This window comes from Chiroxiphia lanceolata, chromosome 5, assembly GCF_009829145.1.
Source record: "Chiroxiphia lanceolata isolate bChiLan1 chromosome 5, bChiLan1.pri, whole genome shotgun sequence".
Classification (NCBI taxonomy): domain Eukaryota; kingdom Metazoa; phylum Chordata; class Aves; order Passeriformes; family Pipridae; genus Chiroxiphia; species Chiroxiphia lanceolata.
Window position 1 is genome coordinate 73,767,923 of NC_045641.1, and position 141,535 is coordinate 73,909,457.

The 141,535-nt window shown below is 43.3% G+C and overlaps 4 protein-coding genes across 13 annotated transcripts; all 4 read left to right on the forward strand.

The window, feature by feature from the left end:
• The first annotated feature begins 7,676 nt into the window (after positions 1–7,676).
• Positions 7,677–23,448, forward strand: LOC116787466 (1-acylglycerol-3-phosphate O-acyltransferase Pnpla3-like). Its single transcript, XM_032689089.1, has 9 exons — positions 7,677–7,910; positions 13,485–13,717; positions 14,457–14,522; positions 16,810–17,019; positions 17,627–17,687; positions 19,675–19,890; positions 20,201–20,333; positions 21,123–21,239; positions 21,646–23,448. The coding sequence occupies exons 1-9, from the start codon at positions 7,724–7,726 to the stop codon at positions 21,935–21,937; spliced, it is 1,515 nt and encodes a 504-aa protein (XP_032544980.1). The 5' UTR covers positions 7,677–7,723; the 3' UTR covers positions 21,938–23,448.
• Positions 23,449–26,190: 2,742 nt separating this feature from the next.
• SAMM50 (SAMM50 sorting and assembly machinery component) lies at positions 26,191–40,463 on the forward strand. Its single transcript, XM_032688300.1, has 15 exons — positions 26,191–26,280; positions 28,016–28,126; positions 29,226–29,327; positions 30,215–30,302; positions 30,820–30,926; positions 32,591–32,721; positions 32,936–33,023; positions 33,542–33,670; positions 34,221–34,292; positions 34,969–35,055; positions 36,444–36,514; positions 36,890–36,957; positions 37,640–37,786; positions 38,967–39,108; positions 39,902–40,463. Exons 1-15 carry the CDS (start codon positions 26,260–26,262, stop codon positions 39,945–39,947), a joined length of 1,410 nt encoding a protein of 469 aa, XP_032544191.1. The 5' UTR covers positions 26,191–26,259; the 3' UTR covers positions 39,948–40,463.
• An 8,311-nt stretch (positions 40,464–48,774) lies between these two features.
• On the forward strand, positions 48,775–99,442 carry PARVB (parvin beta). Of its 4 annotated transcripts, none has more exons than XM_032688915.1 (13): positions 48,775–48,966; positions 68,108–68,197; positions 70,351–70,421; positions 77,466–77,568; positions 79,143–79,283; positions 79,932–80,047; positions 85,029–85,087; positions 86,821–86,840; positions 88,116–88,177; positions 89,410–89,478; positions 91,025–91,126; positions 93,052–93,124; positions 96,477–99,442. In XM_032688915.1, the coding sequence occupies exons 1-13, from the start codon at positions 48,852–48,854 to the stop codon at positions 96,551–96,553; spliced, it is 1,098 nt and encodes a 365-aa protein (XP_032544806.1). In that variant the 5' UTR covers positions 48,775–48,851; the 3' UTR covers positions 96,554–99,442. The 4 variants fall into 4 exon arrangements, with proteins under 4 accessions (XP_032544806.1, XP_032544809.1, XP_032544808.1 ...); XM_032688918.1 differs by lacking the exon at positions 48,775–48,966 and adding an exon at positions 52,038–52,110; XM_032688917.1 differs by lacking the exon at positions 48,775–48,966 and adding an exon at positions 61,001–61,080.
• A 1,852-nt stretch (positions 99,443–101,294) lies between these two features.
• PARVG (parvin gamma) lies at positions 101,295–119,761 on the forward strand. 7 transcript variants are annotated; one of them, XM_032689455.1, is made up of 14 exons: positions 101,295–101,431; positions 101,709–101,800; positions 103,894–103,995; positions 104,475–104,539; positions 107,164–107,266; positions 108,260–108,400; positions 108,800–108,915; positions 109,617–109,672; positions 110,539–110,561; positions 112,448–112,506; positions 112,630–112,698; positions 113,135–113,236; positions 116,446–116,518; positions 118,574–119,761. In XM_032689455.1, exons 3-14 carry the CDS (start codon positions 103,917–103,919, stop codon positions 118,708–118,710), a joined length of 1,023 nt encoding a protein of 340 aa, XP_032545346.1. In that variant the 5' UTR covers positions 101,295–101,431; positions 101,709–101,800; positions 103,894–103,916; the 3' UTR covers positions 118,711–119,761. The 7 variants fall into 7 exon arrangements, with proteins under 7 accessions (XP_032545346.1, XP_032545347.1, XP_032545348.1 ...); XM_032689456.1 differs by having other exon boundaries at positions 103,902–103,995; XM_032689457.1 differs by lacking the exon at positions 101,709–101,800 and having other exon boundaries at positions 118,449–119,761.
• Positions 119,762–141,535: the final 21,774 nt, after the last annotated feature.

Consider the following 141,535-nt stretch of genomic DNA (forward strand, 5'->3'; position numbering starts at 1 on the left):
TTTCTGCCTTGCAAGATGAACTGCACGAGCTCCCCTGTGTGTGTGAAGTCCCTGTTCCTTCTGTGCTGGCACTGTGTGGTTCTGTCACCCAGCCCGTGCCTTGGTTTACCCATCTGCAAGGTGTAACTCCTTGGGATCATTTTCTTCCCTTCTCCAACTGGAAGGGGGGAAAAAAAAATCCAAGACTTTCAAATCCCTGGTATTTAAAGAATCAAGGGAACCAGGACTACTCTAACAAAGGCCTATATTTATGCAACAGTGTGTGTTTACATCCCACCCACACACTCTGCTGACAACATCTTCACCTATGTTCAGCTCCATAATCTCCTCTCTAGAATTTCTTAGGCATTTTCAGATGTTAAGAAGGGGCTAAGGCATGCTAAGCAGCTTACTGCTCTCTGTTTACACAAACAGTCATTTCCTTTTATTACAAATGTTGGTTTCACACTGTTCTCACCAGTTTTTGCCTCTCGGGGGTGCTGGGTGAAGGAGCAGCTTTTCCTGTGTCCCCAGTTTCTCTGCAGAATGGGAACCTCTGTAAATAGGTGGATATAAAGGGATCTTCCTGGCATTTCCTGGCTGATGGATCACTGTGTGCAAGGCAAGGGGCAAAATGCATCATAACTCTTGGGAGATGTTCTGCCAGAGAAAGCGTTCACTATGTACATATCTATCTCTAGAATAATTCCCTAAATACTACTGGTCTTAGAGTTGGAAAGACAAATAGCTTGTCTTTAGAACTGTTAAAGGTTTCAAGCCTTTTCTTAGGTTAAGACCAAGGTTTGCTGAGAATCTGCCTCAGCAACTGTTAAAAGGTGCTGATTATTAGGCCTTTTATGACAAGGTATTAGGTCTTAAGGATGCAGCATTGTTTGCCACCTGGCAGTTACTAGACATAACATCCATAACTGTAATTAAAACTAATAATATAGTTAATGTAGAAGTGACACAGCTTAAGAGAGAAAACAGTAGCCCTGTTACAACAGAAAAGGAATTTGTGCTCTGCAAGGCAAGATTTGAAAAGTCTAACTCTGGAGACTATCTGAATTTTCCCCACAGCTTGTTAGCCATACTCTTTTTCCCTTAGTTTTCTATCATAAACAAAAACATATCCTTCAAAACTAACTATTAAAAAAAATGGAGGTTGCAGGTTAGCACTTGGCTTGGTCATTGCTGTATCTCATTAATAGGACAAATAAAGCTGCATGGGATCTTTTGCAATAAGCTGTTGCCACATACGTACCAGGCTACAAAGTTATGAAACAACAACAAAATGAAGATATATTAAAAAAAAAAAATTGGACCATGTTCATGTGTAATAGTATTAGGCTACTTGTTCCATGCAATACTTTTGAAATTATGAAGAGTAAAGGCAATGGCTGTGCTGCCAGACCTGAGAAGCAAATTGTAACTCTCAGGATTTTTTTCTCTTTGACTTTGAGAAGGAAAAACACAGATCACACCAAGAAGTTCAAGATATGAAAATTCTTTACTTCTCCTACTGGAACCAGTCATCTGGTTTCCAGGCACCTTCTGATATGAAAATATGCTGAGTGCTGGAGGGTTATTCCAATAAATTAACAAAGCAAGCCTTGGTCACAGCACTTGGTCATTGTTCTCAGTGCTTTAGCATGAAGTGATTATTGATTATTGGTGAGTGGATGATGTGCCCTGTGGATTAAGCAGGCCCTGGTGAGCAGCACAGTGATGCCACATGTGCCCTTTCCATGGTGCTCTCCTCTCCCTGCTGTCATTTGAAACACTGTCTGCTCTTGAGAGAGACCCCTTTGCAAACAAACTGGCTGAAGGCAAACGTGTCAGTATGTTTTGTTATTTAGCATGTGCTTTGTATTACCTCTAAATTCCTGTTACCACATTTCTCCCTCCCACATCACCCAGAGCCAGTGAGGGCTGGCAGCAGAATTAGCATTTCAACAGCCAGAATTTTTTGAGGACGTGGGATGCACCTGGATCTGAGAGCCTCCTGCACACTTTGAGAATCAGCAGTAGTCACAAAATGGTTTGCACAAGGAGACTGCAAACCAAATGGTAGTACACAAAGTATACAGAGAAAATACTGCTGATACAGCTTCCAAAATGAAGTTCCCAGTTTTCTAAGAGCACACAGCTTGAAACAGGGCCTGTAAAGGTTTGTGGGTTTTTTTTTTTCCCAAAGCCAGACTTACAACCCTCATACTTCAGCCATGTCACACAGAACATAGGGCTCTGCCTCTGCTTAGTGTTGGATCCTAGCAAAAGGTGTGGGAAATGGATGCTTGACTTTTATTTTCTTTTCCTTTGGAAAAAATTATGGCAGAAGCCTATGGAAAACACCAGAGTTTGCTTTGTTTATCTAGTTTTAAGTTTTCTATTGCCCTTTTCATACAGATCTTCATAGCTGGTTTCCCTTTGCCAGAACTGGGGTCTGTTAGTCCACAGTCACAGCTAAAATCAGAGAACAGACTTCTCAGCTTAGTCCAAAGTGATCATTGGGATTATGCCAAGAGGCTTGGAAGCTGTACTAAAATTGCTCAAGCTGCCATCACCTACTGTATCAGATGGGTAGAAACCACCTTTTCAGATCATACCGCCAAATTTCTACAGCTTTAGGAATGCAATCACCAGATGCTTAACCCAAGCCCCAAAATCCTTGCTCAAATGTTAGAATCAGGCCCAAGGGAAAAGCTTTCACTAACATGACCCACTTTCCACCTCTTGCCAAAGAAACCTGAGAGGAGTTTAACTTGAGACCTTTGCAAGCTTAATGGGCCACGAGGTGACACACAAAGAGAAAAAAATCCCCACCAAGTGCCTGTGTGGATATCACTGTTTTGAAGCCAACAATGGGACAGGAATGATGCTCGTGCCAAGTGTAGCTTCTCTGGGAGGTTTAAAATAGAGTGTAGCGAAGGTGTTTCAGTTGATGTTGCAAACAGACTAAAACCAACTAGAATTTATTTTGGCAGGAAAATTTCAATATCCTTTCTTTGTCCCTGCTGCCCAGTGTAGAGCCCTGAGGTGGAAGTCAGTGATGCATGTGGGGCCTTGGCACGAGGAATGTAAAGGATTCCTTGCCCAGGTTATGGTCTTTGTCCTCAGCTCACCTCTCTCTGCAACCCCAACACTTCTCCATTCCTGCCTTGTGGTTCCTCATGCATTTTAAACACTAAAAAGCTACTTAACACTCTTCTGGCCACTGTTCCAGTAGGATTTCCCTTATCCAGCCCAGGTAGGGTGATCATACAAAAGGAGCGGAATTAATACTTGATTATAATTTCTATGACAAATCAGCATCTTCAGAGGAACATAAACAGGAATTAACCTGAATAACAAAGACAGTAGAGCTCATATTCCTTCTCCCCTGCATGCACTGAAAAAAGAGGAGTGAACTTGCAGCATCCCATGTAAGAGATCTCCAAAGGGAGTGTAAGCAATGCCTTGGTTTTGCTCTTGGGATCCTTTTAGGGAGAGGAGAGCATGGCTTTCTATCATGAGACGAGATTATTTTTCATTATTATGCATTATTCACAAAAGGCACCTAAAATTTGCCAACAAATGATCTGTGTTTCTTCAGAAAATTTTCCCAGTAGAGCATTCCCAGAGGGGTGTTAGGCAGAGGTGAGGCTTTGATATTTTTAGATTAGGTGGATGATCACTCGATAAGGTCACTTGATAGGGCCACACAGACGGTACTGGCAACTTTCCTGGGCTCCAGAAATCGCAGCAGGTACTTTGTTACCCTTCTGGAGAAGTTCTAGGCCATTGATCTGGCTTAGCATTCAGTAAATCTGACTTTCCCTCCAACTTGGAAAACAGCCTTGCTGGGAGATACTGGACCAGCTTCACTGCTCGTGTCCCTTCCCACCTCCCCCATGAAAATGGGTATCGTGAGACATCAAACTCTTTTCAAAGGCTTTATGCAAAATGAGAGATTAATGATTACTAGTGAATCCCTGACCATAGAAAACATTTGCTGTTTCCAAGCAGGGCTTGGTAATCACCTCTTGGAGCTCTTTCTGATGACAGAGACTGCTGTGGGATTTTCACAGCTGGCCAAGATGACTTGTCACCTGCCCAGTACAGGTGACAGTACTCCTTCCCTCCTGCTGGTGCTCCGTCCTATGTGGTTCCTTTTCCTATCAATTATATACCTTCAGCTGGCCCAGTATTTAATTTTACCTTTCTTCTAATGAGTTAAAGGCACTTTACGAGTGCACCATCAGTTGCTCTCTTCTTTTATGACAGTTTGATTTAATCCATGTCTTAAGAAAATGGCATGCCTACAACATAATTATCATGTTTGCTAACTGGAAAGGATTAAGGGTGGTTAAATGATGGCCTGTTGAGTTCATGTGCCACACACTGGGTTGGGCTGGTGTCTGCTTACAGAAGTTTCCAAGTTTCCTGGTAGGTTGTACCCCCATCAAACTATATTTGATTTTCATCGTGTGGCCTTTCAGACCCTACCTCATATTCCTGGAATTGTGGGGAAATTATTATGGACTTGAGTCAGTAAAAGATTTTAAGATGTGTCTGCAACACAGGTTACAGCATATAGTACATGTAGTGATATTTGATATAAACAAGATAATCTTGAAATTGCATCCTGTCCAACCACAGTGGGGTTGGTTGGTAGTGCTTGTCATGGGGTTGCATCAGATTTCTCAGATGTTCCCAATTTTAGAGCTACCTACAGGATCTTTATCCTAAACAGCTATGTGCAGCTAAACCTGTAATGGGAGTTAAATGAATACACTGAAAAATGTGAAGAAATGGAAAAAAAAAAAAGGAAAGAAAAAGAAGGGATTAAAATGGGTTTGGGGTAAAAGAACAATCATCTTTGTAGGCCTGGAGATAAGAGAGATGAGATTGAAATGAGATGAGATAGCCAGTGATTTGCAAAGGTTTAGTGTGTCAAACTAATCTACCTTTTTGATGAGAGAGCTGATTTTCTTGGAAAGGGAAACGGGATCCATCCTGTCTATATGCACCTCGCCTTAATTGTTCTGGGTTTTTTTGTTTTGGTTTGGGGTTTTTTGTTTGGGGTTTTTGTTTTGTTTGTTTGTTGTTCTCACGATTAATTATTTGCTAATCTAGAGATGATGTAGGGAAGAAATTGCAAGATCTGTTATGAAGCAACCCAAGGAGATACAAATAGGCCCTGAAAAAGAGGAGGCACGTGCAGGAAAGGGGAGTCCAGTGTTGGGAACAAATTTGGTGCTGTGTACTGAGGAACTGCAACACATTTAAAAAAACAAGGGCCTGGATTTACCAGCTCTTCATAATACAAACAATCAGAATTAGTGATTCAGCTTCCTCAACAAGGACTGTGTTGGGGAGCATTTGTTCCTCATCAGAGGCATCTGGAGAAGCTGAGAATCAAAGAATGGGGAATACAGGGAATAAAGCTTGGCACTCTCAACATTGTAAGTGATATGTGGGAGATACCAGTGTAAAAGGACAAAGTAGAGGATGGTTATGAACTGGCCGTGTATCATTCTAGAGTAGAAATGAGATTCTTCCTGACTGTTCAAGAAATGTGGTCAAGGAGCAGCCTTCTAGTGACAGTTTAGGGATAAAAAACATTTTTAATCAGAGTTGATGTCTACCAGCAAATTTGAGATTAGCGCTGACAGAACCATTGATGGGATAATGTTCTGGAAATCCCCTGCTTGCCTGCCATTTCACTGGCTCTCCCTGTCACATTTCTGTGCATGGCCAGAAATGTCCCTCTCTGAACACCTCAGTGTCTCTTCTCCAAAACATGGAGTAAGAAACGATACTCTCCCACACTTAAACTGAGTAAACAGCATGAGAGCACCTGTGGAGAGAATACAAAACTCAGCAGAGCCGGCCCTTTCCTTTAGAAGAGCATGGAGAAAATACAGGAATCACATTTTTAATGAAAATAACTCTTCCTGGGAAGAGTGAGCTGTGGTTTCATCTCCCTTTTCAGCTTCCTCCTCCCTGAAACGGGTTCAATCTCGCACCTTCCTTTTCCCTCAGACCCTTCTGAGATGTGTCACAACACCACGGTGCATGCAAGGAGATGAAGAGGTTTTCTGCAGCCCTGAGTGAGGCAATTAAATCCTAGAGGATTTCAGACTGTGCTGTTCTCTGGGTTTATTTTCACAGCCAGGCCCTGGGGAGCTCCCTGCTGGGCAAGGTAATTGCTGTGAATTCCCTCTGAGCTGCTCAATGTCCACCAGCATTACGGAGGGAGCCTAATGGAAACTCTGGGATTTGTAGTGACAGGAGTCACGCACAAATGCCAATTCCTCTCAAGTTTTAGAGGAAAGCTGCCCCCTTTTACAGGGAGCCAAACCCTGCCTGGATGTGTTCAGATGCCTTTAAGACTTCCAGAGGATTTGAGCAGAGCAACATGTAGGGCACGACTCTGGTCTGCAACATAGCACTACACAGAAATACCTGAATTAGGGAGGAAAATCAGCCTGCAGAGCTCCAAGTGTGAGGCCTTGAGGCGCTTAAAGATGCCTTTATGAGACATCTGGAAGTCCACCAGTACCTGACACTAGGTATTGATGCATCAGTCAGCTGGGTACTACTGAAACTCTGTTAGATGATGCTGTTCTAGACTTCAGATGGCATTTTGCTATTTTGCTTGAACTTCTGTCTGTGAAATGCTGGTAGAACACTAACAAAGAATTGCTTGCAGAATGAAATTGCAAACTGAAAGCAGATTATTCTTTAATCTTCCTCTTATAAACCCGGTGTTATTATCCTCAGGAATTTTCTCCTCTTGAAATTTCAGGATTATTGAGCAGTGCTCGCTCTTACAGCAGATCACGAAACACCCATGGTTGTACACGCTGCCACGGTGGATTCCTTTGAGCCTTGGATAATCAGGGTAATTGCTAAGCCCGCACCTCCCACGGGCTGCAGGGAGCGGAGCCGATCCCAGATCCTTTCCGATCGAAGGGCGTGTTCCCCCCACCCACCCCGGCTTGCCGGTACCGCATCCCACCGCTCCTCATCCCACCAATGCCTGGACCCTCTGCTCCCCATCCTACCGACCCCAGGGACCCCCGGGCCCCCCTGCTCCCCATCCCAGTGACGCCCGGACCCCCTGCTCCCCATCCCACCGACCCTCCGGAGCACACTGCTCCCCATTACACTGATCCACACGGACCCCACCGCTCTCCATCCCACCGCCCCCCGGATCCTGCTGCTCTCCTCGACCCCCAGACCCCACTGCTTCCCATCCCACCGCCCCTCGAACCGCCCTGCTGCCCATCGCCCGGACCCCACCGCTCCAGCCGTGCCGGGGGGTGGGCGGGACGAGCCCCGCGGGACCGCTTCGCTGGAGGCCGTGAGCATCCGGGCGGCCCCGCAGGGTGGGAATGCGGGGACAGGCGGGGCTGGGGGACCGAGGGGCCCGCGGGGTCCCAGAGCTCCGAGGATCGCGGGGTGCTGGGTGCGGGTCCCCCCGCGCTGCGGGCCGCGGGAGCGCGCCCTGCGCTCCACCGGGCGGGGGCGCGGCCTCATTTGCATGCTGCCCTCGGGTTGGCTGGGGCGCCTTGGGCCACCGGGAGGCGGCTCGTGATTGGCTGCGGCGCGGGCCGGGGGCGGGGGCGCGGCCGCGGGTAACGCGCGGGGCGGCGGCGGGAGCGCACACAGTCGCCGGGCAGCGGCCGCCGCGCCCTGTCCCCGTGTCTGTCCCCGTCCCCGCGCCCGTCGGTGTCCCCGCGCCCCGCCGGCCACCATGCTGGACCGCGAGGGCGGCTGGAGCGTGTCCTTCGCCGGCTGCGGCTTCCTGGGCGTCTACCACATCGGCGCGGCCACCTGCCTGCAGGAGCGCGCCCCGCACGTCATCCGCGACGCGCGGCACATCTACGGCGCCTCCGCGGGCGCGCTCGCCGGGGCCGTGCTCGTCGGGGGCGGCTCGCTGGGTGAGGAGGGGGCTGTGCGGGGCCGGGCAAGGGGCAGGGGCGGTGGGAGCGGCCCCGGGGAGCGCCCGGCGGTCGGCGGGGCTGAGCCGGGCTTAGCTAGGCTGGGCTTGGCCGCGCCGGGTCGGGCTGCGCTGCCCCTCCGCTCCGTGCGGGGCTGGCTCCGAGCCTCCCGCTTCTCGTGTTCTGCCCCTAAAAAGGAGCGAGACCCCCTTCGGTGGAATTAAATCCAGACGCGGTACACGGCGCAAGGAATGGTCTTGGCGATGCTTGATCCTATTCCCAAGGCTTGCGTAGTGGAGCGGTCAGAATTCCCCCTTGCCAGGTGTAGGACAGGGATGTGTGTGTGTGTGTGTCCCTTATCCCCAGGTATGTGTGTCCCTTATCCCCAGGTATGTGTTCCTGTGCCCCTCCACCCCCAGGTGTAGGGCAGGGGGTTGTCTGTATGTTCCCTGGACCCCCAGGTGTCGGGCAGGGGGGTGTTTGTGTGCCCCTGGACCCCGAGGTGTGTGTTCGTGTGTCCCTCACCCAGGGGTAGGACAGAGGGGTGTGTCTGTCGCTGGACCCCCAGGTGTAGGGCAGGGGTTGTCTGTGTGTTCCCTGGACCCCCAGGTGTAGGGCAGGGGGTTGTCTGTGTGTTCCCTGGACCCCCAGGGATAGGGCAGGTGGGTGTTTCCATCCCCGCCCCCCCAGGTGTGTGTTTCTGTGCCCCCCGAGGGGCTCCCGCGCCCCCCGGGGCGGTCACAGCCGCTCTTCCCACCCCCGTGCAAAGTACGGGAATGAAAAGCCGGGCTAGCGGGAGGCAGCTGAGCCCGACACCCGTCCTAAGCAAGCCGGCCCAGCCTGTCCCCGGCTGTAAACAGCGTGTTTGCGCTGTTGGGAAATCGAGCATCTCTGCGCGGTTACCTTTGCACGTGGAGGGTCAGGTGGCTTTATCTCGCTTCCTGCAAAGCTTCTCCTTTCTTGGGGTAAGGCTCAGAGAGTTAAGGTCAGGGCTTAGGTTAGCTTTAACACGCTTTTCCTCTCTAATCTGGGCCCAGTGTATGTTGCAAAGGTCGCTCAGGTGTGCGATTAGGAACGGTGGATTGATTAAAATCACTGATTTTAATTGTCATTTAAAGAAGAGAGTTAATCTTGTTTTGTGTTTATGCTGGATGCAAGATGCTAGTTTGCAACTAAATATAATCTGTCCTGTTGAAATAAGTGCCTGTTTTCCAGCAGTAGGAAAAGTATACCTTTTATCATTTATTTATTGTATATATTTATATACATATCCTTCTTTACTACGTATTTATTATATGTATTCATACTATTATATGTTTGTTCTATATATTTATATAATATATACTATAAATTATTATATAGTTACCGTTTTAATACCTCTACCTATCTAGGGCTTATGAGAACCCAAACATACATTTATCCAGTGAATTAGACATTACAGCCAGCTTGATACCAGCTGTGCAAACATCAAGGTGTTTATTGTAGTAGCTGGACTGCAGTTTAAAAATTCGTATGAAATGCCTGGAAATGGTTTTCTTTTTAAACTCAAGAAATCCACCGAGTAAAAGCTTGTCTAGTTCATGGCTCAGCACTGATTGTTTCTGCTGGTGGTGCCTTCGACTGGTTTAGAGCTAGGAGGTTTTATAAATTCAGATTTCTTCTTACTTAGAGGATGAGGAGAACAGTAAGTACTTATTTTGAATTTGGCGAGGTTTGTGGCTTTTGCTTTTAAATTTCTGAGGGAACAATTCCCTGACTAAAACAGACAGAAGTTCTCCGTGTGTGCAAGAGGGTAATGCTGTGAAATGCCTGTCCCTGCTGCTTAACCACTGAGCTCTAGCACACAGGCTTAATTTCTTCAAAGCTTTAGCAGGAAACTTGCGCTACTTAAATTCCTTAATTTAATTTTGCTGTATTTTCCTGACACAGCACACTTATTATGAGGCCAGTATCGTATTTTCCCCCAATAGCTGTTTATTTTTAGAACATATCCAGTTCTAAGTCTTGTCACTGTAAATGATTTAAGAAGGAAGCTGCTTTAAATATTCGAAGCGCTCTTAAGCACAGAAAATGTATATTGTTTACCTGACAGTATGAGTTAGTAACAGCTTTTGAATCTCCTGATATTTTAATCATTGAGACTTGCAGACTTCAAGTAATTGCTTTGTCTCTCCCTTCTCATACACCAGTGGAGATTTTTGCTTTCCTCTAACCAGTAGAATATCTCGTATGTGTGTGATCACTGTCCAAGGTAGAGGATTTCATGGGCAAGTACATTTCTTCTGGAAATTTAAAAAAGCAAAAAAAAAAAAAAAAAAGGCATTACTTGGGAATGTTGGAAGACTAATTCAAAGCCAGCCCCATCCTAAAATCTGTTAATCATTGTAAATTGATAAGAGTAGGAAGGTATTCCCATGTTAATTTTTAGCTGTAATTTTTGTGAGCTTGTGTGAAAGCAGAGGATTGTAAATAAGCTCTAAAGAAGCAGTATGTGCTACAATAATATGATGTGTTTCATGAGTTTTTATTGTACACCTCCCTTACTCTGATACACTTTGATGTGCAGTATTTGTTGTCCCTGCACTTGTAGGTATAAGTAAGTCCCCTTTGTTTTCACAGTTGCACTTTACTGTGGGAAGAGAGAGCCAAAATCCCCTCAGAGATGAGCAGTAGAGGGATGAGAGGCAGCAGACGTGAGCTGGAACGTGGTGAATTCAGAGGAGGTGTAAGGAAAAGACAATTACCATGAGGGTTGTAAAATAATGGAAGTTGTGGGACCTCCATCCTTGGACCCAGCCCTGAATTAGTCCATTTGTGGACTAATGTCACATGAAGTAACTGTATTTATGAACAGAGGTTGTGGCTAAAATTGAAGAACATATTTTAAATAAAGGGTTTTCTTTTTGCTTGACGTTACCTGTTGGATAGGCAGAAACAGTCTGTAGACTTTCAAATTGCAGTCAAAGTAATCATTAGCCACTGAATGGAGAAAACAAAGTGTACTTTTCCAGACTGACACAGAGCTTTCCTGCATTGTATTTGGGGGAGGTTGGGAAGCTTAGAGGTGACTGCTTTTGAGGATGAAGTACATTCCAGACTGTTCCAAACTGGAATGGTTAAGGGGCACTCCTCATGTTCGACATCCCCCGTGGATGTCCTGGAGAATCTGGTGTTTTGAAGGTGCTGGGATCATCCATTCTAGTGGCACACTAAAGAAAACAGGTTTACTGGAGCCTGCAAATACAATGTCAGGTTTTACCCTGTGGAATAAACTCAGGTTTTACTCTATGAGAAACAGATTAATAGTTACATAACAATTAAAAGTAGGAATATAGAAATATAACTAGAAACAGTTCACATTTAATAGGAACATTAATTTCTTTAGCTCTCCTGTGTTTCAAAAGTAAAACAGATGTACCAAGGTCTGACTTGAGCTCAAGCCCTTGGTCCTTTTTGGAGAAGGTCCTATTTTGGAATACACCAATGTGTATTCCTGTATTAATTCATTGTGTTCTATTGTAGTGTTGCTGTAATTTTAGTCCTGTTGAGGAAAGAAGGCAGAAGGACAAGAAGCTGGAGTACTTTGAAGTCTGTTGAATTACTGACAAACAGCTTTTTAAATTTTTGCTACTTTAATATCACATACTCTCGGGTAGACACAATTTTATTTTTTTCTTGCTTTGGAGCTCTTCTTGTTTTTAAAATAGGTTCCAGTAATCAAAATATATAATTTTCTTCCTTTAGTTTTTCTCTCTATAGACTCCCCTAAGAGTTGAAATTCTCGTACATGGAGGAGATGGGTAAAATGCTAAATCAAATTGCATTTTGATGGGTAGTTGTTTTCTGAGAGGAAGCTGAAATGAGAGGAATTCAAACCAAAATTGTTAGAGGTCGCCAGTTTTGCTGCCCTTTAAGGGGTATTCATAATGTGAGCCGATACATTTCTTTACAATGAGAGATAAACAATGGCAATACAAGGTTAATACAATACAAGGCACTGGTTTATTTATTTTTTCTGCAGAAATAGGCCTGCAGTGCAAATAGGTCAAGATGTTCTTATGTTTCAAACTTAAATAATACCTTGAGCTTCAGTTTGACAGGATGCTGTCTAGAAAAACAGGGTCAGGACCTGGCAGAGAAGTGACAACATGTATATTTATTTGTTTGCTCTTGGTCTGTATTTTAGAACAAACAATTCACCAAAGTTTTTAAAAAAGGTCATTATTTTGCAAGAGGCAATTACTGCATGTGCTCCAAGGCTGCTCTTCCTGGCCAGAGTTCTGGTGGTTCAGTATCTCCTGTAAAATGCCTCATTCCTTTCTTTAGGAAGTTCTGGAAGGTTGAACATTGCTAAATAAAAATAATAATAAAAAAAAAGAGGTGGTAACTTATATCTGAATGCAAGAAAATTAGAACTGTCCAAATCCTGCTTTTGGAGGCAACTTCACTTGTCAGGCTGGGACTTGTGCAATTATTTGTGAGCAAAAATAAACACATGTATGGCCATGAACAGTGAGCTGTGTCTAAACTGTTTGCTGTCTCCTGGGATGGGGCCAGTGGGTTTGTGGCCCAAGGCTTTGCGCTGGGTGAGTGGAATGAACAAAGTCCTAGTGCTAAAAATGGAGTATTGTCTGATACCTCAGATTTTTTCAGAGATACTCTGTTGAATGTAGACTTCTGGTTAAGGATGATCAATGTTTAGATGTTGCTATTTGAGAGGGAAAAAAATAACGTTGTAGGAAGATAATATTTTTGGAAATCAATCAGAGGCTTAAGCAGAGTTGTCTCCAGTGCAGTGCTCACGTTTAACCTGATAAATTGAATCCAGTCTATTACAATAAAGCATGTAGGTTCTGAAAATATTTTCAGATGACCTTGTAGCCTATCACTCAGGGTGATAACCTGCTACTTTGACCTTCTTCCCCACCCCTTTTCTTCTCCCAAGTTGACAAACTCATTGGGCAATTTCCTCAAAGTGTGCCCTGGAGAAATGTGGTGTTAGAAGTTCAGACAGAACACTGCAGGTGGATGAGCTGCTGCTCCTCCTGTGACTCAGTGTCAGGGTGCTTTTAGTGTTCTTCAGGAACAGTCATGTCTCCTGGGAATTGGATTTTGGGGCTCTCAAACCATGACAAGTGGTTTGATCTGCTTCCTCACCAGCCATCCTGTGGAGATTAAATCTGTGCATCAGATACTGGGGGGTTTTATGGACGTTGCATGTGGAATATGACCATTCACATGTGCTTATCCTTGTTTTTTTCTTAAAGAATGTGCTTCTGGAGTGAGTAATTCCTAGTGGAAGCTTCTTATATGGGTGTTTTACACTTAGAATCTACATCTAGATAACTTAGTCTTCACCGAGAGTTCTTCCTGAAAGCCTGAAGTGATTTTTTTTTTCCTCTCAGAAGACTCCTAAACTCCCTTAGTTATTTTATCCATTAAAAAGGTCCTGAATTTTCATTCTAGCAGTCAGAGAGATAAGTTGGAGCTCTAGACCTGCTTTATTAGTCCCAAGTGCGGGTTTCATTTTTTGGCATATCTTCAGTTCTTAAAATAAATGCGTTTTCTTTTCAGCTCAAGCCTGTGCAGATGTTCTGGCGTTGGCCAAAGAAGCCAGAAAGCGAAATCTTGGTCCTCTCCATCCCTCCTTTAATGTGATAAAGATAATTAGAGATGGACTGATGAGGAATCTCCCAGAGAACACTCACCAGTTGTCATCGGGCAGACTCTGCATCTCACTAACCAGAGTATCAGATGGCAAAAATGCACTGATCTCTAATTTTAACTCTAAAGAAGAAGTTATCCAGGTACGTTTCTTTTTGGCAACTTGTAGAAGTTTCTGTAATCTTAATTTAACGTCATCTGTTGGATTTCCACTTGAAACATTTTAGGATGTTTTGTGACTTGGACAGTATTTTGAAGAGGAATTCAAGCTCTCTTACACTAAATTCACATATTAGTTTCCCCAGTCCACGTGAACTGTTTTACTGAAAAAGGTGTGAGGGATCAGTCATAAAAAGGGTAAATACCTTTAAAGTGCATTGCATCTAATGAAACTATATCCTGAGTGAATAAGAATTTTTTGAGGTGATTCTTATAAAAGCAACGATCAAAAAACAGTCAAAAATTGCTTTTAAAAATTCTTACTATCATGTTACAAATATGATCTCTATACCTATAGATACATCTATTAATATGATCCCAGGATGTTGATATTTATGTGCCCAGTTATTACTTTGATTACTCAGGTAATGTATAACTTGAGTGAATGATCATATACTTTTCCTTGCTTATTACCACTTCCAGAAATGGTCTTTTAGTAAGTCTTACCTTTTTTTAAGATGGAATATGGTTACATTCTAAAAAAGATGTTTAAAATAATACTTAACTTAATATCCTGGTTTTTTCCCCCAGTTTTTATTCAGGTGTTCTTGCTGGAGATTTTTTTGGTTGCTTGCTTGTTTTTGCTAATATCTAAAAAAAAAAATATTAATGTCAGCAGTTGAACAGTTAACATTTAATTTATATGGTCTTATTTTCTTACAGGCTTTAATCTGTAGTTCATTTGTCCCTATTTATTGTGGCCTAATTCCACCGTCGTTTAGAGGTGTGGTAAGTCTCTGTTTTTAACATCTAAAAGTAGTTCTGAATATTCTGAAAATATTCAGACTGTGTTGTTTTGGTTATCCTATTGTAAAATAAATACCTTCATCATAGATTTTAATCCTGGAGTTGTAACAACTTCCCCAAAAAAGAAAGAAATGAATTTGTGGAATATCTGTAACATTCATTTCAACACACATATGCTGCCTCTCTCTCCCCCACCAAAGATGCATTAATTAAAAGATAATTATTATAAGATAACAAGTATTTAGCTTCTGGATAAATATTTATTGAAAAAAGTGCTTCTCTTTCACCTACAAAATTTCTATGAAAGCACGTATTTTGTTTGAAAAACAAAATCCTGTAAGATAGTTTATTGTGTATCTGTGTGTTCTGGCTGTGGGTAGATCTGCCTCACAACTGGATTAAACTTCTGTGTTCACTTAGGTGTAAACAAAGCTTTTTAATGTCTTCTGGCATTTGTATTCAGTGTCAGGAAGTTTGCTTTTCAGGGGTAAAATGTCAGTATATTGGTATATTCTGTTACTTCTCAGGATCTGCTGGTTACAAAACCTCTAAATGCTTCATGGCCATACTGGGCTTTCTGAAATCCCCTGTTAAAGAGACCAAAACTGCAGAAGAGTCACCATGGTTTGGTGTAGGTGTTTTAATTACAGTCTGAAAGCAGAGGTGGATTGCAAATAAATCAAGGCAGTGACATTCATTTGCTTTCCCTCCACCTTTGGTCTCCTTACCCAAGGAGAAGGGAAGAAAGAAGGAAAACTTTAAACATCTTTAATGGTGGTTGGTTACAGACTGTTCTCAAGGCAGCTTGGAAGTACTAAAAGGTCAAGAACGGGCATGAAATGTATTTTCTTCCTCATGCTGAAATTTAAGCAAAAGTGATTAGAATTTTATAGGGATTTTTTTTATCTGTACTTCTAAACTCTTCCAGATTAAAGGTGTTATAAAAACAGGAAGTTGGACTGAATCCAAGGTTTAGGTGGTTCCAGGCTAATCTGGCTGTTTTAGTTCTGGTCACCAGACGACAATGTTATTTTAAAAGGCATGGTTCAGAGTACAAAAACATACAATAATGCTTTATTTGGTCTTATTTTGAGGAAAGGAAGGAAGCACCGCATCCTTTTAATCTTTTTTGATGTGATTTTAGTGCTTAGGAGGTGTTTTTTGATGTAGCTTGGTAAGAATACCACAGTTGCTTATGCTTGGCATGACTCTTACAGGCTTAAGGACAGTAGAATGTCAAGGATGGAAACTTTGTAGTGTCTTCTTGTTTACTGGCTTGGCATTCCTGTGTGTATAGTTTAAAACAAAGACTTAGGGATAATGTTCAATAGGTGTATCTGATTCCTAATTGTGAAGCTTTTGTATGTGGTGGGTTTTGGTTGGGTTTTTTCTTACTCCTTTCAAAGGCAGCAAGATTTAAAAATCACTAGGGGGAGTGACCAGGCAGAAACTGCAAGTAATTAAAATCATTTACCTCTGTAGAACAGTGATTCAGGTGTGTACTCCCACCTTTTATTAATTCCATGAGAAGGCTGCATGCTGTGGTTCCTCCTCTGCCAGACCTGTTGTGTTGTACTTGATACTTCCACAAAGTTAGGAAGGAGGAGAAATCAGCCACTAAACTCCTTTTGTCCCTGCTCCCAGCTGGCCCCCAGTGGAAAACTGGAGCTGTTGAGCGAGTGGAGGGGTTGTCTTTAGCCACTGCAGCTGCTGCACTGTGCATTAGTTACCCCAAAACAGAACTCTCTGCTTCTTGGATCTTAAAATGTCTCAGGAGGCGATGCACTAAAAACTACAGCAGTGGGCAATTCAGTGCAAAGGAGGCAAAAGCATAATCTGACATTTGCACTCACAGCAGAACAGAGACCCACAACTGCTGGCGAGGTTGAGAGCGTCCATTTTACTTGCAATTTCTTAATATCCAAATGTTTTTGATGCTTTTGTATCAAATTCTGAGAGTAACTTTAGGGTCCTCATTCTAACTGAATGGTTGCTATGTTGGAATTGAGCTTTGAAGTGCAGAGCTGCTGTTTTACTGGTGTTCTTTCCAGAGATGTGCCCTGGGAGCTCTTCGGTTGAGGAAGAGAAGAACAGCTGTGCTGCTTCTCCTCTGCGTGTTGTGCAGCATTATGATCTTTAAAATGCACTTTCATAACCATACAGACAATCCCAAAGAGAATACTCTTGGGCTATCTGTGGAACTGTAGGTAGGAATGTTTTTTAGAACTTGTCAGCCTCTGAGGCTTGTTGTGTCTGTTGATTTTTGCAGCGCTATGTGGACGGAGGGATCAGTGACAACTTACCCCACTATGAGTGCAAGAACACCATCACTGTGTCCCCTTTTGCTGGGGAGTGTGACATCTGCCCCAAGGGGAAGTCTGCCAACTTCCACGAGATGAATGTGACCAACACCAGCATCCAGTTCAGTCTGGGGAACTTTTATCGTTTGACACAAGCCCTGTTTCCACCAGAGCCCAAGGTAAGTCACTGCCTTCATGTAGTTCATCAAGGTACAGTAACCTTAGCATTTCATCTGCTCATGTAAACTCCTCTGGTGACATTTCTCTTCTTGTTTCTATTTTTATTCGTGTTTTGCCTTCATTTCTCCTTGGTTTTAGTCTCTCAGACTCAAAATGCATGTCCTGTGGTTGGCTTTCAGTATTTATTTGGGAATTACCACAGGGTTCTGCCATGAAATGAACACTGGTGAATTAACAGCTGTCAGTTGGTATTCCTTTCATGTTTACCTGCTAACTGGGTGCTTCAGAACTTTGAAGAAGTTCTAAAAGTTCATGGTTTTGTGAAGTTCTCAATTAATACTCGATGCAGGCAAGTTGCCTTTAAACTTTAAGTGCTGTGAGTTGCAGATCTGATGAGGGAGATGCTCTTCAGTGGCTGTTGTGCAAGCTGAAAAAATGAAAACAAACCTTCCAAGTGGCTTGGGATATACTGCAGCAGAGAAGTAATTTTTCTGACTGCTTTTCTTACAAAAGACTGAAAAGCCACTTCCACTTGCCATTCTTGAAACTGTTGATCTCAGGTTGAAACTCCTTTTATTTGCCTGACTCATTTTACTCTGTTTGCAGGTGCTTGGAGAGATCTGTGAGCAAGGATATTTGGATGCTCTTAAATTCTTGAAAGAGAATGGTATGTTAAACTTGTAGATAATTATTCATGATAGTCTTAACCTGAGTTTAAAAAAACCCCAAACCAAACAAAAGCAACAACAACAAAAACCCCAAACAAAAATCCACCAAACAAACAAAAAATGTTGAGGGGTTTGTGTGTGGCTGAGAAGGGACTGGGCCTTTGAGGCTGTTTAAGGGGTCATGGTAAGTTTATTTCTTGTAGAAATCACAGCTGTGGCAACTGCTCCCCTAAGGTAAGTTGTGTTGCCACACAGAAATTGAACTTTTGGGGCTTTGTCAAATTTTGTGAAGCGAATGTTAAGTGAAATTATCAAAGCGTTCTAGGCAAATCATATTATTAGATTCCTTTGTGTTAATTGTGAAGGATGGGAATAGGCTACTGTTTCCCACTTGTGTGAAATCTGCTGTTATCCAAGTGAATTCCTGCTAGTCCAGACCTGGGAGCTGTCTAATAACAATATAAACTCAGTCACAGGAAAATCCTTACTCTGTATCATGAAAGACTTTAGAAGAAGACCACATGTAATGAAGCAGTTTTGGAGACCCAGATAAGTTTAGGAAGAAGAACTGGAAGTTGTTCTACTCCTAGAATTTTAGTAACATGTTTTATATTAATAATATAAATTAACATATTTATTATATTAATATATTTAACTTATATCAATAATAAGCTTTGCATGCTTTGAGACAAACAAGTTAAAAACAGTAACCATGTGTTAAATATGATTAGTCCCTCTAGTCTTTGGGTGCCGAAGCAAATTGGTACTGGGTCAGATTAGAGGAATAATGGGGATGGAAATGGGATATTTGCACTACTACAGTAATATTATTTAATATTTAATGAGAGTCCTGCTTTCTGCCTTTTACCAGGTGATTAAAAGCACAAGGTCCACAAAGAGTCTGTGCCTCGTGGTTGCCTGTGCTGAGATGGTTCTGTTGCTGTCCTGCACCCACAAGTTTCCTGTGGGCATGTTTCCACCTGTATCTGACACTAATATCTGAGATTCCTTGCTGTTTTCCCTTGCTCTCTTTGCCCCGCTGCTGTCCTCCTTTTCACACTCCTAATCCTCTGATCAACTTTGTTTTTGTTCTGTCACAGCTTTGTTTTGCATCGAGCTTAATCAGTGATAATTATAACCTTTCCAAGGTCATTCATTATGCTTCCCCTTTCTTGTCATATCAACTGTAGGAGTTCATTTTTCCCCCCCGTCTGTGACACTTCAAATAATTATTTTTTTGCTAAATTCACTGTATATTCTTTTGACATGTCTTTTAGTAGTACTTTTAAGCAGGATACAGGTTCTGTTGCATGTAGGTATGGATCCTACTCAAATTTGGTGGTCTTTTTACATAGGTAATTTTATAATGCTTTTCTGGAAACAGAGTATAAATACCCTTCTTGTATTTTCCACTTAGTGCTCATTATCTGGTGCTTATTTCTGACGTAATTATCAGTGCTATTTCTTAATTGGCACCAGTTTTGCAATGCAACCAGTGTTGATTTAGATCTGTACTTTGGATATACCTGGAAAAAAATACTGTAACCTACTTGGCTTTCCTTTTCAGCCCTGTTGCAGCAGTGCCTCAAAGTACCCACGTGATACCTGCCCTGTCCAATTTCCCAAATATCTGATGTGGTTTTGGTATTTTCTTTCAAACACATATCAAATCAGTTCTCCTTTTCTCTTTTAAATATTTTTCTTTCTTGCAGGAGAACAACTTTGGTGAACAACTGTATGTTTTCAGTGCAGTTTCACTTAGTTGTTGACTCTTCCCTTTTCTTTAGAACCTGTTTTAAAGTAAGACCTAAACCTTGGAAAGAATTTTAATCACACATCAGAGCGATTTAAACACTTGTGGGATGTATTTGACGTTGGGTGGACAATGTTCCCTCAGAACAGGTCTTTGTGCAGACACAAAGGTGCTGCACAGGAGCTCTGGAGACCAGTGGATCAATCCTAAGTGGAAGCTCTTGGCTCTTTCAGGTATTTTGAATGACTCCATTTATATCCACTTGTCCTTCACGAAAAGAAATCCTCACGAGGCTGCACAGCACAGTGACCTTGTGAAGAAAAGAAAACTGGCAGAAAACAACAGAGTAGAAACTTTGAAAATGGAAGTGCTTAATGAGCAGCTAAAGCCAAACCCGTGGCCTTTGGAGAAGAGCATATTTGAGAGCCTGCCTCCCAGACTGCGGAAAGGTCTGTGCTTCAGGCTGTTCCCTGTAACTTTGAGTGGCAAACGTTGGTTTTTATTATTTTAAAATTAATTCTTAGACTTACTGCTTAAAAGTCCTGGGTGTAATCCCTTTTCTCCCTGTGTTTCCCATTTTTTAAAGTAGCATAGAGGAGGTTTATGGTAACAATGCCCTGAGTTAATTATTGTGGTTTTTACCTGAGCCTTGTTCAGTAACACTCGATAACATTAACTGAAGATTGCAAAACCTTGAGAAAATTGCTTAAACTGCTGTCAAAAGGTCTTAACACCTTTCCCAAACTCATTATTCTTAAGCACTGCAGGAAGCTTGTAAGGAACAGAATGGATTCTACGCTCAGTTCTCCAAACTCTTCCCAATGAGGGTGATATCCTACCTGCTGCTGCCATACACACTCCCAGTGGAGTCTGCTTACTCCGTTGCTTTACGGTAAGGAACTCTCAGGAACCCCATCCAGGTAGTTTGGGTCCTTCTTTGTGAAGTCAGGACTGAAATCCAGTGTTTACTCACCGTATAAATTCTCTTGCCAGTTTTGTGTAGGTTCACACTGGAAGTTGTGCTCTTGAAACAGGGCTTAATTGGGTCAGTTTTTCAGTTCTGGTAAAGGAGAAATGCTAAATGAATGCACCATGAACCCTGAGCTTAAGAGAATTGCAGTCCTTTAGCAGCAGATGTCATCTTTATTTTAGAAAATAATTGAAAAATCAGATGTTCTATAAATGAAACCACACACAACTCCGGTGTTTTGCTTCTGTGCCACTTGATTTGGCACTTTTGTGCCATTTTTGGTAGATGGGGAAGCCAGTTTCCACAGATTTTTGGGGGGTTTTCCTCCTTGTCCCCCTCTGATGGCATTAAGAAAAAAAATACATTTGTGAGACCGTTCTGCTTTTGCCCTCTCTTTATTCTTCCCTTGTGCTTTGCTTTTTTATTTCCTTCCTCTTCCACTGATCAGAAAGTTCCTTCCACACAGAAAGAGCACTTGGAGACAGGAATATTTGTCAGGCACTCAGAGATGCAGTGAAGGGAAAGACATGAGTGGGCTAGATGGGAATTCAGGGAGCTTGGGAAGAAATGGGTGCATTGGTGGGGGAGTTAACTCGGGGAGAATGGGAGCTGTGTTGGATGTGGGACACGGTACGTAAAAATAAAACACAGATCAGATCTACTGCTTGCAAAAAGTGTATTTTGATTTGGATTTTTTGGCTGGTTTTGCAGGTTAGTGAACTGGTTTCCTGACATGCCTGCTGATGTTCGATGGATGCAGGAGCAGCTCTTTCGGCTCGCTGGGACAGTTTATTCCCAGGCTAAAAGCAAACTGTTCTGGGCATCCAGGTAAAGTGCCCAGTTTCTTTCTTACAAGGAGATGTCACGATTTTTCTCAAGGGTGACACAAAAGAGCTCTCACCGCTTCAAATCTATTTCCTGGTGCTTCTTGGGAGTCTGGACAGGAAACACTGTAAGAGTTAAAAAGTAGATGAATAAGGAGGACAGTCTTGTTGGATGGTTGGGAAGAAATAAAATAAGACACATGATGGAAAACTTTTAGGAGCCTCTATTTCTGTGGAAGGGAAACCTCAACTTCATTATCTTCTCTTACCCAGCTGGGGCGAGATTTGGCCTTTCAGACTTTTAATTTCTGTTTAACTTTGCAGCACTGGGGGGGGAAGGAATGGGTGACACCTCACTGTGAATCTGAGAATCCCGTCACTGTTTCACTCCTTTCTTTCTCTTCGCCCAGGAAAGACGATTATCCATCACTGAAGGAATGTCCAACTGTCCCATCCACTGTGGAATTTCATTCCTCATACTGCCACCTCAAAATGCCTCACTCTACCTCACACATTGAGAGCTGGCTCTGGGAATCTTCCTGCTTCCTTCAGTCAGCTATGAAAAATCCCTCTGCTGAAATACAGGAGCATCCAGACCTAAAGTCCTATCCCAGTTTCCTCCCAAATCCTGAGGAGTCTGCGTTGGACATGGATGTTGACTCTTCCTCGGAGACGAGTTTCCAAACTGCTCCAGAGTATTGATTTGGAAGCAGATTCCACACTTTCCCAAATTCCAAATTTGGCAGGGAAACTTCAAACCCTAAAGGGGACTAAAGGCCGCTTTGTTTATTGCCAATGAGTCTTGGAAAATTACTTGTTTACAGCTTCCTGACAAATCTGCCTTGGGAATTTTACTGTTTTAAGGATTATAAAAGCAGTGGCTGCTATACTAAGTGACAGATTATAATTCTGTTGAAGCACCAGCTCAATCAACTGTAGTAAGACTTGTAGTTAAACAGTGTCTCTCTGGAAATAAATTTATTAAAAATTTACCTGCAGCATAAAAATGTAAATTCTGTCAACAGGTTGTTAAACAACCATCGACAACAGAACCTTTTTCAAGTTATAATCCTTTATTATGTGTTAGGATTACTTTTATAGCACTTAAATGAAACTGGGACTTCTACTTCATAAAGGGAAAACCACCAATTTTTAGTGGCCTCCAGTGCCCGTTTGCCTTATGTTTAAAGATCCTGTTGTGTTTATGGAAAGTTGTCTGCACGAGATACTGTAGGAAGAGCGTTACTCTGAGTTGTGGTGTGTGTGTTTCACAGTTCTTTTCCTCTGTGTTTCTTTCCCTCTTCAAATAATTCAAGGGAAAAAGACACAAGAAATGGGGCACGTTCCCCTGAAGTGTAAACAGGTACAGTTTGTGATATCAGAGGACTTTTTTTGAACTTCATAGAAAGGTTTACTATTTGACTAAGTATTGCAAAGTAGGTAAAGTAGTGGCTGTGATGAGTAGCAAACAGTAAGTCAAGGTGTTAAACTTTACAGAAGATGTTAACAAAAATCAGTGTCTAGCAAGTGGTGAGTGATGTTTAGGTTGTCTCTAATTATTCTTGATATTTTTTCCCCTCCAACTTGATTTTTCTTCTCCTTCTTTTCGCTTTCCTCTTGCCAAAGGAGGGAAGAAAAAGGGTGTCCCCCCCTCTCCCGGTGAGGTGCATCCCAAAGGAAGTTTTCCAGGACTGTTGGAAGCAGCAAGTTTGTAAGACTTAGTGGAGATATCAATATCCAGGGAGCTGTGCAAAGGTTCCAAAGTCTCAGCTCTGATTTCCCTGAGCTCGAAGTGCTACATTTTACAGAATCAAGATGGATTTGGGGCTGGTGAGGAGCAGGGGAGGAGGTGCTGAGTTGTCCATTTCCATATTCCAGGAGTCTGGTGCTATTTTAACTTCAACTCTTCTGTTCATTTCTTGTGTGGTCGTGTCTTCAAACTTGCACGAGAAGTTGGGAATGTTCCTCTAACTACAATTAAAATGAGCAAGATCTGTTTTATATCGTCTCCATTTGTAATTTTAAACTTTGTAAAACAAAATTCTAGAATGTTCTGCAAAACATAGTTTACCAGAATGTGTAAGAATTTAATGGTCTGTGTGTTGGAATAGTTCTATTAACTCTGTTTAAATGAACCTTAACCACTTTTTCTGTTGGGCACAGCTCCAGTTTTGTCTCCTTTTTCTAAAATAAAACCACAATCTCTTCTGTTACCTTGTTTTCTGAGCTTTCTTGAGTATAATTCAGAATTATACTGAATAATCTGAAGTTAAATCAGAATGTGTTTGTGTCACTGAATGTTGAAGTGATTTGATGTTTCTGAGGGGTCTTATTTTTAAGAGAACTACTCTGGAGTTTGAGAGGTGCTTGTTCATTCTACAACTGGACCAACATCACCTTAAAGTTTTTCTTTGTTTGTTTTGCAATCCACTGGTTTACAAATAGCTTGTTGCATTTAAAGAAAAACAATTAAAAACCAGAGAAAGTTGTGTCTGGAGAAAGAAGACAAATGGTGTCTTGCTTCTGAGTTAAAACTCTGATATTTAGCAGGCAACTAAATATTATAAATAACATAAATACAATCATATATTGTTAGATAATATCTGCGTAATAAAATAATTTTGATATATTTAATATAAACATTAAAATTTATTATATAAAATATAAATAACAATATAAGCAGATGACAAAATATAAGTAACAAAAATACAATAATAAATAACGTATAATATAAAAGTAACATGAAGGTGTTGATTTAATTGATATATTTAATATGAATATAAAAATTTATATATAAATTCTGTAAAATAGAAAGTATAAGCTGATAACAAAATATAAAATACAAATACAATAATATTATATAATATAAAATAACATGAAGGTATTGATTTATTATGTTTAATTGATATATTTAATATAAAACCCATTTATTATATAAAATAGAAATAACAAAATATAAGCAGATTACAAGAAAAGTAATAATAACATAAAATAAACTATTAGCAATTTGCAATTTGATATATTTAATATAAATATAAACATTCATATATAGATTACATAAAATAGCAATAACAGAGAATATAAGCAGATAACCAAATATAAATAATTATAGTATTAAATAAAAAAAATATTACTACAGTAATTTATTAATTTATGTTCAGGTGTGTACATCTTTGTTTTCCAGAAACAAAATTTTTAAAAATAATATAAATATTAAATATAAATATTAAAATTTATCTATAGGTGATTATAAAATATAAAACCCAAAATATACTATTTATATATTATTCAAACAAAACATGCTGTTTCATACTGTTTGTTATACATAAATATACAATATATATATTATATACATTTATATACAATTATATATAAAAATACAATATAGAATATTATTATAGCAAATAACATCAAAATAATGTATAATGTAAATCTATATATATATAAAAGTGGCATTGTGATAATATGAAGTAACAATGTGAATAATGAAATAAAAATATGAAGTTAACATTATGAATGAAGTAGTAAAAATATGAAGTAACAATGTGAATAATGAAATAAAAATATGAAGTTAACATTATGAAGTAGTAAAAATATAAAGTAACAATGTGAATAACGAAGTAAAAATATGAAGTAACAATGTGAATAATGAAGTAAAAATATGAAGTTAATATAAGGAAGTAAAAATACGAAGTTAATGATGTGCATAATGACGTAAAAATACGAAGCAGCAGTGTGAATAGTGAAGTAAAAATATGAAGTTTATGATGTGCATAATGACGTAAAAATACGAGGCAGCAGTGTGAATAGTGAAGTAAAAATACGAAGTAATAATACTAACGATAATGATGACACTGCTAACATCTATTACCGTTACAGTTATTCATTGTCCCTGTTAAGCCCTGTCCCACACGTCTCAGTTCGGGGTGCCCCGTGGGATCCCGTGGGATGCGGGGAACCGCCGCCTGCCTCCATCCCGCCCTTGTCCCCCCTCCATCCGGGCCCGCGCCAGAGGCGCTTTATTCCCTTTATCCCCGTCATTCCCGGGGCCGGGCGGTGATTCCCGGCGTCGCTCCCGTTATTCCCCGTTCCAGGCGCGGTGCCGTGCGGGTGTTCCCGGCGTCACTCCCGTTATTCCCTTCATTTCCCGTTCCAGGCGCGGTGCCGTGCGGATGTTCCCGGGGTCGCTCCCTTTCTCCCCGTCATTCCCGGTGCCGGGCGGGTGTTCCCGGCGCACTATTCCCTTCATCCCCGTCATTCCCGGGGCCGGGCGGGTGTTCCCGGCGCATTATTCCCTTTCTCCCCGTCATTCCCGGGGCCGGGCGGGTGTTCCCGGCGCACTGTTCCCTTTCTCGCCGTCATTCCCGGGGCCGGGCGGGTGTTCCCGGCGCACTATTCCCTTTCTCCCCGTCATTCCCGGTGCCGGGCGGGTGTTCCCGGCGCACTATTCCCTTTCTCCCCGTCATTCCCGGTGCCGTGCGGATGTTCCCGGCGCATTATTCCCTTTCTCGCCGTCATTCCCGGGGCCGGGCGGGTGTTCCCGGCGCACTATTCCCTTCATCCCCGTCATTCCCGGTGCCGTGCGGATGTTCCCGGCGCATTATTCCCTTTCTCGCCGTCATTCCCGGTGCCGCGCGGGTGTTCCCGGCGCATTATTCCCTTTCTCGCCGTCATTCCCGGGGCCGGGCGGGTGTTCCCGGCGCATTATTCCCTTTCTCGCCGTCATTCCCGGTGCCGCGCGGGTGTTCCCGGCGCATTATTCCCTTTCTCGCCGTCATTCCCGGTGCCGGGCGGGTGTTCCCGGCGCATTATTCCCTTTCTCGCCGTCATTCCCGGTGCCGGGTGGGTGTTCCCGGCGCCGCTCCCGCCCCTTCCCTCTGCCCCGGAAGGTCCCTCCCGCTCCCCGGCCGTGCCCAATGCGCTCCGGGGCGGTGCCGCCCGCCATGGCCGCCCCCGCGCCGCGGCCCTGACCGACCCTGCACCGCCACAGCCCGGCCCCGGCCCCGCCCGGCCCCGCCGCCGACATGGGCACCGTGCACGCCCGGGTAAGGGACGGGACCGAGCCGGGGCCGGGGCACGCCCGGGTGGGCCCCGCCGGGGCCGGGAGCGCGGCCGCCGCTGCTCCGCCCGAAGGTCGTCCTGGGGCGGCCGCGCAGGGACAGGGCCGGGAGCCCGTCGCGGGCCGGGAGCGCCCCCCGCTTTTTCGCCCTCCGTGTCTTTTCGTAAGGCTCACGGAACGCTGAGGGACTGGAACGGAGCTGGAAGATCGTCTCGCTCCGCCACCCCCTCCATGGGGACGCCTTCCACTAGCCCGGGTTGCTCCAAGGGCCGTCCAGAAGTCCTTTGGGCACTTCCAGGGATGGGGCAGCCGCAGCTCCTCCGGGCACCCAGTGCCAGGGCCTCACCGCCCTCCCAGCCACGAATTCTTTACTAAGTAAAGGATCCCTTCCGAAGCAAACCGTTTCTTCGGAAGTAAACCATTTCTTCCTAAAGAAGACCCGGATCTTTCCCGGAGTTGACCTTCCCGCGGGAGGCGGGGGCTGGTGAAGGGGAGAGACCGTGGAAATGAAAACGGGGGGGGGGAAATAAAAAAAAAAAACTAAGGAAAGAAAAAGGCGGAAAAACCCTTAACCCCAAACCACGAGGCAAGGAGAAGCTGCGGCTGGCGGGGTGAGAATCAGGGTCTGTGGGGCTGCAGTGCTCGGGGAGGGCTGTGCTGCCTCACCCAGCACTTGGAGATGGTCGTGAACAGATGGATAAATCTCCAAATCCATCTACAAGTGCTCAAACAAGGGCCATGAAGGTTTAAGTGTTCGGTTTAACGCTGAAGAACAGCTGCAGGGTCTGGCTCCAGAGCATCTGATTTAATTTCTTTATCAAGTTCTTTTTCTGGCGTTCTCTGGTTTGTGTTCGTGTGTAGTATGAAGTGATACACAGTGTTGCATGGATACAGAATGTTTGATGCTTGCCTGAAAATTTTTGGCAGTGAGAGAAGCTTCTATCTTCTTTTTAACTTGATTTTGATATGTAGCAGCAATTTACTCTTCCAGCAAAACAGCTGGAACTGTTAAACAGTTAAATAATGCAGCAAGTACTGTGTTAGTGACTTAAGACTAAAAGTAAGTTTACTGAGTTATCCAATCCTGACCTCTGCTTTTCTCAGGGAAACCCTTTATTCACTCATGCTTGACTCTGTTATCTCCTGCTAAGTCTTATTTTAACTCTCTCAGGTATAGTAAGTAAAGCCAGGCCCTACTGGAAAACATTTTGATTAAAATGTTCCCCTCTGAGGTTCTTGAGGCTTATTTGAAAGGCTACTTCTAAAAGAAATTTGACATATAAGAGCATATAAATATATGAAAAGCAAAGTAACGTGCTGAGAACACCCTTCTTATTTTATTGTTCTACATTCATACTCCTCTGCCTCCCGAAAACCCGAACTGGAGAAGTGACAGCCTGATTTTTTTAGAGATACTTTTAAGAGGGTAGAGTTCTTATTTTATCGTGCCTTTAAAGTTAAGTCTATTTTTTGGAAGAGTGCAGAGTATTTTTGAGAAATCATTCAAAATGGAAGCTATTTAGCTTTCATGAAGAATTTCAGCAAACAGGTAAGTGTTTACTGTGCTGGTAATTCCCCTCATTTTAGTTCTTCTCTTTGCTCTTTTCCCTTGGGATTTGATGATCACACTGCCAAGTGCCATGGTTTTTTTTCCTTTGCAAAAGACATAAATCACTAATCAATATTCCCTATTAAAGGCAGTTTTCTTTTCATGCTTTCAGAGTTTGGAGCCTCTTCCCATGACTGGGCCAGACTTTGGTGCCTTGGGAGAGGAGGCTGAACTGGTTGAAGTTGAACCTGAGACCAAGCAGGAGATTCTGGAAAACAAAGATGTGAGTGGCTGAACAACATCCTCATTTATTATTTTTATTTTTTTTATTTTTTTTTTTTGTAGAGAGAAATGCTTTGGCACCCTTTCTTCCTTGTTTTTCCTAAGGCAACTTCCTAAGCTATGGATTGAAATGTGAAAGAATTACATTTAGTACTGTGAGTTTGATGTTATCTGGTTCCTGTTCTTTTATTCTGCTGTTTATTAGATGTAATCCTTAGAGTCATACAGATACATATGACACAGGTGGTATAATCTGAATTGTCTCTTTTATGAACTCTAGTACAGAGTCATGGAATTGTTTAGATTGGAAAAAACCACTAGGATTACTGAGTCCAGCTGTTAGCCCAGCACTGCCAAGGCCACCACAAAACCATGTCCCCAAGTGCCACATTTACAAGTCTTTTAAAGGCTGGTGACTCCAATCCTTGACAGTCCTTTGAAGCATTTGCAGATTTATATTTCTTTTTGACATTTACCCCTAAAATTTCCTGAAAAGGTTGGAAAAATGAGGGAAATGCAATCCCTGTAGTCCATTTGTACCAGCTGGCCCTGGAGTGTGTTGTGATTTTTGCAATAAAAGTGTCTCAGATGATTACATATCAAGAGGGAACTTTTTAAGAAAATAGAAAACCTCATAATGTGAGTGATCTTCCCTTGCATTTTAAACTGCACTACTCTGGTGGTAGTGATAATATCAATAGAGTTTAAATATTTGTGACTTGTAAGTTTGTTTGTTTTCTTTTAACTCTTTGCTTATGTGTAGCATATAAAAGTAGCAAACAACTACATGTCCTGTCTTGTGTGATTTCTGTAGTTATTTACTTGTCCATACAACACAACTAAAATCCCAGCAGCTGCCCTCTATCAGTGTTTCTTTTGCCACAAACAGTAGTAACTTTGGTACTAGAGTTGTCTTGTCTTTAATTTTTGTGTGAAGGGAACAGTTTCCCAGATTCATAGACAGCACTGATTTCTGACAGTGGAGGTTAGCAGTAATTAGTTTTTCACGTGGACAGCAGTAATTTTTGTGCACTGGTGATTTTGAGACTCATTATTAGATGCCAATTCAGTATTTGTGTGTAAACCTCTGTTCTGTTCAGGTGGTGGTTCAACATGTGCACTTCGAGGGACTTGGAAGGACCAAAGATGACATTATCATGTATGAAATAGCTGATGTTTTCAAGGCTAAAAATCTCATTGATGTAAGTACTGGGGTGAATATCAGACCTGCTGCTTGGAAATTCAGGTTAATTAATTACAATTTTTCTCTTTTTCCTGCTTTGTGCTACTCCCTTATCTCATGGGGCAACTTTGTCGTGTTTTGTGATGATTCTGATCTTGTGATACAGAAGCCAAACTTTAATATGAAATACTGGCAGATGCTGCATTTTCTGATGTGTTCAACTCAGAGATGTTGTGAGGTGGCAAACAGATGGTTTTTTTCAGCTTCATTCTTCCCATTTGAGAATTTCTAACTGTGTAGGTGACACTTCCAGTTAATTTGCTGAAGATAAATTACTGGGACTCAGCACAGTGGAACAAAGTGCTGGAGTTAGGCTGGATCTCCCTGCACTTTTAGGTGGTGATCCCTTCTGGAACGTGGCTGGCAATTAGACCTCTAAATTGGTCTGAATTTAAACAGATTAGAGTGTTTGGTGTTTGCCAAAAACAGAGGCTCCCTGTATAAGTGTAACTACTTACAGGTGTTTAAGTTGAATATTATTTGAATATTTGAACAACAGGTTCAAGTATAACAACAATTAAAAAGCAAACTAACAAAAGGTAGGAATTGAGCCATATGCTCTGGGTTGGTTTATTTCTTTACAGATGCAAGTCTTAAAACATTTTAACAGGTGAATTAACTTTCATGTTGTGAATGTCGTTTCTGAAGTTGCATGTATGCGCCCTTGTATACAAAATCCATGAATATTTTACAACTTTAGCTACATTTTAACTATTTTTTTTATTTTTTTTATTTTTTTTTTTTTGGTAATCTGAAAGACTCAAATGGACTGGATCATCTTGAAGGTCCCTTCCAACCCAAACTGTTCTGTGATTCTGTGGCTGAGCTGCTTTTCTCATCCTCTAGGTCATGAGAAAATCACATGAAGCTCGTGAAAAGCTGCTTCGTTTAGGAATCTTCAGACAGGTGGATGTTCTGATTGACACCTGTCAAGGTGGGTATCCCCTCATTAATCCTCACCTTCTTCCTCATACACACACTCTTTAGTGTATAACTTGCTCTCTTCTGTACCTTTATATATTTTAAATGAACACATGGGTGTGCTATATATACAAATATGTGTCCACATCCATTACCCTTAGGAAGAAGATGTATTTTCATGGTTCTGTCAATATGTGTATTTGAGTATTGTATACATGCAAAAAGGAGTGAATTTCCAGCACTTAAATAATTACAGTAAACATCCCTTAATCCACGGTTTCAAGGAACATGTGAGGGAAAGCTTGAAGATGTGCCCTGTATTTCTGTGTATCGCACATCACATAACTGGCATTAATGGATCAAACTCAGCCATCCCAAATGCTGCACTCATATCCAAGTGACATCTTTTTCTTTGTAATGTGGGCTTTTATTGTCCTTTAACTCAGTTTTCAAGTAGTTCCAGTAATCTTCTGTCTGCATTTTTTAAGCAACTATAGAGATAACATACACTTGTTTGTTTGTTTATGTAGGAGATGATGCCCTTCCAAATGGTTTAGATGTGACCTTTGAGGTGACAGAATTGAGAAGATTGACTGGAAGCTATAACACCATGGTTGGCAACAATGAAGGCAGTATGGTATGGATTATTTCAAATTGTGCCTTTTGGTCTTCCTCCTAGTTTCAAACCTAGCAAGGATTTTGGTGATCCAAACCAAATTATTTTCTTGATCCAGCTTTACTAAGGCTTTGCCAGACCTTTGTGTCTAAAGAGTCTTTGTATTAGTCAGGCTTTCATTCAGCAAAAGCCTATTTTGAGCTAAGGGAGAATCCTCTGGCTTCCAGCTCAGCATGTTAATTTTTTAATTCTTGAAACTACTTGTATTATTTCTTGATAATGGTTAAGATCTTTTATCTACTGGAGGGATAAGTAGGGAATTTGGAATTTCCTTTCTGTGAGATATATTTAAAGTATTTTTCTTCTCAGTCAAAATGCTTTATATTTGAGTTAGAAATTGTTCCTGTTTTTCACTATTTTAGCCCAGTAACAATTATTGTGGGCTGCAGAACACGAAGTTTTCACGGATCATATGAACTGTGGGGCTTGTTTTCTTATGATTTAATTAAAGATGCATCGGATTAAAATCCTGTGTGAAAAATATTTACCAATTGACACGAAAAAGTCCCATCTGGTGTGGGCACATGGTGCTTCCAGGTGCCCATCCTGCACCCTTCCTGCCTCCTCACGTGCACAGGGCAGCTGTGCCTGGGGCTGGGAGATAAGCCAGATCAAGGGACTCATCCCTTTCTTCTTAGGGGTATTTTTAACCTGGGTAAGATGCTGCATGACTCAGGGGATGGTGTTGTGCATGTGCAAGGGGAGCAGGAACTGGGTGAGTTGAGAGCTGCTTATGCAGCTCCACTGCCAAAAGCCCTGCCCAGGGTGTCGTGGCCTGGAGGAAAGCAGCAGGGGATCCTTGTTGGTTCCTGTGCTGCTGAAAACTCACTGAAAGCTGCTTTGGCTTCCCTTTTTGGAAAACTCTTCTTTGGGATTTTAATTTGTTACAGAGAAGGAAAACTTGTGAATGCTCTAAAAGCATGACTTGTATTGGCAACATATTATGTTTCCTTAAGAGTTGAATAGATTTGACATTTATTCTGATCTCTTAAATTCATCTGAAGCCTGAATTATATTTCATACTAAAAGCCCTTTCTGGTTAGATGAATAACTGCCTAGTAGCCATCATTACAAAGTTCAGGTGACTGATTTGCTTCCAATAGCTGTTAGGCAAAAGCAGTCAGGATTTGGGAGCTTTTTAACATTCTTTTACAATAGAAGACACAACAAGTGTACAGTCCTGCTTGGAGAAAACCTGCTCCATCCTTGCTGCCAAAAGGATGCAAGGAATTTGTGCCAGAACAGGCAAAAGTGTTTCAGTAGTTTCTGGAGAACTGTAAAGGTGTTGTACTGGTACTGCAACCATCAGGACTGGTTGCAAAAGGACCTTGTTACTCAAAACAAAAACACAGGGAAGTGACTCTGGAGTGATAATTTTCCATTGGCTTTGGTTGTGATAATGTTACATGACAATTTTTTTCCTGCCTTTGCTGCCAGTGCAAGGAGAAATCCAACTTAAAAGAAAAACACATTTGCTTACAAGTACTTTTAATGCCTTCATTTCTTATCCTCATGGTAGATATGCTTGTCTTCAGCACATGATTAAGATGCAAGACAGCAAACAATATGAAATGTTATGATGTGGGATTTTTTTGTTTGGTTGTTTTTTTTTTTCTTTTCTGTAGGTCCTTGGGCTCAAGTTCCCAAATCTCCTTGGGCGTGCAGAAAAAGTCACCTTCCAGTTCTCCTATGGAACAAAGGAAACTTCATATGGCCTGTCCTTCTTCAAACCCCGGCCTGGAAACTTTGAAAGAAAGTAGGGGATGCATTTTTGAGTACATCTTTTTTTAACTGAATGAATATAAAGCAAGTAATAAGATCTTTCATTGAGTAATAATTACATTGATTCCTTTCATGGGGTTTCTGTTAATGATGGAGCAGAGCTGGTTTCTTAAGTTTTTGTGATTATTCAAAATTCCACCTACTTAAATAATTTCCTTTTAAAACCTGCCAGTAATGTTGTGTTTCAGTTTTGCAGTTAATGTGTATAAAGTGACTGGACAGTTCCCTTGGAGCTCCCTCCGTGAAACAGATAGAGGAATATCAACAGAATGTAATGTAAGTGGAGCACAAGAGCTTGTGGAACACACACTTCATTGACACTTAATTTGGGTCACAGAGCTGGCTTTTGCAAATGTTTGGTTTACTTTTTTATGCTTGAATCACTTGTGCACAGGGCTGACATCTCATTTATTTGACAGAGGTCAGCAATTTGGAGATGACAGAGCTCATGCACTTCAGTCTTCTTGTTAGAATCCAGTCTTATTTTGGCCATATAAAAATGCCAGTGTGTTTTTCTCCAAATTCTTTATGTTTCAGATTATCATTTCAGAGAGGTAGCTGCTTGCCTACCTTCCTGTATCAGCCCAATGCAAGATATTTTTTGTTTGGGATGGAAAAAAGGGGTGTGGAGAAACCCTCTGGGCTGGAGCAGAATTAGCACTACTCTGAAGTGAAAAAGGGTTTCTCTCTGATTCAAGGAGTTTGGAAAGAAAGCCACAGACTCAAGTATTAAAAAGTGTTTGTTTTAATTTTGTAACAGTTTTTTCATGTCTAACTCAATTCCTTTTTTGTAGTTTCCAGTCTGGAAGACCAATCACACCGTGAAGTGGGAGGGTGTGTGGAGGGAGCTTGGCTGCCTTGCTAGAACAGCGTCCTTTTCCGTTCGAGAAGAAAGTGGACACTCTCTTAAATCCTCTCTCTCTGTAAGCCTTTCCCATGCTCATTGTTTAAGAACATATTATTTTGTGTCATCTCACACTTAGGAGCGACCTTTCTGTCTTAGTGGGGGTGGTGTTGCTTCACCTCAAACATCTTTTGCTGCGTTTGGTCTCACCTGCCACCTCTTTTTGCAGAATTGCCTTGTTTTGTAGCAGTAAATTTCCCAATCCTGCACTTGCCATGCCTTTTCTAAACATTCCTCTGGCAGTTTTTGGTCACTTGTCATCTTTCACAAATGACAGGGGGTGAACTATTTGCAGATCACTGTCATAAAATTGGTGGTTTAAACTGGGGCAGTGCTGCTGCTCTATTTCTCGTGTGTACCATGGGCAAAAAATAGAAAATAAAAAACGTTATGTGTTTCATGTGGCCTCTAAATTCAAAACTAAGGCTTATTTTTCCCAAATCCATAAAGCTACAATAGCCTTAGCTGTCTTCCACTGTTTGCACAATTTTTGAAGGAAAATAATTGTGTCACTCTGAGCTATTCAACAGACAATGAGAACCTAAACCCAATTTTTGTATTCTTTTCAGCATGCCATGGTAATTGATTCCAGGAACTCCTCAATCTTGCCAAAACGAGGTGCTTTGCTGAAAATCAATCAGGTAGTATTAAACCACTTGTGCTATTATTGGGTTTCTTATCTGTGGGCTTGAGGAAGTCTTAATTTATCTAATTGATGTTCATGTTAAAAATGGCTAAAGTTAGAAATTCATCTTAAATTGACTGGGAGACAGTGAGGACCGGTATTTACTTTTTCTGTTTACAGAGCCTTTTAAAATCAGGCAGCTCTTCTGTGAGGGCAAATTTTCATTTGTATTTATATTGTCATCCACTGGTCAAACAGCACGGCCTCTCCATGCCCCTCTCCATCAGCATTCAGTTGTTTATTAGCTGAGACACACTATTCCTGACAGTACTTACTATGCACTTTTAGTAGTTGTTAATTAGTCCTTCTTTTCTAACTCTGTCATGTAAGACTGTGGCTCTGTTGTTACAGGATTTGTAAGTCTGAGAATTCAAAGTGAAAGACTGAGTAAAAATAACTCCCCAAGGCACACACGTGTATCATTTTGGCAGAGAAAACGGTTTTCACTCTTGTTATATTCAGAGCTTTTCTAAAAGCTGGGTTAATACTTCAGAAGCAATGATTTTTGTAGTGCTTTAGAAGCAGATTGTTTTGAAATGCTATTGGAGCTAAAAGTGCCACATGTAGACATGCTTTTAAGGGGAGAAACATGTAATATCTGTTACAACTTCCATAAACTTCTGTCTTTGCAGGAGCTGGCTGGTTACACAGGTGGAGATGTGACCTTTCTAAAAGAGGATTTTGAGTTTCAGTTGAATAGGCAACTTCTCTGGGACTCGGTAATTTTTTTAAAAATATTTCTTAAAATATTTTTGTATTTAATAGCACTTGATCTGAAGTTTATCTGACATTATTGAACCTGTGTCGTATGATGATTTTTCACCATGGATCAGTAAGAAGATCATGAAAGATGGATGGTGCAGGTATCTTGGTTTGTTTCTTTGGGAAGTGAACAAGTCTTTATTTTTAATCTTACATTCCTGCCTTGCACAGTCAGTTGAGAAATGGCCATTCTGGAAAGAACAGCTTGACAATTAACCATGTGAACACTTTTCCTTCCAGAAATAATGTTGGCCATGTCTGTTCTCTGTGATTTTTCAAAAACTTTGAGAGCTTTTCAAAAACTTCAAAGTTTTGAAACTTTGTTTCACCTGGTTATGAATATTCTGACTAATCTTGGGGTTTTTTCTGTCATTGAAATTATGAATGTATAATATTAATTTTGGTATCCTAGCATGTAATTACTTCCTCTGTGTAAAATTATTGGGAAAGAATGTTTCATGAACTTCAGCTTCCTATGAGAACACAGAGATCCTGAGTTTCAGGCAGCTTTAACAACACAGTCCTAGTATTAGGTGGAAGTAGGTTTTTTCTGCTTTTTGAAATAAGAATTTCGATATATCTTAGGAATATTTCTCTCTGTATTTAGAAAGAAGTTGTATTTTGCAGTAAGTTCCTCTCATAGCTGAGTGGGGAACTGAACAGCAACTTATTATGAAGATTTAAAAATCAGAGGTTACAACAATTTGCATCCCAAAAGTATTAACAGTAGATCTCACTGTCTGACAGTAGTACCTCTACCTGCTACACAGGCAGCAAGAAATTATTAAATGTGTTTATTATAGTGATTTGGGTATCAAGAATTACTCACTATAGATAAACAGTAATGCTGTATGTTTAATTAATGTCTTGTAGAGGGTGGTTTCATTTAATTGTAAGGCTGATTTACAGACAGATAAATAACTGTACAATTTACAGACTGGTAATAATTGCCAAAAAATTGTATTTTTGGCAGTTATTTGTTGGACTTTGGGTTTCAAAGTGCCAGGAGTGATTTATGTCAGCAGTGTTGTCTTTATTTCAAGAAAATTCCTAAGAAAGTAGGAGCTGGATGAGGTGGAAGTGTGGATGTTGTGGAAGTGGCACTTGGTTCAGATGTGCTGTGTTGACTTTTTGAAGGCACAGCACTGCATGAAAGAAAGAGGGCAGCAGCCACCCAGAGTTTCCTGAAAATCCCACCACACATCCCACACTGATGGGGTGATATCCATGCACACACTGTGATCAGCTCATGGGAGCTCTGGCTGCTACTGAGCAACGAAATCTTGACTGTCTTAGGGAAATTAAGTATTATGTGTTCACAAACAACTTCTTTTCCTCTCCAAAGGTCTTCTCAGCGTCACTCTGGGGTGGAATGTTGGTACCTATTGGAGACAAACCATCCAGTATAGCTGACAGGCAAGTTTGTTAAATCTTTGGGGTTTGGGTTTTTTTCCAGTCAATGTGTATAGAAAACTCCAGAAGAGAGAAGCAGTAGTAGGCCTGGTTCTGAGAAGAATAAAGTGTCTCTAGGTAGCTTTAATTGCATGTTGGTACTCCAGCCATTTTCATAGGGGGATAGTGTAGATTTATAATTTACTGTATGGTAATATTTGCTGCCTGCCAATATTTGTGGTTGCAAAATGGTATTTACCATCTGCAGAAGTTTGTAGCAGGCACAGGTACCTGTGTTTTCAGACACAAAGCTGTTTGCCTTGCAGACAGTTTTACTAAACCTGTTCCAAAGTTGCCTTTCAAGCCAAGCATTGCACTTAATTTGGCTGTGTTCCCCAGGTTTTACCTCGGAGGACCAACGAGTGTGCGTGGATTCAGCATGTACAGCATTGGACCCCAGAGTGAAGGTCTGGAACCCTTAAACCCCACTCCTCTGGCAATACTGCAAATATTTGTGTGTCACATTCCGTCCTCAAGCTTTGTGTGGCCTGAAAATTATTGCACTCATTCTGTACTTTGGGAATTGTTATGGCTTTGATCTGTTGTAAACCAGGTGTGTGTTCAGACTTTCATGCTCCCGGCGTGTCACTTTAATTAGTAACGAACTTCAAGCTGAAAAAGTTCCCAAAACATGGTTATAGCAAGTCACTTTAAAATCTCTGATACTCTGAGTCCTGAGCATATGCTCAGGTAGCTTAAAGGAAAGGTGATGTGCTCCACAGAGATGTTTTGAGAGCCAGTTCTAATCCGCTGTTATCAGCAGGTTCAATATTCACTGTAGTTTAAAGCTAATTGTTTAACTGTGCCAATTTCCCATTTTTAAAACTAAGACAAGTATTGCACAGGTGTTCAGGGGATAGTTCTGATGCACCAAGAGTAGGATGAGGGAATGTAGAAAAAAGCACTTCCCCTTGGATTGTATAAGTGCTGATTTTTTTACTTCATGCTGTTGAGGTTAGAGAAAGAGAGAAGCACAGGGTAGAAATGCAGTGTAAAACAACTCATGGATGTTTTCTTGTACCTTTAACAACTGGTTCCTTTAATATATTCCACAGTAAAAGCTTTTATTCCAACATTTTGCCCAAACAGGTGATTACCTGGGAGGAGAAGCCTACTGGGCTGGGGGTGTTCACCTCTACACCCCTCTCCCCTTCCGGCCAGGCCGTGGAGGCTTTGGAGATCTTTTCCGGACACATTTCTTCCTTAATGCTGGGAACCTCTGCAATCTTAACTATGGTAAGATCAGTAGAATAAAAAAAAAAACAACCTTCTTCCCCATGTATAAAAGCAAAAAGGAGAGCTGCTCTGTGTCTGTTTACTCAGAAGCAGCTTGTTTACTGCCTGTGTTTTGGTGCCTGTCAAAAACCTGCTGCTTTTAACTTACGTGTTTGGCAGGTTGCCAGTAATTTATTGAGCTCTCCACATAAATTCCAGCACAACTTGCAGGAAAGAGACCCAGGGTGGTAAGACTAGTAGCTGTGAATTGGTGATGTTTGCAGGCCAGTGTGGTAATTAACACTTCCCATATTTTACCCTATTCTGAAGGGAGACGATTCTAATGTTTACTGGGATGAACTAAATAAAGAGTGGTGGCATGAGGGTGTGGTGGCTGGTGGGATTTCTTTTCCCTCCCATCCCCAACATTTTTTAAAACATATTTCAGTGATTTGGAGTATGGCTTTGCAATATAATTTCAGTCAGTTTTAGGATATAGTGAGATTTGATGTCTGCCTGACTTGATGTAAGAAAGGCAGCATCCCCATGGGAGGGAGACACTTAATGCACAGTTGAAAGGCAGATTAATCACTTTAAAATAATAGAGACACACTAATTAGAGAACAGAATGACAGAATGGTTTGGGTTAGAAGGGACCTTAAAGCTCATCTTGTTCTGCCATGGGCAGGGACACCTTCCACTAGCCCAGGTTGCTCCAAGCCCCGTCCAACCTGGCCTTGGACACTTCCAGGGATCCAGGGGCAGCCACAGCTTCTCTGGGCAACCTGTGCCAGGGCCTCCCCACCCTCACAGGGAAGAATTTCTTCCTAATATCCAATCTAAACCTCCTCTCTGTCAGTGTGAAGCCATTGCCCCTTGTCCTGTCACTACATGATCTTGTAAATAGTCTCTCCAACTTTCTTTTAATACCCTTTAGGTACTTTGAGGGAGTACTAAAGACATTTAAGGTTCTTGCTAGTAAGCCCCCATAGTGGGAAATGAAGATCAGCAGCAATCCAACTAAAATCCCAGTAGTTTGAATCCAAGGTTCTTGACATTTATGAGAGTTGTGGGCAGTGAATAAGTTTGGATTCTGCAGGAGCTGCCCCTAAGCAGTCTGTCTTCTAGCTCTGAAAATCCAGTTAGCTTGAGATCACCTTGACAGTCTTTGATCCTGGTTCTCCTGCTCTTTTGGTTGCAGGTGATGGTCCCAGAGCTCACCTGAAGAAGCTGGCAGAGTGTATCCGCTGGTCTTACGGTGCCGGCATTGTGCTCCGACTGGGAAACATTGCAAGGCTAGAACTCAACTACTGCTTCCCCATGGGAGTACAGGCTGGGGACAGGTTGGTTTGTTAGCCAAAATTCTTCAGTAGTAACTGGGGTTTTTTTTACTGCACTTCTGTCTGATTTATCAGAGAGAATTGGTGCCTTTTAGTTTTGCCTAAAAGGGATTTTTGAGCGCTCGCTGCTGCTCTTCCAGCCCACTGTGCTCATGTTGGTTCCACAGCACATCTTGGTTTAAGGCTTTGTTTCTCAGGTTTCAGAGTTCATTAAACTTGAGATCAGCTGTTGAAATGTATGAATAGCTGTGCAGCAGGCTTTATTTTTTTAGGGCAGATGATCACTACAACACTTAATGGGGTTTTCTGAAGCCTTCCAGAATGAAATGAGTGGATAAATACCCAGTTTAATGTCTTTGTTTGAAAAATGGAAACAAGTTTAGGTATAGATAAAGAGGAAGGAACAACAAATTAATTTGTTAGCAGCCAATTATCCCAAACCAAGCAAATATTATAGTATGCAGTAAAAAGCTTCAGGGAGCCTGTTCTTTCTTGCCTGTGAATATTGTGTGAGATATTCTGTATTTCATACAGGAGATGGGATATGTTTCCACTTATCATTCATGTGCAATGGGAATGAATAATAGCAATTTGAAAATCGGGCTTTATTTTGCAAATGTAAACACTCCATATGAATGACAGGTTGACAAAGCAAAAGCCCTTTGTTGGGTAAAATTTGAATTAAAACTCTTGCAAAGATTGAAAACTGTGGGAATTTGGGGATAGGGAGAATGGATGTTAATTTCATCAATCCCTTGTATATCACTTACACTGTTTATTATTTGTTCCTTTTCAGGATATGTGATGGTGTTCAGTTCGGAGCAGGAATAAGATTTCTATAATACAGAAACATTTTACATCACTAAATGAAATTGTGCTCTGTCATTGAAATCAAGACTATAATATACTTTGATAAGGTCTGACTTTTTTCCTTGAAATACAGATACACATCTGAGTGATTTACCTCTTGGACTCCCCAAGAAACTACATTAAATAATTATGCTGTAAAGGTTCATTGTACCTCTGATTCTTATCAAAGCTGGGAGAGTGTTTGTAGGAGTGTAGCTATTTTATCTTACAGCTTTTGTGTTCCATATTTTATCTAGCTTTTAGTTATTAGTTTTTACTTAAAAATTTGAAAGTTATGTCAGATATTGGCTCTTGGATACTGTTCATGTGATTATAGTTGTCATTGGCCTGCATGGCCTTCCCTCTTCCAACCACAATTCTCACAAGTGGGAGTATGGTTGGAATGGAAATTAAGGGGTTTTTCTCCATCATCAATTTTTGTGAGCAAATGACCCTGAAAAAATCTGTTATGTGTCAAAAATGATACCATTTTGGTGGTTCTAAGTGAACCAAAATGTTCTGGTTTGAATATATTTCACTATTGTCAATCGCCTCTATTTAAATGCCTCCTACCATCTGAACTGCATGCTGTAAAAATTCAAGTCATCTGTCTAGCACAACAAACAGTAAAATCAGAACGTTGAAAGGTTCAGGGTTCTCAGATCTGAGGTGGTTTTGAGTGCTTTAAAGGGACTCTAGACATGATGATGTGGTGCTGCCTTGTTTGCCTGCGTGTGAGAGGTTTGTCTCTACTGACTGGTTGAGGTGCAAATTTCACTTCAGAGTCACCTCCTGCTTTATCACTTGGTGTATGTTCCAGTTTCTAAGGCTGGACTAATTCACTAGTTCAATCCTGAGTACTTATCTTTGAAGATACTTGGATACTGATTTTTTATATGCATCAATCCTGTGTGGTCATCCTAAGAGAATCTGACCTCGGAGTCCACTTTCCCTGCATCCAAATTTACATTTCTTTTGTTATTAAGTGCTGGCAAATTTCAAATCCTAACACAAAGAAGATTCTGGGAGAATGGAACAGAACTACAGGAGCTGTTGTACTCCTGATTTTTTTCTGCTTGACTGAAGACAGGTTTGGAAATACTGCTATACTACTTGACTTGGCTGAATGCTGTCAGGACTGCAATCAAATCTTGTTCCCAATCAAGTCAGACTCCACTCTTTTTAGAGAGACCACAGTTTTATACATTGCTTTAGCATTGGTATGTACTGCTGTTGTGGTAATACAGTGACTAAATCTGGTTTTGTTGATAATTCTCTAAAATAGGAAGGCTCTGCTTGACCAAACATCGTTCCCTTCTTTATGAAGTAGCAGCAGCAGGCTCACAGATGTTCCAAATTGTGTGAATGACAGAAGTCAGCCCTTTTTCAAATAGCAAAATTCAATCTAAAAAGCTTTTCCAGTGTGTTTATCCAAGAGCTACTGTAGCAAGGACATATTTAATTAAGCGTTTCTGATGATTTTTTTGTTGTTGTTATGAGATAAAATATGAAACTATGTTAAGAATGTCAACAAATGTTATTAGTTTTTCTGCGGCACTATCGACATTTTGACATAGAAAAAACATTTTTGATGGGAATGTTTAGATACCAAAATACTGTTAGGGTGTTCTTCTAGGAGTTCAAAGTTAATGTGTACTCTGTTGCCTTAAGAACTCTGTTTTGTGCACATTTTTTACTAAAGGCTGCACAAGTGTAATCCTTTAATGTGACACGAGAGCCCCAAATATCAGTTGGCTGTTTGAGAGGGCTCAGTAGTTTCTGAGCTGAGCAGGCCTAGAGAAAGAGCCTCCAGCCCAGTGTGCACGTCAGGCAGCAGCCAGTCCATAATTCAGTTTGAGGGAAGTGTGGCCTCTGTGAGAAATTAGGGAGGAATGGAAGAAATTGCTGCAGAGGCCTTTTGAGCACATCTGCTGACAGACCTGGCTGTGCCACTCACCAGAACATTGTCCACCAAGATGAAGGGAGCAAAATCATGTTCCATGAGCCTCTTCCTGTCGCTCTTTCCCTGCTGGTTTTGCACCACGTTGAAAGGTTACATTTTCTCAGGATGTATGACAGGTATATCTATCACAGTAGAGAAAGTATTCCTGTATTCCTCTGGGAGGAACATCTGGGTTATGTGGTTGCTTCTGTAGAATATTGACCTGGTTAATATACTCCTATTTAAAATCTGTTGCATAGGCTCAAATAATCAGGGTGGATAAGACAGAAATCAGAATTCCAGAAGCTGCTGTAGTGCTGAGCTGGCTCAGTGGGAGAACAGCTCTGGACAGATCTGAATCCATGTTCTTGGCATTGAGTTTCTGACCAGAGTTATTGGTCTAAATAAAGTTATTGGTGATAAAAGGCGTAAGGCCTGGGATTCAAAAACGTGGTGTTTGCTTAAATGGGTAGTTTTGGATGTGACTTTACCTCAAGTTGCTCTTGCTTTTATAGCCATGGCCACTGCTGGGGACAGTGAGGGGGTGAGCAATCCCTCCAAATGGCACATCCGAAACGACCACCCGTGTGGACTCCTCGTTTTATGTGAATAATGCTGAGGCTGCAGGTACTGTCAGAACGACAGTTTCTTCAGCTCTGATGTTACTTTACTTCCCAAAGCCTTTTCTGGGGGCTGAAGGAGGTCTGGGAAGGAGAGGACTGTGTTTTTTGGGACAAGGGTTGGATGGTGTCACTGCTGTATCAGGGGCACCTCTGAGCCACGTGAGGAGGTGACAGCAGTGAGGAGCAGGGCTAATGTTTGCACCACCATCCTAAGGCAGTGGGTGATTTCTTGGAGCTGTTCCACTTACATTAAAAACCTGAAAATACTGTTTATCTGTGGGAGATGTGCTGGTATTAGGTGCTGTTAATGAGTAGGTTTCTAGGGAGCTTAGGGGAAGGTGGAGGAGGGAACTGGGAGGTTGGTTGAACATAAGGGGCAGGTTTGCTGCCATATTGAGAGCACAACTGATTTAAAAATACAGGCTTTACAGATAAAATACCATGCTGACCTCAGCAATATGGAAATGTGCTCCAACTTGAGTACCTTTGCTGTCACTCAGTGCCTTCTTTGATACAAAAAAATCTTTACTGCCAATGGAAATCTCTGCAGAGATGTAGCAGCTAATGTTTAATACTTACTGCAAAATTTTGTCAGGCATCTGTGTAGGAACTGCTGTCCATGTTGTGCCCTTGGAGGGAAGCATTCCAAGTCTTTCTGTCCCACCTGTGATCAAACACACAGGGAAACCCACAGGAAAGTGGGTGGGGGTCAGGTTGGCTCTCCCTGCTCTGGACTGAGCGAGCAGTTACATGAAAAAGCAGGAGTTTTCACTGGAATGTTACAGGGGAATAAAACACCCTTGCCCCTTTGTGGGAATATTAAGGAGCTGTCAGATGTGTGGAAGATCATTCTGAACCTTGTAGAGGATAGCATAAGAAAATGATGCTAAAGTGAGTGTAGGTTTGTCCTGCCATTCTTGTTTTCAGAAGGGCTGGAGCCTGGCAGCCACAGCAGCAGGAATCCTTTCCAGGAGGGTTTTTGCACATCATCTTCACCATGGAAAGGTTGTTGAAATAGTGTAATTGGGTGTATGTTTTATGACAGCAGTGCTAAATGCCTGTTAGCAACTGTAGGTAAGTGCTCTTGGATGATTTTAACTTAATTGGGACGAGACTTTATGCTGGGTATGTTCTGTGCAAGTGAGAGCATTCAGCTTTCTTCTCTTGTGAAGCAAAAAAAAATGCAGCCCAGCGTGCAGCTGGTAGAGCCAATGTCTGCAGGGAACAAATGGTCTCTGTAAAAGCTTTCCAGTTAAACAGAATACAAAGCAGAAGTTGCTCTGAAGAAAATCAGTAGCATCAGTTAAGTATTATTCAGTATTGAATAAATAATGTTATTTTAAAAAAAACCCAAACAACAAAAAAACCAAACACCAGCACACACATCCCCTAACATATTTCATTTATCTGGCAGACCAGGAAGAAAAATTAACTTTTGTGTCAATAAGGTATCTATCATCTTAGAAAATCAGTACAGGTGTTGTTATAATAAGACTGCAGTGATTTCCTAGTTTAAAAAGAGGGTGGTTTTGCTTTGCTTCAATACCTGAAGAATTTTCAGAGACCATATATTCTCTGTCATCATTACTTTGTGATGCATCTGATTGCAGTAATCTCAGGTAGTCCAAAATGCTGAAAGCAGTATAAAATGCTGTAAGGTTAAAGCAGAGGGAACAGAAACCTCTGTGGAAAAGAGGGGTGAGCAATGTTAAAATGAGCAAATGTGAATTCAGACTTTGGAATGTTCAGCTAAATATTAAAGCAACAGTTCAGCACTGAAAATAAAAACAGATTTTGAACTAAGTTTAGTCTTAGCAAGTAATTCTCTTAAATGACAGGTTTGTGCTCTGGCAGTTTTCTTAGTGAGTATACACTCCACATAGGAATATTGAATATATTCCTGTAGGAATATAGAGGAATCTCATCCCTGATGAGAGGGGAGGGTACCAGAGGGAATTTTCTGGGTGTAAGAGGGCTGGTATCTCATTCAGGATGGAGGGTTTAAACAAATAACGTTGCTGGGCTTCTTCTGACCTGGAGGCCACTGACCTGGGGCAGCAGCAGCTGTGTCACTGCTCGTGGCCATGAGCCAGTGAGATCACTCAGCACTGACACACACTTGATCACAGCAGTGATAAAAGCTCTTCATTTCCTACTTAGAAGAGCCCTGTTTGTTTGAACCACTCTCAGAAAGGCTCCTGGTTTTGTTTTGGTGGTTTTGAAGTGTAATTTGATGTTCTGTTGCCAGGGGCTCTCTCTCCTTGTCTGGAACAACCCGACCTCCTTTTTCTTTGCAGTGGGCTGACATACTTTTGCCTCTTAGCTACAAATCGAAGCATTTCTTTATAAACAGATAGATCCATTCACCTCTGATGTCCTATCTGCGTGGGTTTATTTCAATTATTAAAAGATTCCTGGTTATAAGTGGGTACGTCTTGAGTGCTGTACTGGAGTCAGTGAAGTTTTATGTGCTGTTTGGGTTGTGTGTGTATGAATTGTTCACCAGTTTGTTTGCTTTCTTGCTCTGAGTTTGTACTCACACATTTTCTCATTGCAACCTCATTAAAAATCAGGTATGAGATCTGATTGATTTTTATGGGTTTTTTCCCCCCCCAGAGGTTGGATAAAATGCTTTTTCCACACTGCCTTGAAGCCAAATATATCTAAGGCTTCATTTCATGAAATGAAAATATCCACTCTGCTAGTTGTGTTGCAGATCAACATTTATGTGTGTTTTTCATGTGAATCCAGGTTATTTTTCATACAGGTACAATCTTCACTTTCAGTGCAAAGTGTCTCATGTGTCTCGTGCCAGCAGAATGCAGTTGACATCCTTGCTGATGATTTAATTTTGCAGAGATGTATAATAACCTGAAATGAAACGGGCAATTTAACCAATTAATGTCTTTCTATGTACTTCTTCAGCTTAATTAAGGCTGCTCTTTATTTTTAATCTCCCCTTTTTCTGCCCCCCGTTTCCCTCACGTATTGACTGCAATGTTAACTTGTGGCATGGAAGGAAGTGCAGGGACTGTTGCTCCCTCTGGATGTGCCTGGGCTGTGTCTGGGATGGGAGTTTGCTGCGTGGGAGTTGATTTTTCCACTGGTGTTTGTATTGTACACACAGATCTCATAGGTGTTAAGTTCCACTCTATGAAGATTTGGAGAGCGTTCCTCCAAAATCCACTTTTTTCCACCAGCAAGAGCACAGGGAAGAACTCCCCCCTGCACAGGAAATCAACATAAAACATCCATTAGGTTTGGCCTGAAACCTCAGAATCATTTGAGAGGTGGTTTTGTAACTTGTATTGATCCCAGCCTTGGTAAGTTCTCACTTGGAGCCTGAAAGCCTTTGCTGTGGGCAACAGGCTGCTGTTTCAGTAAATGCAATTTTTTTTTTTTTCTTCCAAAGAAGCACTATCAATAAAAAATTGTCATCATCATGGCCTTTATGGGCAAACACTGGACAGGGTTATCCTGCTGGGAGGTATAAAGATAAGTATTTGCAGGGAGGAGGTTGTTTTGCTAAAGCTGGGGCAGTAGTTCTGCTGAAGAACAAACCGCTCTGTTGTAAATTTTAGGTTTTCCATGCATTCCAAAATCAGCATAGCAAAGAGTTCACAGCTTTTTAAAGGCAGTGTTATCTGTGAGTTAAGGCAAACATTTCTGGAGCAAGGCAAGACATGCAGCAGTGACCTTTAAAGAAAATTAGAGCTGGTTGGGGAAGAGGTGAGCACCTGAGGAGGAGATCCCAGTGCCTGGTACAGTGAGAACTGTGGGATAAGACTGTGTGGTCACTGCCACTGCAGCAGCTCGACATTAAACTCTGAGTGCAGACAGACCCTTATAAAATCCCTCCTCCAGTGCTGATCACAGGGTGCTTCCTTGTATCCTGCAGTAAAACCGGCTCAGAATCAAAAGCCACTGGCAGGTTTGGGACTTGCCAGGGAAACAGGAAGAGAAGTTGAGGTTATAACCAGTGTCTGAAGCAGGATTTCCACTTATTGAAACTGGTTTCTGAAAGCAGAAAAAATAAACTTTGGTAAGGAATGAGAAAATAGTTTTTGTGTGAGTTTTAGGATACCTTATTGATGAGTGCCTAGAGCAAGAAATCATGCTTAAAAAAATATTAGACTGCAAATACATGGAATATCTATCTGGACAACAATTTATCACATGAGCCCTTAAAGATTTCTGGCCCCATCTTCTGCTTGTGCAGCTCTTAAACTTGACAAAGCGGTTATTTTTATTCCAGTCCAGTCTGGTCTGGGGGCTGAACCCTCAGGAAGCTGGGAAATGAGCAGCAGATTATGTTAAAATCCACAATATATATTCTTTTGTGAGATACTTAAATGATGTGGTAACACATAACGTAATGGGGCTGGAGGAAATTATGGATGTGGAAATTCTGCTCACTAATCTGATGAGGAAACCCTGGTCCAAGCTCCTTGCAGTGCAGGACTTCTGAGATGTAGAAAGCACCTCCTGGTTCTTGGTTACTTTCTGCAGAGGAATGTTTATAAACTTCAGATCTAAAGGCAAATATTTAAAGTAGCTGCAGGTCCTACTCCAAACCTGTCATTACCCCTCAGTTTATTTGCCATTCTCCCGTTGATTTGTAAAACACAACAGAAATAGACTCTGCAACCAAACCTATGGTTCAAATGCAGAAGGAAAACCAAGTTGAAAAACAGGTGAGCAAGCAGTGTTTTCTTGAATCTTTCTTTAGCTGTTGTGTTAAATATTGCTTTCAACAGGGAAAAGAGGTTCCCAGAAGCCATTTGGAAGGGTCTTTCCAGCCCTGGTCATGTGTGCCCTCCACTTCCCTCCTGCTGACACGTGCCCTTGGGTGACTTTGTGCCCAGTCACACTGGAAAGCTTGGGCTGGCTGATTTTGGGTTGGTTTTGTTGGGTTGGGTTTTTTTATTTGCTGCCAAAGTGCCCGTGGAAAAGCAAGGAGCAGCTGGAGGTGAGAGACAAAGGGTGGGCCTTGGTGAGAGAGGGGATGAGCTCGGGTTAAGTCTTGTGAAATTCCACTCTCAGAACAGTGTCTCTGCCATCTTCTGCTCGGGATGTGTCCTCTAGTGCTACTTCTGTGTCAGGTCAAGCGTGAAAACGTGTCCTGTGAGCTGGGTGTGCAGATCCTGAGCCAGGCTGGGTGTGCAGATCCCGAGCCAAGCTGTGCTGCTTTGAATGTGGCTCTTTGTTGGGATGAGGGCTGCTGACAGGGGAGCTGCTTGTGGGAGCATGGCCGAAGGTTGTGCCTGGCTTTAGGGACCCCGAAGCCTCATTAAAATCTCTGGGACCACTTCAGGGGCTTAAACTGAAGGTTTCACAGGATCAGAGCCTAACGGTATAAACTCTTCAGGAGCTGTTTTTAAAGTGTATTCCACAAAACCCTTATCGTGTTCCCGGGTGCTGTAAAATGATAAGTAATAAATTCTCACTGTGGGATGAAGCCCAAGTTTCTGGTTTCGCCTGTTTCTGTGCACACACCATGCTGGTGGCAGCATGGGAGGAGGTGACAATCCCCCTGTGACCTCAGTACCTGTGAGCTTGGCAAACACGCAGCCCATGGCCCCCCTTCTCCTCGACCTTTCCGCCAAGGAGATGCCAAACCTGCCCGGCAACATGCCAGGAGGAGGAGGCAGGCTAGTCCCGCAGAAGGAGCACATGGCTGCGAAATTAGGAGGCAAATCTGAATGTAGCCAGCAAGGACCTGCCACAGTGTGCCCTGGCACACGGCACACGCTGGGCGCTTGCCCTCACCTGCGTCCAACTGTTGCAAAACGTGGAAGGTGTGTAAAAACTTCCTTAAGAAAGGATGTCCTTTGGTGTTTGATCTTTCTTTCAAAGGCTGAGAACTGGCTGTGACGAGACCTGAGGCTTTGCTTTGCTGCGATGTTGGTTGTTTTTTTTTTCCTACCCACTTTCTCTCGGCGCGGTCGCTGCGGTCGTGGCGGTGCCCCGCAGGAGGGCGATGCTCCAGGAGATGCTCCAGGCGACGCTCCAGGCGATGCTCCAGGCGATGCTCCAGGCGATGCTCCAGCCGGGTGCCGGCTCTCGGGGGGTGTGGGGTGTGCTCGGGCATCTCCCCGCCCCCGGCCCCTGGCGGGGTGTCCCTTGTCTGGAAGTGCCTCCCTCGCACTTCCCGGCCGTGGCAGGGCGCTGTGGCCGCCGGCAGCGCTCCCGGTCCGCCCCCAGCTCCGGCTCGCTCTCCCCCGCCTCTGCCGCTCGGCGATCCCCCGCTCCGGGCTGTGCTGGGGCCCGGCAGCCCCCGGCGGGTCGGGCAGGGCAGGGAGGGCTCCCCGGAGAGCCCCAGGCACGGCCCCATGTCCGCACAGCCCCTACGATCCCCGACGCTGCGGCCGCACAGGATGAAGAAAGAGGAGTCGTTCCTGGGCAAGCTCGGCGGGACCCTGGCCAGGAAGAAGAAAGCCAAGGAGGGTGAGCTCGGCGGAGGGGAGGGAGGGACGCGCTTCTCTGTCCCGTCCCGGAGCCCCGCTTTGTTCGGGGCACCGCAGCCCCACCGGGACCGGGGCCTGGCCGGGGGTTCCCGGCGGTGGGGACCGGGATGCCCGGGCGATCCCGGCGCCTGGAAGTGCCCGGTGTGGAGCGGCCATTCATCGGGCTCGGCCGCTCCCACCGCCGCTGCCCGGCCCCCCTTGCACATCCCGCTTGGAAAGGGAACCCCAGCACCCGCTGCGGGATAAACTCCCGCTGATCGGGGAGACCGCCGGCGAGGTTTTATTCCCTGGATCGAGAGTTGAAGGAACGATGAAGTCCCACCTGTGCGTCGTGGCAGGTCCGCTTCATCCATGGGCTCTGTGCCGGTTCTTTGCCCGGAGTTGATTTTCATAACCAGGCACATCCAGCCGAGCCACCTCGCTCTCGAGAGCCGGGATTCCTCGTGGGAATTGCGTTGTCAGGGAGATGCTCCCCCAGCCCCAGAGGCAGCACCCACGTCGGGGGGCTCAGCTCAGCTCCCACTGAGCGCCCACCTGGCACAGCCTGGCGTGGGCACAGCGAGGTGTCCCCAGCGCCACCCGCTCTCCCAGGGGCTGGGCAGGGATAGCACCGCGTGCCTCGAGCTACACGACTTTGTCGCTGCTGGTGTAGACAGGGGGTCGTCTGGCCGCCAGGCTGGATGACGATGGTCCGGCCCGGAATACACAGAGTGTACCTTTCTCCTCCGAGGATGGTGTACACTGTGCTCCTCAGCTTCCCCGACTGGCCACATGCTGGCTTCTGCTGAGAAAATCTTCCTCTGTGTTATCCCCAGGCTCCTGCCATCTGCTAGCTGGAAATCTGGGTGTCCCAGCTGGAAATCTGGGTGTCCCTGCCTCATGGCTTAATGCATTTTTGACTTGCTGGCTTGGTTTTGTTCTCATGTTTGATGGGTGTAGTGCAGGGATGTAATTCAAGTTTCAGCCTCCTTCCAGCTGGCTGCTGAGCACATGTTTTGCCCAGATTGAGTCCATGAACTGCCAGCAGTCTTTATGAGGCAGCTTTTTAATATTTAATAATAAAATATTAGGCCTTGAGACCTGTGAGTTGCTTCCCTTTCCTTCTGCTGGCTGTTTTGGTGTGGCTTACTGGTATTTCCTTCATTATCTATTTTTAATGGAGTTCCTCTGACGTGGCTCTGCTGAGGGGCAGCAGAAGCAGTTGTGCCTTGCTGAGATGATCTCATTTGCTTCTGAAGGAAGATGGTGGAAAAAACTCATCTCCAGCTGGGATGCCGAGCACATGGTCTGAAAGAGAGGATTTCATTCAGAGGTGGCTTCTGAGCTGAAGCAGGTTGGCAGTGTCCCTTAAATGAGACATTTCAGCATCACTAGGTGATGTTTTTGAAATGACTGCTTTCAGTGGGGCCAACCAGACTTTTTGCTGAAGTTTGCCTGTTATTTTACCTACTGGTGTGGCCACGGCTCCTCTTGGCAGTGGAAGGGCTCGTTTTGGTTGCTTAGTGGGGAACCACCTCTGTGGTGATGAAAAGCGTGACAGTCACACTCGTGTCAGGGCGGTGGGCAGGAAACTGAAACGTGTGAGGCAGCTTTTAGTTTGAGTTTTCCTTCCAGTATGAAAACGTGAAGGGAGGAGAGACTCTCTGCAAGCCCGAGGAGCCACTGCTTGGTTGGGTGTGACATCCTGTGGTGTTGCAGGTGGCTGAGCCCCTTCATTGTGAGGGAAAACGGCTTTTTACCCTTTGTGGGGCAGCTCTCAGACTGAAGGTGTCCAGGGAATGGCTGTGGAACTGGAGGGGACCAAAGGATAAGCAGTGATGAGCTGCTGGGTCCAGAAGAGGACCGTGGTTTGTGGTAGGACCTGGGCAGCCACAGGAGCAAATTTCAGGGCTAGAAAATGAACCTTTTTATGTTATGTTTAAGCTCATCCGAGTGCCGTTCCTGGAGCGAGATGACAGACCATGTAGGAGCCCTGTGGTCGGTGTGTCCCGCGTGCTTGGGAACTGCCCTGCCCTTGGGAATTGGAATTCCCTGCCTCCCTCCAGGTTTCTGCTGGTTTTCCCCGAGGGAACCAGCAGAGGTCAGAGCGATCTTCCCAGAGTAAATCCTGCCGTCTCCACAGCGGCAAATGGGAATGCTGCCTGCTCGTTTGCCACAGCCCCAAATGATTCTCGCCTCCTCTGCCTGTGAAAGCAAACCCGCCCGAGGGCTCTTTGTGCGTTCTGTTTGCTTTCCCCGTTGCGTTGCACTCTCACCATCCCAGCTGTATTCACACAAAGACCTTTAACCTGGTCTGTGCGAGAGCTAAACCCCACTTATATTAATCCTTTTCCTTTTTGTGCACAACTTGTGAGCCGTGCAGCTCTCAGGCCCTGAAATTTTCCTTTGCCACTTGATGTGGTTTCCATTTCTTTAATCACAGGTAGGAGCCATGCAATAAATATCCATGATACGGGACTACCAACCCATGAGCAACTAAATTTAAGTGTGGTTTTTTTTTTTTTTTTTTGGCTAACATGCTGCCATGTATTTTTAGAGAGGCTGTATTGGGAAAGGAGGGTTCATTAGGCTTATCAAGGCAGCCAGTGTGAACTCCCACCCTTGCTTTATGAGGGGAGGGTAAGTAAAGTTCAGAAGTACTGGTGATAGACACTGTGGCCGTCTTTGAAATATGTATTTCAGTGTGTAAACAGCTCTTGCTTTAGCAGTGTGATATGGGATCAGGCTGTGTGGGTGTCAGTAGCTGGGGTAGGATCTGGTCAAATTCATCAGTGTTTTAAGTCAAATACATTGCTTAATTGTTTGAGGAAGACTTTGAATTTCTACCTCAAACCTCTGCTTTACACTATTACACCTTAATCTTGTGTTTCTGAATTTTTATGGCTGAACAGACTTTTTAGGCAGCCCTGACTCAACAGAAAGAGCAGGCCCCGTTGCTCCTGGGGAGGCTGTTTTTACCCTGGTTTCCTATGGAAGTGGGAGTGAGTGATCTCACTGTCTGTTTGGCTCCTCCCTTCCTCTTCCTTCCCAGGAATACTTTTAACTCATAGTTTGGCAAAGTGCCCCTGAGACAAAAGTCTTGGTGGTCATTAATGGCTGCAGGTTGTGTCAAAGTGGGTCACTAGTGAGTATAGAACAGTGGAGTCCTGCAGCAGGAAAAGGGGGAGATGAGCTCAACCCTTCTGTGCTACTGGAGAGCCCACATGGGAGAGATTTGGCCAGAGAAAGGCCAGGGGAGAGCACTGCATGGAGATGTGTGTTCTTAACCTTGCAGTCAGTCATGACACACATCCTTAGAAAAGTGGGAAGTGTCATTTCCAGTGCTCTGCGACCACTTGGTTTTTCCTTCTCCTCCTTCTCCCCCTTTTAGGCTGTGGGGAAAATCTGCAAAAATCTAGGTTTGCCTGATGTTACTATGACATGGCTCTGTCTTGGTGTATCTGAGATTTACAGCAGGTTTTAGGAAGAAATTCCTCCCTGTGAGGGTGGGGAGGCCCTGGCACAGGTTGCCCAGAGAAGCTGTGGCTGCCCCATCCCTGGAAGTGTCCAAGGCCAGGTTGGACGGGGCTTGGAGCAACCTGGGCTGGTGGAAGGTGTCCCTGCCCATGGCAGGGGTGTTGGAACAAGATGATCTTAAGTTCCCTTCCAACCCAAACCATTCTGTGATTCTATGATTTTGGGCTTTCAAGGTGTGCCACTTGTTCTCCAAAATCTACTTTAAATACTGTAGGAAAATATAGGGGTGCTGGCAGGGCCCATAGCAGGATACAGTTTGTAAGCTGGATGATCCCTTAGCTTCTTTTCAGACCTTGTGAAGGGCAGTGCTGTGTTTCATCTTCATCTGCAAAAGGAAATTGAAAAAATCTGCCCTTTCCTGTCGGTCAGAGTGATGCTGCTGTGCTGAAATAAAGGAGAGGGTTTGCTGCTTCACTCCCAACCTACTTGAAAAGCTTTGCTTTCCTATGCGAAAGATCTGGGCAGCAGGTGTTTGGCTAAATAAGCTTTCTATTATTGTATTTATGTATGTGTGTGTGTTTATATATATATAGCCTCTATGGAGGATTCAGTGGAATACAACAGACTCGGTTGCTTCGTGTTGTGTCCCAGTGACATGATTGAGGGTGGGCACAGGGGTGAGGAAACTGCTCCAGGGAAGAGCCATTTACTTGTGCCTGAGGAAATCAATAGAAGAGGGGAACAAGGGAGAGAGAGATGACAGTGCTGCTGGGGGCAGGATTATTGCAACAGCAGCTGAATAGTGGGAAAGTTTTGCCCCTATCAGGGGAGGTTACAGAGCTGTTCTCGGGGTGTGTGGGTCAGTGTAACAGAGATGTTGTGGCTGCACAACGTTCACTGTTGCAGTTGCCTGTGGGCACAACCAGCTCGGTAAATGGCTTGATAGGGGTGTGTTTCTCAAGGTTTTTCTCCCAGAGAAAGGTGGCAGGTGCTCCCTCTGTTTTGCAGGGAGAAAAGGGGGATAGTCAGGAAGTGATTTGTTCAAGGTCATCTGGCAACCATTGGCAAAGCCAGGGAAAGAATCCATATATTTCCTGGGTTGTCTCTGGTGCCATGTTCTTAGGCAAAGGTGCTGCATAATCTGCCTGTTTCCCACAGCTCCACACACTCTAAAACCCGCCTCCAGATGGTTCAGGTGGGGCTGCTTGTACTACTGCCCGAGTCACTTGGGCTTTCTGGAGGGAAGAACATGGGGAATGAGATCAACAGCGGGATTAAACTGGAGGAGACTTCATGACAAATCTGTCTCTCGCAGACCCTTGAGGTGCAACCTGAAATAAGCTTCAGCTGGTTGCTTCTCACTGTCTCCTGACCTGACACTCAGTGTATTTTTAAGTATTTAAAAATATTGGTGTCAGTGCTCACCTTCTTCTTAATTTATTTTCCATACTTATGGTGTGTGGCAGTGAATTCTTAGGCAGATGGAGAGACAAATACAAAGTGTGTGGGGTGTAATTCTGTGGTCCTGCTTCACACAAGTACATTTGCTGCAGTCTGAGAGGGTACTGGACTGAGGAGGTGTGTTTGTGCTTTGTGATGTGCTACTGCTGCTGAAATACTCAAACAGAAGATGAGGTGGGTGCTGGTTAAGCAGAATTACTTGCCCTTTAAGAAAGGAATTTTCATGTAATTACATTGAAGCTGCATGCTGCCCCAGATATGTGCATGTATCTGTAGAAAGCATGTGCAAACATATGCAGATTCATATTTCAAGTTCAGTTTGTTATCCTTTCTACCACTAACTTAAACAGACCTAAATTTCCAGTTGGAACCGTACAGCCTAATTGCTGTTTCCACTGAAGGGCTCAGGTCCCTCTGACCAGGTCTGGTTTCAGTCTTGCTAGAGCAGTGCCGGCTTGGGTTCTGACTCTGTTCCCAGCTGTCCTGGGAATGTAGTTTGTGTCAGGGTCTCAAGTGAGAGGAACTTCACATGCACAGGAATGATCCTTTTAACAGAATAATAGAGCCCACATTTTCCTCCCGTAGCTGCAGCTAGGCTGGGCTGGTTCAGCCAGCACAGCTTTAGGCACAGTCTCCTGGTGAGACAGGAGACTTTTGAACTACAGCTGGAAGTTTTCCTCTCCGACAGGATGCAGCAAGACCCATAAAATAGCTCCACAGCTCTTCAGCAGTGCATTGAAGAAAGTGACCTGCTTTCATTTAAGAAAAACATTCAAAAGTTGTTTTATTTCCAGAGTTGCAATCATTAAAATAAGAGTCACTGTAAGAACAGTTATGTTCCATCATAAAACCTTAGCGAGGTGGTTATCAACAAGTCCAGTTTTCCAAAACCAGATTACCAGTCCTTTTCTCCTTGAAGTCTACCCTTATTTCAAAGCAGTTGTTCAGTGATACATGTTTTAATTTCTTCTAGAGGGTTTATTTATTATGATACCTCGGGAGGGACTTCTAGGAGCAGGCAGCTGGCTGGTTCTGCTTCAGGGAGTGTGTAGGTGAGCCCTGTGAGACTCTGGAGAGCTGCACATGGATGTGATAGGAGTGGAGGGAGCTGCAAAGTCACAGCTCATGGAAAGTCATGAAGGAGGGATTCTTGATCTCACTGGTGGATCTGTGCAGGGAGATCAGTCTGTGTTCTGCAGTGCATTGTCATTAATACATTAATCACACTGATTAACGTGCCTGTGTTTGTAAGAGTTGGGATATTTAGATCACTTCATTAATATAAATAAATGCATCCTGCTAGTTTGCACACTGGCAATACAGAGGTACAGAAGATTGGGTATAGTTATGCATAACAGTGCTAAATGCCTTTTTATGTACTTCAAGAGCTGTTACAGGCCAGCTGATCTGAGAACAGATGAAGCTGGTGGAGTTTTGAGCTTTGATGTTCATAGATTTGGTAGATTAGCTGGCAAGCTCCTTCCATTGCAAAAGCGTGTCAGAACAACTTGCTGCTGAGGGATCCAGGGCTACGTGGTCTGAGGCAAACCCAGCACCAGGCAGAGTCTGCTGGTTGCAGGAGTTGGTGTTTCAGCAGTTCCAGCTTTGCTGTTCAGCTGGGAAGGAAATTGTACCTTGTGCATGCAGGTGTCATGGCCACAGATTCCAGTTGGGAGCTGTGGAAGTGCCAGCACGGCTGGTACTTCAGAGCTGCCCATGTGGGATTTGGATGCCAAATGACACGTGTCAGAAGGAGGAGTTTCCTGCCTCACCTGTAACATCCCCTCTCTGTGATTCTTGTCCCCCTTGCTGCTGCTGGCAATGCAGGATGCTCTGGGTGTGCCTTCTCAACCCTGAGTCTTGTTCTCTTCTCAGCCCTCGAGCTCCTCTCAGTCATTTCAGGAGACCTGGAGGACAGCAAGGAAGGAGGAAGGGAAACCCTGTTTCCCAAAGGCTTCTCCTTGTGCTGACCTGTGCTCATTAGAGCAGTCATGACTTCAGCACACCTCCAGGTTCTATGAGCTAACAGGACCTGGGTATTTTTGTTGCAGGAGCCAACCACTTGAAGGTCATCCAGGTTGGATCTCAGGAAAAGGTTCTTCCCCCAGAGGGTGGTTGGGCACTGACCAGGCTCCCCAGGGCAGTGGGCACAGCACCAAGGCTGCCAGAGCTCCAGGAGGGTTTGGACAACGCTGTCAGGGACAGGGTGGGATTGTTGGGAATGGTCCTGTGCAGGGCCAGGAGTTGGACTGGATGATCCTTGTGGGTCCCTTCCAGCTCAGGATATTCTGTGATTCTGTGGTGGCTGTGGTGCACCTGCCCCTGATGGTTGTCACAGGATGTGTTGGCACCTCTGCCCTGGGCTGAGGGAAGTGTGGTGAGAGGAGGGAAGAAGGGAAGGAGGGGCACTGTGATCAGTGGCAGAGCACTGCTCTTCAAGGGGTTCTTCCAGGCTGCCTTCAGGAGGAGTTCCTGGCTCTGGATCTGCAGGACAGGCTGCTTGGTGGTGGGGAATTCCATCCCCACCAGCACAGGAGAGGGGGGTCTAAACCAGCAGTTCTGTGTGAGCAACAGTGACCCCCGTTTGTCTTTGGTGGGGGGCAGAGCATGGAGGGAGTGGGAACAGGAGCCTCTGTGTTGCACAGCTGATGGGCCAAGTGATCTCTCCAGGGTGAGGCACATTCTGCCCAGGTACAGATTTCCTAATTTGTACTATTCTGTTGGCCAAATAGAAAGCTGCAGCCCATAACTGGTGGCTTCTGCTGTGCATGTCTGGCTTAACTGGGAAGGTATTGTGGCTGACACGTGTGGATTTGTAATTTGAATCTGCTCAAGTCTTGCTCTGAAAACCAGATGTGGAGAGAACAAGCACACCTGGCAGCATGTGCTGGCTGAGAGCAGTGGCTCTGTGCACTTTGGGCCCTTCAATCACTGTCACTTCATACATTGTCACAATGAAGTTCTAATTATAACCCCTGTACCCATGATTTGTTTCCATGCACTCTCTGCAGACCACTCTCCACAGCCCTTAGGCTGATAGGGGAGGCCATGGGATGGGATTCTGCTTTTGGCTTTGCTCGTGGTGAGCAAACTGGGAATTGAGTTTTGCCTCTCCAAGTCAGAAGAGGTTTCTTTACAATCCCCAAGACCTGTCTGGCAAACGGATAAAGCTCTTATAAAATCTCTTTTCAATGTATGCTGCTTTTTGGTTATAAAACCAGCAAGTTGTTCTGGCTCCTGGAATCCCAGTTCCTTCTTTAGGACTTCTTTAATTGCGTGGTTGAACCATAATGAAATCCACTGAAAAAAAGAAACAGTGCATTTTCCATTATAGCTGCCATATGGTCTTCTTGCTAATTTTTAATTAGCTGAGATGGTTTCATGCACATTTTATTTGCAGTGAGGAAGGAGACTGAGAACTGGCTGAGGAGATGTCTGTATGGAGGCATGGTATCTTTTTTACTGTCTCTAAATAGAAAAATGTGTAATCCTCAGAAAGTGTTGTCCCACTAGGTCTGCTTGGCAGATGTATGTATGTGTGCTATTAAACGGATGCAGACACTTCTGTCATGTTAAAATAGAATAGTGTTGTTTGCTCCCTGGCTTTCCTAGTCCAGCAGATGGATTTGGAGGCTTTGCAAAACTGACTGGATTTTCTTCAGAAATGACAGAATAGGAGAAAGTACCAGGACATCCAGGCTTGTATTTGCTGCTTAACATTCTCCCTCAGGAGTAGGGTTATAAAACTGATCCTCGGGATTACTGTTTGCCTTCTTCCCTGTGCATGGCTCCCAGTGTTGTTACGGGGAATTGGTTCCATTGGAAAATTAGGCAGGGTGCAAGAAATGGCTTCTTTGCCTCAGTCTTTAGTGATGGACTTGGCAGTGCTGGGTTAATGGTAGGACTCGGTGATTTTAGAGGTCTTTTCAAACCTAAAAGATTCCGTTATTCTAAGTGGAGAGTCAAGACCCCTGGCAGACCAAATCTATAATGTTAATATTCTGCTAAAGACTGAGGCAAAGAAGGCATTAAGTACTTCAGCCTTTTCCTCAGGCTTTTTCACTGTGTGTTTCATCCCATCCAGTAAAGGGTGGAGATTTTCCTCAGCCCTCCTTTTGTTGCTGATGCACTTACAGAAACATTTATTATTTACCTTTGTGGCAGTAGCCAGGTGAAATTCCAGTTGGGCTCTGGCCCTTCTGATTTTCTCCCTGCTTAACCTCATGGCATCCTTGCAGTCCTCCTGAGGTGCCTGCCCTGCTTCCAGCTTGCTGTTGTCACAAGCAGCAAGTCCAGCTTGGCACCTTCCCTAGTTGGCTCCCTCTCCAGTTTTCTTCCACACACCCCAGGAACCTCCTGGACTGTTTCCTCTGTGTTGTGTTTCCAGCAGACATCTGGTGAGTTGAAGTGCCCCACATGAACAAAGGCCAGTGGTTGTGAGACTTCTCCTAGAGGCTTATGGAATATTTCATCTGCCTCTTCATCCTGGCTGGGTGGTCTAAAACAGACTCCCACCAGGATATCTGCCTTGTTGGCCTTCCCCCTGAACCTTGCCCATGAACTTTGTCACCATCATTAAGCTCTACATAATCCAAACACTCTCTAACCTACAGGGCAACCTCACCCCCTCTCCTTCCTTCCTCTTATCCCTCTCTCTTTCAGGGATCCTTGCTAATTCCTGTGCAAGGATCCTTTTCCCCCTTTGAGACGGGGCACCCCGCGTGTGTCACGTAAACTGACCCGTGATCGAAAAAAATCCCAAATTCTGCTTATGACACCAGACTCAGAGCCAGGTATTGACCTACTGGCTCTTCCTGTTACTCCCCTCATCATTCTCTGCAACTGGAAGGGTAGGTAATTAAATTAGCTAATTAAATAAGCACATGTAATGGAGCCCTGGCATTGGGAAACTGGATTTTAATTGTCATGCTCCAAATGGCCCTGCTGTGCCAGAAGCAAAGCAGATGCCTGTGTGGCAGATCTGATGCTGTCTGCCACACAAACTGATGTGGTTTTATTTTTGCATGTGGAAGGGAAGAAGCAATCATGACTCACCTTATCTCATGCAGCAAGCTGGACCTTGGTAGGGCCTTTCCACTGCTGCCTGAGATAACTGGATGCTTGCTTTTCCTCTGCTCACACAGGTTCAGACTAAGAAATTCCCTCTTAAGTGCTTACAAATGTGCCTGAAGAGACTCCTGTCTTGGAAACACTCCCTTGTAGTGCAGCAGTGCAGCTGTAGCTGCATTAACACAGTGAGGGGCCATAGTTTAAACCATCTCCTTGGACCCTCAGTGTCATTGAGTTTTGTATCAGTTTAGGAAATTAAACTGTGGTGGGTGTTGCTCTGCTGATAGCAGTAGTGAGAGGATTTAGAAGGCTAGGGAGCTCTGCTAGACCTGGGCATGACTCTTGACACTAAAGGTGTTTGTTTTATGCTGCTTTTCCAGCTGTTTATTTCTGACCCCTCAGTTCCTGTCATTTGCGTGTTAACAAACAGTTCACAGGTACCAACATTTACCAAGCGGAGGGGAGAGAAAGCAGCTGTAAACTGAAACAAATGAGGTTCAGTCTGGGCAAAGGGGGGAATTTTTCGTGCTGGGGACTGTGAAGCGGTGGGACAGGATGCCAGGAGCCTCTGGAATTCTTAGAGGTTTTAAGATGTGATGTGATAAAACCCTGAGTAACTCAGTCTGGTCTCAGGGCTGACCCTGCCATGAGGAGGAGGTTCAGCTGGAGACCCCTGAGGTCATTTCCACACTGAATTGCCCACTGATCTTTATGTGGCTCCCTGGCATCTTAGACCCTCCAAAGGCTGGAGTCAGGACATTTCTGAGACAGCGTGAAGTCTGTGGTTTGATGATTTATGAGCATGGGAATGCAACATTGTGCAGTGGGACTGTGCTTCTCACCACAGTGCTTTGACTTGAGGTGCTAGTAAGAGTACAGTATTTTTTTCTCTCTTTTTTGCCTGTCTAACCTTTCAGTGAGGAGAGATTCTGTGGATTCCACTGTGCTGCTGCTCTGGCTGCTTCTCTAGTGAGGGCGAGTCGGAGAGGCTGTGGAGTTAGAAAGCTGTTTTGGGATTCACCAGTAACTGAGCTTGAAAGCCTTTGAGGTGTCTAGCACCACTGAGACCCCACCTTTACTAGCTCATAGGACCTGGTATTACCAGTGCAAAGGCTTAAAAGGAGACCACAGAAAAGGCAGTACTGCAAATCCTGTAAAACTTCGGGGTGCTGACTAAGTCAGGGAATAATAACAGCTACAGGGCTTTTTGATACCTCATGAAATGTAATGTTTGCTCGTGCTTTGGACTTGTTTTGATTTGATTTTTGGCTGGCTGTTGTTTCATAATTGCATTTTGATAGCCCTTGAGGGCTGTGTTTGGGAGACTGGACTGGAATGGCATCTGGAGGCTCGGGCTCCACTCATCCCACGTAGTGTTCAGCAGCCCCATTAGGACATGTTGGTGTCTACTTCTGACTTAAACCTGGCAGAGTTAAACATCAAAGTGCTTTCATGGCAGCCACTATCTTCCCTGTACCTTCCCCTCGTGGACTGGCTTTTATCTGACTGGGGGCTCTGAGTTCCAGACTTTCTTGTACTGTGAGGTCTGCAGTGCTTATCTCTGCAGTGCTTGTCTTGGCAGGCTCCTCTGGGGCTCAAAGCAGCTAGTGAAATAATTTTCCCCATATGACATGTCTGGAAAGCATTGAGAAAACTCCTTGCATGAGCAACTGCAGTGTATGGTCCATTGAAAACTGTTGAGTGTGTTTAGATTAAAGCTTCTACTCTGGAGCACGGCCTGTCCCTCCATTGGTCCTGTGCTCAGCTGAACAGGAAAATAGTATTTACCAGCAAACTTTCAACTGCAAATACAGTTGCTGTATGTGAGCGTTTTTCAGGGTTTTCCTTGTCTTTCTGGGTGACATTTGGGCCACTGCAGTGACTGGGCACATGCACTTCTTGTGGTCTGCAGAATCACTTATCGCTGCTTTGTTCTTCCTGTAGAATCATGTTGCACAAGCAGAAAAGTTGCTTTCTTAGAAATGCCAAGTCATAGCTGGTGGTGTCCTCTCTATTTGCCTGAAGTTTGCCTGCCAGACTCTGCCCTGTCAGCTGGAGAAGACTTCCTATTACTGCTCGTGCTCACCTGCCATCCCTGCCTTCAGAAGTGAGTCTCCTGGCGTCCCTCTCCCTTGGGGATTTGCTTGGACTGCACCCATTAAATATGGATATCTTAGGTAGTGAGTTGATTCTGGTTTCTGAAGTTGCTCTTAAAGGTCGAAGGAGTCTGGTGCTTGGCACCTTGTGGAAATGAGCCTGCTTCATTTGGGATCCTAGACTGAGTTCCTGGGCCACATGGATGTGCTGTTCCCTGTCTGCTTGTGCCCCTCAGCTTCAGATGTGGGAGTACACAAAAACCTTGAAGACTGTATATAGAATACAGTATTTCATGGAGAATTGATGGCAGTAAGTTTAAAATGCCTTGCAGGTTTTCTGCAGTGGGTGGATTCAGGCTTGAAGTCCCCTTCAGTCCTTTCCTTTTCTTGTCAGACTTTTTCTTTCCCTCTGTTCTCACGTGTCAGATTTGACTCCACATACTTCTTTCAGTTGGAGTTGTCCTGGTGCTCCTGTGGTGTGTTTGGGAGAATGTGACTGTCCACTGTTGCTTTGTGGGAATAAATGACCCTTGCCTGGCGTGTTGGGAGGGAATCGTAACCAGGGGGAGGCTGAGAAAGTGTATTTTCTCCATTTTCAAGTAGAACTTGGGGGGCAGAGGGAGAAGTGCAGCTTTCCCTAGTTGCTTTTAGGGTTCTCTTGAGCTGCACTTCTTACCTGGCTTTTTCCAGCCAAAAAACTTCAGGATTGAAGCAATCTGTTTACGAATTCAGGACAAAGCAAGTGCCAAAGGTATGCTCAGTTCATGTCCTGGAGTGTAAAAGCTGTAGAGTTGTGGTGTGTGTTATTTTAGTGCTTTGGAGGGCTGGGTAAGGGGTAAATATCCCCACCTCTCACTTTTGTAGGTGTAACATTATAAGTAGTTTGTGGACACTTATTTCTGCTGGTTGGGGGTGTTTGGGGTTTCTTTGATGGCTTTTTTTCCTTCCCCAGCATCAGTGTTTGTGTGTCTACACAGTGAAAATTAACTTTCTACTGTTTTCCTTTCTTCCCTGGTTAGTTTTCAGGCACACTGTCTCCCCCACTCTGTGCCATAATGTGGCTTCTGCAACCACCAGTGCCATTAAAAGGGAGGGGGTGAGTGGCAGCTGGGGACTGAGGTGAAGTCTGGAGTGTCCCTTTGCTGGCAGCGTGGATCCCTCCCTGCCTGATGAACAGCTATGGCCTGAGGCAATAATGAAAGAAATGAGAAACAGGGAATTACAGCAAAATGGTGAATCCCAAGTTTGACTTTTAGCTTTAGTTCCATAGCTCTCTGTATTACAGCCCTTTCCTAAAAGTTGCCTTTTGCTCTACTTTTCCCTTTTTTTAGGTATTTCTGTTTCTTCAGGTAGTCATGAGTGCTTTGTCTGTCTACTGAGGCATATAAATAATTTCCTTTATTACCACAGTTCTACTTTGAATGCAGTCCCTTGATACAGTGCCTTTATGTGGATTTGGTCAAGTCCTTACCTTTGATCTGCCTGAGATTATTAATTCTCTATTATAATTAATGGAAGCTTTGTGTTTCTCCTGCAGTCTCTGTTAAAAGATCTCAGAGCCTTTTGTACATGTGATTAGTAATGCAGGAGCACACTGGTGAGTTGTGTGTGTGTGGTTTGTCTCTAGAAGAGAATCTCAGTGTAGCAGCATATTCGGGGCTGGTTTTTCCTTTAAAAATGCCAGGTTTTGTAAAGTTTCCGTTTGTTAAGTGTTCCTGGAAGGCTTTTGAGTTTCGAAGATGACTTTTCCTGAAAGAGTCTTAGCTGTCAGATGGAAATTCTGGGTGTGTTGGTCTGTGGCAGGCAAACAGAAGAGCAGGTTAAGAAACACTGCAGGGTCTTTACTCACCAAGGACCTGTTGCCTTCTGGTCTGACACTTCCCATGGGAAGTGGGAGCTCCAGCTGATATTTTATGCAAGGTCTGGCTGCTTCATGAGGGGGATTTGTCCTGTGTCCACATCTCTCCTGAGATGTGAGTGAAGGAGGGTCGTGTCACTGGTCTGAAAGGGGTAGGAAGGGTCTGGCTTTCTGTTTTGGGAATGCTTAGCTGAACTCTTAGGATATGAGCTGTAGGCAGGTGAGTCACTGTCTGGAAAAGTGCAGCTGGTCATGGTTTTGTCTCTGGGAATAGCAGGGAAACTTGGGAAGCAGTGAGACTTTGGGGGATGAAGAGAACTTCCCATGCAGGCACGTTTCCCATTCTGTGCTGCTCCACCAAAGAGGGTGACAAACTTACTTGAGCAGATCATCTGTAGTGGAGCCAAGGGTGACAAAGCAGTCTGATAGCTCCCAAAATTCAGGTTTAATCATGAGATGAGAGTGCATCATATAAAATCTCGGCACTGTTGAATGAGAAGGAGAGCACTACGTACAGAAACTCATGATCATTGTCACAACAGCTGCTGCTTTCTGTGGGGTGGGATCCAGCCTTGCAGTCAAAAATAACCAGATCTAAAATTAAGTAGCATTTACCGTCTGTTTTTGTGAGACACAGAGGCTTGAGGTCAGTTTTTTAATAACAAGGCAGTGGATGGCAAAGACTTAAGTGAACTCTGCTGTTCTTTTAAAATTACACTAAGATTATTAATAGTGAAGGTAGGAAGGATCAAACTGTTGATATCAGCTTGCTTTCTTTTAAAAAGGAGAAAGCAGGGATGTCTTTTCTTTTTATAGCACTCCTGCTGACTTTAAAGGCCATTTCCTGAACTGGGGGAAGTCCTTGACAGCTCTGGTGGCATTTCCAACTTTGTTCAGCTAATTCCTTCTGTTGTGTGCAGTTTGTGTGCAATCCCATGCTCTGAGACAGCCTGCCTGGCTTACAGATGTAGTGCTTTATAGCATGTGTATGTGATCTGCTCATTCTGTTAATTTGTTTGAAAGGCCAGCACAGCTTCCAGTGTGACTAAACCATGTTTGACTGCTGACACTGCCAGGAGATTGTCAAAACATCTGAGAGCTGCCAGGAGCCCTTGCTGCTTTCCTGGGGGCCGGTAGAGAAGCGACCTTTTCCATGTGAATTTAAATTCCTAGTTGGAAATGTAATTCTAGTGGAAAATGTGGGTTTTTTTCTTAAAGCCTTGGCCACTTGCCCATCCTTTTGTTACATTTGGATTTTGGTAGTGCTGGCTGATGGCGTGCTGAAATGGCTCAGGGGGCTGGTGCTGCCTGGTGATTGAGGATCTGCTCAGAGAGGAGATCTCCAGACAGAAGGGAGGGAGGGTCTGCAGACACCTTGGGGAAATCATGGCTAATTCTGCCAGATACCTTTCCAAGGCATCATCTTTCAGTGCCTGTAGTTACACCTGACTTGCCCTGTGTAAGTTCCCAGCTCAGTCATTTAGATCATTAGGCCGTGACCATTTTGTAGAGTCTGCGTTGTGGGTCATGGTGAGGGCAAACCCTTGTCATGGGCAGGAGAGCATTCCCTGGATGCTGGGGCTGCTCCTTTCAGTTCTGAGGGACTCCTCTGCCATGACATTACCAGCAGGACCAGACAAACCCACCAGGGGCAACAGATGCTGGAAAGGTTTTGCTGGGGACCGTCCTTGACTAAGTGATGCTGCTTCAACCTGTACTCAGCTTCCTTCCCCTCCCTGCTTCCCTTTGCTGCAGGTTTCCTCTGACAGATCTGTGAGATGGAATGATCAGGCTTTAGAGAAAAGTGTTTTACACCAGTCTCAGTTAGAGAGCAAGGGACTGTACCAGCATAACAGGGGAAGATGTTCCCCGTGGGGAGGGGAAGGGGAAGAGAAGGAGCCCTGTGAATGGGCAGGTGGAGTGTGGGCAAGGAGCAGTAATAGCTCATGTGGGACCTGCCCTGACTAAAACCTGTTGTGCAAGCTCTGCTCTACCAGTCAAATGCCCTCTTGCATAGATAAACCTCCCAGCAGAGCCACTGTTGCCAGTACAAAGTCGAGGAGGAATAATGCCCATAGTATTTTACAGTACCTTTGGGTTGGTGAAAGCAGGGGCTGAAAGCCATTGTTTGTTGTAAATATGCATTAAAATACTGATCAGGGTCTTCTCAGAAATGAACCTGTTGCTCCATCCTGACTATTATTTTAACTGCCTCCCCTTGCTCATTTGTGGGCTCTCTGTTCTTTTTCCAGCGCTGTGGCTCAGTTTCCTTTTCCTGCTTCTGTTCCTTTGCTCAGCAGTGATAAGTGAATACTGGGGGGGGAGTGAGCAGGGAAAAAGCCCTCAACGTTTGTTCAAGTGCAGAGTGAAAGAGTTCTGGAGTGCAGCAGATGGAGAGTAAGTACCCTGGCAGGTTCACATCCCTGTGTGCAGTTGCTTCTCTGTGTGCTGGTGTTGCTCTGTGAACCTGTGTGTTCCTGGGGCAACCTGTGGGAAACCCAACCCCAGAGGGTGGAAATTACTCTCTTGGGAAGCTCCTTGCAGAGAAAACACCACCTTTGAGGTGCCTGCTTAAGAGCCAAGGCAGGTGCTTGGCTATCAGTGGGACAGGGAGGGATTCCTGGCTGGCAGTCCATGGCCAAGTGCTGTGTCCTGCTGGCCCCCCTTCCCCCCAGCAGCTGGGAGCCTCTCTCAGTGCCTCCTCCTGTGTCACCGTGCCCAAATTAGCAGAGCTTTGGCACTCTGGGGGTGGCAGTCCCTGTTATCCAGTTGCTGCCATTCCATCAGTGTCCAGGCATCCCGTGTGCTTCCCCTGTGACCTGCCTGTGCTGCCGGGGCCGGGATGGCCGGACTGCTGTGCAAGAGGCGCAGAAAAGGAGGTAGGAAGGTTCCCTTTGTGGCAGGAATCTCTCCACGAGCTGTCTGTGCAGGGTCTGTGCAAGCAGTTCTCCCTGGGCAGCACGTTTTGGGAGGTTATTTCTGCTGAAAGAGCTCTGCTTTGCCAGCAGCAACAGGAAAGGATGTTTTGGTCCTATGGGATCTGGCCCAGCCTTGCTGGATCTGAAGGCAGCCACGGGGGTTATATGTGGCTCATCCTGAGGGATGAGGGGGCTTAATACACAAAATTGCATTCATGTTTTCTTTCAGTTCAGTAAATTGCTCAGAAACAAGGACTTCTTGTTGAGTAGAGATAGTTTTTCTATTAAGATATAAGAGCAGGGGTATCACCTTGATTGAACTTCTGTGAATAAAACTAGTTTAGCTGCATTTTAAAAGTATTCTGGCTTGAAATGAGTGCATCATTTTGTTCATATAGCATAGAGTGGAGGCACATACCCACTGCCCAGAGGAACTTAGCAGCTCTCTTGTGCATTTGCACAGCATTAGGGATGATGATGCCCTGAACTTACTGAACACTTGGCATTCTCAGAATAACAGCCCTGCTGTAATAATGAAAAGAGAGTTTATCCAGAAACAAGGCTGGTACTTCCAAAATAAGCCTGGGCATTTATAGTCCTAGCAGGGTTTAAAAAAAATCTTAACTTATTCAGTTCCCACATGAATTTTCTTGTGCCTCATGGTGACTGTGTCCCTGTTGGCATCACAGTGTAGGAGCTGTTGGGGTGAGAAAGCTCTGGTTGGGTGTCCTGGGTAAGGCTGTTAGAGCTGATTTCATCTGTTGCATGAGGCCTCTTTGCTCCCTGACTGTTTTTTGGTTGTAGAGTTTTTCAAGAAAATGAGAATGAGTGCAGAAAAGGGGTAATTGAGAATTTCTTTAATAACGTGTTTAATCAGGAGGTTAAGTAGCCTGCAGACGTTGCGTTCTATTTGTAATTGTTCTCACTGCAGAAGGTACAGCACAAAGAGCTGGCAGCCCCCTTTCCCTCATGAACCATGGTTCATAAACCATCAAAACCTCTCAAAATGTGAGGCTAGTGTTTGTTGCTTGCAGAACATGAGGACAAAATGTCATAATTGAGGATTTTAGTGATGCTCAGTGTCATTCTGTGAACCAGAACTAAGTATCCTCTTTGGGGCTGCAATTAAGAAACAGGTAACTTGCTTTAAGCACCTGTTTCAGTTCTCTGTGAGAGAAGGAGTGGGGATTGCAGCGTGTTCTTCTTCCCTGTCCTCCTCTGTGGCAGTAGGATCCCTGTGTTTTCCAGGAAAAAAGCGAGTCCTCATGCAGGATTTTGTACCTTTGCAGGCTGCATGCCTGTGGTTTGATTTTCCAGTGGGAAGGGGGAATAATGACTGCTCTGGAAAGAAGAGCTTGCTGGGATACTCTCACTATTAGTTAACTGTTCCTCCCTTTTTTTTTTTCCTGAGAAAAGTTTGTCTAGCAAACCTTATTTATTTGGAAGTCCTTGCTTTTCCCTGAAGAGAGTTTGGGACGTGGCCCCTCCCAAAGGAGACTGCAATACCACAAATGCTGCCACAAATGATTTTAGCCCATCCTAACACAGAACTGTCTTTGTATCTCCTATTTCACATGCATCTATTTCAGTGTCTTGGCTTATAATAAACGTTATCTGGATTTAGGGGGAGATGTGCCTTGGTGGGTGTAAAAGTGTTCCAGCATTGCTGCTGCTTTTCTTACTGTAAAGCTCTGTGAAGATACTAAAGACCAGTTCTTGTCCTCAAGTTCATTTCCTCCCATGTGGCAGGATGTAGGGAAGCATTTTAGTAGCCATTCTGTTTATGAAGAGTACTTTCCTGACTTTCCCAAATGAGAGTTGCAGGTTTAGGACAAAAGCTTGAAATAAAAAGTTTCAGATTTGTGCTCACCAGATCGTGGTACATCTGGTTTTATCCTGTGGAAATGCTGGAGTTAAATACATTTTCACCCTGATTTTGGTAGGTCTTCCTGGGAGTCTCTGGGGCTTTGATAGGGCCCCTTCCTTGGGGAGAAACAAGCACCCTGGGCTTGTTCTTACCACAGGATTGGGTTTCTTGCAAGAAATTTCCAGCCAGTGGTGTGGTAGCTCTGTTTAATGGGAAGCTATAAAAGGATGTTCCTTTGATTTTATTTTCCACTGTGGCTGCAGTTCTTCATGCCATAAACTGTGGTCCTGTTTTGAAATGGATCTACCAGATGTTTTCTTTTACTATGAGTACTCCAGTCCACCAACTTTATATTTATTATACTCTTTCTCTCTGGTTTTTTCCCCTCTGTTCAGTGAGTGACCTCCAAGAAGAAGGTAAAAATGCTATCAATGCACCAATGAACCCAAGCACCGTGGACATCCATCCAGAAGATACACTATTAGGTAAAGTTTTCATGCTACAGACCTTGACTAAGGTACTTTATGGACTCTCTCCCGTGTCCATCCCCATTCCACCTCTCTGAGTCCCCACAAGAGCAACAGCATAATTTAACAGCAAAAAGTGTTTAAAACTTGTTGTCTCCCCTGGCCACATGTCTCTTGATCTACAGAATTAGTTGAAGCAAGCTGTCATGGAGACAAATAATTTAATTAAAACCAGAAAAGTGTTAGTCATTTGGATTTTCTGATTAGGAGAGTAGGAGGAAATGCAAAGTACTTTTCTTCTGAGGCGTGGGCGAAGTGTTGACTGCTCTGTGTGTGTGTGTGTGTGTCTGTCAGGGGTACCTCCAGTGATTTCTTCTGGATGCCACTAGGGCTGTGTGTGAGTTTAGAAGATGCAGGACCACTCCTGAAGGCTTGTCATGCAGAGACATGATCACTGGTGAACCTCAACCTGAGTTTTCTGGTGAATCATGTGTGGGTCAAACACTGTTCAGGGTTAACAGTATTTTGGGTGTGTAGTGGGTGTCACTTCCCTGTGATAGAATGCTTGACTCATCCTAGGCAGTAATGGGGAAGTAAAGGATCAGGGGGTAAAAAAGCAGCAAAAGAGTTTTTCATAGGTTTGTGGGAATTTTTCAGTGTTCAGATAGCAGGGCCTTGCTTTTTTAATAACGATTAGGGGCCCTGGAAAATACTGAACCCAAATGTGTAGGTGAAGTCTGAGACAACCAGTTAGATGGTATAGTCAGTCTGGAATGTCATGTTTCCCATGTTACAGCGGAAAGTCTGGCACTGCCATAGGAAGTCACTTTAGGCTGGTCGTGGTCAGAATTTAAAATGTGGCAATGGTCTGACCAGTGGTGATACCAACACCCTCCTTTGTTGTCATGGTAGAAGGAGCTGAGAAATCAATAGGAAAATAAGACATCATATGGCCTGTCTACACTCAGTTAAAGATAAATCCATGGGGTCCATAAATAATAATTTAGCTGAAGAGACATGGATCTCTCTGGAAAGCTGTGCCACTGCCACCCGTCCTTGTGTTCCTCTTGTGCAGTGCCACTGAAAGGAGCAGCTCTAACCTGGATCACAGCTCCCACTTGGCTACTCAGGGAGCTAAAATGAAGGGCTCAGGGAGACACCTGCAACTTAAAAGCAAGCACCAGAATTTAAAACAAGAGGCTTGCTCCAGCTGCGTCCTAAATACTGGTACCCATATCTGCAGTAGCATAAAAGCTCGTCCATGAGGAATAAAAGTTTCAAAAGCTTCATGGCTGGCTGTCATCCTAAACATAATTAGGGCAAACAAACTGTAGGAATTGAGTCACAGGCTTTGAAAACATACATTTCACAGAAGAGGCAGATTTCCTAGGGGTTTGTCACGTGTTCATGTGTGCTGTTGTGAAGGTAATTCTGCCAAAGGTTTGATTTTTAGCCTTACTGAGCTCAAGTGGATTTTGCCACCAACATTTCATCTCTTCTAAAAATCACTCTTGGTGTTCATGCCTCTTACACTGGTCCTTCTGGCCATTGGAGAGCACTTGTCACGTATCTTAGCAGCAGAAGAGGAAGACTTCACACCTGCAAAATCTTATTTTGTGTTTTTCCCCCATAGACAAGTAATGATAAAAAGTGGGGTAATTTTATTTCTCCAAAGGTGAAGGAGTTCCTGCACTCAGGGCCACGTGTGACCAAGTTTCAGGGAACCAGAGAACAGAGGCACAAACTCTCAGCCCAGTGGCACTGGTTGTAGTACCATAAACTCGCTGGATTCTTCCAGATGGTGTCATTTGGGACAGGTGTTTTTAAACAGGAGTGAAATCCAAATCTAGGAGAAGGAGAAAAGTAGCTGACTGCACTTTTTGCTGTGCTATTATTAACATGCCCCACATGAGGACAGTGATTTTCCTGAAGCATTCTGCACAGAGCAGGGGAGATCAGTGGAAACAATCTTATTTTAGGGAAGTAGGGCTGTGTTATCTTTCTGTGTGTCCCTAAAATTGCCTGACACTGGTCGTCAGGCACTCCCTTGCTAAGATGATGACTGGGCACTGTCACTTGTCCATCAGCTGACAGGCCCCTCGATGAGTAGGAATTGTTGCACCGTGTGTTTGGAGTTGATCTCACTGAGGTTTCCCATTTTCCTTGGGCAGAGGAGAACGAGGAGCGCACCATGATTGATCCCAACTCAAAGGAAGACCCCAAGTTCAAAGAGCTGATCAAGGTAGGAAATCAAAGTTTTGTCCTCCTTCAAATCTTTAACGAGTGAGCTGGAATGATTTGCAGTTAAAAACCTTTAAAATCAGAACCACAATAAACAGCAGCTTGTTACTGCAGTGTGTCTGTGAAAACTGAGGTGAAGGTCATCGACAAGGTAAGGCTGAAAGCAACAGTGAGAGAGACACAAACATGTCAGAGTGCCCTGTGTTGTGGCCTCAGTTTACTTCCCTCTACACTTTCCCTTTATTGTTTTAAAGTATAAAAATTATTTTTGTTAGAAGCAACAACACAGCTGTATCTGGGTGGGACTGAAAATTTGGGTTAGTGTCTCCTGTTCTCCAGACAGGGGTTGAGCTGTGGCATATTCCCCTCTGGAATCCTCGTGCCCCCTGACTGCACACACGTGGCTCACAGAATGCCTCAGCAAACTGCTCATCTTTAAAACAAGCCCTGTGATCTCTTATTATCACTGCAATAACATCTTTAGGGTTACAAAACCACATCAAACCGAGTTCAGCAAGGAGCCATGCTCAAATTTTGTGGTTATCCTAATTCACCTGGAATACATTGTGGTTTTGAATGAAGTGAATTTGCACATTCTTTCTTTGTTAGCACCTAAATCCATTAATTCTCTCAAAAGGTGCAGTGGTCTTGCATCACTCTTCCCACATGTAATGTGGTTTCTTTGCAAGTGGAGCAGTGATATTATCTTGAATAATACAGCTGAACAGTTGTTGCTGCAGTGAAGGAACCAGATGCACTCTGTGGTGCAGGAGACTTGACGCTGAGATCACACTTGCTTCTAAATTGGGAATTTTCCTGTTTTTAATAAGAGTTGGTGAGTCCTGCCCGGATGTCATAGTCCAGCAAGGTTATATTTTTCAGATTAAAAGCCTGAAAAGCTTCAGGAGCAGGGAAACCCATGGCTAGAGCAGCACTTGAGAACGTGTCTGGAGTGCTTACAGCACGTTGCAGGGCCAGGCTCTGGGTCACCAGGCCAGTTTGCACTTGCACAAAGAGAGAGGCAGTGGAACCGGAGATTGTTTCTTTGGGATCATCCTCAGAGGAGAGATGTGTCCTGTAGAGAGCCTGTGTAATTTAGGTAATTGCTAATTATCAGTGTACCTCTCAGCAATTAAGAGTTTTTGCAGAGATTCAGCTGTGTTGGTGTGAATTCACACTGTGCTGGTGGGAATCTCCAAGGCAAGGAGAGGTCTGAATTGTGTTGGCAGAACTTACTTGATGCTACAGAGTTTGGATAATGTGAAAAAACGAGCAAATTATTCCTTGTTTTCTGTTCTTCTGTGGCTAATGGCGTTTTCCAAGAGCCCCAAGTAATTCACTGTACAGAGCCAGCAGAAAAGGCTGCCTGCCCCACAGAGCTTGAAATGAAAGATCTCCACGGACTGGAGAGGAGCAAGAACTTGAATAGAGGGATGTTGTTACAGTTCAAAGTGGCTCCCTCTGTGTTTTCCCCTCAGAGAAGAATGTGTCAATAGCAGCCACAGAGCCCTCATGCCTTTGGAAATTTGGCAGCCTGGCTTGGTTTGGTTGGTGCCAGCCCAAATCCCTGTCAGCACCAGAGTCAGACATGCCAGTGCTTTGCCATCCCTGACTCTGAGTGTGTCTGCTCTGGCAGTTGGGTGAGGGGATCCCAGAGCAAGGAATCAGCAGAGAGATCTGCTGCTGGTGCTGCTTCAGCATCCCTTTGTCTCCACCAAATGTTGTTTTAATTCCCACTAACCTCACGCCACAGGAATTATGTGCGTTGAGGATCGGGCGTTGGGAAGGGATTTTGACAGGGACACAGATTGTGGAGCAGTGTGGTAACGTGGAGGGAGCAGCAGAAGAAAAACACAACCAAAAGCCTCATTCCTCACTCTTATTATTATTATTAAAGCAAATATACAGCGAATCCCCTTGCTGAAGGCTGCTTAGTTGAGGATGCAAAAGTGCCTGCTTCTTGCACATATGAAAAACATTATGCCTGGAAGTGTTGTTTGTTACCATCATGGACAATATTCTAAAAACAGACACAGTGTTCAACTAAGTTCCCTCTGTGGCCAGCAGCCTTTTCTTCCTCACTCCATTTGCTCTGTGTGTAGTCAAAGTTTGGTACGTGGCTGAACAGACCTAAAGGTGAAAATACAGATGAGGGAAAGGCATGAGTTATTGGTTTTATTTATATATATATATATGTATAAATATTTTATTCACAAAATACTCTGTTTCTGGTGTCTGAAACGTGTGACTTCGTGTCCTCATTGCCCAGTATTTGCCAAATGCACAACTAACTTAAAGTAAGCATTTCAGTTATAAGTTTGGGCTGTTTTGTGATTAGAGATGTCCTGTGATATATTGTTTCTTCTTTTCTACTTCAGAGTCAGGGTTTTATTCTATATATTATTGTGAATCTGATTAAAATTCAGTTTCCATTAATATATCAAGTTCCTCTGGCTGGTCCACGTCACTAATTGTAAAGAGTGCTTGGGGGGTTCTTCTGGCTCTCTTTTGAATACTTTAAGAAAAAGTTGCTAGTCTGTGTGTGCTTTCCTTGGTGTGTGTTTCTGTGTGTGTGTTTCTTTGTGTCTCATTTATAAAGGTGGAGAGAATCTTTTTTCCTCCTCCTGGTTCAGATATGGCTGAAGAGTAGAAGTTTCAAAAAGCTTCATTGATGGTTGCCATCCTAAACATAATTGGGTTAACAAACTGTAGGAATTGAGTCACAGACTTTGAAAAGATGCTTTAGCATTTCTCAAAAGTGGCAGATTTCCTAGAGGTTTCTCATTTGCAGTGTTTCACTAGAAAAAAATACAAAAAAAGAGCTTCTACTGATTGAATACAAAATTTTAGAGCAGCAGCTTGCAAGAGTTGGGTCCTGTCTGAAAGTGCCTTGACAAAAGGCAGCAAGTCACAGTTGCAAGATGTTTTCCCTCCCTGCAAAGTCTTCTGTGAGATTGGCTGATACTGCTACAACTTTTGGCCTCTAAAGCCTCATCTAAACTTCATACAGATCCAAAAACTGCTGTTCTACATGCTGCTTGAAATGAGTAAACATTCCCACTTGTGGTAAAATATTCAGTGTCCTAGAGGATACCACCATGTCTAATTTTATGGCTTTTTGAGATTTACTGAGGTGAAGAGAAAAGCAAAAAGATGCCACTCTCCTTTTGGGAGGGTTTCACATGTGCCCAGATGAAACTGTGCTTCCTAAATGCTCTTTTGGAAAGAAGCACTCTTCTCTTGGTTTCCAGGCTGCCAGTGCTTTGTGCTCTAGTCCATAGGCATAAAAAAATATGAATTTTTAATAGTAATTTCCCTGCTCAACCCTGAAGCCAGTCAAGCTTCCATAGCTTTGATCTCTGCTTCCTAACTCCCCCAGAAGTTGAGGGGGAGAGGGTCACTGAAACCAAGGTTTTCTTTCTTTGCTGTTTTTGGTGACTGGGCTTCCTGATTTCCCTTTGTGCCAGATGTGTTCATGTGTTTTGTGGTGTTTTTCCCGTTGTCCATGTGTGCAGTGCTGACTGGGGGGTCCTTCTGCCCTTGAACTCCCGTCAGTGCTGGGGGAGCAGCCAGCCTGCAGAACAAAACCTGGTGGAGTTTGATGGAAAAAACCCCCTCTTTCATCAGCTAAACAAACAAGTTGTCCTAGCCAGGCTCGTTTTTGCTGCTGGATTTCCAGCCCTCCTTTGTTTCAGCTGTCTGCCTCGTGGCCAATTCCAGTCTCCAGCCCACTAATGCGACGTGGCTGGTGTGAGCAGACACTTGGATTCGTCTGAAAAACCATGCAATAAAGAGATGTGTGAGAATTTAAAGCACTGTTGGACATTTTATTACAAACACATGTGTCTGAGCACTTGACACGGGTCAGAAGTGATTTGTGGGAGTGTGGATGCGTGTGACATTTCAGTCATGGTTATTGTGTTTATAAAACCACACTACTAATCCCAAACACTATAGAAAAGCAGCTTTTTTGTGAAGGAAAATTAAGTGACCTAACAAAACATTTCCGTGTACTGAAGAAGAAGATGAGTCTCAGGTGCATTGAAAATCATGTGGGATGTTGGAGTGGCTTCTCCAGAAGGAAGGAGAGGTGCAGTTAAACATATTTTCATGCATAGGAAAAACTCTCTGGCTGCTCCCCACCAATTTCTCTGGGCCTGTATCAAGCTGTTTAAATTTTTAGACATTCAGTTTATTGACTGTTTTTCTGCTTTTGCATGAAGGAGACACTGCAAAGAGACTTTCCGTGAGCAGAGTCACAAAGTGTTTCTGCATGTCCTTCATTTCAATAAGCAGCATGGTGCTTTATTTCCTTTGTAAAAGTTAAAAAAATCTGTGCAGAAAGATCTTTCCAGGCTCCTAATGAAACATGATCCAGAAATCATGAGGTGGGGCAGCAAATTTTGGGGGTTTGTTTGGGATTTTTTTAATTATACTTACCAGTCTTCAATGGCTGTTACCAAAAAAAAAAGGATTTTTTTTTCCTTAAATATAAATTGAAAATTCATTTTTTGTAGTGGAGCTGGAGTTGTGCTCTGTGTACTGAAGAAGTTAGAATGTTCTTTGGGATATTTTTCTTACATTCATGTGCTAAAATAATAAAAGAATAAAACAGCTATGGCTAGACCTTGTTTGATTTGTATCTCTTTTATGTACTTTTTTTTGCCTGAAGTTTTCAGCGCCAAATTTTTGTGAAAGATTTAATTAGCACATAGTGTAAGTATTTCCCTTTTTTAACACCCTCTGTCCAAAGCCACTTCATGATTTCTTTGTACCTACGCTCTTGTAAATGGGATGTTGGGTCCCATGTTAGAAGGTACTTCCAGACTTTTATTCTTTTATTTTTAATTCCTTGCCACTTTCTGGATTCTGCCTTCAATACCATTTAGCATGAGACAGACAAAATAAAACATTAATTAGTGGTTTCAAGTAGTTCAGCATCCTGAGCCTTCCTTTAGCGAGGCTTTTGAGGACTTCTTGAATTCCAGCCTCTTCTTACATGAACTGTAATGAGATCTGATTATCAAATGATAATTTCAGCTGGGCTTCAGGTAATTTTGAGAAGTAAATCTCACGGCAGACCTAAATCTTTTGGGATTTTGATTTCTTCAGTTGCTTTTCTGTGAATGTGGATGCGTGTCAAACTTATATAATTTTGAAATTGGGACGAGAAACTGTCTTGTTATTTAGGACTCATTTTTCTGGGGAACTTTTTGAGGTGAACATGTTACTGTGCTTCTCATTGTCTTCCAGCTGTGGTAATCCTAACTTGTGTGATGTCTCTCTCCAGCCCTTTACCACAGGTGTCCTTCTATCCCTTGGAAAAGGTTGAAAAATACAGGAGTAGGTGATTGGAGTTTTCTCTGCTAACGTGGTCGTGGTTCCCCACCTGCAGAGCAGAGCTCTGCCAACTCTTTTATTTTAGGCTGCATCTTCTTGCATTTCTTTTGCTGATGTTGAATAGGGAATAACTTACCTGAAAACCTTTCTTTGCAATGAAAGCTCTTTGGAGGAGTCATTTTTATTACTGAGATTTTTAGAGGGCCAAAGTGATTTACACACACGAGCACTGATGCTGATCAGTGAATTGATGGATTGCCACATCTCCCAGCTAAAATTTGCCACTTACATACTGTTGCTTACTATTTTTAGAGCTGACTTTCATCCCTGCAGGTTTTCGGCGTGTTTTTGAAGTACTAAAGATGCGACATTAGTATTTCGCGTTGGGATTGTAAACTTCTTTGTGGACACTTTGTGGGTGCAGTTTTTCTGTGCCTAGAAAAACTTCCCCGAGGTTTGTAGACTGAATGAACACCAGTAGCCAGCCTGATTTATTTAAATGTCCTGGTGACCGATATATTCAAATACAGGATTCCCAAGATGGGTGTTTTCCAGTGCAGGACTGTCTACTGTTTTGTTTTGCAATTTTTTTGTATACTAAACCCTCACATTTTCTTCATGATCGTGGCTGCCAAGAAGAGGCAAAAGCGTGGTGTCTAATCAGAAAATGAATTTGGAGAGTCCTCAATTTTATATGAAGCAAATTAAAAACTGCAGGATTTTTAAATGAAGCTCATTGTTTTAGGTGGCTCTAGTTAATGGGTTTGTCGTGTCTGGTTGGCAATACTCTCCTCCTCCTATAGAACCAAGGAATTAGCAGGAATTAACACTGTGTCTCTTCCCACAGAACTATATTATTTTTGCAAAAGCAGTTTAATTTTCCACCTAATAAGTTGGAGGAAAGCACTACTGCCAGCGTCAAACAGAGGCTATTTTTCCTGTAACTGTTTGGAAATTATTATCTTTGGCACCTGCAGAACTTAACTCAGTTCCTTTGCTTTTTAAAGGTTCTCTGTCTTCATTCCTGTTTTGCAGGTGATTGAATGGTTACCACAGCTATGGTATTCAGCATATTGGGACTGTTAGAGGTTGTAGGATGGTTATTGGACCAGTTTGACCAGGATTTTAATCCTAGACTTCTGTATTCTGCACCAGCTTAAGGTAAAATGCCTTGTGCTGTTGCTAAGGACAGAGATACAGCTCGTGGGCCTCTTGAGCTGCTGTTTGTAGAAGTGTTCACTCTGTCCCTTCTGAAGCTCTTCTTTCTGGCACATTATTCACATTTATTCAGGGAGATAAATATATTCAGGGAGATAAATAATAGTAGGAGCATGGGACTGTTGGCATCCCTTGACAGGCCTGCTGTTCACAGAGAAACAGGTTTTTGGGACCTGAAGAACAGAGACTCCAGCAAAGGCTGTTGCTGCAGAGCTGCTGGTTGTTATTTGCTGTGGAATTGGTGCCATAAGGAGATGTTCTACTGAGATAAAATAGAGGGCATTTAAATTGCTGTACTGTCAAGACCTGAGTTAAAAATCATAAGGGACAAAGAGATGCTTTTACTCCATTGTTTTTATCTCGGGTCTTATTTGGAAACAGAAAAGCTTATGGTTACTTTTCCTGTGGTTTATATTCCTGATGATATGAAAGGAACATATTTCAGTCATTATTTTTTGACGTTTGCCTCCTTTTCCTGTCCTTCCAGGTTCTGATTGACTGGATTAATGATGTGCTGGTGGAGGAGAGGATCATTGTCAAGCAGCTCGAGGAGGACCTTTACGATGGGCAGGTGCTGCAGAAGCTGCTGGGTGAGTTCACACAGGAGAAGGTGCCCCCAAAACTGGAAGGGGCCCAAAATTAATCTCTTCCAAAGCTGCAGAGAGCAGCAGGGCTGTGCAGTAACACCCCACCCCACCAGGGATGCACCTTCTTTCAGTGATAGCTGCAGTGTCAGCTTCTCCATCTGCTGGGAAGGCAGGAAATGCAGAGAATTCCCAGGTTTCATGGGCTAACAGAAAAACATCTGAAATAATTTAAAATAATATTTGCATATTTTGGTAGTCGGTTTAGAAAAGATTAAAAGGCATCTTGGCTAAGCAACATTTTTCCCATTAATATTATTCAGATATTGATAAAAAATTCCTACTTTAGGTTCATAGAAACAGTCAAAATGTTCAAAGTATTTGTGAGTTGATAACCTCCAAGTCTTTTCTGTCTGGGCTACTGGAGTGCTTTTGTTTTTCTGTCACTTTAAAAGAAATAAATATTTATCTTCAGCTAGGGGAAATGCCCAGAAGAAACATACTCTTGAACTTGAGAGCAGAAATACTTCCATTTATTGGAACAGTAGGTTTTCATAACTCTGAGAGGTTTCTGAAGGCATCTTTAGAGTTGAAGGCCATTCCATTTTGTGAAAACAGTTTTGGTGAAGTATGTTTTTTGTTTTCAAGAGTGGAATAGGATATAACTGTAATATGTCCAACCAGTCCTGACCTCCCAGAGAGATGACTTTTCCTCAGGGTGGAGGGAGAACAGAAATCAGCTGTTCCCATTGCTCTGATGGCTGGAAAAACACCCCCCCCCCCTTCCTCAGCTCCCTTTTCCTTTTTTACAAAAATTCAACTCTCGTGTCTTTGCAGCTCCACAGTGCAGAGGAAGAGAAGAATGACTTTTCTTTGACTTTGACCACAAATAATTATGTTACAGAAACAAAACAGAAATTTTACTGGTGTCATTTTTACAGATTTTCCTGCATTAGTTCCTTTTTGGAAGTAATCAACCATGAAGTGACAACAACATGACAAGATTGTACCAACTTACTCCCTTGAATTAGTTCCCCTAAGGCAGCACAAATCTGTGGCTCAGATGAGTCCATAACTCTTGAGGGTTTGAGGATGCAAAGATGTGCTTCAGCTTAAATTCACACCTTCAGCTAACTTGAAACAAAGCTTAGCAAGCTGCAGTAAATACTCACACAGTATTTCCCATTTTTTTGTCCTAATTAACAAGTCCATTAAACTTGTACAGATTCCTTGTTTAGTGAAGGCTCTGCTGTGCCAAATGCTTTTCAGCAGTGAAAGGAACTGGGAGGTACAATTAAAACTATTACTAACTTGATGCCTGGCTGAAAGTTGTTATGTATTTTGACACCTGATTGAGGAGCACGTTCGGTTTTGTCACATTTTTGTTGGAACTGACACACTTTTGATGACAGTTCTGCTTTCAACTGTTTTTCTTTCCGAGGAAAATAATTCCCTTAGAAAACTTGTAGCGGAGTCCTGCTCTGCCCAGTGGTCTGTGCTTGTTATTTCCACCCAGGACCTTGTTTAATCTGGTTTTGCCTGTTCTTTTTGGGTTTTTTGGATGTTTTTTGCAAACGCAGAAAAATTGGCTGACCGTAAACTGAACGTGGCAGAAGTGACCCAGTCTGAAATTGGTCAGAAACAAAAGCTGCAGACGGTCTTGGAAGCTGTCCACGATTTACTCCGACCCCATGGCTGGACCATCAAGTGGAATGTTGACTGTAAGGACTCTCTTGTGTTTTCTGTCTCAGCTTCCCAGGCGAGGAGGGGGATGACAATCAGTAGGCTGATCATACTCTCTGTGATGCAGTGTGCTTTTAAAAATTATTTCTTTATTGGCGGTTGTAACTTTGACCTTCTTCTGTGGCCTTTAAGGGCAGACAGGCGTGTTTGTAGGATAATTGAGGTAACTTGTTCAAGCCCTCTGTTCCAGCACTGCCTGTAACAACTCAAAAGTGAAAATGGAGTTTGAGCAGCCCCTTTACCCACGTGGTGAAAGAGTTTCGTCTCTTGCAGACATCAGAGCTTGTGTTAACACTTCAAAGTCTGCAAAAAGCAGTTTTCTCCAGTATCCTCCAGTACAGTGATGGAGGCTGCCTGTCTTCACTGACAGAGAGGGAGCTGGGCTCCAGAAGGGGCTGGACTTGTAAGTTAGGCATGTAGCTTAAAGGAAGGGCTGAATCTAGGCTTTGCTACCTTCAAAATTGTATTTCAGGTATTACCAATTTAGGGAAAAGGGGAAGAAGCATAAAAAGAAAAAACAATTTTCACCAAAGGCATTTTTCACTGCCTTTTTTTCCCCAGAGCTGTTTGTTTAAAATAAGGCCTCAGCATTCTTTTATTTGCTCCGTTTTCCTTGTTCCCTGCAGCAATCCATGGCAAGAACCTGATTTCCATTCTTCACCTGCTGGTGGCTTTGGCAATGCATTTCCGGGCTCCCATCCGACTGCCTGAACACGTGTCTGTGCAAGTGGTGGTTGTGAGGGTGAGTATGGAAAAACTGATGGGAAAAACCATCATGTATCACTCTGGTTTTGCAGGTCTGGGCTGCTCCCATCCATTGCCCCTGATCTCTTGCCATTTAGAGAATACATGTCCCAGTTTTTTGTCCTGGGAACGCATTTTTGCGCTGCCTGTGCTTACAGTGATCCTGAGAACATCACTCTTTGACACGCTTGGGACCACCGCTTGCTATTGCAGCAGCAAGGTGGAAATGGGGCTTTGTGTAAGAGAGCCTCCTGCCTGTAATTTCTATCTCTTTAATGAATTTTTTTTGCCGTGCATTTTTTGTAGAGGAGGCACCGAAACACGAGCAGCACAGGAAGGAGTTCCAGCACGTAGAATCCCCCCAGCCAGGGGAGCCTGTTGCTGGTGTTGTTTTCCCCCAATGACTTAACGTGCAGACTTAGACATGCTGTTTTCCTTGGCATGCCTGGCAGACTTTCATCATTCCTCTCACAGTCTTTGTGTTTTTGTTAGCTTTCCTTAGATATGGAGAAGAGATCTGACCTAGGGAACCCTGACTTCCTCCCTCCTGCCCTAGATACTCCCCTGGTTATTCCTTTCTCTGCCGTGGCACTCAGTCCTCTGGTCCCAAGGTAGGCTCAGCCACTGGCAGCAGGCTCTGCAAGTGCCATTCCTTCGAAGAATAAAGAAGATAAAGTGATCTCAGACTCTGCTCTGCCAGTGTGGGTCCCCTCACAGGGATGGTTGATTAGGCAAGAGCCTCATTTTGTTTTACATTTCAATAATGGCATTTTCCAGGCTGCCTGCCTGAATGCTCTAGAGGGACAGGGTGTCGTGTAAATGAGGAACTGATGGATGCTCCCTGGCTCACAATAAATGTATGTGTTATCTTCAAGAGGTGATTTTGAACTGCTTTCAGGCTGCTGTAGTAGTTCTTTCCTGTTAAGAACGGGTGAGTTAGTTATAAAGTAACACGAATGTAAATAGGAGACTGATTTCTTTTCAGATTTCTTTTGGCTGTCTTGGAAAGATAAGGAGGAACATGTAAATATAAGCTGGTTTTTCAAACCCTGCGAAGTGGCTTCTGCAACTGCACAGTCAGAGAAAACCCCTTAGGTAGAGAGGGTAAAGCCTCCCTAGTCCAGGCTTCAGACCCCTCCACCTCTGCAGCAGAGGGAAGGCTGTGGAGAAGGTGTTGTCACCTCTTTTCCTGTTGGGGGGACATAGGGGAGACACCTCCTGGGAGCATCTGGTTCACCAGAGTCCCTGCCCTTGAGACTGGGGAGGGCTGAGGTGAAGGCAGGATGAGGTAAGGACTGACAAAAAGTGGGGAAGAGGGAAGGAGCAACACCTGAGTCCCCAGGGGAGTGCCTGGAGGGGTCAGGGCACTGGTTAACTGAGAGTTAATTTAAAGCCAAGAGGCTGTGAGCTCTTGCTCTTGGACCTCAGAGCCTGGGGATGGTTTTGGCAACACTGGCTGTGAGCCTTGCTCAGCTGGCCCTGTGCAAGAGGAGGCTTGTTTCAGCCCCCTAACCCACTGCTAGGAAAAGCTTACAGCTCCTCAGCTTTGTTTATTTAAATGCAAAGCAAGGCACACTGAAGCATGTTTCTTCTGGAACAATAGCTTTTATCTTACATTTGGTAAATTGAAATATATGCTGGTTCAGTAGCGTGGATCTCTTTAAATGGATTTTATTTAGCCTTTGTTATGCTAACGGCAAACAGAATGGTAATGAGGTTAATCCAAGGAAAAAACCTGAGATTCTTACTTTTATTATCAATTTATTGTTAGATGATCTCTTATTACATATCCTAATAGTGATTAAGGTTCTGTCAAACTAGATTACAGTTAACATAAGGTGTCTGCTCTAAGAGGTTGTCATTTAGATGCCTCTCCTTGCTTGAAGATGCATTTGAGGGGGCTGATAAATGGTCTAAGTGATTTCTTTGTAAGCCTTGCAGAACTGACCCCACGGCAAGAACACCGTGCAAGATGTGAGAGTGTTGGGCAAGAACACACCCACACTGAAACTCAACTAGTTAAGTCTCATTTTCATGGAGAACTTTGACATTAAGGATTATCAGTATCAGCTTTGCTGAGCCCTCCTCACACTGTGCAGATCCCTGAGGTGCTTCTTTCCCTGGAGGACTGTGCTGGCACTACAAAAAGAAGAGTCATTCTGGTTTAGTAGAACGTGCATTTCCACGTCCCAGAGCAGTGCAGAACACCTTAGGACCTTGTGGGCATTTTCTTCTCTTATTTTTACTGTCCCTCTCCATAAAATAATATTATGACAGCACTGTCCAACATGGAAAGTGTTTATCCGGATCTCCACAGTTTGGTGGTGATTCTGCCCTTCTTTCAAATTCTCTTAGCATCTTGAGGTGACAGACTGCGACTTCCCTAAGGTGCTGTATTTCCTTTTTAATGAAAAACAGTTGATTTGGAGTCTTGGAACCCACAAGCATTTTGGAGAGGACTTTCTGTTTTACCTTCCCTTGCCAGGAAAAAACTTTCCCTACCTGTCTGTCTTTCAATATCACACAGAGCGACTACAAGACTAAACTGGGAGAAAAACACTTTTGTTCTTATTATTTTATAATGGGCACCATGATGTAGCAAGACTCAAGAGCAGAGTTCCTGAAACGTAGTTACTTTCAAGCCTTTTTGAAGTCAACCTCCAGAATTAGTTATCTTGCTGTTTTATTGTGTGACATAGAAAACTGTAACCATGGTAATGCATGCCCAAGTTACACAAGAAGTGTCCCAGCAAAACAAGGGTGTAAGTGGGCCTTCAGGACTTAAAATCCTGTTAAAATCCACTCTCAGTGCTGAGTTAAGAGTCTGACACATGTTTTAATACCGGTGTCACTCAGCATATGCCTGTAATTCCAGCCTTCCTCAGTGAGGGCAGGGAGGAAAGAAACTTTGTGGTTTCAGTGTGTGCTCCCAGTGAGAACCGAGAATCCTGAGGTTTTTTTCCTTCCAGCTGATTCTGCTGCCTGATATTTGAACGGTGAAAAAATTACCCTCATTCAGAAAAACAAAAAAGTCCACAGAAGTAAGTGTAGAAATTGTCCTTCAGGCTAAGTGTAGAAATTGTCCTTCAGGCTCACTGTGTGGGTTATTTTTGCAAGGCTCAGGAATCGCTGCCTTTTGCACTTGGCTTTCGTCATCCTCATTTTTAAAACTGCAGCATGACCCACCTTGGTGCTACTGGGAGATCCAAGGTATTTTTGCAGTAATTCCCTTTGAGTCTTGAGTTGCAGGCTGAAAGGTCAGAGGCGAGGCAGGATGAAGGATGAATGTGTCTGGTGCCGGTGGCACGAGGGATCAAACTTTTATCTAGGAATGACATTTGCTTTTGGATTGCAAGGCCAGGGGACCAGGCTTGCTGTGTGGGCAGCTGCCTCAGAGGGGGCTCCACAGAAATGCTGCCTTTTCCACCAGCTGGGATGTTGGCATCCATTCCTCTTCCTTATCCAGCATTTGGAGGAGTTCCTCCCTGCTCACTGCTTGCTGAGCTTTTGTTCACAGGTTGCAGCATCTTCTGCCTGGGTTTGTGGTGCCTGGAAGGTCCAGAGCCCTGTGTTCATAAAGTGGTGGGATGGAACAAAGACAACATTGTTCTGTGTGCGAGAAAACACTGCCCTGTCAGGAGCTCCCTCGTTTTTCCATCCATGGTGTCATCCTGGCTCGTTCCACCAGCCCTTCTGGCACCATTCCCAGGATGAGATATATGGATGATAGGGAAGTGAGGAGCTGTGGAGACATGGCCAGCTGGCAGCATCCAGCCCAGGGCCCAGTCAGGCACGGAGCTGGAACAGCAGAGCAACAGGAGAGCACAGCTCCCCCCGTGCTGCCAGCCAGGCTCCCTGAGAGAGCAGCCCTGCCTTCATCTTGAGGGCAGTTCTTCTCACTGGCTTTTTGGATTTCGGTTTTTATTTCTTAGATTGCTTCTGGGGAAGGATGTGTTTCTCTTCAAAGCTGTTCTCCTTGAAAAGTTCTCGCTTGGGGTTCAGCTGGTGAAAAAGATTGAGGTGGAAAACGTGCACGGAGCTCGTGCCTGGGGGGGTGGTTTCCCTGCTTACCTGAGCTCTCAAGCTTTATTAACCCTGCCATAAGTCATTCTGACAGCCCTGGTTCCTAGATGGCTGCTGAGATTTGAGCTCTTTGAGTCAGCTTTTTGAGTGTAGGGAAGGGAAGGGAGGAAAGAAATTCCTTCATCCAGGCATAAAGCTGTATCCCGTGGTTTTGAAACGAACCCATAGAGGTGTTAAGCAAGTTTCTCACTCGGGTAAAAGCACTTCCAGCCTCTGAGCTGTTTTGAAACTCATTCTCACCACCTGCTAACTCTCACTTGGGTAGGAGGCCCCTTGTTCATGCAGAAAATTATCCCGAGGAGAGAAGACCGAGTGTCAGGGAAATACACTTTGCTGTAAAACCAAACTGGTTGAGCTTTGTGTGCTCCCTGCGTTTCCTTGGAGGATGTGTTCCTGTCAGGTGTGTGAGAGCCACCCTCATGCCTGGGGAGCTTTGCCAGCACACCCCTGGTCTGGGGGCAGCCATCCCTGTGATTTCAGCCCCAGGCCTCTCTGGAGAGTCAGGCTGCCAGTTGTGTCAGGTTGCTGGTTGACACCGTGACCTGAATGTTCAAATCCCTTGGGGGATTTGAGATGGGGCTGACACACTCCTCAGATTGTGTTCCAGGCACAGTGTTGACTCTAGTCCCTGGAGGAGGATTGTTAGTGAGTTAGCTGGCTGCAAATACAGGTGGATATATGCATTTCTCAAACATCCATCTGGCTGCCAGCCTGAGAAGTGCCACCGTGCTGGGAGTGAGTCCTCCTCTGGCAGCGGTTTCACCTCTCCCTCTGCAGAGCTTTTAAGGAGTGTGCTTCATCCAGTTTTCTCCTCGGGCATTCTGAACGCTGCAGGGCCCCTAAGGAGCTTCTCCTTTCCTAAATTCTCAAGTTTCTAACTCTGTCTTCCTTTCCAGAAACGTGAAGGCCTCCTGCAGACCACTCATGTTTCGGAGGAGCTGACGACCACGACAGAGTAAGCACGAAGCACTTTGGTGTGTCGCTGGTGCCTGATGTGAGACCAAATTTATAAAGATGAAAGATAAATTTAATCTTCTCCCCCAGTCCTTGCTAAATTAACAAAGTGGTGCTTTTTTAACTCTATAGAAATGACTTGGTCTCTGGAAATATGTTACAAAGGAGAAGTGTCCTCTGGAAATTCCTGTGTCACGGAAGCTTTTAATGGAAAAGTGACCTTTGAGAGCTGGTTTTCCCCCCCTGCCTTCTGGAGGCAGATATATATATTTAACTGATTTCTACCTAGTACTGTTTTCTCTCTCAGGTGAGGGGCTACTGTAGATATTTTGGGGAAGAATTAGTTTGACAAAAGGCAATTCTTTGACGTATCTCTCAAAACTGAAGGGACACCCCATGAAAACTGTAAGGGTGTTTTAAACGGGGTATCACTTCAGCTTTGAGAGGTATGTCAGAGATCTCCCTTTTCAGCTTAGGAGTAGAGCTCAGCAAAACCAAACTGAATAAATAAACCCCATTCCCTCCCCAGTTTTTTGCACCAGAGTACTTTGCTTTATGTTTTTACAGTCCTTTTTTGTAAGGAGAAGGCTAGACACGCATTTTGGCTGCAAATGAAAGCTGAGATTTTCCCTCACGTGGCCTGAAGGCAACTCATCTAAGAGGGGCTTACATGAGCCCTCCCTCAGATTATCAGAGTATTGGCTCCCTGTAGAGTTGGCTCAGCTTCCCCTGGCTTTGAAGATAAATGAAGTACCATGTGGCTGAGCTCGGGGGGGGGAGATCTTTCAGATGGAAACGCTCAAAAATGAGATCATAATGTCTCTGTATGGACATTAAAGGTCTCATAGTGGGGTTTTTTTGTAGGATCAGAGCTCTGCCTCGGGTTTGTGGGCCAAGATTCCTCCCCTCACTCCTGTGCTCTTGAACAATGGGGCTTGGCTTGTCCTCTCCCTCAGATGTGGTTTGTAAGATGTAATCTGCAGGCTGGGGCTTAGGCACTTTTTTTAGCAAGATGTTTACAGATTTGCATGTGTGTTTATACATATATTTTGTGAAGCTATTAATATTACACAGTATTAAGAGGTTTGCTGTTTAATGTGTTGCATGCCCAGATACAAGACTAGCCGTGGAAAATGCAGTGGTCAGCAAAATCCAGCATTCACTGCATGCTTTCAGATTCCTCTGTGCAAATCAGGGCCTGATTCTCAGCTGATAAACATCTGCACATGTCTGCTGATGTCACTGGCTGTGTAAATATTTCAGGTTTGGCAGTTTTATCTACACAGTATCCACATATGGTGTATGTTTTCTTTCTTCAGAGAAAACAGGTTAAAGTGGGACAGATAACTGTGCTTCTGAGCTGTGTGGTTTAGTGACTGGTGCCTGTATTTGTGGGAAATGTGCACAGAAACACATTTATTCATTCACCCTCCTTCATCAAAGTTGTTACGGATAAGAAATCACAATTATGTGCAAAACATAATTATGTGTAAAATATAATTACACATTTCCATTCATTTCAAATGTGCCCCCCTGGCATCACTGGTGTTCTGGGGACATTCCTGTAGCACGCTGGGTCTGGTCTGTGACATGCTCAGCCTCCTGGCTTTGGTAGCAGTGGTTGGCCCTTGGGAAAAGCAGAAAAAATCTTGCAGGAAAAGGCCTGTTGAGCCTGTCTTTTCAAAGTAATTATTCATGAACTAACCTGATATTTCTGAATGCTCTGACTTGCAGGATGATGATGGGAAGATTTGGTGAGTAACAAAGTTGACTCTGAATATTTATTTATTTATTATTATTATTATTTGTGTCAGGCACAGACATCTGGTCTGGTTTCTTTCAGCAGATCAAGGCAACGGGTTGAGCAATTCCATGGGGGTTGGAATGTGTTGAGGGGGCAGGTTTTGTTTCTCCACATGGATGTGGGGCATAATGGGTGGAACCAGACCCTCCAGGATACTGTTTGTGCCCTTTACACTAGTCTCTGCTCTGTTTAATTTGTGAATAATGAGCAGGAGCCCCTCACTACAGGAAAGACACTGAGGTCTGGAGTGCCATGTACAGCTTCTCTGTGTTCACTAGAACTTAGAATTTAGGCCTGACCAACTGTAGGTCTGGTCTTCTAAACAAAAACCAGGGGGTTTTTTGGTGTTGCTGCCGAGAGATTGCATTTAGGTTTTTTTCATGGCATTAAGTCACTTCTCATCTAAGAGCTGTGGGCTCACGTAAAGGACTGTGTGTGATGAAAAATAAGTAATCAATTTTCTTTATTCACTCATTAGAACATGTGAACATGACCATCCCCCTCTTGCAGAGTATTGCCATAAATCATTAATAAAGCTTTTGGAAAATAAGTAAAGTCAAGGGGCTTTGGGGGTAAATATCTTAATAAACCAAAGAAATTTGGATAATAAATGCGTTTGTTTATTTAACAGCAGAAAACTATTAAAATATGGGCTGTAAATAAAAAGAAGTGGATCTTGGAAAAGCTGTTAAAAAACAGATTGGGTTAGATATTATTTTTGCGATGTTTGGAAGGTCTAAACATAATTTAAATCTTCATGCTGAGCTTTGCTCTTCATACACTGTTCAGTGGAGTTCAGTCTTGAGCTTTACTAAAGTCACAGGTACTACCAGTAATTTTTAGTTAACCAAATTAATATCTGACTTTGACACTGAGTGGTGGGTGCAGCCATAGCTATTGTTTAAGTCAGGATTGGGGCATAGTCAAAATTTGTGTTTCATTTTAGTTTTTCTTTCACCTCAATATTTTGTGTTCCAATTACGAATGGCAAAAAAAAAGGGAAATCAGTGAATGATATGTTTATTTTCAGTTGCCTCTAAAATTCCCAGCATAGTTTGCTCTGGCATTTAGCTGAACACCAGAACAGGGTGGTAACTTTTTAGCTTGGGTCTCTTGTTATGTGTCTTTCTCAGGAGAACCTTTAAGCTTTAGACACATAACCTGCTTCCCACACTTGGCTGTTGGGGTTGTGTTGATTTTAATTCTCTTTTTCCCCTCAAACCAGAGCGTGATGCCTTTGACACACTCTTTGATCACGCACCAGACAAACTCAGCGTGGTCAAAAAGGTAAGAAACAAAATCCCAGTTTTATTTTCCATGTTGCTTTTTTTTTTTTTTTTGAAAGATATTCAGAAACATCCAGCAAGTAACAGAAGGGGGAATCTGGAGCAGTGAAGAGTTACCCCCAAAGGGCACTGTTTCAAAGCCAGCTGGTGTTTTCCACAGCACCCTGAGATGTGATTCACCCATAAATAAGTTTGCTAAATGCAAAGCTTTTAGAGAAGAGTTGCTTTTGTCCCAGGGCTCTTCTGCTGAGCACTAATTCATCTGGTCCCCTGGTTTGTCCCCCAGGGCTGAGCATCATCTCACAGCACACCCACCCAGACTTGTTTTTCAGATGGCTCTTGTGTCAGACAGAGCAGAGGGGTCATGTAGCTGTTTATCTCTCTCTGCCAGCCCTTGTTTTAGGGAAGACATAAGGAAGAGGCTCCATGTTGATCAGATAGTTCCAGCGTGGCTATTTATTAGAACCGTGCAAAGATCAGGGTTGTGAATTGTCCCTTCCCTTTGTATGAAGTAGAGGCTGTGTGCATTTACAGTAATGCTTTGATGTCTCTCGAAGATTTTATCTTTCCAGTCTGAAGTGTCTTCTAGAAAAGTGTTTTTAAGCTGATAGAGAGCTGAGTTAACTCTTCCAAGTGCTCACACCCAGCTCCGTGTCCCTTTGGAAGTGGTGTGAGCGGGGTGGCAGATCTCAGTGCTTCAGTACCTCAGCACAGAACTGCCTTGGAGGAGCAGGATGTTGTGTCTGGAGTAGAAATCCCATCCTGACTGTAATTTGCTCACTGATCTGCACACATCCCCCCAGGAACCAGAGGTGTGTGCTGTTGGCATCTTCTCAGGCCACTTTTAGCTCAGTGCTGCTCGTGCCTTGCTCCCAGCTGGTGGAGCTTCTCCTGGAACCTGAAAAGATTAGTGTGGACAGGGAATGCTCCTGCTTGCTTCGTCTCCAAGCACTGATGTCATCTCAGCTTCTTTTCTGTCACTAGAGTTTGCTCTGTGTGCTCAGGAAGCTGATACAGTGAGCTGTGTGTGATAGCACCATCTGGTGAGTCCTGGCACGTGGTGCAACAAAAATGACTCTCTTGAGTTGTTTTCAGTTTTATGTACTTATTTGTACAAAAGCAAACAGCCCACACCCATATTTATCATTTAAAAAGAAGTCTGAAAAGGTTATATATTAACCCTTTCACGTGGTGTGGTGTCTGAATCACTGTCTCTGGTGTTTTCTTTCGTAGTCTCTGATCACCTTTGTGAACAAACACTTGAATAAACTGAATTTGGAAGTAACAGAGTTGGAAACCCAGGTAGGAGACTTTGTGTGTAATCTGTAAATTGCAAATCTATACCTTGTTATGGAACTGTTTCTCTTTGGGCATGTTAAGGTGTGGAATCTTGGAGCAGCTTGGAAACTTTAAGTAAGTGTGGATTTCAGTGTCAGTGGGGTAGTTCTCACTTTAAACATAAAATTAAGCAATTTTTCAGGCTAAGCAGAAGCAGATCTTCTCTCCAGAGTTCACTGAACTGTGGAGAGATGGTTATCTTATTGTCTCAGCAAAAAAAGCACAGCATCTAAAGAATTATACCAGGAGAGTGGGTAATTGGTTTGAGCTTGGCTTGGTGTAATACCAGTTATTCATTCACTGCTGTTTTATGGCTTTGCTGAAATAAGGGGGTGACTGGATCTGATCTGTCACAACAAATTGTTGCTGAAGGCCTTAAGGGTACCCAGCAGTTTATTTTTGAAAATATTAGAGGATGTCACAAGTGCCATATCAGGATCACAAGTGAGAAATCTGTTAGAAATACGTAACATTTCCCCCCTTAGCCAGTCAGGAGTCATCCTGTCTGGTATGAGCATTGAATTGTATTGCCCAAGTATGTAGGATATTATTTAATATTTGCTGAAACTCTAAACAACCTATTTTAGGGGGAAAAAAATTCTTTTGTGAAGTTAAACTTCCTACTTGTGACAGGGAAGACTTAATTTGAAGTTCTCATTAAGGGCAAAGACTTGAATGTCCAAGACACACAATTGTTGTTCCAGTTACCAGGTACTGTGGTAGTAGGACTGGGAGTATTTAATCTGAAAACATGTTTTCCCGGGACATTTTTTTTTTTAATTAAAAAAAGCTTTCTTAAATACTGTAGAGAAGTTAGCAAGATTCCACAAGCAAATAAAATGAACGTGAAGAAAGCAAGAACAGACAAACATACATAACCCCACCCTAAAGTATTCAGTACCTCAGTAAATAGATAACTGGCTGAAGAGAAAGATCTTTTTTTCAGTCCCTGCCTATTCAGACCAGATATTCTGCACAACTGAGGAATACAAATTGTAGATCACTCACAGGTGAATTGCTTTAATTTTTTCTGCTTAGAGCTATTTACTGTATGTAAATAATTATAATAAAATATGATCTTGCAAGGGTTAATGCTCTAACGATTGCTGATGGGCTTCCTTGTTTTGCTCAGGACATGAGAGGAGGGGAAATTGTGCTACCAGATGTAGGGAGAAAGCCTCCTGTGGTTTATTTTCCTTTTCTTTAGAGAACAGACAAGAGAGCAGCTCTGTCAACAGGCTCTTGAGAAATTAAAAGTGATTTCTCTTGCTCAGCTGCACTGGTGATTTCACCCTGGGCAGGTGGAAACAAAGCCCTAAATGCTTGTTACCATTCCCTGCTGGGACTGAAAGGATCACTTGGTGACTCCTGAACCATCGCACACCTTTGTGCCAGCAAAAAAACAGGGGTAGAAATCAAAATGAATAATTTGGGCCAAGCATTCTTTGTTCTCCTTGTTATTTACAAACAGCTTCTTTCTCCTGGGAATGTCAGCAATATTCCTCTTTAGTTTGCAGATGGTGTTTACCTGGTCTTGCTCATGGGTCTCCTTGAAGACTATTTTGTTCCACTTCACAACTTCTACCTAACACCTGAAAGTTTTGATCAGAAGGTGGGTAGAAACTCCATTGTTTCCATGTTCTCTTTGCATTGTTGTCACGTGGTATTTTCCAGTTGCTGCATCTTCTCCCTTTGTGCCAGGTAAACCAGAATAACCTGGTATATTCTCTCCAGGAGCTGTGGCAAAGAGGCCCTGGCTGTGACACTTGATGGTTAAAACCACTAAAAGTTGTTTGTGAAATGAATGGGCAAATTCCCAGTAGCTGAGGAAGAAAGCTATTCTGTCACTAGCACCAAACAACACATAATAAATAAATAAATGAATAATCAGAATGAATAAATCAGTAATGAGCACTTTGTACTGGAGAGTACTTTGCATAATCAAAGTGATTTTTTTTAGCTTGTAGTGCTGCCTGAAGTGGTTTTGTGTGCCAGACAGCAGAGTTGGTGCCTGGCCTTGTATGTTCTGTGTAAACAGGCAAGAGAGAGAAAAGTTGAGATATGGGAAGCTCAGCTTTTGCTGCATCCTGGGATTGACACGGAGGTAAAGCTTCTTCCCAAGGTCACAGGATGTCATCCCTTAAAACTGCCCCCTCATCTCATCAGGATCAGTTCCCTAATACCTGTTCTTTTCCTGTAGTTTATTGAATAAAATAACTTACATATAACATTATAAAACAACATAGTATTATGTGATAGTTTATTGAATGCTCCTACAAACCAGATGAATAAATATCATTATTTGCTATGTAAGTGTATGAAGTAGAAGAGGTGGAACCTGGGCTGTGATCTTTGGTTGTTGTGGGGTTAGAAACTGGATGTTGAATGCTTACAGGTGACATGTTTTGAAGCTGATCTGAACCCAAAACTTTGTCTGCAGTTGTTCCTTGGACATAAATGTGCATCTGTGTGTGTTTGGTGCCTGGAAACAGAATACTGATTCATTCTGAATGTTGAATGCTGCACAGGAACTGGGTAGAGCAAGTGGGAAAATTATTATCTATTACATCTTACACAAGCTCTCCTTTATAGCTTTCTCTTGCCTTTCTTTTTTAATCTCAGTATCTTGAATTTTTGCCCCTGTAGAAGTGCAGGGTGCTGAGTTGCAGCCTGTAACCTGTTGAGTTACAATTTTGTTATTAATGGTTTAAATTCACAAAGGTTAGTAAGTACTCCTGAAGTGATGTTGTGGGTTTGGGTGGAGACTCTGCCTTGAGAGATGGAGATTTGTAAATCAAAGGAGAGGCAGGTGCTGTGGTTTTGGGAAAGAAGAAAGTATTTTCACACTGAAAGGGATTGGTTTTGTAACAATGAAAGAGGAGGACCTGCAGCAGGTAAAAAGGGATTAATAAAGTCCTGAACAATAAGTGTGAGTGAAAGTGGCCTTTCTTCCTTGTTGTAGGGGAGCTTTGTGTGCATAACTCCCTGATTTTCAAGATGAGTGGCTGTAATTAAATCTCCCCTTCCCTTGCTCTGTATCTCCAGGACTGTCACTTGCAGTAACAAAACTGCACAGAATTCATAATGCATGGGCAAGAAATCTGCTGTGCAAATCTCTTTAAATCCTGTTTCTTCCTCAAATGAGAGGTTAAAAGAAGACACCTACTTTCTTTCATTTTTCCCTGTTGTCTCTATCTTGTAATGGTTATTGGGAGCTCTCTGGCCTCTGCCATGGAGACTGAGCTCGGGGCTTAACGGGGTTTCTCAGTTCCTGTGGGACCCATCACATTTCTACAGCTGAATTTGGAAATATGAAATTACTTTCTTTCTATCAAAAGTGAATATTTACCCTACAAGCTTTTATTTCTTAGCCACTCATATGTACTTCCCATTAAACGTGTCAGTGTTTAATATTGAGTTAAACAGAATTACCATTGTCTGCATGAAGTTTAGAGAGAATAAAACATTTTAAAAAAATGAGGAAAGGTTTTTAATGCCTATATAACTGTGAGATTCTAAACACTTTACCTCTTTCAGGTCCATAATGTTTCCTTTGCTTTTGAGCTGATGCAGGATGGAGGACTGAAGAAACCAAAGGCTCGCCCTGAAGGTATGGACATGCTTTATAATAGCAGGTGCATTTCAAGTGCATTTGAAGACAGGAGCAGTGGTACCACAAAGTGGAGCTGTAAATGGAGCCCTTGACAGTTTTCCAAAGGATTCATGACCTGTGTCTGGGGTATATCCTTACCCGTGTTCCTTGTCTGGAATGGATTCACTGAGGTGTCCAAGTCTGGCTTTAGTGAATCATTCAAGAGCTGTTCAGTGTTATATTATAAATTCAGGTGGTGTTCTGCAAAAGAGTCCAAGCAGAAAGCTTTGTATGGTCTAATTCTCATAATTCTTACAGCCAGTGCTGGTTTGGACTCCTGTGATCAGATTTCCATGACAGATAACTGAAAGGCTTTTGAGGGTTTTTTTTTTTTGGAGAACCAGGAGCAAACTATCTCCTTGGTTTATGTGGACGTGGGAGTCAGATCTGAAAAACTGAGTTTTCCCTTTAAAGCCTCTGAACCTTGAAATGAATTAATGGTGATGTCTGCATTGTTGCTTGCACTAGGGATGAAAAGAGGAATTAAAACTTTATGACTGCTAAATGAGCGATTCTTATGCCTGCTGTTACAAACTGTGTGTGTTTTAGAAGCTTCCTCAGAACAAAGAAAAACGAGGAGCCCCCAAGAAATGTTTACTCTGACTTAAAATGAGACAAAGTGGTGATAATAAATGGATTAACAAATAGTGGAGCTGCTTACAGTGAGGGACAAAAGACAATATTAAATGCCAGTGTATCTTGTTTTAAATCTGGGGATGAAAGATGCTGCTGAAGAATATTGTGAAACAAGACACTAACTTGAGAAAGTAAAGGTGTGTCCTGACTCTTGGAGCTCAGTCAGTGGGTGTGTGAGGAGAACAAGGAAACTGGAGAAATAGGAATACACAGGCAGGGATGGCAGTTTGTTGAGTGGGAGGGTTAAGGAGATGCAGCAGGAGACCAGGTAAGCTAGACAAGCCTGTTTTTAGAGAGAGAAAATGTTAAAAACCTAGGAGAAGACTGACTTAGTTGAAAACTTGTCATTTTTTTGTTGTTGTTGTTATCATTTGACCCAACAGAGGAGACCACTTTCCCATAAGGCTTTCCTGTATCCTTACACTGTCAGGAATGGCAGAGCACTACAGCAGATCTTTTGTTTGCTCAGGACGAGGTGTGCAGATTCAATAAGCAGCAGACTATGTTTAAGTGCTTTACTGATTGAAGATTTAATTATGAATAGAAGCTGGAGAGCTAAATTAGCTCCCAGAATATTCCTTTTTGCTGCTGCAGGATGTACAGTCTCCTGTGTGTTTTCCTTCCCCTTTTGTGTGTCCCCATTCCCGGTGGTTCCCAGCTGTTGGAGTGAGTGTGCTCCTGGGATGTGGTGGCTGGAACTGCCTGTAAAACTGACTGTTGCTCTTGGAAAACTGCTCCTGTGGAGAGGACAGGGTATGGCTTGCCACCAGAGTTTCATGGAATCCTGTGTAAGGTCTTGACAGTCAGTACTGCCATGTAATTTATGTTTCCTGAAACAATAACTCAGTTTGGCAGAGACTCTGAGGCTCTGCAAAAGATTCTGTGTGTGGTGTGCTTTGTTAATGCCATGCTGATCCATTGTTTGTGCTGCAGTGGCCTGGAAAACCTGTCAGGTGCATCCATGTCCTTCAGCATGAATTGGGCAGTGAATGCCTCTGGAATTAGAATCACTGCTTTCTGCAGTGCTTGCAAGAAAGAGGCCTTGTTAAATATTTGAGTGTGTCTTTGTACAGGTGTAAATAAAAATAGGAGCATGCACATCATCTCCCAGTCTCTCTTTTTCCAGCAAAATTCAGTAGATTGAGCCAGGAGCAGGACTTGATGCTGAATTATTGCAGCAGGACTTGATGCTGAATTACTGCAGCAGAACTATGTTCTAGTGGATTAATTTATTAGCCCCTAATGAGGTTGTTAGGGAGTGTGAAAGTTTTAAATTAATGGAATATTTTAAACTGTTTTTATGATTTATGGCCACTTTCAGTTAACATTTTATTCGTTGTTGTTGGCAGTGTTATGACTGTGCATGTTTTATCCTAAAATAAGAAACAGGAGGCTGGGAATATGCTTATTTTTGGGAATGCCTGTTAGACAGTGATCAATAAGGAACACTGTAATAGCCCACACAGGGAGGATGCATCTCATACTCTCTACTCTTTAATGCAGCAAACAAAATCATAACAAGGTCTGAAAGTTGGGAAAGTGGCAAACTAGAATTACAAAAGTGAAGGTAATTAACCTTCGGTCTGCATTGTCAAGGAATGGAGGTGGAATTTTCCCCACTGGAAGATGCAGAAAAAGAAAAAGAAAATAAGAAAACATGCAGTGTGTTCTTTCCTATGGCTAAATTTACATTTTAAATGCATCTCTGAGGGAACTGGGTCTTGGTACTGAGAATGCTGTGGTAGTGAGCAACTTTCTGTTGTTCTTGGAAAAATTAGAATTGTCTTTCATTTTCAGTTATCCAGGTAGGACCTTTCTTTTTTCAGGGTGTGTGACTTCACAGCAGTTAGGATCTTTATTTGGGGCAGGGGAAGATTCTCTTACAAATGCAAACTAAAACTCATAGATGAAGTATGTAAAATAGTATAGGAAGAAAGGTAGAGAGAAAGTCTGAGAGGTTACTGAAAATCTCAGATGAAATGTGGGGGTTAGAGTGTTATCCAGTTCTCCCCCTTTTCTCTGCCTTTTGTCCCCTTTTTCTCCCTCTTTTCTTCTCCTTTTCTCCCCTCTTTCTCCTCCTCCTTTCTTACATATTGTATCCAACCTTTCTTTCTACTCCTTCAGCCTTCTCTGTGCTGTGCCTCCCCCCATAGTCCCTGCATTACATGTCTCTGGTATTTCTTGGGCATTTATTACAGTAATAGGATGGAACCAGTTCCCTGGCCTAGTGTGGTAAGAAAGGATATTAAATAATTGAAAGCTTTGAGTCTGCTGAGAACTCCTGCTTTGTTTATTCATGGTTTATACCCCTGCAGAGCTGTGGGTGTGTGAGGTTTGGTACCTCAGGAGGTGTGTTCACTCCTCCTGTGGCCAGGGAAGTCATTGGTCATTTCCCAAAGCCTTTATTCCAGGTCTCTGATAGAATTAGATCTTCTCTGTAAACCAGTATTAGATGGAGAAGGGAATTACCTTTCTTCTGTTTCCAGAGAAGCTCCCTGTGACTGTAAGAACATCGTTTGGGACATTGGAAGGGCCTGACTTGGGGAGATCAGAACTCTGGGGGGGTTTTATTGCTGATCCCTCCAGCTCAGAGATTTGGGGGCTTTTGTTCCTTTCGGGACAAATGAGGGAAAACAAAATGCAGGGTAAGGATTTCTCTCCTTTTCTCCCACAGATGTTGTCAACTTGGACCTGAAGTCTACCCTCAGGGTTCTGTACAACCTGTTCACCAAGTACAAGAACGTTGAGTGATCCTGGAAGTGATCCTGCTGAGGTCTCTTCATCCTTCAAGGCAGAAATGACCATAAACACACCCTCTGCACGTCCCCCTTGTGCCTTATGCTCCACTTCATGCATTCTTTCTGCACTTGGTGTGGTCTGTCTGTAGTTCTTTGTATGGCAATTCCACTAAAAACAGTGCATGTGTATTCTCTACATCACTTGAAAATGTGTAGGTATGTCACACTTTTACCAGAAGATTGGATCTGCTGTTTGTTATAACCCACAAGTGTGCTTTTGATAAAGGAAATATACCACTAACTACTTTAATAAGCAGGGAAAACACAAGACCTTCCTCATGGCTGGAGACTCTTTGATTCCACACTAGGCTTTCTTTTGTACACTCCTTGGTTGCCACTGGCATTTGATGATTTTGAAATAGTGTTGAAAATAGAAAATCAGCAGTGGGATTTATTTACAAACTGAGCCTTTTCTGTTAAATAGGGTTTCTCTTGGGTGGGTTGGGCTGAGGGGAATTAGGCACTACCTGAAGCTCATGGCAAAAGCTTCAGGTTTTGGGTTTTTTTCACCTCATTCTACTCAGTGTTATTTCCATTCAGTGTTTACACAGAATAAGTCTTGTAATGGGATGACCAACTAACTTTTTTTATGTCTATTTTTATTTTATCTCTTTTCTAGGAGAAATTTGGTTGCTAGAGCCACTGTTACCCGTTCAGCTTCAGTCAGGCCAGTCAGGAGCTGGCCAGACAGGCACAGACTGGATTAATGCCTTTTGCCCCCAGTCCTTTCTGAAATAATGAGCTTGGCAGTCTGAAGGTTGATTCTTCATTTTGCATAGAGGAGTTAAAGGGTCAGATTACTCCTGTTGGAATTGTTGGCAGCTGTAGGGTTCTGGGGGTCAGGCTTTTATAAACAGGCAGGTTTGCTCTGCTCCATGAGCTCACTTGAATCCTGTCATAAGTAGGCATATTCTTCCCCTACAAATGGATTTCTTACACCAAACATTATTTACCCTTGAACTCAGGTTCAAGAGGAACCACGATCTTTGAATGGTATAATTTTACAATTGGGATTTTCTCCTTCCCTCCTTAAACATTTTTTCATCTCAAAGGGAGAGAAATGGGCTTCTGCTGCTTTTGTTTCATATTTTTGGGTTCTGAGCTTTAGCATTTGAATTCCTTGGGTCACCTCCCCTGAAACAAAGATGGAAGGAAGTTGCCCTTTCTTTGCATGAAAAATTCAGATCTCCTCTGCTGTGTAAGGTTCTCTGGGGAATCATTGCTTGCCTGTGCTTCAGGAAGGAGCTGACTTCTCACTGTTTATACAGAGCCCAGAAAACTTGGACTTGGAGTTCAGATGGGGCCACTAAACTGCCATAACCCCAGCAGTTATTACAGAGGAGATTTACAGAGGTACCAGAGGCTCGTGGGTCAGCTCTCCTGGCAAGTTAAGGACATTGGTGTGAACTCTGTGCTGTGAAACAAGGGGATCACGGGGCTGGGAGGTGATTGAACTGAAAGTCTCTCAGATTTGTAGTTTAATGCAGTGTTATCTGTGGGAAACAAGCCTGTTAAAGAGTTGTCATTCCACCCACCTCCCTTCAGGTGACGTGGAAGGGCCAGTGCTGTTTATATTCTCTGAGTTGCTGGGAGAGACCTCCAGAGAGTTTAGTTTTTTAAATTGTGAGCAATATTAATATCAAAAGCAAACAGAAAATAACAAGAAGAGATTGATAAGAGGGATTTGGCTTTGGGGATGGTTCTTTCTGAGATGGCATTGTACAGCTGGCATCTTCATGGCATGTGAGCAGACGTGAATGTACTGACAGGTTTTAGGAGTTTGTTCATTTCTGCATTTCTGGTCACTCTGCAGAACCCCGAGTCCCTCTGCTGCAGCCTGAAACATTCCTTATGTGAACATCCCTGTCAGCCAGGACTGCAGCCTTATGTTGATGTCCCAGCCAGGACTGCAGGCTGGATGCCCTGAACAAGTCTGGGGCAGGTGTCAGACCACGTTCTGTTATGTTTTTAAGTCTGTTAGTAAACATTGCACAGGGAAAACACTCGTTCCTTGGCTCCTTCCCACCCACTGTTCCTGCAGACACTGTATTTATTGTTAACAGGACTGTGAGCAGGGCAGATTTAATTGAACTGGAGCCTCATCCCAATGAGTCCAGTTTCCAGGAAGAGCAATGTAGGTAAAGCTTCTCTGAGCACCTGCTTTTGTCCTGCCTCTTTGTTACATGTGTGATGCTTCCTTTCCTCTCAGAAAGCCAAGTCGATGTTAAACGTGTTATTCACGATCTCTTTGTGTTACTGGGGTTTGACATTTGTTCCCTGGGTACCAGTGGGACAGATCTCAATCCTGCTGGGTTCACCTGGAGTGCTGGATGCTCTGCAGCTTCCACGTTTGGAAGTAGTTAATGAATGTCTGTCTGTCTTTTCCAGTCCATACCACTTGACTTTTAGGTGCATTTACTGGACATACTCAGTTCCACTGAGCTCTGTTACCACAGAAGAAGCTCAGACACTCCTCAGCTGCATTCTGGTTTTCAAGATGAAAAACCAACAGTGGCAGATTTTTTTAATCACCTTAAACCTTAAAGGATTTCTTAGCCCTCTTCTCCACGTCCCAGTGCTTTCAGTATTAATGTATTTTTTTAAGAGTCTTTTCTACTGTTTTTAACAGTGTTTACTCTGGATTTCTAACTACTAAAAACCAGCCTTGCAGATAAAATTCTGGGCTTGTCACATGCTGGAGGCACCCAGCACAGTGATAAGAGTTGTGTACTGTAAGCAAGTTACAATGCAATGCTATGTTTGCTAAAATTCACAGCAGGAGTGTTATGCATGGTTTGTGACAGTTGTACTATTTATTCAAATAAACAAATAATGATCACTATGTTTTCTCCATCTTTTATTTTTTGCTAATTGGACAAGTCTGTGGGAAGAACTTTTGAATGGTGAAGTTCAGCCATCAAGGATCTTAGACACAGGATGGTCTGTGCTCACCTGGAAAAGCAGTGATCTCTGTTTCTGGCCCTGGTACAGATGATGAGATGGTGTGGGCAGCACAAATAACATCTTCTGTAGGTTTCTTCAGCTTTTTTATTATTATTGCTCAGCTACTGGATCTGATCAACTTGTTTACCTTTTTCCTTCCACAAGAGAAAAGCGACTGAATTTCACTCTCTGATGCCTGTTAGAAGGCTTGGGAACCAGTTCTTGCACAGGAGGGAATCCTGGCATGCCAGTTTGTGCCTACAGAGCTCTTGGGAAGCTCAGGGAAGTCTGGAGTGACACTGAAAATGTCTGTGTGCTTCCCTTTGCTCCGGTATGGAGAGAGCACGGAGTGATTCTCCAATACTGCAGGGCTGTGTGGGGAAGCAGGAAAATGCATTATGAGAACTTGTTGGTGGGAATGCTGTTGATTCCTTGAATTGTTCTTCAGTGGCTATTTTTAAGCGAGGGCCAGGTGTGTGTGTGGGGGGGGGGTGCATGGGATGTCCTTTGGGAATCACAGAAACGCTTGGGATAGGGGGAGACGGGCAAGGAATCAGCTGCAGCTCCGATGCAGGATCTACTAGTCCTGTTCTGGAGAAGACTGGATGCTCCATGCAGCGGAGGCAACATCAGGTTTTGGAGGAAAATAACAGGGTTGTCCATCATGTGTTTTCCAGAATTGTTTTTTTTACTACTGACACCCCATTGTGAACGAGGCTTTCAAGAAAGAAGTCCTTGGTGTTGCTAGTTGAAGTAGGGAAGAGACCTGGGAATTACAGCTGGATTTCCCAGCAGTTGATTCTTCCCACTCCCTCTGCCTGCTGATATGAAACTGGCTATGGCCAAAGTTCCCAATAGCATCTCCAACAATACCTTCTTTCTGTTTTTCACTTACTACATGTTTAGACTGCAGAATGCACTTCTCTATAGGTCTTTGTTAATTTGTGCTTGTTATCTGCTTAGGAAAGAGTTATGTTTGCCCCTTGCTTCAGGATTTTGGGTTAAGTTCTCAGTTACTAAGAATTCCTGGCAGCTGGAAATCTGTTTTCAGCCCACTTTCCTTTATCCCATTTTGTCCATTCTTGTCTTTGGCGTGGAGCTCAACACAGGAGTCAGTCCCTTCAGGGAGTTAAACCAGACCAGCTTAGTTAGTGTGGCTTGCTGCTCTCTCATTTTGGGGGTTCGTGGAGGACTGCAGGGTTGCTTTTGCTTGCTGGGAGATTTAACAGATGTAGCTGGAACCTGCAGGAAATGTCCAGGGAAACTGGTCGCTGGAGGAAGCTTTTCCTGTTTAATCAGTGAAGGCAAAGGGGAGGAAGAGCAGCAGCACTGCCTAGTGGGGATAACTCTGCTCTCAGAGTTTTGGGCCCTGCTGTGGCTCATGGGCTCTCCAGGGACAAATGAGTTCATCTTCTGCCTGGATGCCTCCTTCCACCAGGTGGGTAGAGTGGTGCTGATCTGCTTTACCAAATGCTTAAAGGACCATGAGTAAAAGCACGATTTTGGCTGTTCTTGGCTGGTTTATGGTTATGTGCCAAGACAAAGCGCCCTGCGAGTCTCCCCGGAGGGAGGGCAGCAAAGCTGGGCAGTGCCATGCAGGAGTGCTCCTCTCTCTGCAATGCTCCCTGGGGTTCCAGGAGCTGCATGTTTCCTGCATTTGTGTGTCTGTTTATCCTCTCCTGCAGCAGGGAGCAGGCACACAGACAATGAGGTTCCGGATGCGAGGCTGGTTTCGTTTTTAGGAGCACTTCCCCCTCACACACCCTGGGCTGCCCTGCATGGCAGACGCTCCCAGCCTGGGGCCAGTCCCCCCTCCCCACGGATCCCGTCGTGCCTGCTCGGAGAACATCTTGGAAGAGCTGCTGGAGAGCCACTGGAGGAGAGAACAGTAAGTCTGGGAAAAGGGGCTCCTTTTGTAACCGTGCGTCCACGTGGGTTGTTATTGCTGAGGTAACGTCTGATGCTGATGGGCAAAAAATGGCTCTTGAAAGGTCTGGCACTAAACAGGGAAGTAGAAGTAAGTTTTAAGTAAGTTTTAAACTCGGTGCACAATGCACATTCTCTTTTTTTTCCCTTATTTATTTTTTTCTTGAGGTTTTCTGAACTCAGAAATGTTAACATTAACATTCCCGCTTGGTTTTTGTTCCCTTCTTTGTGTGATCTAGACAAGTGTGCCTAGGAAATTGAGCTAATGCAGAGTAGGGCTTTTGTCTTTTCAAGGAGGAAGTAAAGCAGTTGAAATGGTTTGGTACCACTGGTAAGTGCTTTGTGTGTATTCTACAGGTAGTTTGTAAGCCAGAGCCCACCACTCATTAATGTTCCATCTCAGGGGTATCTGACAGCCAGACTCTGAAGACCCATGGAGGAAAAGTGAACTGCTCTGACCCAACTAGAGAACTAGTAGTGGCACTGCAAGGTTGTGCAATATCTGGTTCCTGACCTGAGAAAATTTCACTTGCAGGTCACGTTCATAGTCAATAGTTAGACCTCAGTTTTATTTAAAAATGTCATAATGAAATGCCTTTACAATCAGTATTCAAGCAGTTGTCTCCTACAATGATCTAGGACCAAGGCTCATGCCACAGGAAGGGCTGCTTGTGAATGCTAATTGTTAGCAACAAACCAGTCTAAGTGGTAAATAGCTGCAGTGCTCAGGCTCTGCAATGCCTGTGGGGAATCAATATTGAGAGATGAGAGGTGAAACACAGTACTGGCTCTGCAGACAAATGATGGGCTCTGAGGGGTGTTGCTGCTTAGCAATAAGATCTTGGAGATATAATAAATAGCTCCATTAAAGTGTCAGCCTGATCAAAAATCAAACAGTGTCAGGAATTGGGAAGAGAGGAACATCAACATATTGACAGCTCCTGATGACCAGGACCCCAGTTTTGATTCAGGAAGGCTGAGCTGCAGCCTGTCAAAGTGTTTTTTAGGGAAGTTTCTGTATATCCTTGCTCTGCTTGTAGTTTTTTGGGTTTCTTTTTTTTCCCCCAAGGTTCTGCTTCTGGGGTAGTGCTGTCAGGGACTGGGTAGTGGGCAAGTCGGTCTTACCCAGAGCAGCAGTTTTAACACTGACTGAATAGGACACACAGGACTGAGGCCTTAGAGGATATGATATTACATTATAGCAAATTCTGAATTTCAGGCCTTTCCTTACAGGTTTCCAAATTTTAGAGTGGCTTCTGATGTCTGGGCCACGCAGAGCCCAGGGGTGTGGCAGGCACAACACATCCCTCTGAGGTGCAGATAGTCGAGGGAAATAAGAGAGACACAGCTGAGTTTTGCAGCAAAGCTGCGTGAGTGTGAGCTGTGGTTTACACAGACAATTACCATTATGAGCAGGACTTCCCAAGGCATAACAGCTGTCAGAAACCTAATTTAAAAGTAAGTAGTCCTCAGGTTGCTCTGTATTAATTAAGTTTTCTCTCTCAGGGCAGTCTTATCTCAGGTAGTTCAGTTGTTCCTCAGGCACTACATGACTCAATTTCTCCTATTTTATTTTATCAAGCACCTTTTTAGAGATAGCACTCAGTTTTGCAGCGACCATAATGAAATTAATTCCCTTGTGACCATCTCTCCTAGTGCCTTGCTGGCAATTTTAAGACAACTTGAATTACCAGATTGATGTGCAAAAGCATCCAGTGGCTATTTTGTACCAATATCCTCGCCTTGGCAAAACCCCTGTTAAAAAAAAATACATGTTCACAAAGCACTTTGACTGGAGCCTGTAATAAATATGTGAGGGAGAGCCTTCAGAGCTGCAGATTCCAATAACTCTTAACTTTTTGTTGAGTTTCAATCCTTGCCAAGCTAAAGCATCCTGTTTTTTTTAGTCTTGTGGACTTGAAGCAAGCACTTAAAACTGAACATTCCCTGCCATGTAAGCTGCCTGTAGAGCCTGGCTCTGTCTTTGGTGTTATCTGTGTAGGCAGTGTGGTAATTTAACTACTGTGGTCTTGATTTAATAGTCTCTAAGTATTGGTAATTTTCAAATTTTCTAGCAGATACTCGTTAATATCTTGGGACTGAAAGCTTTTTCATTTCAGTTGAAATAGGATTTTACTCACCTATTAGAGGTAAAACAGAATTAGATGGAATTACAGCAAGTTTTAGTGCTTCAGGGCTTTTTCTCCTACATTTTGATGATTAACAGGAAAAAAGAAAATTGTTTTTAGCTTCTTTTTCTTTACACACATTTAAATATATTTTCAGATTTTTTTTTTTAAAACAATCCACTGATCATGAAACAGTAACTGATAAAACCCCCTTCAGTTTGTTTTCTTCTTAGCACTGATTTTGATCTTTATATGCCTTTACTAATGATCCTTTCTCCCCCATATTTTTTATCAGTTTACCAGGAGTGAGAAAAGACAATGGATTCAGACTTTTTAAATGTGTTTACACAGCCTTCTACAGTTGATCAATTCCTAGATGAGACTGTCATTGCTAAAGGTATGTACTTTATGAACCTGGAGAGAAAAAGGTCCAAAGAACCACCTGAAGAACCAAACAGAAAATGTGCAGTGCAGATGAATTGTATATTTTTCAGCAGTGATCCCATGGTTTTATCTGTGTGTAATTTGGCTGCTGACTCTTTGGAGGCAGATCATGAAGAAGCAACACCAATTCCAGCTGGTTATTTAACTGAAATTTAAATAATATAAGGTTCTGGCCGACTTTGTTTTCCTCTTTCCAGAATTGTCCATCCAGATCTTACTGGTTTGAATTACACTGAAGCATCATTTCCAACAGCAGTTTTAACAGTCTGATGCACCATTTTCTCACTGATAAAGAATCAGTTAAAACAAAAAATGACAGTGTTTCTACATAGGGCAATTAGTGATTATTGGGACTATCAAACTCGCAGCAGATTTTGCCACAAACTTGCAGTAGTCATATCTGACAATTGTAATGTTTGCTTCCTTCCATAGGTGAGAAGAGGAAACTCATAAAACCCACCTCAGGCAACAATCCCAAGTTGGAACAATTAAAACTGGTACCACTTCTTTCGCTATATTGTTTAACCCTCACCTCAGGTTGTTTTAACCTGTTGACTTAAAGGAGAACCTATTGCTTAGATCCCACTCTCTACAAGTGGGAATGAGCTCTGAACCAGAGCTTTTGGCTCAGAACAATGTCAGGGTGGCTGGGGCCAAACAGGACCAAGCTTCAAATGCAGTGACCAGTGCTGGGTGTGAAGCTGAGTGCAGCTCAAAAACCGAGTTGTTTCTTGTGTGACACCTCTCCTAGCCTGGGAGATGTGGGTGAGACACACCAGAGACAACCAGCTGTTGCTTCATTGTGATGAGAATCCAGCTGCACTGGTCCCATGATAACAAGTTTTAGGGTTGCTTGTTATCTGTCTTGTCTTCTGCCTCCACTCGATGGAGCCTGATGGGGATAGAGAGCAGAGGGAGAAGGGATGGAGAGCATGCATGCAACTCATCAGGAATCCAGGAGAAAAGCTTTCAGGTTGTTGTAGGGTACATTGCCTGCTTGAGGTAATATGAGGGGTGAATCCTATTTCACAGGAAAGTACTTTATTTCCCAGTAATTTTGACACCCTCCCACACCCCGTGTGCTCAGTCACTGCCTCTCTCTAATGGCACAGCCCAGGGGAAGGCTCACACACTGCAATTCCCTGGAAGAAAAGTGGCATGTCTCTCATGAGACCAGCACTTCTTGCATTATGGAGGTGCTAAAATTGTTATAAATATTATGAAAAGCAGCTCAAGCTGTGTGCTGATGTTTGTATTATCTGGCATTTATAAACCCCTGGATAGGTGCATTCCTGTGTTACGTTTTCGGGCACATTTGATCAAAAAGATTTGATTTTTGTGTCAGGCTTTCACAATGTTTCTATACAGAAGAGAAAATCTGAAAGGTGGTGCTGCAAAATGCAATTATGTTGTCTACAGAAACACTGGATTTGTTCATTCCAGATTGCCAAAAATGAAGAGTTTCGCTCAGTTTATTATCTCTGTGAGCTTCAGTGCTTAATCCATTTTCTGACAGAGATTCCTGAAAGAATGTTCTTCATTGTCTAAATTATTTTCTTTGCATGATGTGGAGGTGGAAATTGAGTCCTGAGGGAGGCACAGCCCTCTTGGTGCCCATCAGTGCCACTTGATTGTCTTCTTAATCTAAAGAATTGATGCTTCTCTAGAGAAGGGGTTGGGATGGAGACAGGGACAGGGAGGTATCTTCAAGGGAAGAACAAGGGAAGCAAGGAAACTCTCTTGGGAGAAAGATTTTTCACTGCATTTTCATTTTGAGGTGTCTTTGGAGAACTAAGGAATGAGAAATGGCTCACTGTGGTTACTATAAATATCAAGCTGCATGTAAAATAGAAGATGGTTACATTGGGCAGCCAGCAGCAAACTTCTCCAAGTATTCCTTTCCTCCTTTCTCCCTTTTAAACACAAGGCTCTGCCCTGCAGCTGAGTGGGTCAGAAAGCAGAGCTGTGTGAGCTGCAGGCTGTGGATGTGGCTGTTGGGAGCTGAGATAGCAAGTGAGGGGTGTCACAGATCTGTCCTCAGCACTATTTGCTGCTTTTCTGACTTCCCTCTATATTTGAGGTACTGCTCTACCCCTCCCACATCTGAAGCCAGCATTAGCTGAGGAGCACAGCTTTCTGCTCTGGAACATTCTTAGCACAGAGTTTGTGTTACACTTTGACAGGTTCTCAGTTCAGGCGTTTGTCGTTCCTTGTGCAGTTTCAAGCAAGATATTTATATTTTTTTCAAACCCTTTTTACATTTTTGTTAATGTTGGGTAACTCACAGGGATCTGCTGTGAATTTTCTCCTCTGTTTACAGCAGACAAACTCCAGACACTCACTCAAGTAGTGACACAAGCAATACTTCTCCTTCTTTCAAGAGGGATGTCCATGTTAGCAGCCAGCTGGGGCTACTGCTTTTCTGTTCTGCTTCAGCCTTACCATCAAAATATGTGGATAAAACACATGCTTGGGGAAGTGCTGAGGAGCTTCTTCATGTAGGAGCACATGTGATTCCTTTCCAGCTGTAGCCAGCTCTCCTTGGCTTCCTGAGCAGCTGCCCCTTGCAAAGGCAGGAGGGATATTGGAAAGGCTGGTGGGAGGATTGCCATGTAAGAAAACCCCAAAAAGATGTTTGGGGACTGTGCAGTATAATAATGCAAAAAGAAAAAGGAAACAAAAGTAGGAGAGGAAAGGGAGGAGTGGGAGTAACATGGATAAGTACAAAGAATAACCCACAGAATGAGTGAAACCTCTTTTTTTACAAACTTCTGCCTGGCAGCTGAATTTGTGTGAATTCTGTGATATATGATAAAGGCAGGGGGTGGGAAGTGTACTGTGCAGCCTTTTCCTTGCTGGATGTGGGAATAGGTCTCCCAACTCTATAACCATTCCACAGAATTCATAGGAATATAACTAGTGAGGTGTCTACCTCACTTGAAAATCAGGAAGAGCTAACTGATACTTCCCTTTAAAAACCAACCAAAAAGCACAAAGGAAGTGGAGGTTGAAAGCAAACCAAGATGTGATAAGGGACTACAGAGAAAGGTGAAGCACAGCCTAGTGCTATTCTGTCTAAACAACAGGAATATAACTGCAGCTGCTTTGTTTTCCTCTGCAGTTTTTGATTGACTGGATTAACAGAACTCTGCAAGAGGAACACATAGTAGTTAAAAGTCTGGAAGAAGACCTGTTTGATGGGCTGGTACTTCATCATCTCTTGGGTAAGCTGTTGCTTTGAGTTTAGTTCCCAGACACGTCACGGGGGAACTTCCAGATTGGACAATAAACCTCACAACTCTCACTGGCAGTGACCTGCCAGGGTCTCACTTCCCTAACAGAGGAAACACTGCACTGAACCAGCTGTGATAATTGAAATTCTGAGCAAAAGCCCCAATGATCCACTGTTGTTTTACATAATTATTTTACTTCTAAGAAAATCTTTTGACCTGCTAGTTGATGCAATAAAAAGGTTTTGCATTTTGAAGTGCGAAATTAAGCGTGTCTGAGAGAAAGGAGGATTTCATTAGTCAGGAGCACAAAGGTGACTTGTGGTGCTCTGAGAAACATTGGATGGAATCAGAACTGTAATATATGTGTTTTCCTGCTTTTAAAAAAAAATAAAAATTAAAAAGTTCTAGGTCTAAAGAACTGGGCTGGAACTGGAACTGATAAAAGTCTAAAAGAGGCTTTTGGTGCTGTGTGGTGCTTGTATAAAGGTGTGACCTCCTGGAGCAGCCTGTTGTTTGTTTCGATTTCTCCATCTCTCCTCTCCCTACTATATTTTTCCTTCCCTTTTCACTCTCTTTGGGGATGTCTTTCAAATCATATCTCCTTTCCACCAAGGCTGAGAGCAGCAGCACGAGCAGGATTGGCAGCATGAACATGGCTGCCTGAGCAATGAGCTGGGATTTCTTTGCACACCATCTACAGGAAAGGTTCACTTGTTGGATTTCTGTAGCATCCGTTAGGAAAGAAAGTGTTGGGGGATGATCCTGCAAGGAATGACTTGAGTCCTCTCCCTTTTGCAGAGCTTCACTGATTTTACTGAGGCTTTCAGAGAGCACAGGAGTTTAACAAGGCATGAGGCTGTGGGGCTGTGGAAGCAATCAAACATTTAAAATAAGGCTTCGTGTGCTTTGCTGTCATTTTGTGGTTCTGATTTATTTTTTTAATTTTTTTTTTTTGCCTTGCACTTCCCATGGACTGTCTAAAAGAAAAGCTGGGGTCCCTCAAGCTGGATGTCGACAAGATCACGTTGACGGAGAAGAAACAGCGCCAGAAACTCTCTGTGATCATGGAAGCTGTGGCCAAGTGTCTGCAACTGGAGGAGAGTCAGCTGAAGTGGAGCGTGGAATGTAGGTGCAGAAGTGAAACAGGAGGAAATTATCCATCACAGGGCTTCTGCTGTGAGGCAAAGGGCTGCCAGAACAGCAATTAAACAGCCTGTTTTCAATGACTGGTTGAATCAAAAGTGAGACAGGAATCCCTGACCCTGACTGGCTCTGCCTCCTCTGAGCATGTGGCTTGTGGGTCACTTAACAGCCCTCAGTGTCCGTGCACGTGTCTCACAAAGAGAACTTTGAAGCTGTGCTATTGCTAAATCGTGATGTTGTACAAACCCCAGGCTGGTGTCCCACCTCTGTTATGGTCCCCCACGACTTTGGGATCCTCTGCACAGGGAGAATTCCCAATGCTGGAGGGAAGTTTACTCGTTTTGCACACTAAACAGTGTTTTCTTTCTTGCCATGGAACAGCTATCTTGACAAAGGACTTGCTGAGCACACTGCACCTGCTGGTTGCAATAGCAAAGCACTTCAATCCCAGCCTGGCCCTGCCTCCAAATGTTCAAGTGGAAACAATCACCATCGAGGTATTTCTAGTTCCAATAGGTTGCAGAGTCCTTTCACAAGGCTAACTTGCTTGGAATTGTATCAGTATTTTCTGTGAGCCTTTTAATTTCTCAGCTGTTGGATTAGATTTAGTTTTCAGTTCAGCTCTACTTTTTAAAGGGGAGAAACACTGTGCTGTTTTTCTTCCTTGATCAAAAAAAAAAAAAAAAATTATCCAAACTGAAAACAGCTGTTGGTGCCTGTAAAGAGGAAAAAGAAGATATTCTGCTGTTGCTATCTCTAAATGTTTTAAAGTAGAAGCCTGTACTCATAAATTATGACGCTGGTTTGTTGCTGAGGATTTCTTTCTTTAGGGGAAGGGAGTTTTTACTGGCCTGTCTCTTCAGGCTGTCAGCTGGGGGAAGCACTGTTTTTCTGATGCTATGTGGAGTACTGAGAACTATATAGAGGGGAAAAAACGAACAAGGATGTAAGAAAAGCTCCCGAGGGGCTTTAGAAATAGTCAAGAATTGCCATCCTAAATTTAAGCATCCCAGAAAACTGAAGTCCTCTGCAGGGGGGATTTATCTGTGGGTGTCAGGCCGTGGCACAAGGTTATTATAAGGCAGAGGTGACCTGCTGCAGTGCTGCAAACGAGTCATGAAAGCCTCGTTACTGCTTTTGATTTCTCTGTGTGTGTGTGTGTGCCAAACTCTCAATTTTTTTATTGTCCTTTCAACAGAACACCTCCAGAGGATTAAAGACATCAAATGCGGTGGAAAATATCACAGACAACAAGTAAGAGGGGATATATCTGGTTTTTTTACACTGTCAGTCAGAAAAGAACCAATGTGGGTGTGTTCCCCCTTGGAAAAAATAGCTGGGATCATGATGATGACAAAGGGTGCAAACCCAGGCTTGCATATGCATTTGAGCTGTTTCTCTGATTTCTTTCCTTTTTTTATCCTCCCCTTCAGATTTGGTATTATGATAGAAGACCTTTCTTTATTCCTTACCTAAACTTCTCTAAAATAATGTGCATGATTATCTCTGAGGCTCAGTGTGGAATTTCATAGCAAATACAGTAATAGAATCCCAGGACTGTAAATCTACCTGTGCTAGACTAAACTAGAAATTTTATAAAGCCACAAAGGTTTAAATGTATTTTTAATTTGCTGCTGTTGTGTCATTAAATAAAGAGAAAGGAGGCAATTCCTTCCTTATTTTGCTGAGAAAGAAAGGTTTGCTGAGTTTATGAGGTACTGCCATTGTTAAAGGAGTTAAGTAGTAAGATACCATTTATATACTGAGAAAATATGGATATCATTGCAAGAACTAGAAACAGATTTTCCTACTATCATTTTTATATGGCAGAACATCTTCAAACTCTAATATCATGAGCAGCTTATTGGAAGAGGATATTAAGGATTGTGCTTATAAAATTCATTGGTCTGTGGGCCAGTTAAAATCTCACAGGCTTCCAGGAGCTTATGCAGATATAAAGTGTACTTAAAAATGTCTCTTGGAAAGTCACTCTGACAAGAAGTTAATGGTGCTTGGAGCTCTATCTCCTGCTTTACAAGATAGCAGATAAGCTTTGCTTATGAATAAGATTGGCTCTGCTGAATGATTTTTCTAATTCCTGCTTTTTATTGCACTTCCAGAGAGAGCACAGAAGCGCAGTCAAGTAAGTGCTGGCACTGCCAAGTGCAATGTTCCATCATTGTGTGCTGTTATACACCCTGTCCTGAGCCATTTTTACCTCACCATAAAATCAGTGTGCTCCCACTAAAGTCAACGGAGACTCAGGGATTTTTTTTCCTGGTGTGTTTTTCTCCACATGTTAATGTCTGTTCATATCATCACAGTACAGTTTGGGAATTGGGTGGCCACTTTGCCCTTGGATTACAGGCAACAGATGGGAGGTGAGGCAGGAAATGATGACCCAACAAAGCCTCGTCCGGGGGCAAAACATGTCATGGATTTATGGAACTGTTTATGACCATAAAGCCTTCAGGGTTGTGCTTGTTGCTCCCAGTTCCAAGGCACTTTCCACAGTTTGCAAATGAGATTTTGAAATCTGCTGGTGGCAGCTCAGTAAAACCAACATCCCCAGAGTTTTTACCCTTTAGTGCTTTTCAGGGCTGTGAAACACTTGAAGTGAAAAATATCCATGTGCACAGAGCCTGCAGAAGGTCTGGGCACTGCTCAGGCTTCAGTGGGAGCTGCTCTTCCTTATAAAGAAGGTAAAGGAGCACGTTGCATCCCCAGAGAACCAAGGCAACTGTTTTAACTCCCTGCTTTGCCCTTTGTTTTAGTGTTTTCTTGCTTTGCAGAGGTCCAAACTATGTCATTTAATACGTATTTATCGCTTATTCCACTGGGTGTTCTCTAGTGCGGGCTGAAATTGTGAAAATAAAAACAGGAAAAAAAACCCCAACCCATAATTAGGTGTTTCTTTCAATGGATTGGTTCTGCTGTGAAGAGAAATCTGCAATTCACTCCTCCAAATGCTCACTCCCTCTATTTTTGACACAGAGAGAAATCCCAAAGTGTGGCTCCAGGAGAGGGCTCTCCAGTTTGCTCGGTGGCTGCAGGTTTCAGGCTGTTGCTCAGGGATTTGTTTGATGGATTCACCTTTTCCCTGGCACTGCTCCTGCAGCAGCCCCTGAACAGGGAGAGCAGGGAAATGTGAGGAAACCCCTTCACAAAGGAAACCCCTGTCACTGTCTTTTGGGAGGAATCTTCCTTAAGCGAAGCTCCCTTTGCTTTCCTGCAAAAGCTGCTTCTCCATTTAAAAAAAAACAACAACACTGGTTTTCCTGTAGAAACTGGCTCTCCATTTAATTCTGCTGCCAGAGTGCTCTGCATTTTTAGGAGTGTTTCAGAGGCTTTGTTCATGCTTGAACCAGTGTCGTGGCTGGGTGAGGATGGGCATTCCATGAATCTCCTTTCCTTAGAAATGAGCTGTGTGCCAGCTCAGTGCCAGCTTTAAACTGGTCATTTTTGAGGTCCCAGAGTTTCCAGAGGAAGGGCAATGTCTCCAAACTGGTGGTTTTTTTGAAGGAAGGAGGCTGGTTTTTCTGCAAATTTGATGTACCTGATGTTTCTGCCTGGGCAGAGCAGTAAAATGAACAGCTCTTCTTCTCTGCTCCCAGTATTTCATCCCAGAGGTTCAGGGTCAAAAGAACCATAAGTGAAAAGAGATAAACTTGGCCATTGCTCAGACTGGTGGCAGCACAAATCTTGAGAACCTCTGCAGGGAATTACCTTCAATAATTTCTTTATTGAATGATTCAGTTCAATTCAATAATTTCATTATTGAATGAAATAAATTGTCTTCTCTGATGCAGTCAGGCCAAAGGGAAGCCTGTCACCCTGTCCTCTGATAAACACAAATAAAATAAAATAAATAAATACATAAATGCAAAAGCAGGATCGCTCCCCACCCCCCTACAACTCTGTTCTTCCCTTGTTTTCAAGTTGCAAATACCTTTCTCCTTCTGGAGCCACATGAAACCTCTGAGCTGACAGTTATTCAAAATAAAACCAATTAATGTTGTTTTGATACAGATGATGCCTTTGATGAATTATTTAGCCGTGCTCCAGATAAACTGGAGGCTGTCAAAAAGGTAATTTACTTTTTTTTAGTAGACATCAAAATCTGTTAGGCAAAACATAAAAGTTAAATCTCCACTGAAAAAGGGTTTTTTTTTTCTTTCCCCCTCCCTCTCTTCCCCTTCTGTTTTCTTTAGGTTTTTTTGCAGTTTGTCAACCAGCATGTTGGAAAATTAGGATTAAGTGTGAAAGACATCGAATCTCAGGTAACCCATGTTTTGTCAGTGTTTCCTCTCACCACTAGGAATCCTCCTTTTTGTTGTAGTAATTTAAAATCTGGCAACATAACAATGATTTCCAGGTTCAGGTTGAGATATCAAGCTTCAGCCTCTGAAGTTATTGAAAAAGTACTGAAAAAATACAGTCATTTATAGTTACACATTTGTCACTTGTGTCTCTCTCCACACCTGGAATAGTTTGCTCTAACAGCTGTCCTTTTACAAGGTCATATCTTCACTAATATGAATTTGGGAGCCTTATCTATCTAAATATGAAGTTCACTGTGGAAAAGAGGTTGAGGGAGCTGAGTCATTAGACTGTGATTGCCAGAGTAACTAACATTTAAATTCCTTTACTGCTGCAATGGCATTTATTGGAATAATTTACTAAAGCCAAATAATTTTCAGATCCTTCTTCCTCTAGTTTTCAGATGGAGTTATCTTACTTATCTTAATTGGACAACTGGAGGGTTACTTTCTGAATTTGAGGAACTTCTTCCTGACTCCAGCCAGCACCACGGAGATGGTGGGTTGTTCTGTAACCACTTAGAGCTTGAGACACCAAACATCTCGTGTGTTCAATGCTTTTGATGTCACTGGAGGGCTCTGCTGCTGCTGGGTGTGAAGTCAGACCCCTGCAGGCTTTGCAGGGTGGGCGTTTGGGACTCCACAAACACACCTTTGGTGCTGTTACAAGACCTTGGTGTCTTCAAAATCAGTGTCTTGTGAGAGGCAAACAGCCGTTCCTGGCGTTTGTTTGGCACCTCTGAGCTCCTGGAGCCTCCTGGTGAAATCCAGAGGGTCTGTGTGGTGGGGAATCAGGGGGCTATCCCCTACAAGCCTGTCCTGCAGATGTTTTTAAGTGGATGACACCCCTTGCATGGCAGAACTGGATCCCTCTGGGTTTGTCTATGCTGTCCTAAAAATAAACCTTAATCAAGACATGGCCAGAACATCTTGAAGGCCTCCTCTGCTTGGAGAACTCTGGAGAGTTGACATCCTTTCCTCCCTGGAGGCTGGGAGCTGTAACCTCCCCAGCCAGACCTGCTTGGCAGCTTTTGCAACCTGTAGCAGGCAGATTTCATCTGTGCTTTGGAAGTAAAAGCTGTCATCAGCCAGAAGGTACCATGTGCTGGGCTGCCTCCTCCACAGGTCTGGAATGTTGATATGTTTTGAGATATTTGAGATATTTTCAGCTTGTCTCTGCTGTGGGCAGGGGTTTTTCATTTGGGTCACGGAGCAGCTCTGAAAATCTTGACACTGGAGCTATTTTGGCTGGGTTGTACTCAGATTTCTGAAGGTGAAATGTGTCAGATCCTTTTCAGTTGAGAAGGAAATGTCTCCTCTGGTGTGGTTTGTGTTACAGCTTCCCCACGCAGATGAAGCTTTTGTCTGATTCCCAACCTTAGCACAGTCAATGTCTTATTTGTAATGGAAATTCTCAGAGATCCCATAATAATGAATAAATATTCCCATGGAGCTTTTCATCAAAACATTTAAAAGCACAGTTGTTTGAGACCTGTGTTCAAACACCAAAATTTCATTGCTGTCAGCTGGGTAACTGTTTAAGGTATTAGGAAAAATAGATTTTTTTTTTTTTTTTTTAAATCTAAGAACAGGGAAAATATATTTTGAAGGGCATTTCCTTGGAGCAGTTTTTCTTCCCTTTCTCCTTCATCCTGTTTTCAGAATTGTTAGGCCTGGTCCATTGACTTGGAAAGAAATTTTTAGCTTTTTCATTAACTTTATACAGAGGAAGTCAATGAATATTTTCTTATTTAAAATTTCATAGATCACCATTTTGGTTTTGGTTCAGCCCTATTCAAGCCTCACAGATTTCTCTCTAGAAATGAGATATCCCTACAATTCAGGTACAAATCAGAGTTCTGACTTCCCAGTTCTTACCCTGCACATCACTGGCATCAGAGAAGAATATAATGGGGTCGGGCACTGCTTAGAACAGTTCTTTCCACTGGAGTAATTTCATTTTAGCAAAGCTCCTTGCGAGTACTGGGCTTGCTGTTGAACAGTTTGCCAAAGTGGTGTTTAGCATTTGTTTCTCCTCTGATGTTCATTACAAGATGCACAGTGGGATGACACCATAACTAAAAATATTGATCGACCCTCGTTCAGCTGTCATTTGGACATAAAATGTGTCTTCCGATTCCCCCGTGCTTTCTGACTCCCTGTCATTTTAGACATTAATTGGTGCAGCAAAGTGGGGAGATGCAACCTTTGCTGAGATTGAAAAGATCTCATTTGTGTTGTTCAAGTGATGACAACCACAGGCACTGTTCTGATCGACTTCCACTCCAGCTGAAGGGACAGCTGGATGTTCAGAGCTTCACTTCATGAACTGCAGGGAGGGGAAATGAGGCTGGAAGGAGTGAGAATGAGGAGGAAATGGATACCAGAAATAGGGAGGGATGGGGGGGTGAGGAAACCAGGAGCAGATGAGCCTTAAGTCCCTTCTAACCCAAACCATCCCATGATAAAAATTGGGATGTGATCAACCTGCAGGTGCAAGAAGACATCTCTGTGTGGGGGTGGGTTTGTTGCAGGTTTTTTGGGGTGTTTATTGCCCAAAAAAGCGAGGTTTGCAGGTAACTGTAAAGAAGTCCACCTCTGGGTGCTCATGTGCAAGGAAAGGTGTGCATGCTGTGACAAAGAATATGATCACAAAATGGGTCAGGTTGAAATTAGGGGTGAGCTTTGTAAAGTCAGGAGATGAAGATGATGATGAAGGAGGGCCCCTGGGCTTCTCAAAACTGTGTGAACTCAGTACTTTTGCCAAAACAGGCCCAGAGCTGAAACACCCCAAATGTCCTGACTCCTGTCCAGTTGTAAATCCTGGAGGATTGTCCAGCTGGAAGTGCAGCTGGATAAAACAACTTCCTTTTCAGGCTTTCTTTTCTTTGGTAATTATCAGGTTTTCTGGCTGAAAATTCATGTTGAAATCTGCATGTTGTCATTCCTTGAAAATCTCACATGCATTCCAGAGAGGGAAATGTGGCCCTTTTACCTGTGCTGGTTCATTGAGGAAATAATTAAAAAAAACATTCACAACTGCTGCTTATGTGTGTGATGCTGTTTTGATGTGGGAAGGGAGAGAAAAAACAGAGGAAAACTTAGAGGAAAAACTCCAGCCTTCATTCATAGATGTGTTTAGTTCCTCATGAGTATTATTAAGGATATCATTTATGCTTTTATTGTGTGTGGACACCTTTATGTGGTCCAGCAGAAACTTTAAGCTCACAAATACAGCTGATCCAGAGATTTCCCATCTGGAAATTCTGAATAAGACATGCAGAACTTTTACTTCTGTATATTTTGTTTGTTTCAAGTGTGGTAGGGATGTGGGCATTGTAAAAAAAAAACAGAAATAAACTCCATGCATCTATTAGATCCAGTTAAGGATCTGGCCTGTTTTCCCCATGGGAACATCCATTAACACAGGTCTTTCACTTGTGAAGGTCTATTTTTGACTAGATGGATTCCTCTGCCCACCTCATGGGATATGTTTTGCTGGAGATGGATTTTACATCTAATTTTATATTATAATTGGTAGAAATTCTGAAGAGCACTCCATGAAAACTAAGGAGATGAATATGAGTGCATATTTATGAATCAGTATCTTTAGCTACTAGAGAAATATTTTCTAAAGCCTTCTGGCCACGGCACTGTCAGGGAGAAAATATTATAATATTTTCTATTATATTAATCTCTCTCTAACAGCTCCACAACGTTAACCTTGCCTTGGACTTGCTGGCAGATGGAGGTCTTCTGAATTTTTCTGTGAACTCTGAAGGTGAGTCATGGCATGCAAACTTGTCTGGAATAGAATTGCTAATATCCTGGCTTAGCAAAAATTAGATTAATTGCAGAGAGCAGGTTCTGCAATGTGACACATTTCATTATATGGCTACCCCACAGCTCCTCGTTCAGAAATGAATAGTAGTGGTAAAATAAGACTTCTTTTGAACAATCGTTATTTCTCTACTAAAAAAAAGTTGGATTGTTATAAGTTTAGTAACTTTACGCTAAAACTGGTTGGTAATTCAGTATTTGTTAAAGATTTAAACCAGTGACAGCTCCCAGGGAAATTACAGCAGTCGAGCTGGAGGGAAAATTATTTTCCCATCTCATAAAAAAGTTTCAGTGCATTAAAAGCAAGTTTGTTTCACGTGGGAAAAAACCTTGCAGAATATGTCTTGAAAATCAGAAACACTGATCACTCTATTTAAACCCAGCAGAGCTGGTGGGTCAGTCTCCTGAATATGAAAATCATAGGTTTTAAGCTTTTTTTATGCTTGGTTCAGACCTGGGAGATGAGTATTGATCCAAGTGAGCGCTTTCATCACTGAATCAATGTACAGGCATGTTCCACCACAAAAAAAAAAAAAGGCAAAAGAAAAAACAAACAAACAAACAAACAAAAAAAGCTTCATTTGGATAAGTTCCAATTTTCCAATTAAAAAAAATATGGTTCAGAAATTCCACAAAGAATGTTTTACCAGCTCCTGGTGGGACGAGGGATGTGGTTACATCAATGGGTGGTGCTGGGACTGCACAGCCCGACCCCTTGCAGGGCACAACCCCCATCCTTCCTCCACCAAGCCAGAATAAGAAAGTCAAATCTTTATTAAAAATGGAAAGAATTATCTCTACCCCTGGTAGTTACTTCTGAGAGAGTGGGGGGGTGTGTTTGGCACGTGACACTTGGAATCATGGAGAGGGAAAGATGGAATTTAGAACTTTTGATTTTTTTCTTCTGTTCTCTTTTTTCCATGAATGATTTGGTGATGTCAGCAGTTTGCTTGTGGGCTTTTTGCTGTATCACACAGAGCTGGGAGTCTGAAAAGCTAAATAGCCTTTATTTATGTTAATGTTAAAAGAGTGAGCTCAGGTCTCCATGCTGAGATCCACCTTCTGTGTGAGAGGAGATAAATCCATGCTTTCCTCCCTTCCCTCTGGCTGTTCTGCACTGCCTCAAACACAGAGTTGATCAGGATAAGAAATACTGGTGCCAACATCTCCAAGTCCTTTTTAGCTTCCCTGGGAAAACCTTCAGCTAGTGAGTAAATTTAATATGATTTAAGGGTACTTATTACAGCTACGCTACTTATGCTGCTCGAGGATCTCATTTACCAGTGTTTTATTGTTAATCTTGCTCCCAGTGATTTACAACGTTGTAAGAAGAACAGTAAACCCTCTAAATCAGTTACCCTCTTCCACTGCAGTTATTAAATACAAGAGCAGTTTGTTTAGCCAAGAACACAGAAGCTGGAAAACTAAATGAAAGCAAACAAACCAAAAAAAGAAAGCAACCAATGGCAACGAAAGATGATGGAAATATTGCAACAAAAAAATAAAGTGTCAGGTAATTCCCAACACGGTTCCTGACATAGAAGAATCATAAACAACTAAGGCTAGAAAGCCCTATTAAATTATCTACTCAGTTCTCTGCTAGTGAAGCATTATTTCTTACTATGCATTATTTACTCTGTCTTACAGCAAGGTAGGGCAGTGAAGGTCCCTTTTCCTCAATTCCTTTAATAAATAATTAGTTTTCTAGCTCTGTAGTTCCTATTTTGCTTCTTGTTGCAATTAGATTGTCTCAGTTCCCACTCTAATTGGGGAAAGGTGGAAGATCCTTTGGCAGTTGCAGTCTCTTTCTGTTCCAGGCATTGCTAATACTTCCCATCTGTTTTTGTTGCCCCTGGTTTGTGTATCCACAGATATTGTGAAGGGAGATATGAAGGCTACAATGAGGATTCTCTATTGCTTGTATTCCAAGTACAAGACCAAAGAAGCATGAAGGACAAGGCAAAAGCTTGAGCTTTTATTTTTTTTTCTCCCCCAGCATGTCACAGTGTGATTTTTGGATTCCCAACTCTGTTTACCACTGCTTCTGTGCCTGAACTTGTGTTTGACACTTGCTGTGTTAACATTGCATATGCAAGTCTGTTATTCATGCAACCTTTCACATATACAGCCTGAGTAACTTTAAACATTGTGGGTCCATGGCCAGTGTAATTCTGTGGCTGTAGCTCTTGTTCCAGACCCTGCCTTTTGTTTTCTCCAGTGCTGCAAAGAGGTGCAATGTGTGTTTTTTCTGGACTCTGCGTTCTTTGCTCCTTAAGGTGAATTTGGAAGTTGTTGTTGCAGCCTCCCCACATTTCCTGCTTCTGAGTCGCTCTGGAAACCGGAGAGGTGAAGACTGAGACCCACTTGAAGCTCAAGTTCAAAACCTGCTTTGGAGAGGTGGCCAGAGCTTGTCAGACAAGAGGATATGGATTGGACACCAAGTGAATAGGCAGCAGAAAGGAAATCTGATCTTACTGAGTGTTTGATGAATGTTCCACTGCTCAGATGTGGAGAAGGAACTCAGATCAATGTGAGACTGTGCAGTGACACAGGGCTCTCCTGCACAGCTGGAGGAAGATGCCCTTCTTTCCTTGCCAAGCCAGTGCCAAGCTGTGGCTGGCTCCAGCCTGTTGCAGCCCCACTGTAAGCTTTGACTGGCAGGAATCCCAATTCCTGTGTCAAGTAAGAAAGGCTCACATGTGCACACTTTCTCTCCAGTAAGAGGTGGATAGTTGCTGGCCTCCTCTGCAGCTGGAAGAGACCATCATGGGTGGGATCAGTGAAACTCAGCTTCCACCACTTCTGGCAGCTCAGTTGTGCTGCAGGGCCTCTCAAACTCCTCTGAGACTTTCCCAGCTGAACTTATCCAGCCACCATCCCCAGGCATCCCAGCATCTCCCTCTGGATGTGTCAAGGCTAGCCACAATTTATGTCAGCTGTCACCCTCGGTCCTCCTTGGGGGGTTTTAAATCACAGCTCTTTCAAAACCTCCGTCTACTCCCCCGACCTTAAAATTATGTCATGTTGCAGAAAACTAGAGATCTAATAATAAAGTTTTGGTATTATTGTGGCTTCCATCTAAACTGATTTAATTTCCTGTCGTCAGTGCCTCTGACATTTGATCTCTGGTCTGATCCTCCACCTGTGTGTTAAGGGGAAAGCAGAGCTCCAGTGCTGACATTTACAGAGGAGAATTTGTTGTGTCTACCCCTGGACACAGAGCCCAAGGAAGATCCTTAGATAGCAATGCTGGTAAGTCTTCACTGCCTTTGACAATGGTAATGCTGCACAGCTGCTGAGGGACAGAGCTCTGCAAACTGCCCTGAGTCCAATCCTTTCTGCACCAAGAATGAGCCTGTTACAGAGAAAAATACAATATGTGGTGCCAGTGATCAGCACATGCTAGTTGTGTGTGCTGTTCTGAATTATTTGAGTAAAGAATACTTGGTTTTTTTTTTTCATTTGCAAGTCTCCATCAGTACCTTGCTTTATTCCTTGATGGGCTTCTAACAGTCAGCTGGGGGACCTGAGAAGTTTGTTCTCTGGCATAAATAAATCCCGTGCAGATTTCTGGCAGGGGAAGTGTAGATCTTGATATTTAGTAAATGAAAGGGTCATATTCCCTTCCCAACACCAGCTTCCCTAAACCTGTTATAAAAAAATAATTTTTTTGGAAACACACAGTGGAAAACAAACAGTTAATGTGCTTGAATCAAAACCACAGAGAGACTAAAAATTGATGTTTTAATCTGCTTTTTATGCTGAGAGCCAATTTATAACCCACTTGATGTGTCTGAGCATTTTGATAAAGAGGCTGTGTTTGATTCCTAAAACATGCTATGGAATTTTACTAATCCATCATAGACACCCACTCCATAAATTGGTGTTGAGTATACAAGTGCACTGTTTACATTTGGGATGTAGTTACAGCCTTGGCATAGCTTTAATAATAAATATAAAGTGTCAGGGCTACAAAGAATATTCCAACACCTGGTTTAGTGGAAGATGTCCTTGCCCACAGCAGGGGAGTTGGAACTAGATGATCTTTAAGGTCCCTTCCAACCCAAACCATCCTCTGATTCTATGAAAATGGAGAATAAAGGTATAGATGTATAGATATTTAGATATATGACTGTTCTCAGATGTCACATCAAGCTGACCTGTTTCCTTTTTCTCTTACAAGCATAAGCTCATGAAAAGCAAAATTCTTACTGTATTTACCTAATTAAATTTGCAATTTTCATACTTGAATCCTAGATAGGAGGCTTTTGGGATGGAAAAGTGTGGTGGACTATTAAGGTGTTGGAGTTTTTAACTGTGCTCTGTAGCTGGGCTTGCAAGTTTAACTGCAATGACTCTTCAGTTTTCCAGTGGAGTCACTGAATGACTGGGTCATAATCCACTTCCAAGGAAGAAAATTCAGCATCTTTATCTTTTACATAACTGGTAAATGGTCCATGAGTTTCTGAGCCAAAAAGCACTGCAGGAGCTTCTGTTGCTGTCCTTGTCTCACAGGGAAGTGGCAGCAGATCTGGGGATATGGAATACATCTCCAAGGGCAAAGCTGGGAGGTTGTTTTTGGGACAGTTACAGCATGGACAAGAGGACCCACACCAAGGCTCTTCCAAAGTAGTGTATTTTAGGTAAGAGAAGTTTAAGCCTATAATTTCTGTACTCAAATACCTGTAAAGTTTGCATCCTGGTAGTGTTGCAGAGCTCGAAGAGCCACAGTGCTTTCTTAGCCCTCGAAGTTACTCATGAGGTCACCAGCAAGACTTTGAAAAGACTTTCAATTCTCCTGAGTCTGTCTGGAAGGGCGGTGAAGCACATGGGGAAAGGGATTTTCTTGGATCTCGGACACGAAGCCAAAAGGGCAAGAGCTGTTGAGAGAATTTCTTAGAGGGGATCCCCACTGCAGAGATGTTGACTCTGGCTCGCTGCTAAGTTTAGAAACCGTGTAAAACACGTCCCCTGCACTTTACACAGAGCAGATGGTACAACAGGCTTTACTGGTTGCAGTGTGTCAAATAACAGATTGTCTAGAAAAGTTTGCTTGCTTTTGGCAGACAATTTAATTCAGCTGTGTTACTGAAGTTCACCGTGCATCTCGGCAAAAGTAGGCAGCTAACACATTTTGTGTCATCTGCTGTATCAAAAGTTTCTTAAATAACAATAAAAAAATGTTAGAAGTTGTGTCCCTACTTGTTCTCTTGAGTGGAGGTGGGAAGAGACATCTCGAGCGTGTGAGTAGGAAAAGCAATCCACGAGCTTGATTCATATTCCAAAGCCATTCCAAATCTCCTTCCAGTTGGGAAAAAAATGTATGTTCATTTTCTTTTTAATATACCTTTTGAAATCATTCTGCCCTTTGTTTTGGAATGGGAGAAACATAAAAATCTCAGATTTTATTGCAAAAAAAAAAATAGAGATTCTACAGACTTTTACCATCTAATAGGTTTGGTACCAGGACAGTGTTTACAGGTGGTATCTGAGGAGGTTGAAGACCTGCAGACTGTGGTTGTATGTGATTCCAAAGGGTGGCAATGTCTTTTAAATGGACTTTTTCTCCATCAAATACCATATCTGGAGCTGCGAATTGCTGTGCATGGGTCACATTTCATTCCCTCATTGCACATCTTGCATGTGAACTCCCTCTGCCAAGGTGTGTTTCCTGTGAGCCCATCTGTGCCAGGCCCGGAGGGTGGGAGTCAGGAATGTCACCGAGTTCTTCCGTGTGAGCCCTAAAAGCTCCTGTTTTTTGATTCTGCAGACCACTAACCCAGTCTCTGCCCTGCCAAAGGGGAGGCCAGCACTGTGCCAGGCACTGGGACTTGTCTGGATGTGCTGGTTTAAAGGTAAACCCGCAGGGGAAATGAACCCAACTCAGAGATTATAAGTCAGAATAACAATTTAATAAAATAATACAATAATACGATTATACAGACAAACAACTGGTTTTAACCCACAAAACCCAAATGTATAACCCAGCACCCTGGGGCATGAACAGAGTGGTGTTCCTTGGGCCCCCTGAGTCCAAAGTAAAAGGAGAGGGGAAAAAACCTGTTGGTGAGAGTGCTGATGCAGTCCGGTCAAGAGTGGTGATTGGAGTCTGGTTGAGAGTGGTGGTCTCAGTCTCTGGATCCCACGAGTGGTTAAAAAAGTCCCAAGACCCCAAGATTATATATCCTCCAGTTCAGGCAGGAATGCCCAGTACTTCCCTCAGGGCAGGGAGTTCCACACTGGGTATGAGGACAGGAGCATCCTGCTGTCTCACAGGCCTCTTAACACCCAGTTTACAGCCTGAGGAGTCAGGGCTGCTCTAGGGTGTAAATGGTTCATTGACAACAGTTTCTGGGCAATGGCATGGAAGGCTATGGAATACACAGTTTTGGGTTACACCCATCCAGTGATGAGCTGGTCCCAGCTGTTCTAACTAGGACAGTGGAGGCGCAAGGTGAGGCTCTTGTTGACAAGGACAAGGGTTGAGTGGAGGAGGTGGAGTCCTCACCGTACACAATTCCTCCAGGCCCGAGTTTCCCAAGGCCCAGACGCCAGCAGGCTCCCTCCCCACAAAGCCAGCCCGCTGACAGACCGTGCTGTTGCCAGCTGGCATGCTTTGATTATGACTTTATTATTAATTAGGATTTGTCAGTCCTCTCTTGCTCAGCCTGTCTACCGTTCCCTGTTCTCACCAGTGGAGCTGCCAGTGCCCCCGGTGGGGTGAGGGGACTGGCATTTTCTGTGCCTCTTTTGCCATCTCTTGGGGAGAGCAAAACCTGCCCGGACTCTACAGCTCTGTGGGCGAGGGGAGGTGATGTGACCTGTGTGAGGAATCCACCTGTGAGGAGCAGCAAAGACCCCCTGGCAGCTGGGAGTTGTGGCAGGGCAAGGAGGGAATGGACTGGAGAGCTGCAAGGGGAATATTTTACCTGGAGAAAGAAAAGAAAGGGGGCACAGGGAGCCTGGAGGAGGAAGAAACTTGGCTGGTACTGGAGGGGGGAGCTGGAAGGTGCACAGGGAACATTTGTATTTTCTCAGCAGTGTCACAGATCTTCTCTCCTTTGAAGAGGATGGTGAGGGTAGGAGGACACAGTAATACAGGTGATAAACCTGCCCCAAACCTGACCCTGGGTGCTTGGGAACCTTCAAGTTGTGTCCCTCAGAGCAAAGAGCTTAGTGACCAGCGGGCTGAGCATGATCTGCTGCCTCTTCTGAGATCCCAGCTTGGACTTCTGCTGCTGCCTGAGACAGGTGGCCTCAGACCTGAGTCTTTTCTGGGGCCTGACTGTATATAAGCTGTCACCTACCTTATATGTTCAGGACAATATCGCTTGGGGCAATGCTGGTGGGCAGACTGTACTTCCAAGGGCAATTTTAGTGGCTTGGTTAATCGAGCATATCAAAATCCATCAGCAATCTCACTGAGCGTGCTGGAAAATTCTCTGTTCTCTGACTGCTCACTGCCTTGCTCCTCCTGAGGTTATTCCTACAGAAAATGGGAATGGAATGCTGCCAGCATGTCATGGTGGTGATGCACAGGCAGCTTTAGTCACAGAGTAAATGACCACACAGTACTGAGGGCAGAGGAGAAGAAGGTCTCTCAGAGGTGACCGTGTGTGAGGAGAGGTGGAGCGTGTGCCTTCCCTCCTGCCTCCTCTACCCAGAGGAGGCATTGGCACTGTCCAGAATTGGTACTTTCTGTGTCCTGTGGGTGTTTCTTTTTTTTTTTTTTTTTCCCCAGACACCCACCACTGACTTAACTGTGAATTCAGTGGGAGTCAAACCAAATTAGAGCATTTCAGAAAATCCTTTTCAAAATATGTAGTCTGCCATCCGTGGGGATGTTCATGGATGCCTTCCAGAGCAGCTCCAGACCAAGCAGGATTGTTGCTCAGTGCCTGGGAGAGCGACAGACTCCACCCGTGGGACACAAATGGAAGGAAGGGTGGGATGGGCGTGGGCACTGGGTGCTGACCTGCTACGGGGTGTGTTGGGGGTGATCCCACCTCCTCCTCACAACCTTTCTCTGGAACAAAATTATAAACTTGGTGGCTCTAGAAAATCCTTTTTTTTTGATTTTTTTTTTTTTTGTTTTTTTTGCTGGCTTGGAGCCAGTCCAATCAAGAAACAGTCCTTTGCAATCCCAGTAGCAGCATGAAATGTTCACTTCAATTTTGCTCATAAGCTGTTTCTGATGAGCTGCAGACAATTGCGGTGACTGTTCAGCACCAGCCTCCTCTCATATTTAACCATATTTCCATGTAGCAAAGAGTCTTGGAGCATGGACGAGGATATTTCCTTATTACATTCCGATATCTCGGATTTCCTCTCATTCCAAGCACGGAAGCAAATCCACATTAGTGGTTTAAGAATTAATTGCCTATCAGGGAACTCAAGCAAGTGGTTTATGGAAATCCTGCTCACATTATCTTTGGAGAAATGGCTGTGGACAACCCAAGCAAGGGGTCTGGTTTTTAACTGATTGCTAATCAAACATGGCAAAATCCATCAGCAAGTAGCCTGAATTAGTGTACTGGAAAATTAACTAATAGCTGGATGTGTGCTCCCCCCTGAAATTATTCTTTCTGTGATTTGACAGCTCTGGTAATCCAATTGCTGCGAGTTTAATTTCCTATTTGTATTTCTGTGAGGATGTGTTTTAATGCTTGCTTTGGCTTGCTGCCTTCTAATGAAGATTTTTATTAAAAAAAAAAAAAAAAGAATGATTTCACAGCAAGGAAAGCCAGTGTTTCTGGGGGAGGTGTTCCTCATGCCCTGAAGGGGAGCAGTGCCATGTGCTGCAAGCAGATATGGCCAGGGGTGTGCCTGTGCTCTCACCTTTCTGCAGGCTAAATTCTGTATAGAATTCCATTTCAAAGTGCCTAAATGAACATAATGAGTAAATCGTGAATGATCCAGTAAATGAGACATTTCAGAAATCATTTTCTGATATGAGAAGTGAGAATGGGAACAAACATGTGCTAAATTAAAGAACTCTTCCTGAAGGGTGAGGGAGAGATACCAAGTTTACCATAAAGATCATAGTTAGTTGCAAATCCACGTTTCTCCATGATTACAAATCAAGGCAGAGACACCTTTTTTATCAGCAAAGGAAGAAAAAAAAGCACTAATGTAAAACAGTACCTCTGACAGAGTTGCTCTGCAGTGACTCTGTGTCAGACACTTGGAAGAGATTTCCTTGGGAAGAGCCATCGTGATGATGGTACCTTTGTATTCCCTTGGTGGGGGGGAACGGGGGAAAAGCCTTTGAAGTGGTGACTGAATTGTATTTTTTTTAATTCTTCAACGATTGCCTCAAGTAGGTGAAAGAAAATCTCAGATAATGAGTCTAGAAAATAATAGCATTAAGGGTGTGCTCTCAGTAATTCCTAATAGAAATATCCAGGCTCATCTGCTTTCAAAGGATATTCCACTGCCTTGTTGGTTTTTTAAAAAGAAAAAAGAAAAAACAGAGGACAAAAGCTGCCAACCTTTCCTTCCCACTCAGACTCTAATGCCATTATCAAGTTGTGTTCAATTTTTCCTCTTTCTCCTGGACTTTGGTTCCCCCCCCCCCTTTAAGCTTTGAATCCAATCCTACACCATGTCAGTAAATGCACTAAGATGCAGAATCTGGCTACAGATCTTTACATTTTCCCTGGCTTTGCCTTGTCCTTCCCTCTCTGGTGCCGTGGGGAGGCTGGGATGGGGGGAAGAAAGTGAAGTGGGGATGTGAAAAGTGGGATCTCTGACACTGCTGCCGCCGTTGTGAACTTTTCCCAGAGCTTTTGTGGGGCTGAAGAGATTCTGTCAGTATTTTAGAGGGAGAATCATCCCTCCTTCAGAGGTGTTTCAACCCCAGGTGCCACTAGAACAAGGATTTCTGTTCCTCCGCTTTCATCCTGGCTCTCTCTTAACATTCCTTTGCTTGGGGAAAGTGAGCTTGATAAATGAAACAGCTTCATAAATAATCTGAAGGTAATCAAAAAATCATACAAGGGAATGGTTAAGGAAGACAATGGCAGCTGAGGGTTGAAAGACTGAAACAAAACACTGTGTTTTAGCACTCAGCATGGGAGTGAAGTAACAGAGGAATATTCCCTGAATCAAGAAGAGCACAGTGTTTTTTGCAGAGCACCAGCCCAGCTTGATGCATTCTCTGGTAGCTCTGGGTGCCAGGTTTAGCCTCAGTGTGATAATACAAATGCTCCAGTATTGGAAACTGAGGTAGGTGCTGGAATGTGATGAGAAGGCATGAAAGGACCACCTGAGTGGTCTGGTCTGGTGGAGACTGGCACTGGAAAATGAGGCTTCACACAGGGAAAGGAGGCAGAGGCTTATTCTGGGTGATTCTTGTTGTTTCTACTGGACTTTCAGGCTTTTGCAACTTGGCAGTATAAAAACCTGGTACTCCAGAAGGGAGGGGTGTTAGGAGAGGGATAAGCTGGGAGGATGTGCCTTGGTTGTGACTGTTCCTCACTGGAAAACCTTGAAAGCTGCTGGTGAGAAGCAGCTGTGTGGTGGAGATGCCACCTTCCTTCACGCTTCCCATGTGTGTAGGGCAGGCCCTGTGGTAACACAGGGAGTGCAAAGAGCCAGGTCATACTCACAGTCCTGTTTTATCCCCCACAGTCCCCAGAGTGACTGTTTGATGTTGAAGCCCAGGCAGTGCTGGGGTACCACTTGTCCTGAGCCTCCCCTCCCAGCCTGGAAGGTGAACTCCTTTCTGAATGGATTAATGCTCCCAAAAGGCTCTAATGTGGGCAAGAGACTATATTAGTGTTCCTCCTGATTTCCTTATTACCCAGGACTGAGGCACGAGGGCTGATTGCAGGGCACAGTGAAGCAGGGCCCCCTCAGTTGCACTAGTGCCACTCTCCAGGACCATGGACAGACCAACAGCTGATCTACCTGCGTGGCATGGAAGGGAAACACAGGCAAAATCCTGGACTCAACACCTTGCTGGACAGAGGGGAAAATCCCAGAGAACAGTTACCTCCAGCAGAGGTCTTTTGGGACACGTTGCTGTCAGAGGACTGCTGCGGTTTCAAGGAGCTTCCCCCCCAGCCCAAATCCTGCATGTGGAATGAGAGCTGCCTCTAGTCATTACTCAGTAATATTCTCCTTTTTCTAGGGCCCACAGCAGCTCTGGAGAGGTGGTTCCTCCTGGCATGGTATGAGGCTGATTTTCCAGCTGTGCTGTGGCAGTGACCAAGCCTCACATCACCGCTCCCCTTGGCTTTCCTGAGGCTTCCCTGGCTCCTTGCTCTGTGCTTTTTCACTCTTCCATTACAAGTGTGTTAATTTACTCCCACTCAGTATCCAAATGGCAAGGATGTGGAGTGGTTAACCCCTGCCAAGCTCCCAAACACAAGCACTTTACATAACAAATCCCTTTTTTTCTTTTCTTTCCTGAGGCTCCCAAGTGGTTCAGAAATGCCAGTTGACCAATCTGCACAGATTTTCTTGCTTTGGGCTGAGGTTGCTTTAGTTTTCTTCACAGCAGGTTGTAAATGTGATGTCCATGTTATTTATTAGCAACCTTTTTTGAAGACAGAGGGTTATTGTACCTCCTTCTCTCTCTACCTTTTATTCAAGTTACACTGAATTTGTACTCTACCCAACTGATATCCCCTACTTTCTACTCACTGATCTCATTCCAGGGCTTTTCCCCTCTGAATATGGCCTGGATTTCACCACACAATTATAATATATATCTGTGTACACATGTACATGCATATACATATATATATTATATATATATATAAAATACACTACTATGAGAGAATTGTTCCCTGACACAGCCATTCTATGGGACACATTGCACCATTGCACTGTTTTAGTTTTATATTTTATCAGAATTTTCTCTTGCTTGATTCCATTCCACCTCCTCCAGGAGGTCCTCCTCCATTTTGCAGTCCTCCAGTGTTTATCTTTAATACTTTACATGATTTCTGGTTTTCCTTGAGTTCAACACATTTAGCCAGCCTAATTTTTCTCAATAAACCTGCCCTTTTCTCCAAACCTTTGTTTCTGATTTCATTGGTACTTCACAGGAGACACAGATGTGCTACTAAAGGCAGTAAAGAAGTCCAGATCCTTAATGTGTTACTGTCTCCTCCCTATCAGTGGAGAAGGAATGACTGGGAGTCTTATAAAGAAAGGGAAAAAAAATATTTTAGGGACACGTTTCTTTTTAATGAAATTCTGTGACTGACTATTTAGCTAAGAAATTACAGCTAATTTAGTTGGAAATGGGACTTTGAAGTGAATTGCTGTAAGTGAATTTGAAGTGAGCTGCTATAAGATTAAGCTTTACAGTAGCTTAATCCTCTACTCATTTCTATTCTACTTTGTGTGTGTGTGTGTTTGTCATTTTTTGGATTTGTTTTGGGTTTTGTTTTGTTTTTTTATTGCTAGCTTTGGGTTTTTGTTATTGTTTTGTTTTGTGGTTTTTATGTTTGGGTTTTGTTCATTTTGATTTGGGGGGGTGCTTTGTGGTTTTGTTGGGGGTTTTTTTGTTTGGTTTGGTTTTTGTTTGGGGGTTTTTGATATGGTATGGTTTGGGTTTTTTTTCTTTTTTTAGTGCAAAAGAAAAATAAATCTCTTCTGTTAGAGAGAAATCACCCTGGCAGTGATGCTGTAATGTGCCTGGAATCACAATCCCTTATTATAGCTGAGCTAATCATGGTACCTGATCAGATTTCTCACGCAAATAGATATTTTCTTCAATATCTGTTTAAAACAGACTTCTGTGCCTATTGACTACAGCGTTAGCAGAGGCAAAAGTAAAAAAGGATCCAAAGCTGGTTTGTCCTGTCTGATCTTGTTTTCTCTGGTGCTCAGCCTCTGCAAAGAAAAAAAGCTATAATAAAAGGCTTTTCTCAAAGCCTGGTCACTCTCAAGAGCTCAGGCACTTAGTTCTGTCCAGCTCCTTTCCTAATTTTCAGTAAAATAGTGAAAAGCCCCCGAGTACCTCAGTTTCCTTATCTTGTAAAACTGATGAATGTCAGGCCTTCAGAAAGTTCTTAGGCGTTAGAGTTGCTACTTCTGAATTTTTTTTGATATTTTCCAGGTAACACCAGAAACTCTTTACATTCAATTCACTTCTTTTGCTGGTTTGGAGGCTTCTGATTTCTGTATAACTTGAATAAGAGTTGAGGGCACTGCTGACATGCAACAAATGACTGCTTCCTTCCACTGCAGGGCCGCCAGTACCACTCTCTCTCCATCTCCAAAAGGACTTTTTGGAGTGTATTTAAGCAGGAACATGTGCTAAAGCACAGCTTTTCATGCCTCAAACACTTCACTCCCATGCCGTGGGAAGCCTTCCAGCTCGTTGGCGTACGCTCAGTTGTAATCCAGGGAAATCACTTCGCCAGCCAAAGGCATATTTCCACGATGATGTCTTATGTCTTAACGAGGACAATCCTTTGGAGTGCTCTCTGAATCTGCTGTCTGATGGAATTTAGGACTTAGAAACGTGCTGCAGAAATAACATTCTTGGTTTGGCTCTCTTTTCTGACTCAGTTCTGGGTAGAAGTGGCCTGGAAGGAGGAATGAAATTTTTGCAGGCTGGCAAATGTCATTACTGTCTCAGAAGTTCTAAACTGGGGGCCCCAGGCAGCAAAAAGATGATGGCTTTGGGGTCTTTTCTTCCCCTAAATTCTCATGATCTCATCATTACAGTGATTGGTACTCATGGTCAGCTTGAGTTACTCCATTAATTGTTCCATAAATCCCAACAGTCATTCAGGTGACATTCCTCATGCAGAAACTGGGATTTAACACATGTTCCCGCTCAAAAGGGAGTCTTTTTGGAGATGGAACATGGCACTGAATCCATGGCATGCCCTTGACACAATTTGTGTGTGACCAAACATGAACGTTTGTTTGTTTATTTATTTAGTTAGTTAGTTAGTTAGTTAGTTAGTTAGTTATTTCTGCAGGCTTGCATTTTACAGTTCCCTAATATAGACATATATAAATAAATAAATAAAATTGATACTTTATATCTAAACTAAAGTTGTGGGGTTTTTTTTTTCTGAAAAATAATCGGGAAAATAGTGAAATTTTGGAACAGGTGGGGTGTCTCAAGTTACAGAGGTTCATAAAGAAGCAATGATATCCAACTCAGTAGGAAAGTAAGAGTCTTTTAACTTCAGTTTTCACAGTTGTATCAGGCTGTTGTTTTCCCTGGCTGCCTTCACACCAAATCTGTGGTTGCCTGAGGCTCAGAAGAAAGCCTGAGTATCAGAAACCTGTGCTGTGGGATGAGGAGCATCCTTTGATTGAGACATCAAGATGTGCTGTCTTCTTATTTTGTGGTTTTGTTGGAAACTGATAATTTATTTATTTCTTACATCTTGAGAGTTTCTCATTTAAATTTTCCCCATTCAATTCAACAATTGCTTCAGAATCAAACTAATCAAGACCCTTTATTAGAAATAGCAGAATTCATCAAAAATCTGCAGCTTATTGCAGATAAGAGGTATTGGAGAGAACAATGTATGCACCAAACTGGATTTAAAACCAAAACCTCTTAAAGCTTCAAAGTCAGGGAGTACCATCGTTTAGAAAGCTTGATCAATTAACACTGGCTTTTGCATAAAAACTACAGAAAGGCTGTCACCATCACATAAGCATTTTTCCACCTTCTGTAGAACTTCAGCAAAAGAAGTTCCTGTCTACGTGTCCCTGGTGCATTTGTTGGGTAGTGACTGAACAGATGGTTCCCTAATCAGGACAGTGGTTTTCTGCCCTGGATGTGTGGATCCTGCCCTTTTCCTTGGCAAAACCCTGTAAGAACTTGGTTTTCGTGATTTTTGAAATTAAACTTACTGACTTCCTATTACTAAATTATATTCTCATTTAAAAATCTACATAGTCCAAATTTAAAAGGCCTATAAAATAATTATCGTGTTAGAAAACAACTTGTTTCTATTTGAAAGAAATAGTGCAGGTTGATTGAAAATTTGCTTGTTTTTGTTTAAAAATTCTATATAGCTTTTTTTGGATAAACCAAATGATATCAACCTATGTATAGAAAACCTAGGTTTGGCCATTGAGGTATAATAATAGTAGCAGTGGTGATAGTAATAATAGTAATAATAATAATAATAATTCACAAACAGCTTTCCTTGCCCAGCTCTGTTCCTATCAGATCCTTGCTCATGTAAAAACCAGCTTTTCAGTGGGGATCACTAATTATGTCCTCATCTGAGACTCGAATATCTGGATTTGCAGATCCACTGAGTATAGCTGGAGTCGAGCTGCTCTGTGCATATATCAATTTTTGAATTTGTTCACTGGGCTGAAGCCATTTATTTAAAAACAGAGACAAGTACCATTGGCAATAATGCCATGGAGGCCCTATAAGAAAGATAATTGCCCCAGTTTCAGAAGAAATGTGAGCAGTGGGCAGTAAATAGAGTTGGAGCATGAGGGGTATCTGTGCACAGAGGCCTTCAGAGGCTCCCTGTGGGAAACCTGCATGTGATCAGATATTTAAAATCTGTGTCTTCTTGTATATGAGTTCAGATCCCCTTCTATGCCTTCAATTTTACACCTCCCAGCTGCTGGCTGCCTGCTGCTTTGACTTTTGTGATGTTCCTTGCAGTGTGTTTGTGTGGCTCAGCCAAGGCTGGGGAAAGGGGGATGACGCTGTTCCCTCAGAGCGGCGCTGGGGCACGGGGAGCCTGGGGCTGGGGACACAGCGGTGACAAAGGGTGGCTGTGCCCTCTGTGAGGCAAAACCAGTGAGGGGTGAGGTCTGTTTGCTGGAAAACACCTTCCACCCCTTGTGCTGGAGGGGATCATGGTCTAACACCCGCCTGTGCTTCAGTCCTCCCCAGCTGTTTGACTCCTCTCTGCTGGTGCCTCACGCTCATTCCTGTTTTGGTCTGTCTCTGCCTTCAAGGTAGAGAATAGAATCATGGAATATCCTGAGTTGGAAGGAACCCACAAAGATCACTGAGTGCCTGCACAGGCCCATCCCCGAGGGTCACACCCCGTGTCCCAGAGGATCATCCAAACCCTCCTGGAGCTCTGGCAGCCTTGGGGCTGTGCCCACTGCCCTGGGGAGCCTGGGCAGTGCCCAACCACCCTCTGGGGGAAGAACCTTTCCCTGAGATCCAACCTGACCCTGCCCTGACACAGCTCCAGCCATTCCCTGGGTGCTGTCCCTGGTCCCCCCAGAGCAGAGCTCAGTCCCTGCCCCTCCTCTGCCCCTCTCCAGGCAGTTGGAACTGCAGTGAGGTCTCCCCTCAGTCCAGCTGAACACCAAGTGTTCAGTGCCCTCAGTGTCCTCACACGGCTTCAAATTAAGGCCCTTCCCCACATTCGTTGCCCTCCTTTAATGGCTCAATTGCCACTCTTTAATGGCTTAATGTCTTTTTTATATTGTGGTGCCCAAAACTGCCCCGATGTTGCAGGTGAGGCTGTCCCAGCGCAGAGCAGAGCGGGACAATCCCCTTCCCACTGACTTCCTCATTCCTACCCAGCCCGCCCCAGTCTCCAGATCCCAAACTTCAAATTTGGGATGTACACAGCCTGGCTGTCCTCCTGCAGCAGGCGTGAAGCCTCCCCGAGGTGGGAACACACTTGGTGGCACCGAGCAGACGGTGCCTTTGTGGGCTGTGCAGCCCTGGGAGCTCTGTGAGACGCGATGAGGCAGAGACTTGGGCGACTCCTGAGATCTCACATGGGAGCTGTTCTACTGATGGCAAGAACAATATGGGATCATGAAGAAGCACCTACTGCCCTGTTCACGCTGCCACCCTCACACATGGAAAGTAGCAGTTTTTCCAAAAGATCAGCAGAGAAAAACACATTTCCCCTTCACAAGCCCACGGGTTTTTTTGAGGGAAGTAAATTGTCTTGTCTGAAGCTTTTAATCTGAAAAAAATAATCTCCTTTGAGGAAGACATCCAGAATCCATCTAGAGGGCTGAGTGAGGCATGGCTCTGAAAGCAACCACAAGTGTGGCTCTGTGCAGGCAACACCTAGCCATTTCAATAATAGTTGGTATTATCAGCCCTGCCTCCAAGAGAATTGAATGCATAATGTGAGATTACAGTACAGCACCATTATTCAGCTGTTGCTGAGACATGGGGAGAGACTCCTGTTATTATGCATTTGAATTATGGGGCAGGAAGATTAATGATGTGCAAATTAGCAGCATTCTGCTCCGAGTAATTTTTGCTTTCACTCGCCACTATCATCCCCAAATGCCAACATCCGCTCCCATTTACCATGTTCAAATGGTGGATTAAATACCAAATTATATATCGACTCATCTAATTTTCCGTGCTGAAATGCATTGAAAACGGAGGAACTTTGTGCTTCTGTGAACCTCTGCTGCCCCTTTGTCAACATCTGCCATCAGGAAACATTCACAACCGTGCAGCTTGCTTTAAATGGCAGGGCTTTGTGACTACCTGGTATTCTTTAGCTTTTCGTTTAGAGACAAAGTATTAACTCTGTCTGCAGGTTGGTCTGCCTTCCTGGTAATTCTCACCATATTATTATCATCATTTTCTGTTTGCTGCATTCCTTAGGGCAAATGGATTTTTTCCTGGGGGATTGTTATAGGGAATTACTGCTTTGTCTGTCACAATGCAGTATTCTGCTGCCAGGCATTTTTTACCTTGTAATGCAGCTCAGAAGTGTCAGCAGTTGCTTCCTTCCCTCTCTGATTATGCTGTCTGTGGCAAACAAACCCATTTTCTCATTAATCTCACTGTTAACCCCCTTTTTTTTTTCTTTTAATGAACACTGTCAGGACTCAAAGCATGAAGATGATGACCAAAAACGTGCCTCTGTCAGGTCTTCAGTGATTTGAGGTTTTAAAAGGTTGTGACAAAGTTTAAAGGCCTCCTTCACCAAGCTGTCTGTGGGTAGTGCAGCTTTTAAAATAGCCTGGAGTTACTTAAAAGTCATACTTGTAGGGACAACAAAGGAGAAGCAGCATATCTCCTGGTATTTCTTTTATGCACTAGACATAACATTATCATTAAAGTAGGAAAGTGAAGTATGGAAAGTATTTAAGGAATGTTTTTAATGAAAATCAATTTAGGCTGTGAACAGTCCAGCAGAATCTACCTGAAACACTGAATAGTGAACTTAATATTTGTTGCTAAATGATCTGCTAAATAAGGAAATATTTTCCATTTATAAGACATCCTGTTGCCAGAAGTTTTGGAAATGTGCATCCATTTATTTATTCTCTCATGAGGTAGTTTAGTCGTTTTTTAAAAGGATTTGGGCCTAAATTAGAAAGAAAAAAAAAAGGGTATATTATAAATCACGTGAAAAAACATTGCAACTAGAACTCATGGTTGAACAGACCATTTTGGACAAGAAGATTGTATTAAAATGTATTGTATGGGTTGTTAATTGCCAGTTGCCAGCTCAGAATCTTATTTACAATGTGCTGTGATGATCTGAACTATCCTTTGTTTCTCAGTGTATGTTTTACTTAAAGAGGGGTTTGTTTGTAGAAAAGGTAGGAAAGGATGTGGGGTGATGGCTGAAGATGTGTACAGCTTCTGAATTGAAGAGCAAATGGTATAATATCTTTCAGTTAAAACTCCCAACATGCGCAGTTCCTTCAGTCACCTGCTGCACAAACTTTGTTTCCTTAGGTTTTCACCTGAGCATTGCCACACTGCCTATTAATCTGAATAATTAAGCAGGAGACACAATTCAACACTTGCAGGATTCAATTTGTGCTGCTTCTTTCAGTTTAATCTGCCATTTGTGCAGTATTTAAAAGGTCTACAGGCTGCCTGGTAAAACAGGACAGTCCCTTCACCACTGGACGTTGTGTTGTCAGAGTTGTGCCTTCCAGTGTCAGTAATGGAAACTCATTTTTGTTACTGCCGCTTGTCTCCTTAGGCCCTGTGGGAGAAAATCAGTTGAAGAAAAGGGGTTACATGATACACTTATGAGTTTTAGTTGCAACCTAATTATGAGTGGGTAAAGGGTAGAGTTAGTTTTATAAGTAGCACATCCTTTGAAAGTGGGCATCAGATGACAACCTTTATCCAGCAATGCTGATGCAAAAAACCCTTGGCTATTGGGAAGACTGGAGAGAAAACAGACTGTGGTGGTCAGGGGCGGGGCTGCTAATTTGGAAGATGTTGGGGTGGGCTTGGGTCCTGTACGTTTTATTTTTTAAAATAACTTTTAAAATAAGTCCAATAAATTAAAATCCAGGGTGAATCCAGGGCTGTCTAAGAAACAAAGTGATAATCTCTTCAATATGTTCTACAGATTTCTGAGTGGGAGACAATAGGTGGCAGCCAGGTTTATGGGATGTAAAGTCCAAAGCATGTCACTTGAGCCCTCTAGAGAAGCCAAGCAGCTTCTCTCAAATTAGGGTACATGACTGAGATACTGTTTTTCTGCAGCATTTGAATTAACTTTGAATATATTGAAGGGTTTTTTACAGTTGCTTTGTTATAATTTTTCACTTCTAATCCGTGGTTTTATTTTTAATTAAACCACTGGAATCCCATGTTGCTTGTATGATTAAGGGTGACAGAGTGTACTCTTAGCAGAGCTGAATCAATATATCAAAGAGGGAAAAATAGAGCAACAATTTGAAACCATCCTGTGTGAAAGAGCAGTGTAAGCAGCAGCCTGAACCCAGGAGCCATTGCACCATCCTGCCTGGGTCAGAGCTGCAGAGTTAGACTGGTGTCTGTGCACACACACAAAAAGAAAAGCCTCTATTTTGCCCTAAGGAAGGTGTATGGTTTGATTTTCATTCCCACATCTGTACATGCAGGTCTAGAAATGGGAAGAAAATACACTTTCCTTGGTGAAATGATGTGGGTGTTCTGCACAAATGGGTGAAATGGCCAAAGGTTTGGAGCAGAGTGACACAAACAGCAATTAGTTGATCCAAATGAAATAAAAATCAGGCCAGTAAGAAGATTCTAAGCTCTATTTCATGGCTTCTATACAACCCGTGCTTTAATCTCATGCAAATTAACACTAATTAACATGCACTCCCCCAGCCAGTATACATTGAAACATCATGCAGGATAAACAAGCCAAACACAGCTATTATCATTTTAATTTGACCATATTGTAGAAATGTCAAAATATTAGCTGGGAAAATTAATTCCCCCATTTTAGCATATGGTTTTTCCTGACATGAAACCAAGGGTAGCAGTCATCTCCCTTCAAGTCCTCCCACAGTATTTCTGGGAACCTTTTCCAAGCCTTCATTTGAAACACCCTCGTGCATTTAACTGGCAGGAAGTCAGAAAACAGTTGTGTTTTTACATCCCTTTCCTAACTCCCCTTATAGGGGAAGGGCCAGTGGGCAGGAGGTTGTGTGGGTTGGTGGTGGTACCTCCATCCCTCAGACACCTCAAAGCACTCCATGAACAGTAATATTCAGTTTGCTGCTGTTGTAACCTCAGGAATTTCTGCTTCTTCCAAGACTTTGCTCCAGGATTTGGGGAGCTGAAGATAAAGGGGGGTCCCAAGAGGGTCTCTAATTTCCTTCTGGGTCAAATCATAGACCCTTTTAAAACCATACACACTTTTGTTTCTTTTCTGGGCAAATATCACAGAGTCCTGGAGGTGTCATAAATGTGGCTTTTTCTGGGTGTATTCATTATTTATTGGGAGCAGAAGTCACTGCTTGGAGATAATGTATTTTGAATAATGCATGAACACATTATAATATTTAAAATGATTGCAGGGTTTATGCATTAATTAGGTTGCCTTCATGTGTAGGTGTTTTTTTGGTGTATGTATAGATTTAAGGTGTTTATGCTGTATGGTAACTTGTACATGGGGTAATTTTAATTAAAAAAAATAAAATTATTGGAATCTCTTTAAGGAAACACTTCATCACTCTGCCCTCCTGACTTATTTTTATCCTCCTCTGTATGTATGTGCAGCTGGAAATAGGATGCTCCATGGAGGAATGCTGTGAGCATCAGAACACTCTTAATTGTTCCAGGTAAAAAAGAAATGGATTGAGGGCTGTTTTGGGGGAATGCAGTGAGAGAGGTGAAGGAAAGTGCATCCAGGCAGGAACCTGGTGTCATCTCACACCTCTGAGAGACGGTGGCATCCAGATCCCAGCCTCTGCCAAGCTCTGAATTTAACATGACCTGAAGCAAAATCACATAAATGAATGATTTCTATAGAGGTACCTAAACATTTATCTTCTTTGTGAGTATGCTCTTCATACCTTTAGATTGCCTCTTTCACAACACCTGGACCCCCCTCTCCTGCCACTGAGAATGAAACAAGTGCCCATCCATTTCCCCATGTAACTTTAAAAAAACCCTATTTTTTGTTGGAGCTTTGAGTTCTCTCTCCTCTTAGGACAGGGGTAATGGTGACAGCAGTATGTCTATTTTTTTCCCCACTCTTCTTTTTGTGTTTCTTTTTGTAGGGTCTTCAAGCCACCTTTTGACTTCCCTGGGAGCAAGTGGCAAGTTGAAGGGTCCAGTAGAGCCATCCTGGGGGGCAAACTGAAGAGTTTGAATTAATGACACTTATTTTCACGTGTTTGAAGAAGAGGACAAAGAATGTCAACCCAACCTCCTGCTACTTCTCTGCCTTTGCAGGTTTTTACTTCTCTGCTGTAGCTCTGAAACTTTGCCTGCAGAAATCAGGCATTGTTTGCACCGGAAAGACAGGCAATGATAAGGAAAAGTCCAAGGAAAACTAAACCAGCTCTTGTTTCTGAATACAAAGCATGGCAAAAAAAGCATTTGGGCAAATTAATGAATGCAGTGCTTTGCTTTTTCTAATTGGTCAAGTGCAGGGGATGAAAAATTACTGCTTAAAAAAATATATTGTTGAGTATTTTCTGCTCAGGGTGCACAGCGACATCCTGTGCTGCTGCAGCATTCACTGTGTTGCAGTTCCTCCAAGAGGGTCTCTGTGTCCAAGGACCCTTGCACAGAGATTTTCTTATTTTCATCTTCCTCCTGTACCTATAACAAGCAGCGCAGACCTTAATTCCTGAAAGGAAGATACGTATACAAAACACAGTGATATTTGCTGAGTTATTCTTTTGAAGAACATGAGAAGTGTTGAAATCTCCCTGAGAACAGGTGGCTGAAAAATTAAGAAATCAAACCTCAGATTAATTGGAGCTAATCAACTCTTGGTGTGTCTGATGAGCACAAATTACCTGAACCTGTGATTTTCATGGTTGCTGGGTAGTTAGTTGGTAACCCTGAAACTAAAGGTGTAACATGATAAATCTGTGACTGAGTGCTCTGGTTTTGCTTGGATAATTTTCTTCCTAGGAGCTGGTACAGTGCTGTGGTTTGGATTTAGGACAAGAATAACACTGATTACACACCAGTGTCTTAGCTGATGCTGAGTAATTCTTAGACTCTAAGTCAAAGACTTTCCACTTTCTCTGTCTCTCTTTCCTTCTTCTTTTTCGTTACGATTATTATTATTATTAATGTTGTTGTTGGTATTATTATGTTAATTTTGTTTCAATTAAACTGTTCTTATCTCAACCCACAAAGTTTCCTTTTTTTAATTCTGATTTTCCTTCCCAGTGTGGGCAGGGAGGGAGTGGCTCCACTGGTATTTAATTGGCAGCTGGGGTTAATCCAGACCCTGATGGAGGTAACCAGTGACACCTGGGAGGGGCTGACTGGTGGCTCTGTAGAAGGAACATGTGCAGGCACACAAAGCTCTTTATCTCTAAGGAATGGCTTGGACTTGAGCAAAGATGTACATTCCTTTCCAAAGCCCTTACAGTTTGTCAGCAGAACTGTGCCATGGAGTCAGGGGTTGCTCAAAAAATACTTGTATAACACTGAGCAAAGTCCTGTGACTTCACTGCAGGGGAGGAACCCCCAGGATTCAAAGGGGCCTTAAATTGGGGTCAGGTGCAAGTGGGAAGGTGATCAGGGTGTGCTCCTGTGGTGTTACCCTGGAGGGAACAGGAGTGAGGAGGTAAGAAGGCTTTTTGAAAGAAAACATGTTAGTTGGACTTTTATTTATTGGTTTTGCAATTATTTTTATTTAGCATATTACTGAGCGGCGTAGGCAGAAGAATTAAGAGTGCATTAGAGGAATCTGCTTCTGGCACAAAGTTGGGAGCATTTATCTGTCTGGAGGTGGAGGAGTAGCAGGCAGTGGGAAGGAAAAGAGGTGTTTTCACTAACAGAGGAGGAATAGGTGTTTGTACCCTGGCTGAAACTGCCAGAAATGTAAGATTTTGAAGTAACCTTCCTGTAAAGGTAACAGAAGAAAAACTGTTCTTGAGATAGAAGTTGGAGGGCTGGAAAACTATTTATACCATTGCCTGGTAGCAACACCCTTGATTGTGCTGGAGACCCTTCCATCATCCCCATTCCCAGTCACTTTGTCTAAGCTCTACTGTGTTTTGGAGAAAAAATGCAGGTAGAAAAGCTGAATTTTCCTTTGCCAGCCTATGGCAGAGTAAGCCAAGAGTAAATAAATATACTTGGGGAATGCAATTGCCAAACTCTCTCTCTTTAAAACATGTTTAAGTTATTGTACTCAGAGATGTGTTATTAGCCAAGTTAGTATAATGTTTTGCCAGAGTGGCAAGGGATGGCCAAATACTGAAATAACCTTTCAAAATTAATAATGTTATCTTTTAAAGGATGTGTGATATCCTGAAATCTCACTGATTTCTCAGTAAAACAGTTTTTCAAAGCTTTAAATAGCAAAGCAATGCTGTGTCCTGACTGTGTGCTAAAAGAGCATCATTATTCTTGTCACACTCAAAAAGCTGCTTATTCTCCAGTGCTCTACCTTCCATGAATTTGTGCATCATGGAAAGCCTTTTCATAAGGAGAGTCAAGCATCACCACTTCTACTATTAATAAAAGTAGGAGGAATTTTCATCATGTATTTATTTACTAGTCTTTTATCAGCTCCCTGTAATTACTAAGGAAAAATGTAAGTCTCTGTTGCTTGTGTAACACATTCCAAAGGTATTGAGACCCACAGGATTTAAGCAAAACATTCTTGTTAAATATATATTTCTCTGCTTTGTTGAACAGGTATAAAAACCACAGAAAAACGTGGATGTTTTGCTGGTTTGAAGATCCAAGGACTGAAAGACGAACCTGGGAAAAGCAGAAGGGAGACAGTTTAAGGTAAGATTAATTTTCTTATTTCTTCTCATAATTTCTTATGGCACGTTGGAGGCTGTTGTAGGATATGGGAGCTATTCCTCTTACTGGGGAAACCACTTTGAAGTTAATAGACTGGCTAGGGAGAGAAAAGGTGTGTGATGTGGTGCTCAGCCCAGGGACTCTGAGTGACTTTGGTTTAGATGGAGCAAGAAATGCCTGACAATTGAACTGTGGGCTTTGGATGTTTTGTCACATGACACTGAGTCTTGTCTGAAGACCTGAAAATGTTAACCAGCTCCAGGGGGCTGCTCTTGCCTGTCCTGGAGCTTTGGTTCCTTGGCTGAAAAACAGGATGATTTATTTGTCCTTTCCTGCTTTCCTATATTTAGACGATAACAAGGAATATTTTTGACTTTGTGAATACACTGTGATTGCTACAATGAGGCCCTGGATGAAGCTGTAATTTCTACATGCCACTGTGTTCCAATGGTGCAATAATTTGAGAGAATTATGGGAGTGATGAGGGGGAATTACCACGTGGTCAGTGTGGAAAGGAAGCTGATTTTTGGAAAAAACCCAACCAAACAAGGAAATGTGCAAGATGCTGAGTGTGTCTAGGATTTTTCTCTAGTCATTTAGTCATCTGCTGCTTTATTTCATGCCCTACTGCCCTTGGATTTCATCACTTTTGTGCAGCAACAGCTGAGTTACGTTCTGGATCTGTAGTGGAGGTGTGCTGCCTGTGGAGTGGGCAATGCCACTGGCCCACAGAGTTTGCTGGCAAATAAATGAAATAAAACAGAAAGCAGAGCTTTGACATGTGTGATCCCTCAAGGCTCAGGTTTGAGC

Excerpts from the sequence above, each read along its gene's own strand:
- LOC116787466 (XM_032689089.1), top strand. The coding sequence starts at position 7,724 with ATGCTGGACCGCGAGGGCGGCTGGAGCGTGTCCTTCGCCGGCTGCGGC. Across the intron at positions 14,523-16,809 it reads CACCGTCGTTTAGAGGTGTG|CGCTATGTGGACGGAGGGAT; the intron begins GTAAGTCTCTGT and ends TGATTTTTGCAG. Across the intron at positions 21,240-21,645 it reads AAACTGTTCTGGGCATCCAG|GAAAGACGATTATCCATCAC; the intron begins GTAAAGTGCCCA and ends CTCTTCGCCCAG.
- SAMM50 (XM_032688300.1), top strand. The coding sequence starts at position 26,260 with ATGGGCACCGTGCACGCCCGG. Across the intron at positions 28,127-29,225 it reads AGATTCTGGAAAACAAAGAT|GTGGTGGTTCAACATGTGCA; the intron begins GTGAGTGGCTGA and ends TGTTCTGTTCAG. Across the intron at positions 35,056-36,443 it reads GGCAACTTCTCTGGGACTCG|GTCTTCTCAGCGTCACTCTG; the intron begins GTAATTTTTTTA and ends TCCTCTCCAAAG.
- PARVB (XM_032688915.1), top strand. The coding sequence starts at position 48,852 with ATGTCCGCACAGCCCCTACGATCCCCGACGCTGCGGCCGCACAGGATG. Across the intron at positions 68,198-70,350 it reads TCCAGAAGATACACTATTAG|AGGAGAACGAGGAGCGCACC; the intron begins GTAAAGTTTTCA and ends TTCCTTGGGCAG. Across the intron at positions 88,178-89,409 it reads AACTCAGCGTGGTCAAAAAG|TCTCTGATCACCTTTGTGAA; the intron begins GTAAGAAACAAA and ends TTTCTTTCGTAG.
- PARVG (XM_032689455.1), top strand. The coding sequence starts at position 103,917 with ATGGATTCAGACTTTTTAAATGTGTTTACACAGCCTTCTACAGTTGAT. Across the intron at positions 107,267-108,259 it reads GGTACTTCATCATCTCTTGG|AAAAGCTGGGGTCCCTCAAG; the intron begins GTAAGCTGTTGC and ends ACTGTCTAAAAG. Across the intron at positions 108,916-109,616 it reads TGGAAACAATCACCATCGAG|AACACCTCCAGAGGATTAAA; the intron begins GTATTTCTAGTT and ends TCCTTTCAACAG.